This window comes from Mustela lutreola, chromosome 1 (genome assembly GCF_030435805.1).
Source record: "Mustela lutreola isolate mMusLut2 chromosome 1, mMusLut2.pri, whole genome shotgun sequence".
NCBI lineage: Eukaryota > Metazoa > Chordata > Mammalia > Carnivora > Mustelidae > Mustela > Mustela lutreola.
In genome coordinates this window covers 66,548,853-66,687,336 of record NC_081290.1, presented here as the reverse complement: position 1 = coordinate 66,687,336, position 138,484 = coordinate 66,548,853, and the positions used below count along the sequence as shown (strand labels likewise).

The 138,484-nt window shown below is 54.7% G+C and overlaps 3 protein-coding genes, 1 long non-coding RNA gene and 1 pseudogene across 13 annotated transcripts in view; 3 read left to right on the top strand and 2 right to left on the bottom strand.

The window, feature by feature from the left end:
• MSANTD1 (Myb/SANT DNA binding domain containing 1) overlaps nt 1-914 on the top strand; it is a 17,046-nt gene extending 16,132 nt beyond the window's left edge. Inside the window, exon 4 of the mRNA XM_059166407.1 lies at nt 1-914. This exon is cut by the window's left edge and continues 4,715 nt beyond it. The gene's annotated coding sequence lies outside the window, so the exon portion shown is untranslated.
• A 5,543-nt stretch (nt 915-6,457) lies between these two features.
• LOC131819403 (gamma-aminobutyric acid receptor-associated protein-like) lies at nt 6,458-7,290 on the bottom strand (annotated as a pseudogene).
• Nucleotides 7,291-22,296: 15,006 nt separating this feature from the next.
• Nucleotides 22,297-127,582, top strand: RGS12 (regulator of G protein signaling 12). 7 transcript variants are annotated; one of them, XM_059166342.1, is made up of 18 exons: nt 22,297-22,375; nt 43,413-45,393; nt 57,709-57,825; nt 80,121-80,142; nt 106,440-106,609; nt 107,139-107,231; nt 108,183-108,326; nt 108,872-109,051; nt 109,395-109,548; nt 111,125-111,201; nt 112,512-112,706; nt 113,041-113,114; nt 113,601-113,727; nt 115,530-115,626; nt 117,175-117,245; nt 117,640-117,793; nt 119,068-119,550; nt 127,081-127,581. In XM_059166342.1, the coding sequence occupies exons 2-18, from the start codon at nt 43,513-43,515 to the stop codon at nt 127,305-127,307; spliced, it is 4,266 nt and encodes a 1,421-aa protein (XP_059022325.1). In that variant the 5' UTR covers nt 22,297-22,375; nt 43,413-43,512; the 3' UTR covers nt 127,308-127,581. The 7 variants fall into 7 exon arrangements, 6 of the variants coding, with proteins under 6 accessions (XP_059022325.1, XP_059022332.1, XP_059022316.1 ...); XM_059166349.1 differs by lacking the exon at nt 22,297-22,375 and adding an exon at nt 35,878-36,021 and having other exon boundaries at nt 108,872-108,949; nt 127,081-127,582; XM_059166333.1 differs by lacking the exon at nt 22,297-22,375 and adding an exon at nt 35,878-36,021.
• LOC131826795 (uncharacterized) lies at nt 29,292-31,832 on the bottom strand. Its single transcript, XR_009351756.1, has 3 exons — nt 31,619-31,832; nt 31,163-31,362; nt 29,292-30,060 (listed from the first exon to the last, which is right to left on the bottom strand). It is a non-coding gene; the product is annotated as an uncharacterized LOC131826795 (long non-coding RNA).
• Nucleotides 127,583-129,147: 1,565 nt separating the features above from the next.
• HGFAC (HGF activator) lies at nt 129,148-137,357 on the top strand. Of its 4 annotated transcripts, none has more exons than XM_059166308.1 (14): nt 129,148-129,301; nt 129,888-130,068; nt 130,219-130,315; nt 130,569-130,648; nt 131,387-131,509; nt 131,598-131,729; nt 131,863-131,973; nt 132,051-132,225; nt 132,370-132,455; nt 133,119-133,374; nt 135,316-135,455; nt 135,789-135,929; nt 136,016-136,164; nt 136,917-137,357. In XM_059166308.1, exons 1-14 carry the CDS (start codon nt 129,194-129,196, stop codon nt 137,340-137,342), a joined length of 2,205 nt encoding a protein of 734 aa, XP_059022291.1. In that variant the 5' UTR covers nt 129,148-129,193; the 3' UTR covers nt 137,343-137,357. The 4 variants fall into 4 exon arrangements, with proteins under 4 accessions (XP_059022291.1, XP_059022281.1, XP_059022302.1 ...); XM_059166298.1 differs by having other exon boundaries at nt 136,914-137,357; XM_059166319.1 differs by having other exon boundaries at nt 129,151-129,301; nt 136,928-137,188.
• The last annotated feature ends 1,127 nt before the right edge of the window (nt 137,358-138,484 follow it).

Sequence of the window (138,484 nt, the reverse complement as noted above, 5' to 3'; positions counted from 1 at the left end):
GGACAGATCCTTCCAGGCTCTTGGGAGTGGCATGGTGGACATCTCTGTGTGAAATGTGCTCGCTAACAGGTGTTCTTAAAACAGACAAGACAGGTCTAGGGGAACTCAAAGTTGACCAGGAAAGTCCCCACGTTATGCTCCCAGGTGAGGGAGGGGTCCAGTGTCACAGCACCATCCGCGGACAAGGCTGGCCCTCCACTGCCGAATGGTTTTGGAATACTGTTAAAAACAAGTTGCCCAGGGACCCCTGGCTGGATCAGTGGGTGGAGTGAATGGCTCTTGATCTCAGGGTTGTGAGTTCAAGCCCCACACTGAGTGGAGAGATTACTAAAAAATAAACTTTAAAAACCAACCGATAAATTGCCCCCAGATGTGTGTGTCTCCATCCACAGTCTGCCTTCTGTCTGTGAGCGATCATTTCTGTTCTTGTGTCAACATGTAACAGTTGTAACTACAGTAAGTCTTGAAATCTGACATTGTCCATCTTTCAACCTTGTTACTTTTTTTACAAATTACTTGAATATTTTAAGTCCTTAGCATTTCCACATAAATTTTTTAAATATAGAAAACGACACACAGTGTAAAATCTACTGTTTTAATCAGTTCCGTGAACCAGCAAGTCAGTTCCCACGGTGGCAAGCACGCCTGCCCTCCACCCTCCCTGACTGACCTTGTGTCCCCAGGGAGCAGCATCCTGCCCTTCTCCACTCCTGGCCCTTGACACCTGGTACCTGACTTTCTGCCTCCAGGCACTCAACTCTCCTAGGCCAGGCTGTCATGAGAGGGTCGCACATCTGGACGCATCCTCCATGTTCACCCGTGTGGCAGCAGGCCCACCAGCCTGCGTGCCCACCAGCGGAGCACGTGGGTCCCCTTTCCCCACATCCTCACCAACACTGGTTCTTTCCACCCTTTCCGATGAGTGCCATCCTAATGGGATGAGGTTCTGCTTGGCATTTCCCTGATGTGAGTGCTGCTAAGTGTCTTTTCATGTTGGCCTCTGTGTGTCTTCTTTGGAAAAACATCTGTTCAGATCCTCTGCCTGTTTTTTTAATTTTTTCTTTTTCAAAAGGTTTTATTTATTTGACAGACAGAGATCATAAGTAGGCAGAGAGGCTGGCAGAGAGAGAGGGGGAAGCAGGCTCCCTACTGAGACCCTAGGATCATGACCTGAGCCAAAGGCAGAGGCTTTAACCCACTGAGCCACCCAGGTGCCCCCTCTGCCCACTTTTTAATTAGCTTTTTTTTCTATGTGAGTTGTAACTAGCTCGTATATATTATGCAGTCAATTCCTGTGTTCAGGATCATAGGATCAGAAGGATAGGAATTGTCAAAATGCCTTCCCAAGATGCGGTCTGAACTATTGCAAACCCTAAAAAAGATGAAAACATACCAGTTCATGTCTGAGCCAACCAAAGCCTTAATACCAACCTGATTTTTTATTTTGTTAACTTTTTTTTAAAAAGATTTTATTTATTTATTTGACAGAGAGATCAGGCAGAGTCGGCAGAGAGGCAGACAGAGAAAGGGGGAAGCAGGCTCCCCGCTGAGCAGAGAGCCCAATGCAGGGCTCGATCCCAGGACACTGAGATCATGACCTGACCTGAGCCAAAGGCAGAGGCTCAACACTGAGCCACCCAGGCCCCCCCAAACTGATTCTTAAAAAAAAAAAAAAAAAAAAAAAAAGAATAGCAAAATAAAGTGAAAGTCTAAATAAAATACAAGCAAACATAAGATACCACAACCAAGTAAGGCTTCTTTGAGAAAAGTGGGGGCCTTTGCAGTCGGAGAACCTCCAGCAGAATTACCAAATTCACCAAGTCGGTGTGGGGGACTCCATCAGACTGCAGCACGAAGATGGTCCCTTGAAAAGCCCCCAGCATAACAGGACTTGCCGGGAAAGGGACACAGGTGACACTACCCCCTGCCCCCACCAGCAAACAGGTGAGAGCCACACCCAGTAGGACTGTCACTGTGGGTCAGCAGCAGCCAGGGACAAAATCATGGCGCAAATGTTGGAAAAGGAGAGGCAACGATTATCCATTTTTGCTCATGCTATGATTGTAACACCAGTAACCAAACCCTACGAGGTTAATAAGAGAGAAGTATATAGAATTAGTACATAAGATTCCTTTTTTCTACATTATTAATAACTCGTTAGAAACAGGGAAACTCCCATTCCTAACAACCAAAGCTATGAAGTGCTTATGGATCAATGGAAACAGAGAGGACTGTAATCAGAGTGAAGAATGAGGGACACTCGGACAAAAGGTGTGAGGCCGTATCCCTGGGGGAGGGGAAATCCTCCCAGGGTTGGGGGAGGACGCCCCTAGCTGGGGAGGATATCTAGGGAGGGGGAAGGATATCCCTGGGGGGAGGGATGTCCCAGGGGGACTAAGATGTCCCTGGGGGTAGGACGTTTCTCTGGAGGATGTCCCTTGAGGAGGACGTTCCTGAAGGGGGAGATGTTCCTTGGGGGAGGACATCGCTGGGGAGAAGAGAATGTCTCTGGGTGGGGGAGGATGTCTCTAGCGGAAGTCTTGTCTGACACAGCACATTCTTTCCTGTCTCCCCACTTCGGCCTGCAGATGGCTTCCATTTTGTGCATCTCCTTGGACCCTTTCCTAAGACAAGACACTGTCTGGTTCATGAATCATTACGTGAAGCCAGTTAGATCTTCAAACGTACTCAGCTGAATTTCATTTTTTCGTAGATAAAACAGAGCACTCAGGGCCACGTGGACTTGCCTCGGGGAGAGACCAGTGTTGGTGGGGAAAGATCCAGAATGGGCCAACTCATCCAGCCTTAGGATTTGGCAGATGTAGGGGCCGAGACCTGCACACCCAATATTCAGGGATCTATAGTTGTCTGTGACTGGCAAGAAGACAGGGACAGTGGTCTTCTGATCTCCCACAAGGGTCTTCTCGGATGGATTAAAGATGTAAATGTTAAGAGCGGAAAACTTTTAGAAGAAATTCTGGAAGAACATGAACTTGGGATCAAGACCTTTCTGATGAGACAAACCATAAAAGGATAAGATGGCCTAATTTGATTAATAAAATTCCAAAATGGTATATGACAAAGAGCTTCAAAAACTCTTGAGATGTGCGATAGATGGTGGGGCCTCTAGGAGGCAGGACGGACAAAGGAGCTCATTCCTTGCAAGCCCGTGTGCAGGGGCTGTGGGCCTGGCCCAGCCAGCTGAGGCTGGGGGTGTGTGTGTGGGGGGTGGCACAGGTGGGGAGGGGCATGGGAGGGGCAACCCTCACCCCATGCAGGGATGGGCTTCCTCCCCAGCCACCCGAGGCCACCTCTGCCCCCCAAGAGCAGGTAGGGCTGCCTCTGTCAGGGCCTGCCCTCTCTCTTCTGCAGCAGGCCCCTCAAAGGGCCCAAGGTAGATATCTGACACTGTGTGTTCTGGAATGTTCTATCCATGCTCTCTATGCTGGGAGCCATGTTTCCCAGGATCCTTCCCTGCACGGTTCCAGAATAGATGGGGTCCAAGATGAGCTCTGAATGAGGCTTGGGAGGTGGAAGTGAGGGAGACACCATGTAGCGCTAAAGTCTGCAGGTGGTTAGGGGCTGGGTGTCAGGGCAGGGATCAGAACTGGGGTTAGGCTGGGGGTCAGGGCTCTGAGTCAGGGCTGGGGGTGGTCAGGGTTGGAGTCAGGGCTCTGGGTCAGGGCTGGAATCAGGGCTGTGGGTCTCCTGGGCTGTGGGGTGGTTAGGGCTGGGCGTCAAGGGTGTGATGTTAGGGGTTTCATTGTACGATCCTGCACCCAATTCTTATGTGTTTTCCCCCAGACATCATCAAACAAGTGTCTGACACCAACTGAGATCCCCCCCAGTCTAACTCAGCCCTGACCTGCTCCTCCTGGAGTTGCCGTCAGGTCCCACGGGGAAGGGCTCCGTCCCATGAGACCGCCCCACAACTTCAGACCCCATAGTCACCCACATTCTGACCACCTACCCGCAGATCAAGGGGTCCCACAGCCCCCTCCTCAGGTTCGACTGTTGGCTGGAGAGGCTCGCGGAGCCCGGGTGAGTGTGTTGTGCGTGGGGTCACAGATTTGTGGTAAGAGGACATTGCTCAGAGCCCCCAGATGGGAGAGAGGCTCCCCATGTAAGCACCCTCCCGCCCCTGCATGCCCGCGGTCAATGGCCCCGATGCTCACCCACGTGCCCACCAGCCTGACGGATCCGATCCCAGGCCTTGCTCCTGGGCCTCAGTCTCTCCAGGCCCTGTGCCCTCAAGGCCTGGGGGTGGGGGCGTCTAGTGGAAGGTGGCCCGGGGCTCCTCCTGGAGCTTTGTGGTGCTCCCCACAAGAATCATGGCAGCGTGGAAGGCGCCATGAAGCCCACGTACCTGCCGGCAGGGCAGGAGTGATGTGGGCATACTGGGAGGCAGCCGGGGTCCTGCTCAGGAGAGGTCAGGACCCAACAGGGGAAAAGGAGCAGGCGTTGTGCAGGACCTGATGGCCGATGCCCCCCACACCCTGTATACATGGAACCCGATTCAGAAGGGAGGCAGGAGGGCCACCGGGTGTGGGAGAGAGCCTTGGAGAAGCCAGGGATCTGGAGCCCCAGACTGGCTCTGCCCCTCCTCGGGAGAGGCCCACAGTCAGCCCTGCCCCTCCTGGGCTCTGTCCTTCTGGAGCTGGGGCTGGGCACAGAGGCCGTGTTTGGCAGCCAGCACCCCGCTGCCTTGTTGCAGGATGGGCAGAGGGCGGCACGGGCCCCCCACCCCTCTGTACAGGGAGCACTGTGGAGGCCTGCCCTGGGCTCCCAGACACACTGCCCTCCTGTTCAAGCTGTCGCCTCAGGTCCCTTCCCCAACATACCCTCGAGCCCGCCTCTCTCTGCAGCCTCCAGACACCCCCTGCATTGTTGTACCCTGCCTGGGTTCCTCAACCCCCAAGGTCAGCGTCCAAATTAACCCCAGGTCTAGCCCATGCTTGTGGGGAGCACCACCCCTTAGTCCGGCTGTGGGGCTGGGAGCAGCCTGCCTGCTGCGGGGGCTCTGGTCCCCGGAGCCCAGAACATGGAAATTCAGATTCCAACCACGTGCCTGACCCCCCACCTCCCTCATTTTCAGACCACCCTTTGTCTTTTCCTGTTCTGAGAACTTTCCAGAGACTTTTCAAGCTCTGCCTGGGAACAGTGCGGGGCCCCGGGGTTGCCATCTGCCGTCGCCGGCAATCATCCTTAAAGCAAAGGGACAATTTTAATTTCACAATAATTGGAAATATCAACTGCAGCTCAAGCCGTCGAAACTCATGGAATTTTAATGGGCAGCTGGCTTAGGTTACAGCCAAGAATAGTAGCTCTGCGCCCAGCCTGCATCCATGAGCCTGGGGCAGCACTGGCCTCTGGGAGAAGCGGGGATGAGGGGGTGGGCGGAGGACTGTCCCTGCTGAGCGTTCTGGTACCTGAGGGGAGGGGAATGAGACTCGGAGGCTGTGGGACTCCTCAGTCCTGTGGAGCAAGGGACTGCATATCCAGCGCATGTCCCCCTGGAGATGCAGCCTCCTTGCTTGGGTCTGAGCTCTCCCGATGCCACACTCCCTGGGGGGCCAGAGCGCCCCCCATCCCTGGCTCCCACAGCCTGTGCCCACAGAAGCCTTCCTTGGAGCGGGCTTGCACATCTGGAGTGCCCCCACTACACCTCGAGGCCATGCTGACCTCCTGTCCTGTGTCAGAGGCACAGTCCCAAGTCTGAAAACAGCCCTTTGACACATTCTGTCTGGTTTTCAGTTTGTAGTGGACAGAGTGGCAAGTCTGTCATCGCTTCCCCCTGATCACCCAGTTACTCCAAGACTAGATATAAGACTTGACTTTCCCCCATTGAGTTTCTCTGAGGCCATTGTCAAAAATCAATTCACTGAACAAAAGAGGGTCTATTTCTAGACCCGGTGCCACTGGTCTGTACAGCTACGTTCCCCTCACAACTGTAGACTCTTTTCCTTTATAGAAAGTCTTGAGGTCAGAAAGTGCAAGTCTTCCAACTTTGTTCTTCTTTTCCAAAATTGCTTTGGTTATCACAGATCTCTTACTTTTGCATATAAGTTTTAAATCAGCGTGTCAATTTGAACCGCCTCCTCAAAAACCTGCTAAAATTTTTATTGAGATGGCATTGAATCTATAGACCAACTTGAAGAGAATTGATGGGTTACCAACTAATATCAAGTCCTGCAATTATGAACATGTGATATGTCTTCCTTTGGCAAAGTCTAGTACATCCTCTGTTAAATTTATTCCTCAGTATAGTATTTTTTTTCAGTTGTTTGTTGATGTTTGTATCTGTAACCTACAACTCTTAAAACTCACTTATCAGTCCCATAGTTTCTTAAATAAATTCCTTAGTGTTTTCTAGGTTCGTAATCATGTTTTCTGTGAATCACGCCTTTACTTCTTGTTCTCAATTTGTATGCCTTTTATTCCTTTTTTTTGTTTGTGGTTTTTTTTTTTTTTTTTGGTGGTTTCCTCTTTATTGATGTGCCTCCTACCTTCCCCCCACAATTTCAGTCCCTTCCATCTACCCCCAAAAAAGAAGGTAGTGAAAGGAAGGGAATGTTGGGGTTCTTAGCCCCTTGGGCAGTTAGAAAGGGAACAGAAACCAAAACAATCACTGGGTGGGAGTGACAGAGATTGACAACTGAGAAGTCTAAAGTAGAGTTGGAAAGCTGGTAAGAGAAAGAGGAGAGAGGAGATGTCCGAGAGGCCACCTCCCCCGGAGCCCTCCAGCTAGGAAGGGCTGGAGGAGAGCCTCAAACATTAGGAAGTGCAGGTCCTGAAGAAGGGAGGTGGTGGTTGAGCCCAGGGGAGGAGGAGGTCAGGGAAGGGGGGCCACCTCTTTGTAGAACGAGACCCCCCACCTCAGGGGCAGCAGCTTCGCAGACCGTAGACAGATGTACAGAAAGAAGTCTTCTTCGTGGTGCTCCTGGTATAGCTGACCCATTGTGGCACTGGTGGGTGGAATGACATTGTTGACAAAGAAAAACGAGGCATCCTCAGCTCAGAGATGAATTCGCTTCCGGATCAAGAAGTAGAACTGACCAACTGTGAGATCAGAAGGCACCAGGCATTTCTTTTTGTCCAGGTCTCCTATCCGAGCTTTGGGAGCCTTTTCTACTATCACCGGAACCCGGTCCGGGTATTTCTTTCGGATCTTCTCGCCCTCAGAGCGGCGTTTCTCGAACGGATGCTCCTCTTTATACACGAACTTCATCCTCCCGGGAACCGGGCTGGACCGGGCTGGGCTGCGGGAACCCGGGGGGGGGGCGCAGGACAGGGGGCAGCGGCCTCCTTTTTTTGTTTTGTTTTATTCCTCTGGCTAGGACCTCCAGTACCATGTCAAAAGAAGCTAGGACAGCCCCATCATTGCCACGTTCTTGATCTTAGGGGAAAATACTCAGTTTTTTGCCATTGAGTAGAATGTTAACTGTAGGTTTTTTCACAGACATAATCTATCAAATTGAGGAAGTTCCTATTTTTAGTTTGTTCATTTAGAAATTTTCATCATAAATGGGTGTTGAATTTTGACAAATGCTGTCTCGGCATTAACTGAGATAAGTACAAGATTTTACTATTTTGTTGATGTTATGAATAACAAGGAACAATCGCATTTTATTTATTTCATGTTATTTTAGAGAGAGAGAGAGAGAAAGTGGAAGGGCAGAGGGAGAGGGAGAGAGAGAATCCCAAGCAGAACTGCACTGACCATGAAGCCCAGTGCGGGGCTGGAGCTCAGGACCCTGAGACTAAGACCTGAGCTAAAATCAAGAGTCAGGTGCTCAGCCAGCTGAGCCACCCAGGTGTCCCAAGAATTGCTTTTTAAATATTAAGTCAACCTTGCATTCCTGGGATAAACCGTACTTGTTCATGGTATGTTATTCAATGTAGTACTATTTTGCTAAGGATTGTTGTGCTCATGTTAATCGTAGACATGAGTCTACGATTTGTTTTTCTCATGATGTCCTTGTCAGGTTTTGGTATCAGAGTTATACAGGTCTCATTAAATGAGTACTAAAGTAGTCCATCTTTCTCTGTTTTCTGAGAAAAAGTGTGTAAGGATGGTATTTCTTTCTTAAGTGTTTCTACTCACTCCAACACCATATGGTCCTGGGGATATACCTATGGGTTAATTTCTTTATGGAAAATGTTTTTTTTAACCTAAAATTTCATTATGAAAAGTTTAAACCACTCAGAAAAAAAAGAATGGATAATGACAGTCATTTCCATGTCCTAGATTAACATGTTGTTTTACTTTCTTAATCAAATATCCTTCTCTGTATCCATCAGTCAGTCTTACTTTCTGGTGCATTCCTAAAGTGAAGTTGTAGACAGCAGCATTCTCTCCTTCAAGTTCTTAATTATTCAATTTCTTTAACCAATATAGGGCTAAACTTTCTATTTCCTCTTACGTAATTTTGTTGGGTTCTTAGAGAAATTTTTCCGCTTTATGTGTTGTCATATTTGTTGTGACAAAGTTATTCATATTATTTTCTTAATGTCCTAAATATCTGTGGTCTCTATAATGATATTCCTAGTATTGGTCATTTGTCTCTTCTGTCTCCTTTTCGATGGTCGTACTGGGGGACAGTTAAATTTCATTAATTTTTTTTCAAAAACCAACGGTCACCTCTCATTGTTTTACAATGGTTTCCTCTCTATTTCATTAATTTCCACTCTTTTACTATTTTCTTCCTCCTCTTCAATTTGCTCTGTATTTGTTGGTTTCTTAATATGGAGGCTTAGATCATTTTAAACCATCTCTAGTATCAGCATTTCAAATTACAAATTTATTTCCATAAGACTATATATTCCACAAATTTTGATATCTTGTATTTTCATTACTATCAATTAAAAACATTTTTCTGGGGTGCCTGGGTGTCTCAGTGGGTTAAAGCCTCTGTCTTCGGCTCAGGTCATGATCTCAGGGTCCTGGGATCGAGTCCCACATTGGGCTCTCTGCTCTCCCCGCTGAGCAAAGAGCCTGCTTCCCTTTCTCTCTTTACCTGCCTCTCTGCCTACTTTTGATCTCTATCTCTGTCAAATAAATAAATAAAATCTTAAAAAATTTTTTTCTAATTCCCCCTTGTGATTTGACTTGTGAATTATTTAGAAGCTTGTTACTTGTTGAAAGTTGAGTGCTTTTCTAGATACCACTATTGATTTCTGTTGTTGATAGAAAACATATACTGGATGACTTCTTTCCTTTAAAATTAATAAGATTTATTTCATGGCCCAGCATATTGTTCTCTCTTGGTAAATATTCCCTGTGCACTTGAAAAGGGTCTGTATTTTGTAGTTGATGGATGTGGTCTTCTATTCATGTTAATTAGGTTAGATTGTTTAATGATGTTCAAATCTTTTAAATCCTTATTGGTTATTTTGTCTGATTTTCTCATCACCTTTGATATGAAAATGTTAAAATATTCAACTATAAGTGTGCTTTTGTCTATTATTATCTGTCTCCTTATAGTTCTCATAATTTTTGTTTCAAATATTTGAAGATACAGCGGCTCCAGCTTTGTTTATTCATTTATTTATTTATTTATTTATTTGAGAGAAAGAGAGAACATGAGAGAGGTCAGCAAGAGAAGCCGACTCCCTGCCGAACAGGGAGCCTGATGTGTGGCTCGATTCCGGGACTCCAGGATCATGACCTGAGCTGAAGGCAGCTGCTTAACCAACTGAGCCACCCAGGCGCCCCACTACAGTTTTTTTTTTTTTTTTTTAAGGATTTTATTTCTTTGACAGAGATCACAAGTAGGCAGAGAGGCAGGCAGAGAGAGAGAGAGGAGGAAGCAGGCTCCCTGCTGAGCAGAGAGCCCAATGTGGGGCTCGATCTCAGGATGCTGAGATCATGATCTGATCTGAAGGCAGAGGCTTTAACCCACTGAGCCACCCAGGCGCCCTCCCACTCCAGCTTTCTTAAGGTTATTTTTTCCCATGGTATTTCTTTTTCTATCCTTTTATTTCCAATATAAATGTGTTTTTATATTTAAAGTGTGTCTTTGTTAAACATAATATAAGTGTATATTTTCTTTTTTTTTTTTTTTTTAAGATTTTTATTTATTTATTTGACAGAAAGAGAGATCACAAATAGGCAGAGAGGGAGGCAGAGAGAGAGGGGGAAGCAGGGTCCCTGCTGAGCAGAGAGCCTGATGTGGGGCTCGATCCCAGGACCCTGAGATCATGACCTGAGCTGAAGGCAAAGGCTTAACCACTGAGCCACCCAGGCGCCCCATAAGTGTATATTTTAAATCCTGCACGACATGCTCTGCCTTTTAATTTGGGTGTTTAGCCCATTTATATGTAATATAATAATTGATATGGGGCACCCGATGACTCAGTTGGTTAAGCATCTACCTTCGGCTCAGGTCATGATCCCAAGGTCCTGGGATTGAGCCCCACGTCAGGCTCCCGGCTCAGCAGGAAGCCTGCTTCCCCCTCTCCCACCCCCCTGCTTGTGTTCCCTTTCTCACTGTCTCTCTCTGTCAAATAAATAAATAAAATCTTTAAAAATATATGTGTGTGTATATATATAAAATAATTGATATAGTTAGGTCTATATCTACCTGTATTCTTGCAAGTTGTTTTCTATTTGTCCTGTTTGTTCTTTGTTCTTTTGTTCCTTCTTTCCCTCTTTCTTTTAGATTAACTGATTTTAAAATTTAAAAGTCTTGTCTCCTCTATTGTGTTTTATGTCACAATACCCTTTTACTATTTTCTAGAGTTCATTCAGGGAGTTCCAATACGTATCATTTGCCTCAAAATCATTTGAAATCACACTATTCTACTTCATGTATATATAAAGACCTTTCAACATATAGTTCTATTTCCTTTCCAAATGGAAATTATAATTTACACGTACTTATAAAAATAAACACAGACTACATTGTTACTATTTTTGCTTCAATGTCCAACTGTCTTGGGGCTTCTGGGTGGCACAGTTGCTTAAATGTCTGACTTTGGGTTTCAGCTTGGGTTGTGATCTCAGGGTCATGAAATCAAGCCCTGAGTTTTGCTCCATACTCAGTGCAGAGTCTGCTTAAGACTCTCTATCCCTCTCCCTCTGCCCCTCCCCATTGGTCACTCTCTCTCTCTCAAATAAATAAATCTTTAAAAAATGTTCAACTGTCAAATAAAATAAAAAATTAAAAAAAATGTTCAACTGTCTTTAAAGAAATGAAGAAAATAGAAGTGTAGTCTTCCATATTTACAGATGTATTTACCATTTCTAGTGCTCTTCATTCCTTTGCATAGATCCAAGTTTCCATCTGGTGTCATTTCCTTTCAGCTTAAACAGCTTCTTTTGGCATTTCTTGCAGCGTGCATATACTAGCAATGGATTCAATAAGCTTTTGTTTATCTGTAATTACCTTTATTTTGCCTTTCCTTTTCAAGTGTATTTTCACGGGATGTAGAATTCACAGTTGACAGTTTTTCTTTCCCAGTCTTTAAAGATGTCTTTCTTTTGTCTTTGGTTCCCTATTATTCCTGATAAAAACTCAGCCATTTTTATTATCATACTAATGTATATGTCTCTTTTCCCCTTTGGTTGCTTTTAAGATATTAGTTTTTTGTTTTCAACATTTTGTGACTCGGTGTGTTTTCTTTGTATTTATTCTGCTTGGGATTTGTTGAATTTGGGGGTCTATGCATTGATTTTCTAAAATAAAATTTGAGGAAAATTTGCCATATTTCTTCAAATATATTTTCCCCACGTTACCTTTCTGGGATTCAACTTACACATATGTCACATTCCTTGATGTTATCCTACAGGTCACAAGTGCTCTTTTTATTTTATTCAATCTTTTCTTCTCTGTGATTTAGTTTGGAATATTCATACTGATCTGCCTTCAAGTTCACTGGAAGTTTCTTCTGCAGTGTCCAGAAACCTAGCCAATACATTTTTATTTCAGATGTGATATTGTGATGTTCAGTTCTTGAAATTCCTTTGCAATTTTAGAGTTCCCATTTATATTCCAAAATATCCCATACCTTTATCCATTATAGTTATCCTTATCTGCAGATTCTTCTACATATTTGTATTATTTTTCACATTGTATGTCTGCTAATTTCAATTACTGGACATCTAGGGTCTATATATTTTGATTGTATTTTCTCTTGACATGGGTCAAATTTTTCTGCTTCTTCACATGTCTTGTACTTTTTAAAAAGATTTATTTATTTGTTTATTTATTTTAAAGATTTTATTTATTTATTTGACAGAGAGAAATCACAAGTAGATGGAGAGGCAGGCAGAGAGAGAGAGAGGGAAGCAGGCTCCCTGCTGAGCAGAGAGCTCGATGCGGGCCTCGATCCCAGGACCCTGAGATCATGACCTGAGCCGAAGGCAGCGGCTTAACCCATTGAGCCACCCAGGCACCCAAAAGATTTATTTATTTATTAGAGAAAGAGAGAGAAGATGCCTGTGCAAGCAGGGGGAGGGGCAAAGGGAAAGGAAAGAATCTCAAGTAGGCTCCCCACTGAGGATGGAGCCCAATGCAGGGTTTGATCCCACAACCCTGAGATCATGATCTGAGCCAAAATCAAGAGTTGGATGCTAAACCGACTGAGTCACCCAGATGCCCCCACATGTCTTGTAATTTTTTATCCCATTCCAGACATCATGTGTAGATGAATGGTGGAGATTGTTATGTAATGCTTTATTTTTATTTTGTTCCTATTTCCTCCCAAATGCAAGCCATTTCCTGAGTTTGGGTAAGGGGCTTACCATTCAGATTCTTCCAAGAGTCCAGTTGACTCTGGAGCTGGGACACAGCTTTAATTATACTGCGTTCATGTACTTTCAGCCCAGCCCTCTACCTCTATTCCACTGCACCTTTTTGATCTTGTTAGAATTTGATCAGATATATTTAGTTCACCTGAGAGTTAATCCTGGTGTGGCCTGGGGGTCTCAGCACTTCCAGAATGTGGAAGACTAAGTGCTCACTTTGCTGTTCACTCTATTTTCTACTTTCTTGGCAAAATCTGAGTCCGGGTGGGAGAAAGTAGATTAATGGGGCTGACTTATCATCTAAGACTGTGTTTGTTTCTCTTCCTCTCTGCTCCTCCTTCCACCAGGGTGAGAACCAGACTTCTGCTCCAGGCATGGATGTTGCTACCGCATTCTGTTCTCTATGAAGAGCTTATCTTTCTCAGGAATTCAGTTCATTAAAATGTCTGTATTGGCCTACTAACTCCATAGAAAAGTACAATTTTTTCCCCCTGTTTTCTTCGTTGCACTATGGGAATGAAAGTCTTTTGCATCCACATCCCAGGTGGAAGGCGACGTCCCATTTTCTTTTATTCATTATGTTCCCCATTGAAAGTGCTTCAGCTGATGGAAAAGCCAAATTAGTACATTTGTTAAATCCTCCCTCTCAGGTGGAGTGAATGCCAGAGATTCTCATAACCTAAAATACTGTTTCGGCATGGCGCCATTCCTCTTGCCTTTCTTCATATTTCTATTTGTGACTGTTTCCAGAGGTTCTCAGAAGTCAGGAGAACACTCATTACAGTTTCAATAGCACCTGAGGATCGGTTTTGCACTATTGAGCACTCATACTACTCTCTGTTCCCATGTGTGTTGGGCTGGACTGAATGGTGAAGTGGCCTACCTCTACTGGGCATTGACATTGAATGTGGAGGTTGTGAATCATTTTACTTAAAGAAGAGTCCATTAAATTAAAAAAAAATCAAATGAAACAGTTTTGCCTTCATTTAATACTTTAAAAACTGCCAAGAGAAGACTAATAATGGTGCTATCACAATGCATAAAGGAAAAGGTAAACAAGCCCAAATTCTGGCCAGAAACCCAGAAGCCTTCTTTGTGCCAGCTATGGCACAGAATCTGAACTTGTGATACGTGGCTTTGAGGATGCCAACAATGATGATATGCTCTGGAATAATTCAAGGGTCCTAGCTGATAGTTTCTGCATCTGCCCAAAGACGGAAACGCTTGATGGGACATGTATCATATTTGACCTTACAATCGCCCTCAGAAACACAAAAAGAATGTCAACTAGATGCTGTTAAAACAGTTAGATTTAATTCACCCAAGATTCCAGCTGCATGGAAGAGTTAAGTAAAATAGCAGATTAACCTCAGATGAGGAGGAACCGTGGTCTTCAGAGGAAAGTGAATTGTTTGCTCTGTCGCGGTCATTTGGTGTGTCCATTGCTATTGATAATATTAAGAAAAGCTTGCCAAAAAAGAAAAAAAAAAAACAGGTTGACCACTTAATGTTTTTAAAAATTAAGCCTTTTTTTTTTTTAAATTGGAGAGATAATAACTTCTCTCAAAAAACACCACAAAAAAACAAAAACAAACCATCTGTGAAATAAGCAATAAAAATAGCATTCTAGAAAATGTAAGGAAATCAGAACAAGGAAATGAAATCATTTGCATGAAGGTGAAGGAGATGATTCACCTAAAAATAATCTCAACCAATTCCATAGAGAATAGTTACTGTCAGTTTAGGTGAAGACATGATCTTGATTGATGAGAGATTTGAATAAACTGGAAAACATTTGGGTGTTTCTGAAACAATGTCTCAGTGTTAACAAATTGGAAGGAAGAACTTTAGAAGTATCTCATAAATTTAGCTATTGCTTTAAGGTCTAGTGAAAATCTTGCTGTTAATAGTGATTTCTATGATGAGATTAGTTTGCCGAATTTTTTGTGATAACGTTTCAGGTACAACCCCATAATAATGTTTGAACATGATATATAAAATCTGTGGCTCTTTTCCCACTATAAATATTTGCTCTAAGAATTTTATGGATGGCCCTGGTTTCTTCTACCTCAGGGAATTGCAAGTCAGAACCACACTGATGGGGCTCAGGTCCTGATCTCAATGTCCTGGGATCAAGCCCTGCATCAGGCTCTCTGCTCAGTGGGGAGCTTGCTTCTCCCTCTCCCTCTGCCCCTCTCACCCGCTCATGCTCTTGCATGGGTACATCCCCAAAAGAATTGAATGCAGGAATGTGACATGCGTAGGTCCACCCATATTCCCAGCAGCATTATTCGCGGTAGTTAAAGTGTCTGAGGACAGACAGATGGATGGGAAGCAGAACGTTGTCCATCCACATGATGGAAGGTTAGTCAGCCCTAACCGGGAGGGAGACACTGACACCTGCCGCCACGTGAATGAACTTGGAGGACATTAGACATTATGTTCAGTGAACGAAGCCAGTCCCGTAGGGACAAATGCTGGGTGGCCCTGCGTACAGGAGGCCCCTGCCATCAAAGCACAGAGAGGTCAATGGTGGTGTCAGGTGTGGGCAGGGACAGAGAGTGTGTTAATGGGGACAGAAGCTCAGTTTTGCGGGATGGAGGGAGTTCTGGGCTGGAGGGTGGGTCGGCTGCCTATTATGCATGTACTTAAAGCCAGTTAACAATAGTTGTGGTAAACTTTGTGTGTCCCTTTTACCACATTAAAAATAATTGGGGAAAAAGACTTCATCGCTTCAGCTCGTCTTTTCAATTTTGTGGTTTTATAGGAATTTTTGTCCAGGACATTCTGTCTAGTTTATTCAGTTTGGGACCTTGGGACAGACCTCAGAGGAGCGGGGGCCTCCTGCGGTCATTCTGCCGGGTGGCCAGGCGAGGGTGTTCTGAGTGTAGGGCCAGCAGCACCCTGCGCCTGAGGCCTCATCCCTCCTAGGGCCGGGAGCTAGTGCAGTCCTGTCGCCCAGGGGCACCCCTGGGAGCCTGCCTATCATTGCAGATCTGAGAGGGGGTGAGGCAGAAAGTGTGTGAGGTCTGCCCTTGGGAGCACTGGGGCCCAGGGCTTGGAAGAATTCCCCAGTCTTCCAGGAGGAGACAGAGACCCTGGACAGACACCATGTATTCCAGGCCGGAAAGGGTCCTGTAGGGCCTGGCCTGGCGCTGCGGCCATCCATGCTGGCTGTCCCCACCAGGCGCTGGGTAGGTGGCCTGCTGGGGCGGCTTTATCGGGAGCAGAAGACCTGGGGTGTGGAGAAGGGTCCTGCTTCCTCCAGGCATGAAGGACTGGTGTCCTGCTAGCCATGAAGGGCACGGAGGCAGGGCCTTGGGCTGGGGGCTCTGGGGACACAGGACTTCCACCACCCAAATCCAGCAAGGCCCAGCCACACCTGGATGAGGGGCCCCCCAAAAGGGAAAGGTCACACTTTCACCCCAAAGAGCTCCCAAACCCTCCTCTGTCCTTAACAGTGCGTGAGAGGGCAGGGGATGGTGGGAGACCCCTGCCCACCTGCCTGCCCCCTGCCACCAGCGAGGTGGCTTTGGGGAAGGCTGGGCAGTGGTATATCCGCGGCTGGCCTCAGTCTCCACACCTGTAAATGGGCACGTGCGGGGCTGCAGGGGATGAGGAGGTCGCCATGGGGAAAGTACCCAGTGCCACCTCACTGGCTGTGGCCGAAGGCCATTCTGTGCCCAGCTTGGAGCCCTTTCCTCTGGGACGTGGCCTTGACCTGGGTCTTGCAGGGCGAGGGCCAGACTGGTACCTTGCCGTGTCAGTGACTCAGAAAGAGGAATCCACCATTTTTATTAAAAAGAACGCTCATCTCTCCTCATCTAAACGTTCACATCTGAAAGCTGACCTCTGGGTGCTGCCTGCTCACGGTGAGGGGAAAAAAGCGAGCTGCAGGCAGCAGCCACTGCATCCCCTGGGAGCAACGTGCCAGGGGCCTGTGGTCACTGTGGAGTCGCTGGGGGCCAGGGCTCAAAGCGCAACATTTAGAAATGTCTCCCGCTGTCAACGTCCTATTTGGAGGTGATGCTCCCTGAATTACTTCATGCCTATTTTCTTTCTCCAAAGACACGTTTCCCCCAAAGAAGAGGAGACATCACTAAGCCAGGTCTGTCCAGGAGGGCGGTGTTTACACCATGCTGGGGACTCCCTTTCCTTCCTGTGACCGTGCCCAAGGCGGGCCTCCCTGGGGGTCCTCCCTGTCCCCGGCCCCCGGTCCCCTGTATGGTCCTCCCGGGGGCCCCAGGGAAATAAAGTCCAGTGCGTGCAGGGACAGTGGGCTTCGGGTCATTAGTGTGGGTTCTGTTCGGGGACGATGTGGTCCTACGTAGTTAATGCATATTCTGTTTGGTAACAATGTCCCTAATTAATACAAGTTCCATTTAGTAACAATATGCTTTATTTAATTAGTTTCATGTGTTCTGGGTTAAAAACATCAGGCTTCATGTGACTTATCCCCTGTTCACTGGCCCTAATGAATTCCACAGACCGCCACGGGCGGGGTCAGCGGGCATTCAGGGAAGGGGCGGCTTGCCCCCCAGAAAGATAGAGAGGGCCTTGGGGGGGAGCTAGAGCCAGAGTGATTCAGGGGGGTAGGTGTGTGTTGGGCTGGGCTGGGACACCGAAGTCCTGTGTGCATCTCCCTGGTGTCCCTTCTGGCTCCCGCATGGGCCCTATCGTTCTCGGGTTCTACTTGTCCCCTTGGTTCCTGTGCCGGGAGCCCCGCCTCTCCCTGGCCCCCAGATCCCCTGCTGCTGCTCCCCCAGGTGCTGTCGGTCTCTGAGGTTTGGTCACTGTCCCCACTTCCCAGCATCAGGGCCACTCCCTTCTGGAAATGCAAATCCACCCTGTATCTTAGGCATGGTTCCCAAACTCTGAGTGTGTGGCCCTGCAGGATGACATACCTGCAGGGCTGGTCTACTGGGACGTCCTGGAGTGTCCTGCTCTCCAGCTCTGGACAGTGTCCCCAGGCCTGGTGGGCACCTGGGGTTAGGTGGGTGATTGGGGTCTACCCTTTGGATGGTGGGCCATGGTCCTCCCTATCCAGGAGCACTGGGGGCAGGGGTGGCATGGGACAGATGGAGCTTGACCCCTTTATGAAGTGACAGGATGGTGACAAGTGGGGTGGAGGTCTGATGGGGGCATGCATGGTCCTCCCTTCCCTTTGGGTAAGGTGTTAGGGCTGACACCCCTGAGGTGAGCCCTGACAGGTGAGGAGGAAGGCCCCCAGGGTGACCGGCCAGCAGGCCCGTGAGGACAGGCCCACAGGAAGAGCCTGGCTGGAGACAGAGCAGAGGACTTGGGTCTGTGGCTCAGCTTGGTCTGCTGGGTGCTGGACCCCAGGCCCCCAGTCTGGCCTTGTCTGTCTCAGCTGGGGCCCCACAGTCCCATCTTGGGAAGCACAAAGGGGCCCCGTGCCAGGGAAGCTGGAGCACCGGCCTCGGGAACTGGACTGTCAGCTTTCTTCCTGCAGCCGAGGCCACCTTGGGACTGTGAGTAGGGATCAGGGGCTGACAGCAGGGACTGCACAGCAAAGGCGGGCTTGGGGGGCGGGCCAGGCCGTATGTGGGGTTGGCCTCAGGCCGTGACCCAGGTGCAAGGGAGCAGCTGTGTCAGGCTTTGGGTATCATGTAGTGCTGACCTCTTGCAGAGCCGGTCTAGCCTCAGTCCCCGTCTGTAGAATGGGCTGGTGTTCACACTCAGCGCACAGGAGGTGGGCGGTTCTGATGAGAGCAACGCTGAGTACAGCTGGTGCACTGACCTCGGTTTCATGGTGGCCAGTGAGCCAGAGGAGACAGTGAGGGGGGACAGTGAAGGGGACAGTCAGGGGACAATGAGAGGGGACAGTGAGGGGGCATCAAGGGGGACAGTGAGGGGACAGGGGGGACAGTGAGGTGAGCAGTGAGGGGGGACAGTGAGGGGTCAGTGGGAGCAGGCAGTGAGAAGTGTCATAGAGTAGGTGAGGTGGATGAGGTCACCATCCCACTGAACTTCTCCTGGCTTGGACACTGTGACCCTGGGGGCTGCATCCTCTCCTGTGGGCCTGCATCCCAGGGGACAGAGAGGAGGGTGAACAGGGCATGGACCGGCTGGGTCAGGAGCACTGCCATGTGGCCTGACTCCCTCTAGCACTTCCCCAGCACCTCCCATGTGGTGGCTATAGAAAGTGGCTCATGCAGCAACCGGGTCCCGGGGGGACCACAGGTCACACAGTGGCCCTTCTGAGTGTGGCTTTGCCTCTGATGGAGGCAGGGGGTCAGGACCTTCCAGCCCTGGAATCCCTGAACCCACAGGGCAGTGGGTGGCCAGGGTGTCCCACTAGCTGCGGGGCAGGGTGTCTGCCCAATGTTCCCTTTAGGGGCTAGGGGACGACGGTGGGGTCGGCGACCTGGCTGCCTGCAATCCGGACTGGGCCCCTCTGCACAGGGTGATCTGCACATCTGCAGTGGGGACTGTAGGTCAGCCAGCCTAGATCACGGGGCACCCAGATTTGTGGCCACATCTTTTCTTTGTGTGTCTGCCGGGGTGTGGCTGCTGCTGGGCAGACGCAGCTGTCCCAGAATCAGGCTGTGGAGGCTGCGACCGCAGAGGCTGGGACCACAGAGGCTGGGACCGCAGAGGCTGGGAGCTAGACCCCGAGGGTGAGGGCTGCTCAGAGCAGAGCCCTGGGCCCAGCAGGACCAGAGTGAGGAGCAATGGCCCTGTTCTTGCCCACCACCGGATGGGCAGAAGGAACCTGACTTAATTGAGAAGACATATCTGCTCACGCTCGGACTCAGTTTCCCCTTTGACCTCCCTGCTCAGTCTGACACACGGCACATGTCTGTCTCACACAACTTTTCCTGATCACTCTGCAGGGGTAGGCAGGCATGCTGCCTACCCCAGAAGCAGCCCCTCAGCACCACCCCTGCTGGAAGAGCATCCACTCTCCTCCCCGTGTGCTGCCTCCTGGACATCCCCGGCTCACCACCCCACACACGGCTGCCTCCTTTCCCATCCAAGCCCGCCACATGCGTGGGCGCTGCGCAAGGGTGGAGAAGCAAGCCGAAGACAAGAGAGAGGCTACAGCTCCTCGCAGAGCGGCTCTCTGCTCCTCTGACCTGTGCCCAGGGCCTGGAGGCTGTGCTGCCCCTGCCTCCAGAAGGTTCCCTCTGTGGACTCAGAAGGAAAAGCTGCCAAAAAGGAAAACTTGAAGGGGGTAGCATGGAGTGGGGAGAGAAGTATTTCTTTCTTTCTTTTTTTTTTCTTTTTTTTAAACTTAGTATTTTTTCTTTTTTTTTCTTTTATTTTTATTTATTTTTTTAAAGATTTTATTTATTTATTTGTCAGAGAGAGAGCGAGAGCGAGCACAGGCAGACAGAGTGGAAGGCAGAGTCAGAGGGAGAAGCAGGCTCCCTGCGGAGCAAGGAGCCCGATGTGGGACTTGATCCCAGGACGCTGGGATCATGACCTGAGCCGAAGGCAGCTGCTTAACCCACTGAGCCACCCAGGCGTCCCATGTATTTCTGAAGCCAAACAAAGCAGGTGATCCGTTCTGAAAAGGAAGAGGACAGGAGGGTGGCAGGCAGTGAGGGTCAGGTTTGAAGGAAAAGAAGGCCTGAGAGGAGGGAGGAGTCGAGGGCAAGCAGGAAGGAGCAGTCCGCCCAGTCCCCCCAAAGCAGGCTGCTGAGACAAGCCAGGCAGGCAGACTTTCAGGAGGCAGGAGGAACACATGATCATCTCCAAAGGGGCTGTGGCCTCCGATGGGGCAGGACGCTTCTCCCCTGCTCTCCAGCCCCTGGCCCTTGGACTGCAGGGGAGGGCTTGGGTGCTTGTCTCAATCCTTCTGGATTGCTATAACTAAAATACTAGACTGGGCGGGAGTGCTTATCAACAACAGAGTTCTGGAGGCTGGAAGTCCATGGTCAAGGCATCAGCAGCTTCCATGTCTGGTGAGAGCTTCCTGATTCATGGACATGTTGGAAGGACAAGGGGGCTCCCTGGGGTGTCTTCTATGGGGCACTAATCCCATGCATGAGGGCTCTACCCTTATGACCTGATCACGTCCCTAGGGCCCCACCTGCTAACACCCTCGCACGGTACCCTGGAAATCCACACATTGAGGGGTCAGGCCTCAATGTGTGGATTTCCAGGGTACACATTCAGTCCGTAGCAGTGTTGTGGGGATGATCGGCCCCCAGGGTGCCCAGAGCCTTGGGGCTCTCTGGGACCCATCCCCCCCCCCCCATGGCTCCCAGCATCACCTGTGTGAGGCTCACAGTGTAGTCCACTCTCCAGGTGTTTCATCTGCCCTGAGGGGAAGATGCACATGCCCCAGGGGAAGGATCACCCTTGCTATCCTCCCGGAGCACTGGAAGGAATAGGAAACCTAACTTCGTTCTTTGTTTTTTCCATTCAGGTGGGGGTAGCTGGCCGCATGATGCTGGTGTATCTGTCATGATGAGTTAAAGCCCAAGGGGCTCCAGCCACGTTTGGGAGCTGGCTGTGTCAGGAGTCTTGGACTTGATTTATTTCTAGGCTTAGATAGTAGAGCAAATGCTCAGGGGACAGTTTCCCCAAACTCTTCTAGCTGGTCGCTGTGACTCCAGGTAAAGTAATTTCCAAAGATACAGTGATTGTTGAGGAGGCAGGGGGAGAGCTAACCCCGGAGGGTCTCCGTGGGTCCCCCACAGGAGGGGAGGGGACCTCCAGGACAGCAGGGAGAAACTGCCTGGCTGTCACACCTGTTGGGAGGACTAGGGGCTGATCGTGCTCCGCAGGGGACACCATACTTCCCATCTGCTCTCCTCCCTTAAAAATAAAAGGATTCCGGTGGATTACGGTCTAGATGTGTATCAAGGTCTTCCGAGGGTGTGGGATCCCTGGTGCTGGGCGGCCAGGGCAGGGGCGCGGCGGAAGTGCCCGCTCAGCTTCTGTGGGACCCGGGGCCGGGAGACGGGAGGAGGACACGGGGGCGCAGGAACGGACCGGGTCTACGGGGGACCCGGGTGTGAGGTGGTGTCGAGAGGGACTCGAGGCGGGATCGCAGGACGGCCCGAAGGGACGGAAGGGGACCCAGGCACCGGTGTGAAGGGACCGGGGCCGGGAGAAAGGAGAGGACCCGAGCCGGGGATCTGGAAAGATTCCACCGCGGGGACTAGCCACCACCTCAGCTCCGGCAGCGGAAGTCCCGTCCAGGGAATGGAAGTGGGGGCCGGGCCCCGCCCCCCGCCCCTCCTCGCCCCTCCCCTCCCCTCCCCTCCCCTCCCCTCCCCTCCAGGTCCGCCTCTCTGGCCCCGCCCCTGGCTGAGGCCTCGCCCCTTATTCTCTCCGTTCTCTTCCCCTGGAAGCCCAGCTGTGCGCCCACTTTCTCGCCCCTGTAGGCGGTGCCCCCGTAGGCCCGCCCCACCCCCGGCGGCTCCGCCCGGCCACTGGGGCTCCGCCCCACAAACCGAGGACTCCCGCTCTATTCCCGAGACCCGCCCACGCTTCTAGAGACCACGCCTTCTCTCCACCCCGCAGGTCCCGCCCTCAGGAGGCCCCTCCCTGTCGGCCCCGCCCCCGAGCCCCGCCCCCCGGGCGGGCGGTGGCGGCTGAGCGACCGTTGCGCGCGGGCGGAGCGGATTGCGCCCGCGGAGCGAGCGGCCGGTAGGTTGCGGGCCGGGCGCAGGGCCGCCCCGCCTCCGTTTCTTTCTTCTCTGGGCGCGCGCTCGCTCCCTTCGCGGCCCGGCCGCCAGCCCCGCCCCCGCCCAGCGCGGCGGAGGGGGCCCGGGGGCGTCCGGCCGGCGTCCGGCTTGTTTGGGCCCCTCAACCCCGCGCCCCCGGGCGGCCGGGCCGCCGGCCGCTCTCCTTTTGTTCCCGGGCCTCCGCCGGGACTCGTCGTGGGCTCGGCGCGCGCGGACCCCGCCCGGAGCCTGGGTTGTGGGGTCGCCGAGGGGTCCGTCGCTCCTTGGCTGGACCCGAGGGCCCGGGCCGGGGGGCGCGGGGCGGCGGCAGACGGGCCGGGGGTTCGGGCCTCTGTCCCCGCCGCTTTCGCCCCGTCCTGGGCTGGAGCCGGGGCGCCGCGGGGCCCGAGTCCGCGCGGGGTCTCGAGTTTCCTGGCCGTCCCGGCCGGCGGCTGCATTGTTTGGGCAGAGCTGCCTCCGGAGATCCCGACTCCGGCGGTTAACTGAAGCAGCGTCAGGGCCGCCGCCCTGCGGGTTCCCCTGGCCCGGCTGTGCTGCCAGCTTGGGGGTCCTGGCGTAGACAGAGCGGCTCAGAGCTGTGGGGCGTAGAGAGAGCCCCAGAGTTGTGGGGTGTAGACAGAGCGGCTGGGATCTGTGGGGCCTAATAAGACAGAGCCCCAGAGTTGTGAGGTGTATCCAGAGCGGCTCCGAGCTGTGTGTGGGGCGTTGGGCAGAGCGACTCCCAAGTTGTGGGGTGTGGACAGAGCAGCAGAGTTGGGGGTAGAGAGAGCTACCCAGAGTTGTGGAGTATAGACAGAGCGACCCAGAGTTGTAGGGTGTAGGCAGCAGCGCCAGAGTTGTGGAGTGTAGACAGAGTGGCCCAGAATTGTGGTGTATAGACAGCAGCGCCAGAGTTGTGAGTAGACAGAGTGGCCCAGAGTCATGGAGTGTAGGCAGAGCCCCAGAATTGTAGGGTATAGACAGAGTGGACCAGAATTGTAGAGTGTAGACAGCTGTGCTGGAGTTGTGGAGTGTAGACAGAGCCCCAGAATTGTGGGGTATAGACAGAGTGGCCCAGAATTGTGGGGTGTAAGTAGCGAGCAGCCCTGGAGTCATGGGGTATAGACTGAGGTCCCCCGTGTGCCCTGCCTGGCCATGCTCCGGGATAAGCCCTTGGGCAGGTGGCTACCTGCTCTGTTGCTCATGGTGGATGGGCGTGGGAATGGTGCCCACCCATGGGCCCCTCAGGATTCTCAGGGGTGTGTCTGAGGCCCTGGGAGCAGGCAGTGTCGGTGATTCTGTAGTCGCAATGGGGCCAGTGTGAGGCCGGGCGTCCTGTAGGAGTGTGTGCTCCAGAGAGGAGGAGCGTGGTGGTGGTGGGGTAACACCCCCCACCCCAGGCTGGGGTGAGGCACGGGGAGTGGTCCTGGAGTCTGGAACATGCTGTGAGTGGAAGGCGAGGAATAAGAGAATGTGGTCACAGTTTCACTTTAGAGACATAATTGTCACCGTGTGCAGTTTCATGAAAATGCCACCTCACCCAGTGGGTTTGAGGACCAGAGACGGTGGCACAAGGGCCTGGCTCAGGACCCGGGCTGGAGGGACACGTCTCAGGCAGGCTGCCTATTGCCTGGCGCCCATAGCAAGAGCACTAGCTGACTGGTGATGAGGTCTGGGACCACTGGGATGGATGGGGCAGAGGAGGCCACGGTGACTGGAGGGAAGCCCATGGACTTGGGCTGGACGTGGGGAGTGACCGTAGTGGCAGTGTTATGGGGTGGGTCGCGGTGAGAAGGGAGGCACCGAGCTGGCCTGCGTGGCAGAGAGGAAGGCGGCTGTGGGCTGGTGGCCCTGGGGTCAAGGGCAGGCCTCCTTCTCCCCTCTTGCCAGAATAAGGGTGGGGGCCAGTGGCCAGGCAAAGGAGGAATGGAGGAGCTGTGGGAGAGGCTACGGGGCACAAGGGACAGAAGTGCTGCCTGCTTCCCCAGGAGGTTCGGACGAAGGTGACCTTGAGCTGGCTTTCTGGTGACCATCTTCAGTCGTCTGTCTGTGCCCGAAGCAGGCCAAGCTGAACAGTCAGGATGCAGGAAAAGCAGTGCCGGTGGAGGAGGGTGGTTCACACTCTGGGGGCGGGTGGGTGCAGAAGGGAGTGGAGTGTAGACAGACCTGTCTTGTCCGTGTCACAGCTCATGGTTTTCTTGCCTTGGGTGGGATGCCCAGAAATGTTTTACTTTCTAATTGGCACTTGAGTTTCCCATGGCTGCTGTGACAAGCGACCACACAGTTAGTGATGGAAGCTGCTGGAGGGCAGAAGTCCAACATGGGTGTCCCGGGGCTGAGACCAAGGTGGCGCTTGGGCCAGGGAGAACCCGTTCAGCTTCTTGGAGGCTGTCCTCTGTCCTTGCTCCCCTGCCCCCGTCTCCCAGCTCCCTCCCTCTGCCTCCTTCCCGAGAGGACCCCCATGATGGCGCTCAGACCTGGGGTCCTCTCTCATCACAGGACCCGGAATGTAATCACAACTCCCAAGTCCCTGGGTCCTCTCAGGTGACATTCACGGTCTGGGGAGCTAGGACCCGAGTCCTAAGGGACCATTCTAGCCTCCCACCATGCTCCTGACTTCAGTTCTGGGAGGACTGGGTCTTCCCTCTCCTTGCTGAGGAGCGGCCATCTCCCGTACCTTTCTCGGTGGCCTGGGGAAGAAGATAAGCCCTGCTCAGGGTTCAAGGCTGCTAGAGGACTTGCTTTTACCTTTTGGGAGGTGATGGTCCCCTACTCCCTTCCCCATCTGATAAAAACTAGTTTCTCTTGAGAAGTGCACCCTATACGCACGCACACATGATTTTATCGTAGACACGAGTTTTCCCATGATCGTCCCCATGTCCCCACATCCAGCCCAAGTTCTCAGGTTCGCCAGGTTGATTCGGACTTGTGCTCCAGGCAGAGCTGTTGAGTCTAAACCTTCCCAAAGAAGACGTGTAGTTTGTCCTTTCTGCTCTCGTTCCATCTCCCGCCCAGTGGCTTTGCTGTCCCCAACCATGCAGTTGTGGTGATCCCCAAGGTATATCCTTTCCCATCTTTTTTCTTGTTTACACAGTCATTTATAGGTGGACACGCCCACACAGCACATTCCCCCCAGTCCAACACACAGACACCCAACACTGCTGCTATCCTGCCCAGCCCTGTCACCCACCTATGGAAGGACTCTTGCCTTACACCCAGCACGTGTCCCTCCACACCCCTATTATGGCCATGCTTCTTGTTCTTCTCCCGGAGTCCTGCGTCCTGCCCCAGTCTGTTCCTGTCCTGGGGGGCCCATGGCTGGCTACTGCACAAGGTTCCCTGGACTGCTCTCCCTCTGTATTGGTCCCTGCACTCTGGACCCCTCTCTCCTCTGCCTGTGCTCGATGCTTGTTTTGGTGAAGGACAGTCTCTGGATGACTATCATGTAGATACTGCTTTTTTAAAAAAGATGTTATTTATTGAAGGGGGCAGGGCAGAGGCAGAGAGAATCACAAGTAGGCTCCCAGCAGAGCATGGAGTCTGACACAGGGCTCAAGCCCGTGACCCTGTAGACTGTAGCTTGAGCCGAAACCAAGAGTCAGATACTTCACTGACTGAGCCACCCAGGCATCCCAGTGTAGATATTCCTTTTGTCTTTATTTTGAAAATATCTTTGCTCCTCAGTTACTTTTAGTTTAGCTGAGTATAGAATATTGAAATACTGAAAAGTATTTTCTCAGGATCTTGAAACTGTTGCTTCACTGCCTTCGGTTTCTAGCACAGGTGCCATTCTGTCTGTGGTGTGGCCCCAGGGAGCTTGTAGGCATGTCCCTCGTGCCCCTGTGCTCTGAAGTAGCCTGTGACAGTGCTTGCTGTCGTCGCTGTGCCGGGGACATGCTGGGACCCTGTTACTCCTGAGAGAATTCCTTTCTGTCTTGTGTTCTCTTTCTGGAACTCCCTTTATTTGGAGTTTGGATCTCCTGGCTGAACTACTGATCCCTGAGTCTTGTTGATCTCAGACAGATGTTTGCTGGACTCTTGGGAGATGCCTGTGCATGTCTTCCAGCTCTTCCTTTAGTTGTTTCATTTCTGTTATCCTTTTAGGTTTTCAAGCATTCTTTTTGGATTTTCCTTTTTGAAAAAGATTTATTTATTTGAGAGAGCGTGTGTGGGAAGAGGAGGCAGAGGGAGAGGGAGAGAGAGTCTTAAGCAGACTCTGCGCTGAGCAGGGAGCCTGACGTGGGGCTTGATTGCATGGCACTGAGATCACTCATTACCTGAGCCCGAACCAAGACTTGGACGCTTAACTGACTGCATCACCCAGGTGCCCCCCAATTCCCTTTTCTTTCTTAAAAAATATAATCTTGTTCTTCATTTAGAGATGCAAGATCTTATTTTTTAGAAGATAACAAACAACTTTGAATTGTTATTCTGTTTTCTTATTTTTCTCCCTGTATTTTTCATGAGACTATATCCTCCATGAGACCAGGTTTTCTTCCCTCAATATTATACATGGCTAATTTCAAACACCTGAAATTATGCCTGGCACCTACAAGAAACACCATATAGCATTCACATCTTCCGTATTATTTCTGTTGTTTGGGTGGTAGGGATTTGGGTTGTTCTAACAGTTCCTGAGAAAGGTTTTCTCAAATCTCCAACAGCTTTGATTTGTCTCTTTCTACCTTTACTTCTTTCTGGTTTGATTCACGTGTTCGAATCTCTGTTATTAAGTTCGCACATTGGTGATGGTGATGCTGCTGATGAATAGGGCTTTGGTCTTGATGTCTGATGTTAGTTTTTTTAAAGAAGAGGGTTGGTGCCAATGGGGAGAGAGAATCTCAAGCAGTCTCCATGCTCAGCATGAGCCCATTCTCAGCACACTGACATTGTGACCTGAGCTGAAATCAAGAGTCAGATGCTTAACCGACTGAGCCCCCATACTGAGAGCGCCTTTGAAGTCCCATACTGAGAGCGCTTATAGCTCTCTCCCATTTACAGTTTCCCTGGCCTGGTTCTTCGGTCCTTTACGCTCAGCCTGTGTGTGTTCTTACGATGTTCAGAGTCAGCGTCTTATAAAGCATATGCTTGAGTCCTGCCCATTGATCCAGTTGAGAGGTTCCGCTTGTGATGTGAATGTTTTGTTCATTTACAGTTTTTAGTTTTTAACTAGCCTTCACGTTGAAGACTTTATAATTAATAACAAACACACATTTTTCCAAAGCAGTTTGGAGGTGGGCCATAAATAATATTTGGAATACTTTTATTTTTTTTAAGATTTTAAATTTATCTGTTTGAGAGAGAGAGGGAGCGAGAGAACAGCAGCAAGGAGGAACAGAGAGAGAGGGAGACGCAGACTCCATGGAGCAGGGAGCCTGAGGTGGGGCTCAATCTCAGGACCCCAGGATTTTGACCCGAGCCAAAGGCAGACATGTCACCGGCTGAGCCCCCCAGATGTCCCTACAGAGCACAGCTTCATCAGGCTCCTACCCTTAGGCAGGCTATGCACTCCGTGACTCCTCTTAAGTGTAGTCCAGAGGAGCTGAACCCAGGAAATGTTTTCCCCAGGAAGTACTGGGGCAGGGTGAGGTGCCCAGACCACCCTGCTCACCAGAGCCCCGGGCCCCTAGCTTCCTGGAGTCCAGCCAGAAGCCAGGTCTGTGGGGTTAAGCATTTATGGGGCGGTTGGGTCCCTGGAGGAGATGGGGTCCCTGCCCCACCCCCTTGTTAGTTTGCTGTGGCTCTTATCACAAAGCACCACAGACAGAGGGCACTTAAAGTAGCAGGAATTTATTCTCTTGCGGTTCTGAAGGCCAGGAGGCCAAGTCCTAGTGTGGGCAGGGCTGGGCTCCCTCCGAGACTCTTGGGAAGGGTCTGTCCTACCTCTTCCAGCTTCTGAGGCTACTGGCAGCTGGGATGTGGCTGTCCCGCCCCATCCCTGCCTCTAGGTTCTGGGGACCCATCCCCTACTTGTGCTGGATCTTCCCTCTGCCTTCCTCTCCTAGGGATGCTTGGGGTGGCATCTGGGGCCCACTCAGACATCAGGATCATCTTGTGTCACAGAAGCCTTCCTTTAAGCCTATCTGCAAAGACCTGTTTCCAAAGGAGTTCCCATTGGGTTCTACAGATTAGGGCCTCATGTCCTTGGGGCAACCGTGTAGCCCACGACACACGCCCTGCCTGGACCCAGGAGGTGAGGAGCCATGTGGGGTCACCGGGACTTAGGGCCTCCTGCCCATGTGACTGCCTCTGGCCCTCGCCCCTCCCGTGGCTTCCATGCGGGGGCTGCCCTCGGCCTCCCCAGGGGCAGGACTGACGTGGCTTGTCCCTCTCACATTCCCCGCCGGAGTGGGCTGGTGACTTGGTGTATCTGCAGACTCGCTTATCTCCCTGGGAGTAACGGAGAAGGACGCAGAGAGCAGAAAGATTTCCTGCAGCCCTAATGGAAGAAGCAGACAAGACAGTACAACGTTCTCTGCCTGCTCCCCTTGAACCCTGTAGGGAATGACCAGATTTGTCCGTGGGTGGAAGAATGCCCCATGCGAGGCCTGCAATAAGGTCCTTTGTTCTGTTTTTCTAGGTATCCGGGAGTTGGGGGGAGGCAGGGAGGGGTGGGGGGTCAGGCAGGGCTTGGCCTGTCCCCTCTTGTCCTGGGGCTGTCCCTGTCCACATCGCCGAGGGAGGCTGGGGGGACACTGGGGGCGGTGAGGGTAATGGGATCCAGCCAGGCCCTAGTGAGGAGGAGCTGAGGGATACTGAGTCAGGGGCCGTGGGCACTGCGGCTTTCTCTGTCCCTTCAGTTAGATTTATCAGACATAAGGTACTGCACAGTATTCGGGACATGCCTAGACTCACACTTACCCCTCTTTGATCTGAAATTCAAAATGTAACCAGGTGTCCTGTTTATTTGCTACACCCACCAGCTCGTTGAACTGCCACAGACAGAAATACCAAGCAGAGCTAAGAAGGGAAATTCAAATAACGGGGGGCGGGGGGGGGGGAATGGAGACGGCTTTGCCTCCAGTATACCAAGACTCTTGTGCTAGAATTTGTTTCTGGAATCAGAAAGAGCAGTGCAGTTCCATCAGCTGCAGAGGAAGCCACAAGCTGGGGGCTGGAGGGGGTCGATCCTGGCTGTGGGGGCTGGGTGGCAGTGAGCTGCGGCTTCAGGCCCTTGTCTGAGCTCCTTGTGGAAGGTGTGGTGCCGAGCCTGAGCTGACAGCAGACGGCAGACATGGCCAGAGTGTGGGGTCCCCTGGTCTGCAGGGTGGTCAGGGGGATTGGTGGGGATTGGAGGAGTTCGTGGGCTTCAAGCTGAGCCGAGAAGCTGTGAAGGGATAGGGAGAGGGCACATTGGGGGAAGAGTGATTTCTCGAAAGGGGTCAAGGCTGTGTGCCCTCCCGTGTGTCTCCCTGTCCTTCTGTGGGTGGTGGCGTTGGTTTGATGAGCTGTGCTTTCCCCCGGGAGCCATCGCCAGTGACTGTTCATCTGTTTCCCGGGAGCTGCTGTTGAAGCCACTCCACAGCCGTCAAGGGAATGAGCGACCACACAGATGATGCAGGGGCCGTGGGAAGTCATGGGGTGGTGAGGCCAGGCCTGCCTCGGGGTGGGGGGGATGCGGAGGTTGGGGCTGGCCTCGGCAGTCAGGTATCCTTGTTCAGCCCAGCCCTGTGGAGAGTAACAGAATTATAGAAGGGAGCCAGTGGGTCAGGCCGGTGGCCGGGGCCCTGCGTATGCATGGGGTATTCAGGTTGTAGGTGTGGTTGCTGGGTCACAGCAGGCATGTCTTTGTGTCTCCCGAGGCTGCAGGTGCTTTGTCCCAGCCTCTGTGCGTGGTGTGAGCCCCGCTGATATTCGAGAATGAGATTTCTTAATCGTCGGAGGTCTTGGGATTTTTTTTTTTTTTTAAAGATTTTATTTATTTATTTGTCAGAGATAGAGGGAGAGAGAGAGAGTAAGCACAGGCAGACAGAGAGACAGGCAGAGGCAGAGGGAGAAGCAGGCTCCCTGCCGAGCAAGGAGCCCGATATGGGACTCGATCCCAGGACGCTGGGATCATGACCTGAGCCAAAGGCAGCTGCTTAACCCACTGAGCCACCCAGGCGTCCCAGGTCTTGGGATTTTTATGTATTTCTTTGAGATGAGAGAGCAAACATTTGCTTCTCTTAATTGGTTAGCCTACACATTTGGTTCCATGTCAACTTCACATCCCAGATGATTCGAATCACTCAGAAAGATGCGTGAATATTTTTTGAACCTGTAAAACGGGCCTTTGTAATTTAAATGATAGTCTTTGTGCCAGTTCTAGACCTTGTCCTTCCTGTGCCAGAGAAGGGGCAAACGCTGGGGGAGAGGGGTGTCGGAGCTGGGCCTCAGTCTGTAGCGGGACTCCAGGAGCAGGAGGAATGGACCCATGCTGCTGGGTGCTGTCCTGTTCCCACAGGCCCTTGTGTCTGGAGGGCCTTGGGCACTCGCTTGGCCACTTGCTGGCGCCACAGGTTTCCCTCTGCTGCTGAGCTGTGACTGGGGCTGGGGAGGCGGGGAAACCAAGGGGAGGCCAGGAAAAGACCGAGGGGCTGTGGGCTCAGGGCTATGAAAATGCGCAGGTGTCCTGTTCTGAAGGAGGAAGCTGGGTAAGTGTAGGGCTCGTGTTTCAAGCTTTCTTTGTGCTAAGGATGACATGAGCATGACTATTTCTTCAACTGCGTAGTAGAATTTTCAGAATTTCATTTCCTTTTCACATTAGACTGGAGGTAGTTATTGTACATACGTTTTTCTGATGGGTTTGCCAGTCTTGAGTCTCTTCTCTCTTTTACTTCTTTCTTTCTCCTCTTTGCTCATTGCTTCTAATTGCTGTCATTACTGGTTCCAGGAGCCACTTTACTATTGGAGTGCATACTTGGCTCCCCTGCTAATCGCAGCTGCTCAGCGAGGGGCTGGCTCTTCCTGGCTCAGCCTGGAGCCTGGAGCCTAGAGCCCAGCCAGCAGGGCAGACAGGGATGCACACCGTTAGTTCTGAGCCCGATGTGAGCCCCTCGCGGCTTGATCTCGTGGTTTCTTTGGACTCAGAAGTGTTAAACCTCAAGAACTGGCATTAAAAAAAGCCCGACGCAAAACCTCTGTGTAATCACAAAATGCTGGGACATTGTATATATTGTGCTCTTCTGTTCAGCCTTGTAAATTATTCCGACAACCATGCATGCAAATGATTTCATTGGCTACTGACCTGCTTCCTCAGCTTAGATTAGTGGCGAATTTGGGAGATGAAGCTACCTGGGGATTGAGCTAGACTCTTCAAGAACCAGGTAAATAATTTTGGTAGGAGGAGAACCTCACGGGAGGTCAGCTCCTCTCGTGCTGATGAGCCCAGACTGGGATCAGTCGGCTGAGTCTGCATTCAGTCATGACCGTGACCATGGGCAGCGTGCCTGGGCCTCGTGTTCTCCGTTGGGTAGTGGGATGGTCATGGTTAGCTGTGAGGTCACAGTGCTTACATAGTCACCCAGTGCGGTCACTGTCCTTGGCTGGTTTGCTCCGTTCCGTAGTCTGTTTATCTCAGGTGTGTGCAGACGGATTTCCTGAATTGCCTCATCACAGATTAGTTGAGGGGAACCTGTGAGAAAGCTAATCTCGCATTGCTGCCTAGAAATAAATTTAGCGCTGTTTTGTCTGTGTTTATAGCAGCCAGGCTAAGGAGGGTAGGTCTGCTTCCAGGCTCGCTCACATGCTGGCCGTAGCCTCCGAAGACCTCACGTGGCTGCTGGCAGGCCTCCTGACCTTGCTGTTGGCCAGAGACATTGTTGCCATTAGGCTGCTGGCCGCTGACTTCCCTCGCAGTGAGGGAGGGAGATGGCTGGACTCTGTAGTCATCTTGGAAGTGGCTTCTCATTGCTTCTACCCTGGTTATTAGAAGTGAGGCACTAGGTCCAGCCCGGGCCCCGCGGGTAGGGGGCTGCCAAGGGTGGGACACTAGGAGCGCATCACTGAGTAACAGTGTAAGTATAAATACGGGTCAGTCTGCTCTAGCACTGTCCAGCCCCGGCCCCAGTGCATCATGGCCCTCCCAGTGCACAACACTCCCCCGGAGAGCCTCCCCCCACCACGTCAGCTCGGTGCAGAAGTCCCATGGTGTCAGTCAGCGCTGGGCATGCATGAGCCTCCCACACGTGGTTCCTTGATGCAGCCCGTGGAGTGCACTTCCTCACATCCTGGACTCTAGAGGCCGGCTCCCAGACCCTCCCCCACACCAGGGCGCACTGTTGGCACAGACTGAGGCTAGCCACCGTGGCCACTCCTGCTCAGGACAAGGGGAGGGGGCGCATAGGGCTTGGCGGGTGTTAAAAATGCCTTAGTCAGGTGCCAGGGTCTGGGGACAGCAGCTCTCACACTGACTTCTGGGTTCCTGAGCCCCGTCCTGAGTCACCATCCCTTGTCCTGGGAGACAGCTCATACTTTTAGGGGATGTGGGTCTTCACCTGCTTCCTGCCAGTTGATAGTTTGGGATCTAGTGTCCACTTTCCATTATGTGCCTCTTCTGACGCTTTTAGTCCCAGCTACCGACCCCCCGGCTAATAGAATTTTCTGGACCATCCATGGGCCTTCTTTGAATCGCACTGGTGTTCACTCCCTTGGACGATGTTGAGATGAGCCTTCCTCCGTCTTGGGCTCCTGAAGGGTCAAGGGTGGTGGCCGTAAGCAGCCTTCTGGAGGCCCTGTTGCTCAAGGTGAGGGTCTGTGAGGTTCACCCTTCATCTCTCAGAAGCCCTGTCTGTTACCCCAGTCCCATCCCTCACCCGGCAGCTTTCCCTGACCTCACATGCACTGTCACTTGGCCCGCACCGAGGTAGAAGGCAAGGCAAGAAGGTGGCATTTGGGGATATCAGGGCCTACGCGGACAGTGGGGATGACAGATGGAGAGGGGGAGGGGGAGGTGCTGGTGAGTGCCCCCAAGGAGAGGTGCCCAGACGTGCCAGAGGGGTGCAGCAGGGGCAGGGGATGTGACCCCGAATGGAGTCCTCGTTTTGATATCCGTGCCCTTCTCCTGCGCTATTTTGCTTCCTGTCATATGGCTGGTTTTCCATCCACGGGCTCTGTCCTGCATTGCAAACATGTGATGCCATGTGCTCACCGTCGGGTGCCCGCCTTGCGGAGAGCTCTCTTTTGGTGGCTATTTCCTTCCTTCAGTGTAAGCAGGTGACCATCTGCTCTGGCACTTGAACCTCAGGACCACCCCTTTGGGTCTGTATTATGCCCCCGGCAGGGGCAGGTGAGCTGAGCAGGGGACAGTGACTGTTCCTGCTGCCTGCTCGCACTCCAGCTGCCCACTGCCCTGCTTCCCTTGGTGTTGGGACTTAACTGGGTGGGAGGCTGGGTCTCTTGCCTGCTGACCTGGGCAGTGAGGCTGACAGCCCTTGCTGGAAGGAGCTGGGTTCAGGGGTTCAGGTAGAGGGGCATTGGGTTCTGGGAACAGGGAATGGTGCTGGGTCCTAGCTTCCCCTTAGGGAACCAAGACATGTGCCAGAGTGGGTTTCTGTCAGCTTTCTTTCTTCCTTTCTTCCTTTCCTTTCCTTTTGTTTTTAGTAGGCTCCACGTCCAGTGTGGAACCCAGTGCAGGGCTTGAACTCGTGATCCTGAGATCATGACCCGAGCTGAGATCAAGACTCAGATGCTTCACCGTCTGGGCCGCCCCAGCGCCCCCTGTGTGAAACCTGCTCTTTGCTTCCTTTCATCCCTTTACTCTTTTCTGAGCTGGTGTTGCTTATACTCTTGCTGATTGATGGGGGAGTGAACGGGGAGGGGGTGGGGGGGCGATGGCTTCTGCTCACCCCTGGCCCACCATGAGACTTGCTCTGTGGCCATGAGGACGCACTGCGCCCTCGCCAGCCCCATTACACTTACGGCACGGTCTCCTGCACAGGAACCAGCGGGGTAGGGGGCAGACGCCATGGCGGCAGAGGACACACCGTAGGGCACTGGGTACCAAGGTTGCGTCCCCGCCGGGCCAGCAGTGGGGCGGGATGGATGTGGGTCTGCAGAGGGAAGTCCACCATTGTTTGTGTATGACAAAGAATTACATGTAAAATGCGTCACACACTTCAGTTAACTTTTATTTTTTTTTCTAATTACAAAAGTCATGTTTGTTCTTTTTCGAAATTTTAGATGCTATGAACAAAACATTAAATTCCAACACTTAGAGAAAGGGAAGACTGTATCAGCCACATTTAATGGTTCAGCAGGTGCTTACTGAACACCTTCTTTTGCTCCAGAGGGCCAGAAGACGTGAGCATGGAGACCACCCACATAGCCACACCTCTCGCGTGTGTCAGGGAGGGGAATGAGCAGAGGGACCTGGGCCTGTGATGGGCCCTGGGGATGGTGGGTGGTCTGAGAATGGGCGTTCCCTAGGGGAGGGTGCTGTGAGCTTGGTGCTGGTGACAAGGGGTGAGAGCCAGCACATTCTTGCCCCACGAGGGGTCCAGTGTGGCCCCCTGGGTCCTGTGGCTCCTCAGGTGGGTGGGAGGAGTGCCGGCAAGGATGGAAGTGAAAGCCTGGGCGGGCCCCCCTTCTCATGTGTGATTTCTCTGGACAAAACCTCAGCCAGGGGCGGAGTCTGGGTCTTAACCATACCCACGATCAAGGTCATCATGTGACCAAGGTCACAGGAATGGCTTGGCTGGTCCTCTAATGTCTGGTTCCACAGTCCAAGAGCCCTGACTGAAATAGTCTGCTGCACTCTGTTTTAGCTGCTACTGGGCGGCCAGAAGGCAGGCTCCTCTAGGAGAGGCTCGTCCATGGGACAGGATTCCCAGGATGGGTTCCTCCAGGATAAGATCCCCCAGCACAGGCTCCCCTGGGTGGGCCCTGTTGTCTCTGTTGTTCCCTCTTCCTAGAACAGTGCCTGCGCGGAGGAAATGCTCCTGGGTATTTAATGCACGCGGACAGACCTCAGCTCACTCTCTTGTGTTAGCAGAGGTGTTACAGTGCAGCTGGTATTTGGGGGAAGAGTGCAGGTGCCGCAGGTGCTGCCTGTCCAGCTGTCTTTTTAAAAGAATTTCCTTCTCTGGTCTCAAAGCCCAATAAGCCTTTCTCGGACAGCATGGGACATTTTCCTTTTCTGGTCTGTTTGGGGCTTCAGCCCGCCCCTGCAGGATGTCTGGGGGGTTGTTTATACATTGCTGGTGTTGACCGGATTCTCTGTGCTCAGGACAGCGCCACAGATCCCAGAGGGCTGTTCTGGGAGCATCGGCCACCGTACACCTGTCTGGCCGGCTGGTTCGGGTGAGTGCGGTCTGTGCTCAGCCCCACACCAGCCTAGAGCTTGCATCGTGGGTGAATAAAAAGAAACACAACCTGGGGAGTCAAACAAATGGTACACGTGGGGGACGGTTCCCATGTCTGGGGTATCCAGTTCATTCCGACGGTAGTCACTATGCGACAGACTCAGAGGTAGAGCGACTGCCTCCCTTCTGTGCCGCCCTTGTTCTCCGGTGACCTTGATGCTGATGGACTGAGGTTGGACACACTGCTTTGTATGGCCGCCGCTGACCTTTTGGAGCTGCAGGAAGCTTGAGGTCTTGGGGATGTGGATTAACGACATCGACATCGCTTCACTCCCCTCAAGTCATGGAGGTGCCAGCCACCCTTTGGGGGAGGGGAGCATGGGCAGGCTGGGAAGCACTGGGGGCATGGCCACTGGTATCCTGCTGGGAGCCCCCCACCCCCAGCTTTACCTGTCTGCTGCCTTCTCACTACTCTCATGCTTGTGCCCCAGCATGCAGGCGGGGAGCTGCAGAGCCTCCCAGGCCCAGCTCTGCTGTTTTCATGGCTTCTCGAGCAGATTCTGTCCCTTTATACCGGACCTGTCTCATCTCTCTAAAACTCTGATGGGACTTTTTTCACTTGTCCTGCTCAGCGTTTGGTGGGCTCTTTGTTTTAAAGGTTCTTGTTTTTCTGTAGCTCGGGGAAAGGGTCTGTTAATTTTTGGACCAACCTACCAACCAGGTTTTATTGAGCAAACATTATCACTAATGAATTCAGTTAATCTATTGCATACATTCCCCAACTCATCTGTCCATCCCTCATCTATCCCCCAGCCATCCATCCATCCATTCCCCATGATCCAATATCCCCCAGCCATCCCTCCATCCACCCCCTATCTATCCCCTAGCCACCCATCCCCCATCCATGCCCCCATCCATCCCCCAGCCATCCTCCTCTATCCCCCATCCATCCACCCATTCATCCCCACCCATCCCCCATCCATTCATCCATCCATCCCCATCTATCCCCCATCTATCCTTCATCCATTCATCCATCTCCCATCCATCCCCATCCATCCATCCAACCCCCATCCATCCATCCATCTATTCATCTATCCATCTATCCATCCATCCATCCATCTCCCATCCATCCCCCATCTATTCTTCATCCATTCATCCATCTCCCATCCACCCATTCATCCATCATCCATCCATCCATCCATCCATCCTCCACCCACCCTATCACTGGAGCTGTTACTGGGGCTGTGGTAACCTGTTGCTCCTGCAGAAGCTTGCAGACCACGCCCTGAGACTCGGCATGGCTGTGGTTTGGGGCTTGTAATGAAACTGCTGTGTTTCTGTCTGTGGGGCCTGAGCAAGTGGCCTATCAGCTGATCACAGGGATGGGGCTGGGGAGTGTTCCCTTCGCTCTGCTGACTGCAGGACTGCTCTGCTCTTTCTTCCAGTTTCTTTCTCTCGGTCCCCCTTTTCCACTTTTTTCTAACATCAAACTAGGCCCAAACTAGACATCCCACCAAATGCTGAAGCCTGGCTTTGGTCTCAGCCACCTCCAGGGTCCTCTGAAGAGAATGTTGTGTTTTCCGTATGATGTACAATTTAAGTCGTATGACCCAAATCTACCCTACAAATTTGGGGAGCCCTTTCTGGCTGCCTTCTGTAGGTGATGTAGTGACAGATGAGTGGAGAAACTCGTCCCTGAATTACCCACGTGTTTTCTTCCCCTCCACTCCCACTTTTCCCCTTGGCAGCTCTGGGTTGACCCTCCTGGTGGCTGAGGGCTTCTGCGCCCGTTTCCATATCCCAGGCCATCTGCTCCAGGGGCCGTCCTGTGTGGTCTGTGGCTTTGTGGACTCTGTTCACGTGACTGGTCCTTGTTTATGACAGCCTTTTCTTGGGGCCACCTCTTTGTGAATGTCTGCACGCCCTGGTTAGGACCTGGGGAGTCTCTCTGGGAGCCCCTGCTTGTGGTGGCTCCTGCCCGTGTGTCTGGGGAGGCCACGGGGCTGTCACCGAGAGAGAGGCAGCTTTGGGGAAGAGTTTGTTTAGACTGTTGAGTTTTAGGTGCCCCTGAACTTCAGGAGAGTATGGGTGGGGGATCACCATGTGGGAGACCCCCGCCTTGAGGAGTCTGATTGCTTGGGGCAGAGGGGAAAGAGCTTGGGGCCCCCATGCTTGGGGCAAGCCCAGGAGGTTTGGTGTGTGGAGTTTGCTGAGAAGTCAGGGAATGAAGGGTGAAAAGTGTCTGTGGATGCGGTTGTGTGGGGCTGTTGGTGGCCTGGTGGGACTGCTCGAGGCCAGTTTGGAGAGAGAGGTGCTTCCAGAAAAAGCTGTGTTTGATGGGCCGAGTGGGGTGGTAGGCAGCCAGGAGGGTGTGGGAAATGGGTTTGTAGCTGCAGAGAGAATTACCCATGAGGGAGGGCTTTGCTGTCTAGAGAGGAAATGGGTTCTCAAGGGAGAAGGAACAGGGGCATAGAGAAGGGGTCCTGGCCCGGGTTGACCAAGCTGGTGGTGCCATTTTGTGGAACAGAGTGTGTGGGGGCCATGACCCCTGGAGGGTCCCCATGGGGTGTGCTGTGCTCCTTGGGTTCCTTGGGAGAAGCTCACAGAGCGGCAGGGGTATGGATGTGTAGCTGGGGAGTCATTGGTGGCCTGCCAGTATCCTTGTCCCTGAGCTGTGGGGTCTTTGGTGGAAGGGTCCGCTCCCTCAAGGGGAAGCCCTGTGCTTGGCCAAGTCCCATGCACAGTCCCAGCCTGGGCCACTGTGAGTGGCAGGTAAATAATGTGAGCAGATGTCAGCTGGAAGTAGCCTACGTAACCCAAGAAACCACAAGCTTGTCCTCTGGCGTTTGGGGACCTGCCATATTGGGGAGGGCAGGTCCCAGGTCGGTTTGGTTTGGGGGAGAGCGGGAAGCATGTCCTGGACTGGGGACAGCTTCTCCGAGGTCGGGTGGTGGGCTGCTAGGATGAATCAGACAGGGTGAGGCTGGGATGCGGGGATGGTCAGCGTGTGTTGTGGTGCGTGTGATCATGTGGGGGCTGTGTTGGGTCTTCCGCAGATGTTCCCAAGGGGAAGCTAGGGGGAGGTGGCCCCCAGCGGGTGGAACTGGTGGAACTAGTGGGTGGAACTAGTGCTGTGGAAGTGCCTGGGTGGGTGGCTGGAGGGAGTGCCCAGACACGATGGACTTGGGGGAGGGGAGAGGGGCGGGGCCTGCTGGTGGCTGGATCCCAGTCCGGGAGGGTTGTATGGCGTTGCCAGGCTCCTATAGCCAGGGCTTAGGCCGTGGGAGGGACTGTGGCGGCTTGCTCCAGCCCCAAGGCTGTGTCTGCTTCCTCTGAGGACCCCTCCATGTGGACTCGAGAGAGCTGAGTTCCAGTCCACCCATGATGCCCATTAGCTGTGTAGCCCTTACAGGTTATCTCTCAGCATGTTCATTTGCTCATCTGAAAAGTGGGAATAATCATACCCATCTCATAGTGGCGTTGGAACCACATGGAAGGTTGTGAGAACAGCCCTGGCCGGTGACAAGTGCTGAGCACTGAGCACTGAGCACTGAGTAGCGGTCACTGAGTACCAAGTACTGAGTACTGAATACCAAGCACCTAGTACTGAGCACTTAGTACTGCATACTGAGGATTGAGCACTATGTAAGGCCCTACACTGCCAGTGCTTCTACTGTTGTCTGGCTGTGTTCCTGCTCTTCCTGCTTGTCCCCGGTATGCTGGGTACTCTGCCTGGTAGTTCTCAGGCTCCCCTCCTACGCTGCTCCTGGGCACTGTTGCTGTTCTGCACGGCTTCGGTCTTCAGCCCTGAGAATGCCTGTAACCTCTGGTGGCAGAGTCATGGTGAACTGGGGTGTGGTCGTCACAGATGTGTCCCCTTGTGGGTGGGGATGGAGGCCAAGCCCTGGGCGCTCTCCTCCCAGAGGGAACCCGAGCACAGGGTGCAGTTCGCCTTGTCTTGCTTCTGCCCCCTGGGGCCTGTTGGCTGCTCAGGGCCGGGCCCCTTTCTGGGGGCTTCTGGGTCTGACCCTGATTTGAACCTTAGAGAGGAGTCAGGAGACATCACTGCTGCTGATTTGTGTTTCTAGGTCCTGCTGGTCTGAACGACATGTTGGTAAAGAAATGGCCGTGTCATTTGGTGATGAGAAACTGATCCTGGTAGTGGGCGTAGTGAGGAGGAGACCCTCGCGTCCCCCTGTCTGTGCTGCGAGGAAGCTGTCACCTCTTTCTGACCTCTTCCCTTTCCTGCCCCATGGGGAGGCTGGATCAGAGGATGTCTTTGTCAGCTTAGGTTGCCAGGACACTCCCTGCTGAGCGGCTGGAGGCACGCCGAGGTCCAGGTGCCCACGGGTCCACTGTCCACCTCCTGCTTCCGTGTGGCCGCCTTCTTGTGTCCTCACTGTCCTCAACCGAAGGAGAGCAGGGGCGGAGGGCTGGGAGGGCCTTAGTCTCCTCTTCCCCATCCCGACCGCCCCACCCTCCTGATCTCATCTGAACCTAATCGCTCCCAAAGGCTCTCCAAATACCGTCCCACTGGTTGGGGGTGGGGAGTGGCATTTCAACAGCCTACGGATCCGGATCCGGAGACACATGCATTCAGCCCAGAGCAGCTGAGCTCCAGGCAGGGCGTTCCAGGTGTTGGCACCTGTCAGACGCACCTGGTGGGGGGGGTGGGGGTAGGGACTTTGTCGGAGCAGGTGGCTCAGACCTACTCACCCAGAGTTTTCGTGGTGGAGGAAAGGCACCTAGGAACTGGCACTAAAGCAGCTCAGATGGGAGAAAGCCTAGGCAGGGGTGGTGGTGGTGGGGGGATGGTGGTGTATGTGTGTGTGTGTGTGTGTGTGTGCTGGAAACTGTTCCCTGTGCTTTTTCTGAATTTCACTGCCTGCTCATTTTACTATTAACTGATGCAGTTTAAGGAAAAATTCACTTGTAGGCTGAACTCATAACACGTGGTTATAGGTATTAAGATACTACTTACATGAATTAGAAACAATTTTTTTTTTTTTTTTTTTTGTGCAAGCCAAAATGCAGAAGACTGTTACTCTGTGTTATATCATAGGTGCGGGGACTCTAGTGTTTGGATGAATTACAAAATAACTCTGCATATAAAATTAGGAAATCCTTTCTTTTATAGAGGTAGCTCCTGTTGGCTGGTGGAGTCAACCAGGCGGTTTTCTGTTACCAGAGCAGTGCTGCAGGGCCAACCTCTGTCTTGGGAGGGGTCGCAGTGATGGCCCCAGTGTGCTGTTTCCTGCACCCATGTGCCCCCTCCTTACCAGTAGGCCGTTCCTTCTGGAGACTCCAGGGGATTGTCTGTCTCCTTGCCTTTTGTGGCTTCTAGAGAAGCCCCATTTGTGAGCTCTGTGGCCCTTCCTCTACCTTCACAGCCTGCGCCTCTGGTCTCTGCTTCTCTCTGACTCTGGCCCTCCTGCCAGTCCCCTGGGCCTGCCTGTATCATCCAGGGTGACCTCCCGTGTTGGGAGCCTGCAGTTGACCATGGCCGTGAGGTCTCTGGCTCCTTCCCAGTTCCCCTGTGTGGGGTGGGGGTAAGGGTGAGGCATATTTGTGGGGGGGTGCACCATGCAGCTTGGAAAAGCCCCAGTGAGGAGACCAGCAAACGCTATTCTTGGCCAACTGTAATATACATATTTTTAATGATGAATATCAAGTATTAAATGTCTACTCATCATACTTAAATGATTCCCGAATTACCACATAGGTATTAAATAGTATGGTAGTTTAGAAATAAATTGTTCTTTTATCAGTCTTACTATCTGGATGGTTTTATTCAAACCCACACGCTGCACACTGTGTCCTCTGTGTCCCTGTGTCCGCCAGCAGGGTCACCCTGGAGCATACCCTTCAGTCCCTCCAGCTCCTTCTCTCGTGCGTGGCTGTGCAATACTTGGAATTAGGCTTCTGTTACTGCAGACCTTTCCCGGGATGAAGAATTTCTCCTAACAACTTTAAAACAATTACTTAAAAAAGTACACTCCTTAACATGATCTCTGTGTTTTGGCTCTTCACAACATGATTTAATATATTCTGGTTTTTTTTAAGGTTTTATTTATTTGTTTGAAAAGAGAGAGTGCATGAGGGGGGAGGGTCAGTGGGAGAAGCAAACTCCCCGCTGAGTAAGGAGCCCGATGTGGGACTTGAACCTGGGACACCTGAGCCAAAGGTAGGCGCTTAGCCAGCTGAGCGACCCAGGTGTCCCCTATTATATTGTTTTTTTTTTTTTTTGTAAGATTTTATTTATTTTATTTATTTGTCAGAGAGAGAGAGAGAGAGAGTGAGCACTGGCAGACGGAGGCGGAGGGAGAAGCAGGCTCCCTGCTGAGCAAGGAGCCCGATGTGGGACTCGATCCCAGGACGCTGGGATTATGACCTGAGCCGAAGGCAGCCGCCCAACCAACTGAGCCACCCAGGCGTCCCTATTATATTGTTTTTTAAAGTGATCTTTGAAGGGATTTGTGCCACAGGAGCTCTGCTGGAGAGGCCCGTGCAGGTGCCCGCCATTGGGAGCCTTCTTGGGTCCTCAGCTGTGCCCCCAACCCCGTGCGCACCAGTGCTGTGGTCGGCGCCGACACTCCTTCCTCTTGGGGGTCTGTGGTTGGGGCTGAGCCAGGGAGAGGGGCCTGTGGGACCAGCCCGGGTGAGAGCCCTGCTCCACGTCTCATGAGCTTCCCCGGGAGACGGAACCCCACATGTGTTGTCACTGGGCACTGCTGGGAACAGAGCGCGTCCCACCTAACTTCCCAGGAGAGGATGCTGGCAGCTGGCGCCTGTTTCCTTTGGACTTCATCGCCCCCAAAGCCTCCCACTCTGTACCTGTTCCCTTCACTGATTTTGCCTCATCTGTGTTCATTGGGATAAACCCCCGGCTGTGAGCACGACTACCTGCTACATCCCCTGTGTCCTCCTGGGGAGTCAGTGGACCTGGGCTGGTTCGGGACCCTGACACAGGTTTGCTGACAACCAGTACTTTTAATGATGAAGTCATCCCCTGGAACAATTAAGTATATTCCTTTGCTCTTTTTGCTGGCTTATCTGTTCTGTCAGTGGCCTCTGTGGTTGACTGAGGCAGGTTCAGACTCTTGCATTTTCCCCACATGGTACCTTGCTCAGAAGACAGTAATCGAGGGAGGGAGTTGGAATGTGAGAGAATATAAGCTGTCTCTTTCCTGTTGGAGAGCTGCTTGTGAAGGAGGGGTTTGTGATCAACGAGGCGCCTTTCTAGACCAAGTCAATGGCCAGCCCTGCTTCTTGCTCTGTCTCTGCCTCTCGGGTTCAAATGCAGACTGTGATGTGCTGGGTCAGCAGAGGAGCATGAGAGCCTGTGTTGTAGCCATTCCTGGGCACTGCCAGGCTGCTGGTCCTCGGACCACACTTTGAATGCTAAGGGTCTCGAGGGGTCTTCCCTTTTGGCCCAGACAGGCAGGAGAAAGCGGGCAAACCAGGCCAGGTTCTGCGACAGTCCGGATTCCTCAACCTAAGGTGGGATTAGCCTCACTGCAGTTCTGAGAAACACGGTCTAGTGTGAAGGGAAATTTCTTAGCCTGACTTCAGGATTGATTGTATCTAGAAACTGCTTCTCCTTCACTTCGACATTTATGTGGTAACCGGAGACTTCCTGTCACGGTTTTTGTGATGAGTTCTCTTCTTACATTTAGGTACTCTGCACAAGCAATAGAAATACGGGCTCTTTAATAACAAACTATGTATTTCCTTCCTTAGGACATTATTTCAAGAAAAAGGACGGCAGCGCCCAGCCTTTCCTGAACGATGGAACCCTTGGAGTAAAGAATGATGCCCTTGGTCTTGCAAGTTCATAGAGATGTATAGGGCAGGGGACATGGTGGACCGTCCGCTTCATGGGCCAGCGCCCCCTCGATTGAGGAGCGTGGAGGTGGCCAGAGGAAGAGCGGGCTACGGATTTACCCTTTCTGGCCAGGCGCCTTGTGTGCTCAGCTGTGTCATGAGAGGGAGCCCCGCAGATTTTGTGGGTCTCCGTGCTGGTGATCAGATATTCGCTGTCAATGAGATCAATGTGAAGAAAGCGTCCCATGAGGATGTGGTGAAATTGATTGGGAAATGTTCTGGCGTCCTACACATGGTGATTGGTGAAGGCCTCGGCCACCTGGAGTCCTGCTCCAGTGACGAAGAGATTGGGTTTTATGATGGCAAAGGCTGGCTGAAGCCCAAGCTTGATTCCAAAGCCTTGGGTATCAACAGAGCAGAGAGAGTGGTTGAAGAGATGCAGTCTGGTGGCATTTTCAGTATGATTTTTGAAAATCCTAGTCTTCGCACAAGCACTTCAGAGCCCTTGAAACTGAAACAGAGATCCCTTTCTGAGTCAGCCGCTGCGCGCTTTGACCTTGGACGTGAAAGTGTAAGTCACCCAAATTCCAGCCTGCTTTCTAAGGAGGAAGTATCCAAAGTCATTAACGATGATTCCGTTTTCAGCATCGGACCTGAGAACCACGAAGATTTTGCGTTGGATGCCAGTATTTTGAACGTCGCCATGGTCGTCGGCTACTTGGGTTCCATCGAACTTCCTTCCACAAGCTGCAACCTTGAGTCGGACAGCTTGCAGGCCATTCGCGGCTGCCTACGACGTCTGCGGGCTGAGCAGAAGATCCACTCCCTTGTGACCATGCGGGTCCTGCATGACCGAGTGCAGCTCTGTACCGACCAGGCTGCCGTTCTGGCCGAGTACCCGGCAGAGAAGTTGGCCTTCAGCGCCGTGTGCCCGGATGACAGGAGGCTCTTCGGGCTCGTGACCATGCAGAGCGGCGATGACGGGAGCCTGGCACATGAGGACGAAGGTGCCTTGCGGACCTCCTGCCACGTGTTCATGGTGGATCCAGACTTATTCAGCCACAAAATCCATCAAGGCATTGCCCGGCGATTTGGGTTCGAGTGCACGGCTGACCCCGACACCAATGGCTGCCTCGAGTTCCCGGCGTCATCTCTTCCCGTCCTCCAGTTCATCTCCGTGCTTTACAGGGACATGGGCGAGCTGATCGAGGGGGTGCGGGCGCGGGCCTTTGCAGATGGGGACGCAGATGCCCAGCAGAATGCCAGCACCAGCAGCAACAGTGACAGTGGCATCGGGAATTTCCACCAGGAGGAGAGGAGCAGCCGGGTGCTGGTGCTTGACCTGGGGGCCAGCTCAAGCAGGCATAGCCCCGGCAATGGTGGCTGGGAGGGTATGGGCGGCAGGGGCTCCCAGCCCTGGGGTACCCCCTGGAACGGGGCCTTCTGCCACGACACTGAAGTGGGGGGTCCGTTTGAGGTTGCTCCGCCAGCTGACAGGGGCCGGGACTTCAGTAAGCACTTGGGACCCGCTGCTCACGCTGAAGTTCCCCCGGCCTCCTTGCGGAGCTCCGTCCCTCCTTCTAAGAGGGGCGCCGCTGGCCACGGTGGTGGTTTGGGCCAGCGGTGGCTCCCGGTCCACGTCTTGCAGGAGTGGCAGTGTGGACATGCCAGCGACCAGGAGTCGTACACGGACTCCACAGATGGGTGGTCCAGTGTCAACTGCGGCACACTGCCTCCTCCCATGAGCAAGATCCCCGCCGACCGCTACCGGCTGGAAGGCAGCTTGGCACAGCTCCCGCTCGGTGCCCAAAAGAGGGACTGGTCCAGGAAGGCTTTCGGGATGCAGAACATCTTTGGGCCCCATCGTCAAGTTCGAAAGACAAAGGAGGACAAAAAGGTAAGCCTGCTCAGTGTGGTTCAGGAGAAGTGAGCTTGGAGTTGTAGCCCCGTCCATCCGTGATGGGATGACATGTGCTGATTGATACCTGATTGACAGGTGTCCAGGCCTGGCTCCCCTGCTGCCCTTGGGCCTCTGCTGGCCATCACAGGACGTGTTCCACTTATGTGCCGTAGGCTCTGCCCGCCGCCCACACTCTTGCAGGTCCTAGGCAGAACGACGGGGTGGGGCAGGTGATGGCGGAAGGGACGTCACTTCTCACAGCCAGGCCAAGGCCCTCCTCCTGCCCTCCTGCCTCTTGAGCTGCTGTGGGGGCCTAGGAAGGTGCTGTCCCTGTGCTCCCATGGAGCCCATTTCCGCACGCCCTTTTGAGGGCAGAAAATTCCTGAAGCCCAGAGACTATTGACTTTGGTACAGGGAATTTCCCAGGGTGTGGATCCTTGCTCCGTTTCCTTCATCTGGAAAATTCTGCCGTGAGAGAAATGCCAGCCAGTCGCAGCAGTGGGCTGGTGGCTCGTGGTCTCTTGCTCGCCTCAGGTGCGTCTTAGATGGTGGGGGGACCATGCTTGACACGGTGCCCTGAACACCTACATCCCGTCTATGTTCTTTGGGGCCTTTGCCTCCCCACCCCTCCACAACCAGGAACTCAGTTTGGAGGACAAGGGTGGGCGTCAGCCTGCAGGACTTGGCTCACAGGGGTCACGACGGGGATGGGCAGGCTGAGCTGCTGGGTGGTGGGTGCCGTGTGAGTGACCCGGTGAGAGGGGGAGTGGTGCCTGGCTCAGGCTGTTTCCATGGTACTTTTTTCTAGGTGGACTTCCGTGATTTTAAAATACCTTTTCTGTGTGTGTTCGCATTTTGTTCTCACAACGGGGTGGGGGGCAGGAGAGCTGGGGGTGAGTATTTTGTTCACGCCCATTCCCTTCCCGTGTCATGGTAGTTTTCACTGTACGGTGCATTAAAGAACAGTTCGAGATGGGGGGGGCAGCCCCCCCTGGCTTTCCCTCTTGTCATCCGCCATGGGCACATTTTAATTGGTCTAAGGTTATAAACAGTTGTAATCATGTGGGTTTTTGACTCCATTCTTACACTGCACTCTGGCCTCTCGCATGCCCCTTCTCTTAGTCCTTAGCCGAGCCACGGGTGGCCTGGGTTCTCGGGCAGCAGCCCTTGCCCCCGTCCTTCCCGGCCACCCCCACCGGGCCGGGCTGTGGCATGGGCAGCACCGTGCACCTGAGCCTCCCCGCCCCACGTCCCTGTCCCCTGGGGTGGGTGGTGGAGGGAAGGCCTGGAACGCAGCAAGTGTTATCTGAAATGGGAGAAGTCACTGTCTCTTTGAACACAAACGTGTCTCCCTGCCCGTGTGCAGGAGAGGGCGACTGGGTGGTGTGTGCGGCGCAGGTGGGATGGCAGCTGTCTCTGCTGCCAGGTGCCCTGCTGTCTGAGGGCCCCCCCAGGGTTCTGACCTCGGGTACCTCCTCAGTGGGGTGCTGTGGGCCCAGTCCTGTGGCTGAGGCAGCCAGTCCTCCAGAGGACAAAGGTTTGCGCTTTAACAGGATTAAGCAAGGTCCCAATTTGAACCTTGGGTTTCTTCCTTCTGTTAAAGCTGTAATTTGTTTAGAGCAGTTTGAGGTTTACATTAACTCTGAAAAGGCACAGAGACTCCCCACGTACCCACCGCCCCCACACACGACAGCTTCCCCCACTGTCTGCAGCCCCACCAGTGGACCAGTGCTGACACGTCATCATCCCCCCAAGTCCACGGCTCATGTCCAGGTCACGCTCAGTGCTGCGCATACTGTGCATGTGTCATGACGGTTTCACACCTAGTAGCTTCACTGCCCTGAACCCCCTCATGCCCCACCTGCTCCCCCCTCCCAAATCCCAGCCTTGGCGCCGGCCGATCTCCTTGCCGTCCCCACCATGCTGCCTTTTCTAGGACATGCCACGGACAGACTCTCACAGCTCGCAGCCTCTCCCTGCCGGCTCCCTTCCCTCCATCACGTGCATCCCAGCTCTTCCAGGTCTCCTCGGGGCTCAAGAGCCGGCTTCTGTTTAGTGCCGGGTAACACTCTTCCACCTGGAGGGACCACCACGGATTCATCCATCATCTGCTAAGGACATGTTAGTTACTCCGGAGTTCGGGGGATTACAGAGAGAGAGGTGCTGTTAACATCTGTGTGCAGGTTTTTGTGCATCCGTGAGCTCTCGGCTCCTGCGGTAAATGCCAAGCAGCTTCATGGCTGGATCAGATGGTGAGTGCCCAGTTTTGTAAGAAACCAACCAGCCGTCTTCTGCATTCCCGGCACCGTGGATGGGAGCTCCCGTGGCTTGGTGTCTTGGCCAGCACCTGCTGGTGTCGGGGTCCTGGCTAGATTTAGTTTTCTGCACGGGGCCGTACTGTGGCTCCAGAGCCGTCTGTTGAAGATGCTGTCTTTGCTCCCTTGTGTTGCCTTTGTTCCTTTGTCAGAGATCAGTGACTATATTTGTGAGGGTCTCAGGCTTCTTTCTGATGTCCTTTCACCTTGAACACAAGTGTCATGAGAAGGAGGACCCGGCTTTTGGGACTTAGGCTGCAACAGAGCGGTGGCCTCTCTCTTGTCGGGACATAACAGTAGGGTTCTTACCAGGGGGCTGCGGACCCAGGTCAGGAGTCTATGAGCTGTCCGGCCAGGCATCTTTATCCTTATTCACAAGTAGCTGGGAATGGTTCTTGCTATAACTCTTGAAAATCATCAGTTACTTTTTACTTTGCCTCATGGGTTCTCCTGGTTCTTAGCTCAGCCTGATCCCGCAGCTTCCCTTGCTGGAGCAGCTGAAGTTTCCAGAGGTTGTGAGCTGGTCTCCTGGTGTCCCTCCTGCAGGCTTATGGGGATGAGGAGGACTGGCTGGGAGGAATGTGGGAAGTGGCCAGAAACGGGAAGAGGAGGGGGAGGCATTGGGAAGGGCGGAGGGGAGCAGCGGAGGCATCCCGGGTTACTCCCATTCCTGTCTGTGGTAGTGGCAGCTTCAGTGCCTTGCTTTACACAGACTCAGGCAGTCTCAGTGGGGCCGCAGCTCGGGGACCAAAAACACACCAGAATCAAAAACACACCAGAATCCGAGCAGGGAAACAGCTGGGAAAGTGCTAAGTAGGCCTAAAGTGGGAAGCTACTAGGAGGGAGAGCCCTCGGGGACCCTGGGGCGGGCCCCGCAGCATGGGCAGGACAGAGGCCAGTAGGGGAGAGGCAGGGGGAGCTCAGAGGCCACTCCCCAAGGCCAGGAGGCCCCTGCCACCGTGCCTCGCTGCTCCTCTGGAGACAGAGCAGAAACTGGATGGCCATCCCTGAGAAAAATGGCACAGCACTCACACACCACCTGGAAGATATCCAAACCCAGAACCAGCTCCTGTTTGACCTTGACCCCTCCCTCCCCCATGCTGCTGGCAGAGCCTCCATCAGGCTTTGGCTTGGAGCTTTGCCTACCCCCAGACATATCTCAGCACCTAGCTGTCCTGGAGCTAGTCTTGGCCACCTGTGCCCGAGGGCTCTTTCTTGGGATGGTGGGGCAGCACTGGCCTGGATGGCCCCCTGGCTCCTCCTCCCCAGGTGAGGGGCACACACTCCCCCAACCCCAAGATGGCCTTTCCTTGTCTCTGTGCACTGACGACGGCTCCCACACGCCGCTCCTGTCCAATTACTGCTTGCATGCTCCTGCACACGGCCTGCTGTCCTCGGTCGGCCTCGGCCCCTGCTTTTGTCACTGCGCCCTCATCCTCTGTACCCAGTCTCAGTCCAGATCCTGGCCTGGGGAGCCCCACTCTTGGGGAAGCCTGGAAGCCAGTAAGCCATGGGGAATGTCGCTCCCAGTCCTGCTAACAGCGGAGCACCAGCCCCGGGGTCACAGAATGTTCTGGTCTGGGGAGGCCTGGGGAGGCCGGAGGAAGTAGGAGGCAGCAGGAGGAGGGAGTTCCTGGGGGTCGGAGCCTAAGAGAGGCCCCTGCGGATGGTTGCTGACTTTGTTTATTCTGCTTTTCTTTTTGCTGGTGTCTGTAGCTGGTAGATACAGAAGGGAGCCCATGACCCATGTGAGAAACGTGCAAGACCTTGAAATGCTGTGTGTAGCATCAAAAGTGATTCCATTCCATTTATTTTGAATCTAGAATATGGAATTCTGCGTCTTTGAAAACTGATATCCTAAGAATGATATTAATTAAAATATCTAGGTAAGTAGCAAAATCCACATTCTGAAACGTGGCACATAGTGGATTTTGGAAAATTGTGAAATGAAAGTAGGTTCATTATGATACCATCCAAGGGATTTGCTATTTTGAAACAAATTAAGAAACATTTTTCAATTCCTCAGTTTCCTTTTTCATATGAACACATCAGTAGATGGAACCCACAGAGACAAAAGCTCTTTGGGGCTTTCAGTAATTTGTAAGAGGGTGCAGGCATCCTGAAACCATGGCGTTTGAGGACCGGTGCCCCGGGGACACTTGCCTGTCAGTGGGGTAAACTTTCCGGAGAGAGTCACTTCCAACCCGGCAGTGTTGGTGGGCGCCTAATAATTAATTACCTTTCTGATTGAATGCGATGAGAAAGTGCTGGAAAAATACCATAGACTACGTGTGCTCATTTAAAAGTAGCATAGGTTTTAGCGCAGGGTCACAGCAAGATGGCACCAGTGGCCTAAGCCCCGGAGACTACTGCGTCCCTGGCTGGCTGGTGCACGCACCGCCCCTCTGGAGCTCTGGGTTCCTTCTCTTCTCCTCCTCCACCTGCTGGACCTGACCCTGAAGGACAAGAGAGCGTCACACCCTTGCTCCAGTGTCATGGCCCCGCTGTGTTCCCATGTCTGCCATGCCATGTGGGTCAGGCGGGTCACAGGACGGCCCCTGCAGCAGGGAGGCCACCCATGTCGTAGTGAGCCATTCGGCCACGTGTGCGTACACAGTTCCACAGTAGAGGTGAAGAGAGAACAGTCTTGGGGCGCCTGGGTGACTCAGTCAGTTAAGCGTCTGCCTTCAGCTCAGGTCATGATCCCAAGGTTCTGGGATCGAGTCCCACCTCGGGCTCTCTGCCCAGGAGGGAGCCTGCTTCCTCCTCTTTCTCTTCCCCTACTTGTGTTCCCTCTCTCACTGTCTCTCTGTCAAATAAATAAATAAAATCTTCCAAAAAAAAAAAAAAAGATCCCCCAAATACCTATATTTAATATATTCCCATTTTTGTGTAAAAATTTCAGTACCCCTCAAGTAAACCTGTATGTTTTAAAGTGCACATATGTTTATATATAAATATCTAGAACAAATTCAAAGGAAACACCCCCAACTCATAGTTACTGCAGCGGGGGGGGGGGGGGCAGGTAAGGGAAATCTGGGGACCGTCCAGGACATTTTAGTTTTATCTTCTTGTACTTCGATTTTTTATTAAGGGAATAGGAACATATTTTACTTGCTAAAAATAATCCCTTGGGAGAAAAAAATTATTTTTCTGAATTCTTTGAATAAGAGTGAAGTAAGGCCTGGCCCCAGAAGGCGGCGTCTGTGTTCCTGTGGCCTAGTCAGCAAAAGGCTCCTCACCCATAGCGCAGGGAGCATTCTACGTCCCATGAATGGCTCCGGGCTTCTTCTAGTACAATGAGAGGAAGTTTTAAAATAGATTGTAAAAAAACCCTGGAGACTCCTAAAAAGGCCAGGGCAAAGGCCCCAGGATTTCAGTCCCTCTGCAAAGAGAGCTTTACTCGTGACCCTGTGGAAACAATGCTGAGCAACGTGGCATCCCTCTCTGCCCCAGATCATGAGGAAAGGAGGCTCTCAGGGACACGAGACCCTGGCCTGGCAGCTGGGGGCCAGGGGCGGTCCCCTCTCCAGCACTGCTGGGAGGGCCCAGGGCTGGGGAGCTCAGGGAGGCCTTGGGAACAAAGGGACAGACACAGAGCGCCCCCTGCTGACTATCCTGCTGAGATTTCCTGTGGTTTCCAGGCAAAGTGAGTGTTCAGAGCTAAGTGGCCACCATGTTCCTACCAGAGTCAGGAGCCTTCGAGTCCTGCACGGTCACCTGTTCTGTCCTCGTGCTTCTTTCTCAGCTTTGTGAAGATGCCTTATCACTTGTCCGGTGTCGTTTCCCAGATTTACTCGGGACACTGTGTGCGGCTGCCCCTCATTTATTTTCATGGCGCGCTCACACACACACACACACACACACACGCTCGCTCTCTCATACACACTCCCCCGAGCCGTAGAAGGAATGGTGGGAGCTGCTCTTTGGGACACCCTGCACCCATCTCCATCTCGGGCTGTGCGCATGACGGGGTTTCCCGGGGTCTGTCCACGGTGGAATGGCTGGTCCGTGGCAGTACGTGTCCATCTTTGCAAGTAACGGCCCGTGCTGAGTTTTTCATATCTGTATTTGTATTGACTGGAAATAGCAGGTCTCTGGAGCAGGGACAGATTGGATTACTGATCTATGACAAGCACACTGTTCCCGGTGCTCAGTCCTTGCCTCTGGCCCATTGCAGGGACAGTCGTGTCAGGGATCACCCTGCGCACCAGCATGGTACTGGAGGCAAGAAGCCCTGTAAATGGGAATTGGGGCACTTATACACAGGTTGTACCCTCTTCTTTCCTCCCTTGAGAGGGGAGAGAATCCCTGGCTCTTTAAGCAAGTATCCTTTGAGACAGAGGGGTGAACCCTGGGTTTCCCCTCCTACCCTTTGCAGTGTAGATAAATGTCTCTGGGAGTGGAGGCCTGATAGGTTCTCCCCAGACGTATTCCAGCCCCACCTCTGAAATGTGAGGACTTACCCTTGGCAGGTAAATTTCTCCTGGAGTTTACAGTGCCTGTTCCCCTATAACCCAATCACCAGTCCAAGACCGGGAGACTGTGGGTTCAGGTCCCATGCCTCAGTTTCCCGGCAGTCCCTCACCACTACTGTGAGTGCCTAGACTGACGCTGCATGTCTTCGCCAACACTCGGCCTGGCCAGGCTTCTTGAGTTTTCACCGGTCTAGCAGTGAGACGGGAGAGTGCACCATGGCTTTGCTCCTGGAGAGGCATGTTCCTCATTGTTGAGGCACCTGCTTAAGCTGATGCCCACTTTTCTCTTGGGTTGTCTCTTCTGCTTGACCTGTCAGAATTCTAGATCCTGGCTGTTGACCCTGTGCTGATGGCATTGCATGTACACAGTTCATGGCTTGTGTTATTCATTTGCTTTGTGGGGTCTCCATGAACAGAAGTTTTTTTGTTTTTTTTTTTTTTAAAGATTTTATTTATTTATTTGACAGATAGATCACAAGTAGGCAGAGAGGCAGGCAAAGAGAGGAAGGGAAGCAGGCTCCTTGCTGAGCAGAGAGCCTGATTTGGGGCTCAATCCCAGGACCCCGGGATCATGACCTGAGCCTAAGGCAGAGGCTTTAACGCACTGAGCCACCCAGGCGCCCCTGAACAGAAGTTCTTGACCTTCATGTCAACCATCTTGTCAGTCTTTTCCTTCTGATTTGCAGTGTTGATATAACACATTCATCATTAACCTGAGGTCAGGAAGATTCTCCCTCTCCCTTTTCTTTTCTTTTTAAAAAGATTTTATTTATTTACTTGAGAGAGAGAGAGAGAGAGCGACCACAAGTGGGGTGAAGGTCAGAGGGAGAAGCTGGCTCCTCACTGAGTAGGGAGCCCGATGTGGGGCCTGATCCCAGGACCCTGGGATTATGACCTGAGCTGAAGGCAGATGCTTAACCGACTGAGCCACCCAGGTGCCCTCTGTTTTTTTTAAAATCTTTTATTTTTCTTAAAAATGTTTGCAGTTGATCTTTATGAGTGGAATAAGGTGATTGGCAAATTAATTTTTTCTCTCTTGGGATGACTTTGGAGCTGCTGCTCTTGTTAGAGCACAAAATTCATCCTGCCATGTGGCTCAGCTGTGCCCCTATGCATCACGTGTTCACATGTGTGTGCGTCTGCTTCTCAGGGCTCTACTCCCCACCGTCCACACCTCCAATGATACTTTCCTTTCACATTTGCAGCTCAGTAATGAGTCTTCATATCTGATATGCTGGATCTCCTTACCTTATCTTGGCTATGCTGAGCCTTGCTCTTTTATGTAGATTTCACAGTAAGTTTTTGTAAATTGTCCAAAAATGCTACCAACATTTTTGTTGCAGTCGTACTTTCATCTGTAGACTGATTTGGGAGAACTGAAATGTTTAGAATATCCAGTCTTCCTATCCATGAAATTGGTATTTCTCTCCATTTATTTTAGCTTTGTTTTCTTTGTAAAAATTTATGACTTCCTTTATAAGTATCTTTAATTAGATTTACTTTTAGAGCCTCCCTTCTGCAATCAGCTCCTGGATGTTGGTGTCTGTGTCCCCTACCCCTGGCAGAGCTGGGTCGTCACCAGGCTCTGCCCCCAGGGGCACTGGGAGTGGACAGAAGGGAGGGGGAGGGCCCTGTCCCTCCCTGTCTGCTCTCTCCTTTTTGCCACAGCAACACTTCTCACCTCAGTGAGTGGGCAGTTCTTCCCCCTGTAGACCCTTAGCTCAGTTTTGGGCTCCCCCCCTCCCTGGGGGCTATCTCCTGGCCCCTCAGACACCAGCATGGCCCCATCTCTTCCCAGGTCTCGGTCCTCATTTGGCCACTGAGTTTATATCTCTCCCTCCCTCTTGGTGTCCTGTCCCAGTCCCTGGATATAGCCACCTCCCACGGTGGCTGTCTCCAGACCTCTTAGGGCCTCTGTTTGCCTTCCCGTGTCTCTGGTGCCTGGTTCACTGTTCTTTCCAGGGGGTTCTCCCTGTGAAAACCACTGGAGTGGGCTTGCTTTCTGACTAGACGCACTAGACACACCAGGAGCAGTATATCAGCTGGAAGTCTTACTTCTTAAATTCTCTAATTTTCCCACATTTTAGAAAAACCTCCAGATGATCTGGTCTCTGTTTTGAGCTAAGGTCTTCTTTGTTAGCATCCGTCTTTTCAGGAAGTGCTGACTGAGCACCTATTGTGTGCTGGGATCTGCTGGAGGGGTGGGGGCATGACTGAGCGAGACAGGCACAGCTTGGCTCCCCCGTGACTGATGACCTTCCGTCGTCAGCGTTCGGAGTTTCTGGTTCTAATTGTAACTAAGAAGTGACAGGCCAGTCCCCCCTGGGTGACTGTGAGCGGGCGCCTCTCTGGCCTCCATGTTCTGCTGTGAGATTGAGGGGGTTGGACTGGCTGCTTTGGGTCACGGCCTGTGGTGACATGAGCCCCTGATGCAGTGGTTCCATGGGATAGTTCAGCACCAGTGCCGAGTGGTGGAGGGCCGTGGGGTTCTGCCCTCTCCCTGTTTCTACCCTGGAGAGAACGACACTTCTCAGGCTCCCTGAGAGACCCCTTGCTCATGGTCTGAGGTGATGGGAGCCAGGTGGGTTGTTTCTCCCACATCCTACGTGGGGGCAGGTGCACGGGAGGGCCCTCCGGTTCTTCTGGAAGCCCGGCTGCATACCCAAGCCTCGGCTCCATCTCCAGCGTGGCTGCCAGTGGTCAGGCGGTGCTCCCCATGCCCGGAGCTGGGGCGAGACGGAGTCTACCGCCGATGCTGGACCACGGCCATGGCCATGTGACCGTGATAGCATGCTCCGTCTGTCTGTCTCCTCCCCATGTTCAAGCCCACAGTGTCAGCCACCTACATTCACTCCTGTTGGTGGCTGGGGGTTCTGGCGTATTCCAGTGCTGCATGGCCAGCCCAGCCCAGTGACACTGTGTTCTTCTCACGAAGCTGTGTGCTTGTTACCCCTCCCTGCAAATAAAAATGCAGAATCGCAAACACACGATTTGTGCAACGGGGTCATCTTGTGCATGTTCAGAGCCCTCTTTGGCCTCAGAACTGACTAAGAGCATTACCCATAGTGCGACTTCGGCTGCAGCAAAGGCATTTAATTTGGATGGCTGCCTGGCTTCCCTTGGCTCAGAGCGACGGGCTCCCTGTTGCTGGGCACTTAGGTCTCTGGACAGGTTGTCCTCTGTCTTTCTCCCAGCACTGTGCTGGGCCGTAGGTGTTCAGAAGACCGAGGGCCCTGCTTCTGGAGGAGTTTGTGCTAATGGGTGGGGAGGAAAAGAGTGCAGCCTCTGAGGGGGACCCCATGGAGGGGACCCCAGGACAGCCCCTAAGGCAGCACAGTTTGAGGTAGCCTCTTAAAACAGGTGGCCTGGGGTGGAGGTCAGAAGGGCAGAGACCCAGGCACCTGGAAGAGTCTGGACAGCAGGTACCCAGCCTCACCTACTGTGTGGAAGGGTCCCAGCGAAGGGAGTGCTCTGCATCCCTGCACAGGAAGCCTGCCAGCATGGGTCCTCTTTGAACTCTTTTTGGGATATTAGCATTTGATGAGCGTAGTGGGATGTTCTGTTACCAGTTCTCAGCACCCCTGTGCTGCTGGTGGCGGCCAGGGTGCATCTGGGACAGGGACCCTGGGCTGCCCCTGCCTTTTCTTCAAGCCTACAGATTTTCCTGTTCCTGAGACAGTTCCTTCCTCTGTCTTTCTCCGCTCCCTCTCCCTGTCCCTCCCTCTCCCCTTTCCCCTTCCCTCCCTCTCCTGCTCTCTTTCCCTCCCTCTTCCCTCCCTCCCCAGACAGACCCCTTTGCTGTCCCTGCTTCTGGCCTTTGCTCCGTTGGGTTCTTTCTGCTCACAGCTGCACACAGGTTGCCTTTCTCTCAGCTTGCCCACTAGGTCAGCTGACTTTGCTCAGATCCCCTACTGGTTTTCAGGACGGCCTTGCCCATGCATCCCCCTGCTGCGTTCAGCCTCATCTCCACTCCTGTCAGCCTGGTCCCTTCTAGCTGTCCTGGCATGTCTTCTGCCTGGTGCTGGGCTTGTGGTCTGCCTCCTAGCCTCCAGGGGCCTCTGGTTTCCTCCAGAGTGTGAAGTGTTCAAGGAGCCCACAGCTACCCTGGGGCCATCTCTGGGTAGCCCCTCAGGAGGGCTGATGGATGGATTGGGAGTCTGGAGAGCTGCCCCAGGTCCGGCTCGGGAAGCAACTGCCAAGAGCCCCGTGGCGCTGAGAAAACCAAGGCAGGTGCTCTTGGCACCTACATTCCTTCTTAATAAAAGTCGAGGGACTAAAAATTATGTGCTTGTTGCTTTGGTTCAGGCCGAGTGGCTGGTGGGGCAGAGGTGAGAAGTCAGGTTCTGGGTGTGAGTACAAAGGCGGGGTTGCGGGGGGCAGCAGTGGGTGCGAGGAAGCCGGGGGAGGCTGGGAGGAAGCAGGAGGCTGTGCTCAGTGGGTGAGGACTGTCCTCCCTTGGAGGTCCCTGTAGCCTGAGGTCCCGGGCAGGGGTGGCGGGGAAGAAGGGTGGGTGAAGGGAAGGCTGTCACGTTGCTGAGGGCACCCGGAGTCCATGTCGGGAAGGTCGGGGGACGGCAGTCCTGGGGGTGCGTTCTTCCCCCAGGCAACCTCGTGGCCTGGGCACAGGTGCCTCCCGGGCAACAAAGAGGGATGGTGGCATCAAGGGTGTGTGTGAGGCTCATGGGGTGTTGAGACCCAGCCCGCCGAGCTCTCCCAGGCAGGGGCGCAAGCCTGGGGTGCCCTAGGGTCTTAGGCAGGAGGAAAGCTGACAGCAGTTGGAGAGCCTCACAGTCTTTAGAAAACATGGAAACTTCCTTTCTGTCTGAAATGGGTCACTTGGGATTTCAAGTACCCAGGAAATCAGAGATTTTCAGCTGTGATGCTTTTTATATTTAAAATGTGCTGCCTTATTTGTTGGACCCAAATCGCATTTGGGGAAGTGTCCAGCATAATGACAGGGAATTAATTCTGGTCATTTCCCAGAGAAAGAACAAGATGTTTTAATGGCCTGTGATTTCATGCACCTGAATCGGTTTGGTCTTCAGACACCAGCTGAATGTCTAAGGAGTCCTTAGTTTCCAAAAATGCCTATAAAATGATGTAAAAGCATAATCTCTACATTAATAGTTGTTTCTCTCCCCACACAGTTTATTTTTCCCCAAATATCCTCATGTTTTTTTCATTTGCTCTTGGCAGCAGCCTCTGGAGGCTGGGGGTGGGGGGGTGGGACCCCTGCGTGTGCTTATGGGGTGGTAATGGGGTGTGAGGCTGGGGTTGTCCTCAGGCTGCAGCACTTCAGTGGTGGGGCAAATATGTAGATGTCCTGGGGTGACTTTTGTTTTCAACTTTGGATTTTTATTGTGGTGACACTTGCAGAGCATGACATTGACCCCGGGCAACGTGCCAGTCTTGCCCTCCTGTGCTCCCTGGCGCCCTCTTCTCTCCAGGGTAGTGCACCTGGCGGAGCTCAGCATCTCTTTCCAGGAAGATAATGTGATTTGTTTTTTCTTTGTGTTTAGGGCTCAAAATTTGGGCGGGCCATCGGACTCACTCAGACTTCTCAACGCACCTCTGCCCGGAGATCGTTTGGAAGATCCAAGAGATTTAGTATCACGCGCTCCCTTGATGACCTTGAGGTATGTGATTTCAGTTTTTCTCTTTCCTTCATCAGACTTTTTATGTTGAAGTGAACATCAGTCGTGCAGATACATCTGAATCTTCCTGAATCCCACCCCGATCCTTCTCCCCTTCCCTCCCTCTCCCCTGGTAACTGATCTGTGGGTAGGCAGGCTTTGACCGCATGTCTGGGCCTTTTCTGGCCCCTCAAGTGTCTGCAGAGCACATGGGGGGCTTCACGCTGTCTTCCGTGTGGCCAGCGGGGCTGTAAAGGCCTTACAGATGCGAGCTGATCTCACCCCTCATGGGGATCCTGGGGAAGGGCCTCTCATGGCTCCTTCTTCAAAGATCAGGTGTTGATTCACAGATTGAGTTGCTTGCTTTTATCCAGAGTCCTTACAAAAGTGAGCGGTCTTGACTTTGAGAGCAGCTGTAGGTCCACAGAAGGGTGCAGCGGAAGGCACAGAGCCCCCGCGCTCCTGGCTCGCGTGGGTGTAGGCCATGGGACACAGACAGGCCAGTGTGGAGGCGTCCTTGTTAGGCTCGCAGTATGTATGAGCAGCCACTCTCTGGGCCGTGCATTTGCCGGCTGTGGACAGGCGTGTAATGTCACATGCAGGTTTCACTATCCCGACAACCCTGTGCCCTGCCTGATAACCCTCCCTTCTCCCCCGAATCCTTCCTTGGCAGCACCCGATCCTCCCGGGGATCAGTGTGTGTTCTAGTACTTGACACGGAGTCTTACCCTGCCCCCTTGCACATGCTGCCTGGCACTTTCCAGGCGAACCCTCATGGCCTCGGTCTGGTGTGCTGGTTGAAACACAGTATCCTGCTGTCAGTGTGCTGGGGTCCCCCCAATCTGCTGCCTGTGGACAGCCAGTGGGAAGCAGGAAACCCTCTCCTCTGTGTTTGAGCCTGGGTACACGCTCTCGCGAGGGCCCCTTGAGCCCGTGTGGAGGTTGTGGGGGGGGGCCTGGCCATGGAGGGCTGGGTAATAGGTGGCTAGATGCCATTGGCCATGGCCACTCCCACGCAGGCTCTGGTCACCCCTCCTCTCTGGCACCTGGTGCCGTCAGACTTGAATTTTCCATTCCAGTGGAAGGGCACCTTGGTTTACTTTGCATTTTGCTGATGACGAGCTAGGCTGAGTGGCCCACTGTGGGCTCTCTGGCACTGTTCGAAATTAGCGGCGTATTCATATTCTTTTTCTGTTTTTAAAAAAGATTTTATAGTATTTCTTTATATATTAATCTGAATATGGGTCCTTTGTCAAATAAATGTTTTAAAAAATCTTTATGGCTTATTTCCACCTTTGTTTACGGTGTCATTTGTTACACATATATTTAATTACAGTAAACTGTTGCAGCACAAAGTTCCTGCTGTTAGTGCCCAGCTCCGTGGTGGTACACACAGCCATGTTGTTGTGCGGCCATTCCCCACCCTCCGTCCCCAGCACTCTTCCTCTTGCAACACGGAAACTGTCCCCATGGGGCACAGATTCCTCATCCCCTGCCTCCATTCCCCAGTGCCCACTGCCACACTTTTTGTCTCTGGTTTTGACGACCCCAGGTCCCTCGTATAAGGGCAATCAGATAGGATCTGGCTTATCTCACCGGGCACAGTGTTGTCCAAGTTCATCTACAGTGTAGCACATGTCAGAACGTCCATTTCGTTCATTGTATGGGTAAGCCACGTTGTGTCCATCTTTCCATCTGACAGCGGACGCCTAGGTTGCTTCCACCTTTTGTCTGCCGTGGAGAACCCTGCTGCAAACACAGTTGTGCAAATATCTGTTTGGTTCTGTTTTAAAAACTAACTACATAAGGTAATTTCTTACAGCCTGAATAACAATAAACTGAAACAAACCAACTTTGGTTGTTTCTTGCTTAAAATAGCAGGGTAATTTGTGTTTTCATGCAAAACTGCAATCATTGACTGTTCGAGCTGGAAGGGGCTGTTGAAAGTATCTCGTTTTCTGGGCTGGATGTGGGTGGGGGTGGGGTGTCAGAGTCGGAGCGTGGGCCTGGAAGCTGGAGCTGGGCTGGTTGTGGGGTCTCTCGCCGGTGGTCTCGTGGTGAGTAGGGGGCAGTTCTGGTTAGTAATGCTCAGCACCCACGCTCTCGTGGAAGAAGCAGAGGCGCATGCCACACTTGTGCTCGGGCGAGGCCGGACCTGCTGGCTGGGACCCCCCGAGCAGGGGGGGTTCTCGACGGAGCCTACCTTCTCAGGTTAGGCGGCTTGCCAGGTGTCTTCTCTGCATGTTTCTGGAAGGGGCGTGGAAGGGGTCTGAGCTTCCGTGAGGTGACGAGGTCGCGTCAGCCAGGCTCGTGGTGGCAGCCTGTGGTCTGACCTCCATGTCCCTGATGTGGTCCCGGCCTCCGCAGCCGCATGCTTTTTGCTCATATCTCCTCGCCCACGAGGAAGTGCTGGGGCTTCTCACGCCTTGCCACCTGCATGGGTGCCGTGGTCTGTGCTCCTTTTTTTTTTTTTTCTAAAGATTTTATTTATTTATTGTCAGAGAGAGAGTGCGGAGCGAGAGCGAGCACAGGCAGAGTGGAAGGCAGAGTCAGAGGGAGAAGCAGGCTCCCTGCGGAGCAAGGAGCCCAATGTGGGACTCGATCCCAGGACCCTGGGATCATGACCTGAGCCAAAGGCAGCTGCTTAACCAACTGAGCCACCCAGATGTCCCTGTGCTCTTGATCAAGGGCAGGCCGGCCACTTGTATCTTTTCTCTCTGACCTTCAGACCAGCTCCACAAGGAACTTGACATGGTCTCTGTGGTACAGGTGGGGAGACTGAGGTGTGGGATCAATAGCATTTTCCTGGCCATGCCGGACTGCATGCTGTGGTCTTTTGCCACATCTGGGACCTCTCACTTTTGTTAAACTGGTACCTTAGAGACATAAGATCAAATCTTTGCTATTTTTTTCCCTGTCTGAGGATTTGAAAATGTAGACGCTACATGTAACTTTCATGAACGCTTGTCACTGGTGAGCCTCTTTCCGAGGGCAACTCCTGGAGCACATTGTCTGTCTGTCCTTCCCTTTGTTCCTCTTCAGCAGGTGTCCTAGGCATCCTCTGGGACTGTCCCCAGACTCTTGGCCTTCACTCCCTTGTCCGGTCCCCTCCCCAGAGGCACTGGCGTTCACATCAACCTTCATTTGGTGCTTAATCATCCTGGGCGTCTTAGAACATTCTCTCCATGTTGCTCCTGCTAGAGGCCTCTACATCCCCTCGACCACCACCAGCCTGGCCCCTCGGCATGAGTCTGGTCTCTAGTCCACTCCCTGAGGCCCCTGGGACACCAGCACCTGGGGTCGGGTTCCCTGGAGGTAGAGTCAGACAGAGAGCTACTTAAGCTGGGGGACAGTGAGGAGGAGCGAGGAGGGCCATATAACATGGTGAATGTGTGGGTCAATCAAATGAATGGTGACTGAATAAAACGAGGTGCCCAGGATAGCGATTTTAAATGAATTCAGTATTCTAATTAAAAAGAAAAATGGTCAAGGAAAAAGAAAAAATGGTCAGCCCGCATGAAAAATCTGATTATACTCTTACTAGAGATGCGTGTCAAACTGGAGGGTACAGAAAGTGAACAGAAGAATGGGAAAGGAGTCACCGTGCCATGCCAATCAGAAGAACATGGCAGGGCATCTGGGGCCGTAATTGGTCAGGTGTCTGCCTTCGGCTCACATCAGGATCCTGGGGTCCTGAGATCGAGTCCTGCATTGGGTTCCCTCCTCAACGGGGGTCTACTTTTCCCTCTGCCTCTGCCTCTGCCCCTCCTCCCTCCCTCAAATAAATAAAATCTAGAAAAAAGGAAGAACGGTGGCATAGCTCTGTTGTCAGAGTTGGCTTTTAGGCAAGAAGCCTTCCTAAAGGTAAAAAGGGAGCTCTCACAACAATAAGAGCAGTAAGAAGTTACATTCTGGTTTTTTTTTTATTTTTTTAAAGACTTCACTCATTCATTTGAGGGGGTGAGGCATGCGTGCAAGCAGGGGGAGAGGCAGAAGCAGACTTCCCAGTGAGATGGGAGCCTGACATGGGGCTCGATCCCAGGACCCAGAGATCATGACCCAAGCCGAATGCAGACACTCAACTATCTGAGCCCCGCAAGATGCCCAAAAGGTTACAGTCTAAATCTGGTTCATTCAGATTCATGCATTCAGTAGCTTAGTCTCAACGTATCTGAAGCTAAAAGAGAGAGAAGCAGGAGAAGTGGACTAACGGATGTAGCAGAAGATTTTTAACACTTCCTGCTCTGTGACTGGCGGATTGAGCAGGAAAAGGTCTGGAAGAGAGGGGATCCCAATAGCAAGACTCCTAGCTTGGCCTTCGGTACCCCACGCGGGACTGTCCCTGATGGGCACGTTCTCCCCACTCCCTCGTGGAGCGTGTAGGAATGTTGGCTACGTGCTGGACCATAAAGCGAGTCTCGGCAGCTGTGGAGGTCTCTTTATAGGGTCTGTCCACTGCCATAGCCAGGCCGGCTGGACTCCTGCGGTGCTCGCACACCCGTGAGTATGTGTTCCACCATGAGCTCCGTAGTTGAAAGGAGAATCACTGCGGAGTCAAGCGATGATGCTGAAATGTGTGCATCTGAACTGTGGTGCACAGCTGCCCCGGTGCCTGGAGTGGGTGCTCATGGTGCTATGGTGCAGGCACCAGAGGGGACAGAACGTGGAAGGTCGTCTTGAGGCTAGAGAGAGAGAGAGCAGTGAGACCCACCCAGAGGAACTGGAGGCTGGGCAGGGAGGGAGGCAGAAGGAATTAATGAAACAGAGAATGAACGGACTGAACCAGCAAGGGAATCCCTGAAGGTGGGCTTCCTTCCCAATTCGTTGGATGAGGCCTCCAAAACCTTGGCCCCCAAAGCTGATGAGGACCCAAGAGGAGAGGGGCGGGGTGGGGCGGGGCTGTCCAGTGGTTAGCAGAGGTGGAAGGACGCCATGCCCTTGACAGAAACACAGCCCAGCAGGTTACGTTCATTCCAGGGATGTGATTTTTTTCCACACCTGAAAATCAGTATAATGGGCCACATTAACAGAGGAAAGTAGAATTGTCTATCATTGCAGCAGACACAGGAAAAGCATTTGGGAAAAGCCAGTATCCATTCGTGGTAAAAATAAAACCAAAGAAAACAAAACAAAACTTAACAAAACAGGATTTAAATAGAACTTCCTTAATCTGACAATGATATAAAAACCCCAAAAAGCAGCATATGTAAGTTTTTCCCCTGAGGTCCCGAGCAAGAGGAAGACATACGCTCTTACTGTTCTGTTCAAATGTTTATCGCCAGTCTTAGCATATGAAGAAAGTAAAAACAGTAAAAATTTTAAAACCACAAAGGAAAGATGAAAATGTTCTTATTCTCACATCATATGATTAGGACATCAAAAATCTAAAAGAATCAATGGAATCATTATTAAAATTAATGAATGCTTGGCAAAGTGCTAGATATTCTGTCCATATACTATAGTCAACTGTGGGTACACTTAGAGAATAGCATGTAGATTTAATGCAATTTTAATCAAAATCCCAACAGGTGTTTTGTCAAACTTAAGAAGATGATTTTAAACTTGGCATAGAAATGCAAAGGGCCAAGAGTAGCCAGGATATTCTTGAAGAAGAGTAGGTAGGAGGACTTCCGCTGTTTGCTGCCAAAACTCATTACAAAGTGAGAGCAGTTCAGGACTGTGTAAGTGTTGGTATATGGAGGGAAAGACAGACAGTGGACTAGAAGAGCATGCCCAGAAATAGACTACCCAGCGCAGGCATACATGTGCAGAGCAGGACCGAGTGTGCTCTTTTCAGTTGGTGGTGCTGGAATAAGGAGACATGCACATGGGAAAAAGAAAGAAAGGGGTGCCGGAGCAGAAGCAGCCTGCCTGTCCCCCTGGCCATGGGAAGGACGGGAAAGCTGTGATGTCTTCATGTCTCGGATGCCCCATGGCTGCTCTGGGAGTGCTGGTGAATGTCCCAGAAAGAAGGCAGACACCAAGGATTCCATTTCTGTACATGAGTAGAGAGGCCAGACTGATCTGCGGCCCATGACTGTGTGTTGGGTGTAGAACCACGGAGAGGGGCTGGCACATGGCCGTTCCTTATGGCCTGGGCGGGGCTACATGGGTGGCCCTTCGTGATGTATCTTTGAACCACATGTTCTCATCAGGGGCTTCTTTCTGGGTTTGTAGTCCAGCTTCCAGAAAACATGCTTGGCCTGAGCCTTACAGCCCTGCTGACTGCTGGGGTGGGCAGTGGTCACCAGCTGGGGTTCTGCAGATGAGCCCAAGGGAGGAAGAAGATGGGACAGAGGGGACAGGATGTATGGAGTGGGGGGGATGAAGGGGCCTGCCCTCAGCAGGAGACGAGCTGCTGACAGATGGTGGGAACTGGGGAAGGGCCTTGGGGAGGGGGGTCAGGGGAGGAGACAGTTGCTGTAGACATGTCAGAGGTGAGATCTTGTGTGTTTTCAAAAGGTGCCCATTTTGGTCATGACTTTGGCAGATGGTCACCTGGGAGGGAGTGACCCGAGAGACCGGTCAGGAAGAATGTGACCAGCTCTGTGGGCCCAGCGTGGACCGCGGGGCATCTCTGCCCCATAGGTGTTTAGTCAGGCAGAGATTGGGGCATGAGCCATGGTCTTGATGTTTGTGAGAGGGTCCAAAGGTGCCGAGAGCCCAGAAGAGGGGCCCCAGGGGCTGGGGTGCTGAACTGAACACACAGGCTTATGAGGGAGCCATGCCCCGAGACCAGCACAGGAGGCCCAAGTCTCTAGAGGTCCTCCACCCAGTGTCCCCAGTGTCGCCGTGGTAGGCTGCTGGCCACGGGGAGAAAGAAGCAGTTCACTGTGTGTGCAGCTGGACTGGTCCCCGGTGGTCCCTGCGCAGAGCGGGGAGCAGGTGCAGTGGGGAGCAGGGGTGGGGGTGCACGAGTGCAGACCAGTGGGGGCTTCTTGCCTTAGTTGTTTGGACCAACGCACCAGGAAGTCCTCCATGGTGCAGCATGTGTGAGACTGCGTGTGTGACTGGCATGTGTGTGGGGTCAGCAGACACTCTTGGAAAGGGGGAGTGACAGCTGTCACGGGTGGGGGTTGGAAATGGCCCGTGAGCCCCCCGGGCAAAAGGGAATGGGGAGGAGGTGGCCCTGGGACCTTCGGTGCCTCTGATGTGGTACAGTTGTGGCAGGAAGGCTCTTGGACTGAGCTGGGGGGTGCCCGCGCTTGGCCAGGGCCCAGAGAGGGGGTCGAGTGTCCCTAGGTTGCACAAAGGTCCCTGGACCTGGGGACACAGTGGGAGGCCTCTGGTGCTGGGGACATCCTGGAAGGAGGCATGGCAGGCCGTGGTATATTTGTGGTTGGGAGGTGGTGGGGGGGACCGGAATAGGTTTGTGACCAGAGTTGCTAAGTATAAGGGAGGCTTTAGAGTAAGTGGACAACAAGGAGCCGAGGGAGACGGTGATGTTTGTGTTGAATGTGGAGAAACTCGGGGCTATGTGTCCAAGGCCTGGGTCCATACAGCTGTGTGTGGAAGGTCCTCGGGCAGAGCAGGGGCAAAGCAGGAGGGACAGGGAGGGACAGGGCCCAAACCTTGCCCGCGGCAGCTGGAAGCCACTGCTCAAGCTCACCAGAGGCGTTCCCTGCCTTTAGGAGCTCCTGGGGCGTCCGGAGGCTCAACGGAAGCTGTGAAGTTTTTAAATGACCAGGGGCCACCACCACCCACCAGACTGGAGAACAGGTAGGGTGGGAGAGAAGCTGCTGGGAGAGCCCAGAGAGCCAGGGGATCTGGGGCTGGGCAGAGAGGTGGTGGCAAGGGCCAGAGTCTGCACACAGTGGCCCACAGGCCAGAGGCTTGTCTTTCAAATAAAGCTTTATTGGCACACGGTCTCTCCATTCATAGGCTGTGCTGTTGTCATAGAGGCCCAGCTGGGTGGTATGACTGTGGCCCACAGACCTGGAAGTGTTTGCTCTCTGGCCCTCCTCAGAGCAAGCTTGCTGCCCTCCAGTTAAAGCCACATCGCTGAGCTGGCTTTGGCCCTGGGAGGGGGAGAGGACCTGGCCGTTCTGCTCCCTTTCCAGAGGGCCCTCTGGGGAGTGCCCGGCCCACAGGTCCTGCTGCCCCTTGAACGTCTCTGGCTCTAACCAGCATCCCATGGGGAGCTCCCCATTGCTCCTTCTGGCTCTCTCTGGTTCTGCGCCCCCACTGGGTCCTCCCTATGCATGGGGATCTAGAGCGCTGTGCCCAGAGGAAGTTTGCAGGGGAGACCGCCCAGGTGTGGTCTGCAGGGACTGGCAGTTTGGGGGCTGGACAGCAGAGGGCGCTGAGGTCATGCATTTCCTTCCAACCTGTCCAGACCTGGGGGTGGGGTATGCCTGCACTTGAGGGGCTGATCCTCAGATTCATCTCCCTCTGCCACGCTGGAACCTTGAGTAGAGTGTGTGTTTTCCAGAAGACCTGGGTAGTCCTTACGGGTCCAGGGCATTAAGGGGAAGGTACTCCTCCTCCTCCCCAGACTGGCATGGGGCAGTGAGCAGGAACCCATGAGAGGTGCCTGGGGAGGTGGGAGGCTACTGGGAGGGCTCCTGCCAGAATACAGGAGGGGCTCTCAGCAGGATTTTCTAGGTGGCTGCAGAGTGTCCTGTCTGCCCAGCGTGCCTGTGTTCCCGCTGGAATGTCTGCTCCCCTCTCATCTGTGTGCTCTGGCCAGAAGACTCTCCCCTCACTTGCTCCCAGAGCTGCTCTGACCCTGTCCCCACAGGGCCTCTGCTGCCACTCCCAGGTGCTTACGCTTCCCAGCTCAGGACTGAGCCCTGGGCGGGTGTGGGGAGGAGGGAACAAAGAAAGGGCCTCTGGGCTCTCTCTGGCCCTGTTTTGCAGCCCTAGGTGCTTGGTACCTGTTTCCTGTTGTCTTGCTTTCTGGGCCGTAGCTCCCCATTGAAGGCCCCTAGCTTAGCTGCTAGGTAGCTCACTGGTCAGGCAAGCCTGACCTGCCTGGGTCTGGGGGGAGGGGAGGCAAGGACCCCCAGCCAAGCCGGCACTCTCCCCACTCCCCCTCTGTGCAGCTCTGTGCCCTGCAGTGCCTACCACGACACCCTGCCACCCCTGCCAGACTTTGCTTGCACCCAGACCCACACCTGGTTTTATTAGGGGCTGGTCTTTGTGGGCCCAGGTCTGAGTTCAGTCCTTACCTGGCCCTGAGCCGGCATACCCATCCGAATAGGGAGGGTGGGACAGTGAGTGTGTCTGGTGTCCTGGACACTTGCCCTCAGCAAGTGCTGGGACTCTGGGACATGTGGATGGCCTGGGAGTCCCTCCCTCCTCTGCAGGTGAGCCAGGCTCCGGGAGCTGAGGTTGCCATCCAGCTGAGGGGGTCTGTCGCCAGATTCTTGCGCCATCTCTTCCCTCTCCTTGCCCTGCAGTCAGCAGAGAAGGGCAGGTGGACAGTCGGAGGGGAGACACAGAAAGCCCCCAGGGGACACAGGGATTCTGAGAGACCCCGCATGTGGAGCTGGGTAGGGGCAGGCTGCTGTTCGGGCCACACGTGACAGACCACACAGACGAGATGAACTTGTACTTCCTCTGCTGGGATGTGGGCATTTCTGTCTGAAATAATTAAAATAAAAACAAGCTTGGGTCCTGGGTGATAGTGTGGACAGCCCAGCGCCTGGGGGCCGGGTTTTCTCAGGGTCCCAGCCAGAGGTCCCTTGGGTACCTACCATGCAGTCTGGTTCTGTCCCTGGTCCCTGGTGTCTTCCAGGGTCTGGCAGGCCTTCAGGGCTGGAGGCCCACTGTCCCCTCCCCAAACCTACAAATTAGTACAGGCCTGTCGCATATAGGGAGGGAAAATAACTAGTGTCACAGAGTCACCACCCAAGAAAACTGCCAGAGTGTGTCCTCGGAAGGTGTGTGCATGCGTGTTGGAGGGTGAAGTTGGAGGGGAGGAGTGTCAGGATTGGGGAAGGGAGGGTGACGTGTGTCCCGTTCGTTTGCCTGCTGGGCCTGGCCAGATCCTGTCTCAGCCTTGCCAGTCTGTGGTCAGTACCACGTAGCACCCTGCGCACCGCTTCCCTCTCTCGCCACCGCCCCGGGGGTAGGAGCTGGGCTTGTGTGCTTCCTCTGCCAGACTTGGTTTATTCCCCAAAAAGGGGACTTGTTCGTGTGCTCCGGGGAACCTGTCTGTAAGTGGCGGCCCCCACTTTCCTTCATACTGCCAACTGTCCTGTTGGAGAAAGACGAATCCTGGAAAATGGGGGGGGGGGGGCATGGAACTTAAAGTTGAGGCCCTAGCAAGGGCGGTGGCTCTAGGCCCATCCAGGCCTGGCGGGTCATCCACGGAAGCCCAGACACCCCGGAGGGCTGGAAGGCGCTCTCTGGGCTGAGGCTTGTTTCATTGTGCCCTGGCCTACCTGGAGCGCAGAGGGCAGGAGGGAGGCGGGGCTGCCTGGTGCATCCCTGCCCACCTCTGGGTGGGGGGGTGGGCGTGCTGTAGGCTGCTGCTCCCATCCTCTCTCACCGCTCTCCCCCACCTCTCCCAGCGGGTCCTAGCCCTCTGTGCAGCCTTACCCCATCCCCCAGCCTGTCCCACAGCCCTGGGCAGTGCTCCCCCTCCTGGCCCTCTTCTTGCTTGGTCCCCTCCCAGCGTTTCCTGCACTCAGGGGTGGCGGTGTGGATGGTCATGATGGCTTCTGCCCCTTCCTCGCTCTTGACTTGATGTCAGTTCATACTTTGGTTGCAGGTGGATCTCGAGAAAAGCAGTCTGAGGCAGCGTGAGCTCATGCCTGTGTTTTGTAAGATTTTCACCTCTCAGGCAGATCCCATGCTCTGTTTCGCGGACTCCCCTCGCTGAGTGCTTACTCTGGGAATGCTCTTGTTTCTCCCACAGAAAAGCAAAAGTTGGCATGGTCAGGGCGGTCAGCTGAGGGCCCGACTCCTAACCCAAGGGCCACTCTCCCAGCCCCTTGAGCCTGTGGACATTGCCTTTTGCAGCCTGGGGCAGGATGCTCCCTGAGGTCTGCAGCCTCCTAATCCTCTATGGTGGGGGAGGGGGTGCTGAGCCCTGGAGCCCATGAAGATGGGACCCTGACACGTACCACGTGGTGCAAAGAAGCCCTTTGGGAAGAGCAGTCTGCCCCTGGGTCTCCAGCAAGTCAACAGGCCGTTTTGCTATGACACCTAGGTTCTAGACTCAGTTTCCCATTTCTTCGTCCTCTGTCCACTGGGATCTGCCGTGGTTCCTTCACTCGCAGCCTGTGGAAGGCAGACGAGGCAGATCGTAGGACACAGACGCGTGAGACGAGTTGTAGGAACCTGGCCGAATGCGCAGGTTGGCATCACAGAGACTCGTGCATATGGAGGCTTTTAATAGACTCATCAGCAGCTGTGATTAAGGCTGTGAACTGCGCCACGCCGCTAGAGAAACCAATTCTGTGCAGCTGCTGTGCCGACGGAGTGTTACCCCATCAACTGAAGTTCTAGTCTTCCGATTCGGTAGAGGAAATACTTGAAAAATGATCTCACAGCGTGACTTATGTAAACGGCTTTTTTTTTTTTTTTTTTGGTACATGAGACAATTGAGATAGAGTCTGAATCCCGGGCAAACCACAGCTTCCTGCAGTGTCCTGTTGCCATGGGTTACGGAGGGAGCGGAATGGAACTTCAGCTGAAATGTCTTTAAACTTCCCTGACGTGCACGGGCACGCTGCCGCAGGGACCGGTGTAGGGTAGATTGGCTCGACCGGTGTGGGGCGGAGGTGTTCCCGTCTTAAGATGAATTTGGGGAAAGGGCTGTCAAAGGAAGCGCACTTGCTAAATGAGCAGCAGGTAAGATCTTCCAGCTGTCTCTTGTCATTGAACAGATTTTCTATAAGGAAGCTTGGCAGCTCTGTGACTGCATTGATTTTAAACCGTTCAGTGAATGGGGGATTTTAGGTGTTGGCTTTGAAAACCCTACTGATGTCTGCATCGCGGAGCCCCCCCGGAGCAAGACTGGGCCGGGAGGGAGGGTCGGCAGCAGCTGGTTGGGGGGGCACCAGCCCAGCCTCCCTGGCTCCCAGCAGCGGCTTGCCTCGTGGGTTAGCCCTCCAGAGAGCATCTGTGCCTTTTTCGTCCTTAACCGTCGTAATGTGAATAGATTTGAAAGATGAGTGAGCTCATTGTGTTGAAGTGTTAAATTTCAACGGATGACAAAAATCTATCATAGTCTTTAAATCACTGTTTTATATCTAATATTGTAAAATGTAACAAGTTGATGCTGCTCTGTACACACACACGGAGGATTCCCGGCATAGGGATCATTCTCCGAGCTTTTATATGAAGTTGAAGTTACTATGAAACGTCTTTAAAAAAGGTTTGAGATTTTAAAAAGAATGTTTATTTTCCTCTTGCAGCTGTGTTATGTTTCCATAAAGGTAAAAAGAAATTATTTATGGGAGAGTGTCACGAATGATAGGATACCAATATTAAATCTGTTCTTTTCTGAGAGTGGTTTCATCTTGGTATTTTCCTGGTGTCGAACTGGAACCTCTGGTTTCCAGTTAGAAGGAACAGGTTTGGGTGTGAGGTGCAGGGGGAAGGAACTGCCCCCTTCCCTTTACATGGAAAATAGGAATAGATTAGATGGAGAGGTCACGAATGATCCTGACACAGGGTGTGCAGATTTTAATGTATTTTAAAAATATTCAGGATGTAGTTTGCAAAACCCAGGGACTACTAACGCTTACTCTAGAGGGTGGAGAGGCGCCTTTGATGTTTACGGGCTTGGGTGTACCCACCTCTGGCTGCCTCACGTTCCCGTTTGCCCCACTCCTCGTCCTGGACGGAAGAGTGAATTTTGGATATATCGTGTCCTTCGTGGACCAATTAGCCAGCTAGTTATTTGTACATAAGTGTGGGTTGCATTTTTAGTTCAGTGGTATATAAAGGCAAGTTTTAGAAGATGTGGGTTTTTATTCTGAGTCAACAAAAAAAGGTCACTAAAAATCTGTTTGCACTTGACTGTATAAATGATTTGGATCCCTTTTGAATTTTTTGCAAATGCTCGAATTCGCAAATAGGTTGTTGGCATGGGGGTGTGCAGATCTGGTGGCAGCGTTTTATTAGTAAGTGGCTGTCCATGAGCAGCTCACTCCCCTCTGGGGTCCAGGTGGTACCAGAAGGTCATGGGGTGAGTGGTAGGTGCTGTGGGGGGTGGGGTGGGGCGTGGGAAAGTGGGCAGAAAGACGGTCCTCATGGGGGGCTAACCCCGCGGACACATGGTGCAAGGGGGAGTAAGATTGGGGGCCCATGTGGGAAGGCTGGGTCCACACCTCGCCAGCTCTGCCATCGGGAGCCAAGTGCTTCTCCCTCGGAGTCTTGGCTTGGTGGTGGGGAAGTGGGGGGGCCCCAGTTGGCTAGGTGGCCGTCTGTGGTGTGTGTGTGTGCTCAGCGGACACTGTTCAGCAAGAAAGGCTGCGTGTCTTGCAAGTGTCTTTTATCTGAAGCTGGAGAGCCTTTCCGTCTTGGTAGGGATGCTTTCCTTTCCCACAGTCGTCCTGGGGAGCACAAAGGAGAGCCGTGGCTGCCGCGCCAGAAACAGCGAGAGGCTCTCACTGGCCTGATGAACAGACCAGTTTCTCCATCTTTTAAGATGTGAAGTTGAGCGGAAGTAGACTGGAAACACGCATATGCACCCCTTTGTCCAAACAAAGCAGTCGTGGCCCTCCAGCCACATGGGACGGTGTCAGCCCAGAGGGGCTGAGGTGCTGTGGGGGTGGGGAGGGACACCAAACCCACAGCCTGAAAGGACTGTGATTGTCACAAGAAGAAAGTGGCAGCAAGCGTCCTGTATGTACCTCTCGACCCGCGGCTGCTGTGGCACTTGTGGGGGGCCAGGACTGGGGGTGCACGGCCCCCACCCTGCCTCCCACCGTCCTGCTTGGGTGCCCACCAGGCCAGCACCCCGTAAACGGCAGACCCTGCTGGCAGAGGCCCAGCCGAGCTTGTCCTCCGGGGAGGCGCAGGCTGGGTGGGGAAGAAGGCAGAGCCGGCCACACGGTCCAGCTCCAGTCACAGGCCCTTGGGGGCTGGGGGATGGGGAAGCTGAGAGCCAGGTTAGGTGTCCCCAGGGTCAGGCCGTGTGGGCTGCCAAGCAGCCCAGCTGGCCATGGGTTGGGAGCAAGTATGTCAGGCGTGCCCTTCTGTAGGCCAACGCGCCTCCTGCCCGGCGGTTCCGAACCTCTGGGAGGAGCAGGGTGGGTTGCACAGAATTCTTTTGCATTCGGCTGAGTTTCTCTCTTTTTTTTTTTTTAGCTCAGATGAATGGACTTCTCTGCACTGCTCATCTCCCCTATCGGCCTGTCCCACTCCCGGTACTGCTCCAGCGCCGAGCAGAGCTGGGGTGGAGGGTCGTGGGCCTGTGTCCAGTGGGCTGGCCCTGCGCGGCTGGCGGTCCGTCAGTCTGCGTACTTGGCCCCAGATCGCTTTTGGCCCTAAACCCACTGGGGGAGGGGCCTCGGGTCTGCTGGGGGCGGCCACGCTCATCCCACAGAATGCACTGCTTGCAGACACATTCTGCTCTCCCTGTTGGAGGCTCTGCTCCTGGCTGTCTGTATAAGAAGACCCCCCAGTCTGTTTGTGGAAGATTTCAGTTTCTGTCTGCACATCTGCCCCTTTCCTTCAGTGAGAAGCAGGCGCCCTGGTGCTGGCCGCTCTCCCTCCATGGTATTTGCTCAAGCCGGTCCTGTCTTCTGCTCCCCCAGTCCTGTGGTGCGACCGGCATGGGGGCTTCTTTCTCCCTGACTCCCCAAGGGGCGTCTGGCACACTGTGCTTTCACCCTTTCATCTTTTCATCCTTTCTTTCACTTGCCCTCCACCCCCGAATGACTTGGCTGTCAGTGTTTGTCATCCCCCCAGGAAAGAAAGGCCAGATTTCCTAAAACCACAGGATGTCTGGGTGCCCTGGCATTGGAGCAGCTTTCCTGGGGGCCCCCCGTTCCCTCAGGCCCCCTCCCTGGCTTCTCTCCTCCAGGTGCTATCACTTTGAGACTGCCCTTCTCAGCCTGCTTCTATCCTGGGGACTCCTGACTCCAGACCATATCCATTCCCAGCTCCCTCTGGATGTGCCGGAGGCGGGTGGGAAACAGTGGCCAAGTCGGACTTGGGCTTCTCCCTCCATCTCCCCTGCCCCTCAGTCAGGCCTTCCCTTGAGCCCTCCGTGTCCACAGGCCCATGGACTCAGCCCTCCAAATCTGTCCCTGTGTTCTTCTTTTTTCCTCGCCCCCACCTTGCTCTCTTGCCTGCAGCCCTGGGCACTGCTCACTCCGCCCTGCATTAGCCAGTCTCCCGCGACACCCCATGGGGATGCCTTTGCGTGCCCTTCTCTGTGCTGTGCTCTCTCCCATGGCGCCTGACTTGCCCAGGCAGCAGAGATCTGACATTTTTGGATTCATCTCCGACACCCAGCAGAAGCACCTGTGCGCGGGGCTGCCCGGTCTGGGGGCTGTGGAGACGGCTTTGTTGCAGTGCGCCCCCCCCCCTTTCCCTGCACACACGTGTGCAGAGGCATTGACGAGGGGAAGCAAACCACTGACACGTCTTGGCCTTTATGAGAAAGCATATCCCTGGGGTTGGGCTTGCACTTCACACAAGAGTGGAGCTTGGATTCCGGCCCCCTGCATGTCTCTGCATGTCCCATTCCTGCAGGAGCTCCTCTGCGACAGGGTCTGTCTCAGAGCGAGACTCAGTGGAGCATCCCAGGAAGGGACGTCCCAGCGCTCACTGCTGTCTTACTGGGATGTGAAGTTGTGGGTGTCATTCCAGACCTTCTGCCTCTTCCCACCTCGTGTCCTTCTTGAGTTGGGCCAGCTGGTGAGGAAATGGGATTGGCAGTCTTTATGTCAAGGTCAGAGGATTTGGGGGTGAAGTCGGATGTACACACCGAGTTCCTCGCATTAGTGTGGAGCCCGTGTGCCACTCACCAGGATGTTTGCAAAGTGTGTCATCTCAGGCTTCCCTAAGGGTGTGCCAGGAACACTCACTCTTACGTTCTTGGGGAAATGCTGTCATCCATCGTAGGTTTGGGCTGCTTGGGTCTTTTCTGATTTTACTGAAGGATGAAGAGGTCTTTGGGAGGCAGGTGCAGACACGCACGCATGCTTTAGGGAGAGAAGCCCGGGTTCGATTCTGAGCTTGGGCTCTGCCCACATCTGACCCAAGGCCCTCTATTGCCCCGTCCCCTCTCCCCCTCAGGCTGCACCCAGTGTGGTGTGCTGTGCTCTGATGGGTCCCCCCTGGCCCACATCACGCGGCACTGGACACACCCAGAGTGCCTTCATCCTGTGTCATTTGCCCCATGTCCTCCCTATTTCCCGGATCACGGAAATCCTTTATTGTGCACATCCTAGTTTGGACCTTAGAAATATATGCCCCTTCCCTGCCTCCACGGGAGCCTTCCCTCCAGGTGTCTCTTTAGCTGGGCCTGCTGGAAAGTGGTTGTGTGGAGTGTGCCTGTGCTTGTGACTCACGTGCGTGAACATGGAGAGAGCCGGGGCTGGGATAGATCACTGGCAGCCCAGTGTGGGGACGGCTTCTGGGAGGTCTATGGGGGGTCACTCCTGTGCCCTGCCACTGAGGGACCTGGGAGCTGACCAGCAAGGGCAGACATCAAGGCTGTGGTGGGCCCACCTCAGGGGCCTGGCAAGTAAGGCTTCCCTGAGAAGGCACAGTTGATGCCATAGCCAGGTGGGTGGACCAGCCAGGTGAGACCGCAGGGGGGAGTGGGGAATGGGGGTGAGGGCACGGGAAGGGCTGGGTCCTCAGAGTCCTGGAACTACACTCGGCAGGAGGAGACAGGGGTTATGTCAGGACCTTGCACACGTGACACACACAGCACGGATCCCGGAAAGTACTTGGTATTTTCCTTGCACGTTTTTCTATTCATCTTACTTCATGGTTGACAAATGTGGCTCATGGCCTTTGAATTGATTTTGTAACTCCTTTGGGGGTCATGGTTGGGCGTGAAGTCCCCTGGGCCCGCGGAGCCCAAGTCAGGTTACAGCCCCCGCAACAGGCCCTACACGGGCCCACTCTTCCGCATTCAGTCCAGTGAGGAATCATCTAAAACTTAAACAATCAAGTGTGGTTTTTTTTTTGTTTGTTTGTTTTTTTACGATTTTATTTATTTGAGAGAGAGGGAGACAGAACGAGAGAGCACACAAGCAAGGGGAGCTGCAGGCAGAGGGAGAAGCAGGCTCCCCGCAGGGCAGGGAGCTCAACCCAGGGCTCTATCCCAGGACCCTGGGATCATGACTGGAGACAAAGACAGATGCTTAACCGACTGAGCTCCCCAGTGCCCCAATGATGAAGTTTTTAAAAAGTCACGTAAACATGTATTAAGGCTTTTTCATCATTTGTGTTATTTCTATTCTTTTTGTATTCAGAACGTTTGATACATTTGGGCAACGTCCAGCCTTTAGTCTTTTATTTAGGACTCAGATGGGGCTGATTAATACTTTGTATGTCCAAGGTAGGAAATTCTGTCAGTGTCTCAAAATTGAAAATTGGTATTATATACGACTATATGCCAAGTAATTTGGTGAGGATCTAGCTTAATCCATGCCCTTGTCTAGTATTACAGACAGGTCCAGCATTGAGAAATGCTAGCTTCTCATATACTTTCCTTCATATTAATGATTGGAAACTTTCACACTGTTAATTCAAAGTAAAATATCCACAGAATGTGTCCAGGGTTCCTGCTGGGAACAAGTCTGATTACCACTGAACTGTCCAGTTTAAGAGGCTGACCTGAGGAATGGAGATGGTTTGAACTTAAATTGCGTATCTACCATACTTTGTAAGTTTCTTTCAAACAAATATGTTATGTCAGTGTAAATTCCAGTCCTGCAAGCATATGTTCTAGAACACTCTCGAGCTGTTTCGTTATGGTAAGCAGAGGGAGATGATCACTTACTGGGACCTTTGTCACTGGCGGCTTGTTTTTGCAGTTCTGCGGCTTTTGTAAGTGTAACTTGCACATACGGACTACAGAAAGAGCCCACGAGTATAGACTGATGAAAACGAGTTGTGATCCAGATTGTCCTGGACATCAACATAAACATCAGGGGCATTAAGTTGTAATTTGTAACGATGTGTGTAGTAGTCCTGTGGTCTCCCTGTGCTGAGACCTTGGGAATGCCCGACTTTAAGTCATGCTGAGCAGTGGGCCTGCCCCCGGGGGATGCTCTGTGGCAAGTATCGGGGTTGGGGGGAGGGTTCCGAAGCTTTGCCATTTTGGACCACGCCCTCCCATCAGCTGGGCTGTGCTAAAAAAAAATTACAGACCAGGCTTTAAAAGGGTAACTGGGGTCAGAACCAGGCATGTCATCGATCCTGAGGCAAACAGAAATGATTTGGGGGTTCCCCCTCGTTTCCATCTCCCCATTGTTGTCAGGTTGTCTGTCTGCGCCTCCTCCCCACTCCTCACTGAGCACCAAACACTGGCTGCAGTACAGCCCGCTATGCACCCCCCAACCCCATGCTCCCCGCAGGAAGCCTCCCGGCCCTGCTCTGCCAGCCCCTGCTGGTTGGGGGGGACCACATCATCTCTTTAGGCCTCCTCTTGGAGCAACAGCCCCTGATCGGTGCTGCTCAGCCTGCTCCCATGTCCATCTCAGGGGCCAGGGAGCTGGGGTGCTGAGCAGATATCAGCTGACATCCGCCTCTGTGCGCCTGTAAAGGACAGTAAATATGGGACAGTAAACAGAGGAATCAGGTTCTGGTTCCTAGTAATTATACATTAGTTACTTGCAGATTAAGTAAGCTAGTTAGGAAAAGCATCATCTGTTTCTCCAAAAATATGTGAACTTGTAGAGGACAGTGGTTTTTTGTCTGGATTTTATATATATATATATATATTTCCCCCCCCCCCAAAGATTTCATGTATTTATTTGGGAGAGGGGCAGGGAGCAGGGAGCCTGATGCAGGCCTCAATCCCAGGACCCCGAGATCATGACCCAAGCCAAGAGGTGACTCAACCGACTGAGCTCCCCAGGCTCCCTGTGTCTGGGTTATACTGAAGCATGTCTCCCTAGAACTCCAGCTGGCCTATGAGCATCACTAGGGCAGCAGGTCCAGAGCAGAAGGTGGTAGCCATGAGTGAGGCCAGAAGTCTAGCCTCCTCATGACCCCTCTCACACTGTGGTCGGTGTGCTAGGAGCAGTCCTCATGTGAGCTTGAGAAGATGTGGGGTTATAGGGGGACATCTGTGACCTCTGAGCCCTGACTGGCCCCTCTGGGAAGAGCCTTAGCACAAAGAGCCCATTAACCCTCAGCTTTCCAGATGCCTAGAACTTTCCTTGGCACTTTAAAGATTGATTGATTGATTTGGGGGGAGGGCAGAGGCAGAGGGGGAGAGAGGATCTCCAGCAGACTCCCGGCTGAGCACGGAGCCCAATGCAAGGCTTGATCTCACAACCCGGAGATCACGACCTGAGCTGAAACTCAAAGTTGGAATTGAACCGACCACGCCCCCCCCAGGAGCCCCGAACATTCCTTAGCATTTTAAGTTTGGGAGGTGCTCTTTGGGCTCAGCTTCCCAAACTGGGGCAAGGGAAGGGAAGGCACATTTGAGGCTATGGCTTAGAGATCTTGAGTGCCTCTTGGAACATGGTGAACAGCGGAGGCACCCGGAATGCTGGAGCTCCTCTTCCGGAGGACGTGCTTGGGGCGTCCTGGGAATGGTCTGTTGGCAGTGAGCTCTTGCCCCTGCAAAGGACAGCCCCAGCTGTCCTTTCTGAAAGAGTCCGCTGGCCTGTGTCTGGGCCTTGTGCCACTCCTCCCCTGTTCGCTGCCGGCCCTTCTGGTCTCTGACTGGCCACAAGAGTGACCATTCTCAGGGCTGTCTTCCAGATCCCAGACTCTCCTCCACAGCCTCCCCCGGGCTCACCCCTTTCCCCAGCGTCTGATCTCAGCATCCTTCACTATCAGACACCTCGTGGAGGACTGTGTTTCCCGGAGGCCCCCTCATCTCCTCTTGTGTAGGTTCCAGCTTCCACTGATGAGTTCAGAGCTCAGGGGCATTCTCCATCAGAACTTTCCAGTGTGCAAGGGTCTCTTGTCCTTTCTGCTGGCTCTTTTCTCCTGGTGGGCTTTTCTCTTGGGTCCCGGGGCGGCGGGGTGGGGGGGGGGGGTCAGTTTGAATTGTGAGCTCACGTTTGGGCGGGCTCACTTTTGGAACTCCAGCTAGGCCTCCAATGGGCTGCTTTCCTCCCAGAAGGATTAGGGAGCTGGGCATCTTTGTCCAAGAGCCCCGGGGCATGTGGCTCACGCTCTGCACCTGACCCCCGGCCCAGCCCCTTCCTGCCCCATCCGCGTGGCTTCCCCGCTGCCCCTCCACGGCACCTCCCTTTCACCCCCACCTTTTCCCATCTCTTTCGGCTTCAGGGACACGCCTCTGTCCTGGATCGTGGTTTTGGTTCATTTTGGGGGTGGGCGTAGAGAGATTTTTAGTGCATTTGTTCCGTCTGCTGACATCTGAGAATGTTGTTTTCACCATCATTGCGACACGATGTTGACCATGGCCTTCTGATTGGTGAAGTTTGCATTTCATGATTAATTTCTCAGATGTTATTATTGACAGTATTTCTGATTCTGTGTGTGGCCTTGTGGATTTTCTTCGCATAATCTCGAGGGAATACTGTGCCTTTAATGCTACTGAGTTTATAACGTGACTGTGGGTGATTTACTGTGAGGATGGGAGGGACAGCTTCCCACACAGCACTCGTCAGCCTGGGAAGGAGACTACCCTGTGCTTCCAGAGGGAAGTTTAGACCCCCAGTGGCTGAGGGCTGATGGCCTGGTGCTGGCTGGCTGCGGTCCACACTTGGCTGCCTGTCTGGCAAGATGGAAGTGTGAAGACTGGACACGCACCAGTGTGTGTGTTTGCTGTTGGGAACAGCTTGATAAAGTGCCAGGGGTCAGTTTTAGAGCAGTTCTGCCCCCTGGACTCAGGATGGTTTGAAATCACGAGGAGCCCTGATCCCAAAACTGTCAGAGCACAGGCCTGTTGGAGCACAGGCCCTTTCCCTGGGGCAGAAGGTCATCCCTTAGTCAGGCCTCTAGCCTTGCAGGTTTAAGTCCCACAAGGTGAGGGGCTCCAAATGCGAGAGGGTCCCCCATCTTCCAAGTAGACTGGGAGGCGAGGTTTAGGGGGGCCTGGTGTTAGGAATGGTCTGTCAGCCGGGCCTTTGGGCAGACCGTCCTCATGTCGTGCACTCTGGTGTCATCTGCCTCCACAGAAAGGACATGGGTCTTTCTCCAGGCCAGAGTGCCAGGGATTCTGTGGCCACAACTGAGCCCTGGGGGGCTTTGGTCACCACCGGGAAATGTGTAGCTGCTAGGATTGGTTGTGTGCATGGTGATGGCCGGAGGGCAACTTGGGGAGGCCCCAGAGCCCGTATCTCAGCACATGTGCCCTTGGGGATCGGTCCTCACATCATCCTGGGGAGCTGTGGTGCCAGGACGCCCAGCGAGGTGGCAAGCTATCCCTGCAGGCTCCTGTGTCCTTCTCTCGTTGGCTCTTTCCAGCCTCCTGTGTCTGTGCACCCAGGTCCTCTCCTTCCTTAGCCGCCCCTCCCCTCCTCACCACTGGCCCCGCGGCCTGTGCGGCGTCTTGCAGTCATCTTCCTCAGATGGGCCTTTTATTAGTCCCTCTGTCTGTCCTCCCCGGTCCTCCCTCGTGGCCTCCCACCGCTTGCTGGCCTGTTCTCCTCTTGCACAACTTGTTCCTTCTTGCCCTGGTGCCTTTGAGGCAACCGCCCTTCCCTGCTTCACTCCCACCCTGTCCAGGCTCCCTACTGGCAGGCGGGCTTCGGGCTGACCCCCGAGGGACTCTCCCCTGCACCTGTCCCCAGCACCCTGCGATGGGGCCTGGATCCCCACACAGGTGGAGGCAATTGAGCAGCCTGGCGCAGGGTGGGCCTGAGTACAGTGTGCGGGGGGCCTGTGTCCTCAGTACCCCATGTACCCCACATGCTGCCTGCACTGCAGTGGGCTCCTGAGCCTGCCTTCCCTGAGGTGTTCTAATGGTGTCAAACATGCTGGGATTTGTTCTCTTCCCATGAAAGTGGTGATGACTCGCGCAGAGCCCTGGGTCCCTGGCCCGCCCGGCTTGGGCGGGGTTCGCTCAGGAAGTGGGAGCACGGCACTCGGCGTACAGAGGTGCCCGCGTGTCCTCCGGAGCCCTTCCCTGGAGTTGGGGCCCACTGCACTCGCATGACGGACCTACTGCTTCCCGACTTGTCATGAGGCTTCATTAACTCATGTCTCTCTCTCTTTTCTTTCAGTCTGCAACTGTATCTGATGGTGGTAAGTCCCAATTTCTGATGTCTATTTTTTATTATTTTTAATGAAGTGTTCAAATTGTGGAAGTGTGTTTGCCATTGGTTGACCCAGAAGAGATGTTTGCCTTGCCTCTCCCCGTCCCCTGGGGGAGGGTTGCTGTCGGGGCTGAGGTGGGGGGAGCTTCTGCCGTGGCTCCCAGCGGGCAGGGATGCGAGTTCTGGAAGCCGTTCACTGCAGAGACATGTTAGGAGCCCAGCCCCGAGCCGGCCTCGGCGGCAGCATGTCCCATCCCACACCTGTCCTGACGAGTCCAAACATGCTGGCTTGCTAACCAGCAGGAGAAGATTGCAAAGCTCTGGCCGAATTTGAGCAATTCTGGAAACTTGGGTGAGACTCAGGTGCTATGGAAGGGCCCAGCGAGTGATTTGAGGCCCCAGGGTAAGAGGAGGAGGTAAGAGGTAAGAATGAAAGGAAGCCTCCTTCCTGCCTCTAAGTAGTGTCGCATGTGGGGACTCCTTTTCTGGGAGCGACCCAGCATGGAGAGGCCACAGATGTCCTCTTGGCCTGGAAATTGCTCTGACGGAACCTCGTTCTTTTAGCTCAGTGCTGGTTCCCAGGTTCTTATGATACTCAGGAAAGTCCTTATACTCTCAATTTCCCTTTTGTTTTCCACATGTTTTAATTAATATATTCTTCTGTCTTTTGAGAATCGAATGTTCTAGTGTATCAAAAGATATGAGCCCTGTGTTCTCATGTCTGCCGACAGCAGGTCTGAGGGCCGGCAGTGGTGGCGGCCAGAGCGGGACAGGTCTGGGGTTCAAGGGTGCCTGGGGACCCAAAGGGAAAAAGAAACTCAATGTGGTGTTCTCGACACTTGTCTTTTGGCACAACCACTGGCTTTGGTGGCGGGCCCTGGATGGGGCTGCTGGCACAGCGGGTGGCTCAGCTCAAGCCTGCAGCCCTGCTCCCTAGCGCTCGTGGGGTGCCTGCAGAGCACCTCTTGAATTACAGACATGCTGATCCCTGAGGTTGGGGCCATGGATTGGGAAGGTTGTATTTGGGGATTGATTTATTCTAATAAAAGGAATTACGTTCCGTATTTCACATACAGTGATAATTATGCCATTTAATCAGCCTTCAGCTGGGAGTGGGAACGATTTCCTTAATGAAAAGAAATAGAACCAGTAACCAAATCCAGGAAAAAAAGCAAGTGGTTTCTATAACATTCTGTTTATGCTTACCCTTTCTTTCCTGGTAGAAGACATGCATTTCTGCAGGGGATTTATAAATGTGAGAAGTTCAATTTCAACATAAATATTAAGCCTAATCCCCATGACAGTTTTGTTCTGTCAGGAGTGGGTGCAGGAGTCCCAGAGGTTGGGAATCTCGTCCTCTCGGGGTGTGTACAAAGCCAAGCCCCCTGAGTGTGGGGAGCCCCAGACTCATGGTCCTGTGTGTCCTTCCTGAGGAAAAGGCACCCTGCTGGTGGCAGGCAGGGCCCCTCCCCTGCAAGGCCTTCCACCCTTGCAGACCTGGGTGCCTCAGGGCACCTTCCAGGCCCTTCTCTGTGCAGGGCAGGAAGGGAAGGGCTCACTATTCCATGAGTACGCCCTGGACATCAGGAGCTGCTTCAGGCAGCTTGTGTGTGTTTTATTTTATTTTTTAAATGCTTTTTAAATTTTTCCACCTTTGATTTCTCTTCTGATTTGTAAGAAGAACAAGTTTCTCATTGAATTTGCACGCTAGGTCTAGGAGGAATAGATTATATTCTGCCATCTTTGCAGGTGAGCGCACTGAGCCAGAGAGGCTACGCTGATCAGAGTCACAGAGAAACCAAGTTAGTGGCTGGAATTCGGGGATTCTGACCCTGAGGTCAGCACAGAACCTGCGGGGGGAACGCGGCCACCGAGTCTCATGGCTCCCGTCTTCCCGCCCCATCTCGCCCCAGGTCTAGCCCCAGCCCCCCTTCCAGTCCCTGACCCTGCTTCCTGGGGACACTTCCCCAGCAGCAGACAGGGGCCTGCCAAGTGGACCCAGGCAGAGGCTTGCAGTAGGTTTCCCCATGGGGATGTTTGGGGTGCTGTGCTGGCCGGGAGAGTCAGGTTTGCCGAGGGGCCTGGGAGCTCCAAGCAGCACACCTGCTCCGGGAGGAAGGCAGGGCCCCAGGAGCCAATTCACAGGTGGGGGAGGTCTCCATATGGGCATCCTGCGTGGCCTTGGTGAGGTGGCCATCACCCACCCACTCAGAGACACCGTCAGTAACCACTGTCTTCTGTTTCACGTAGTGTCCCTTTATCTCACAGCCTCTCACCGTCTAGTGTGGCTTTGTTTTAGGGAAGTGGACAAGGCTGGTTTTGTGATCCTTGTCAACTTGAGGAGTATTTCCACTTTCTCACAAGGAGAGGCCTCATCGACAGCTCCCCGCCGCCAGAGACCCTTGTGCAGGCAGGGTTGGAGGTTGGCCCCTGTGGAGGGCAAGCCAGGACTGGGGAAGGGGAGGGGGGGGCGAAGCCCAGGGGCAGCTTCTGCCTCAAGGAAAGGAAGAACATTCTAGCATCACAGAGAGTCTTAAAAATGGAGCTGTCACCCTGTGGGAAGTTATTCAAAACTTGCTCTGAGTGGCCGCCCACAGCTGAAAGCCAGAAGTGCCGAGGTGGGGCGGTGAGAGGGGCCGGCCCGACTCTCAGTCTGGGCTTGGAGTGGGGCGGCTTTCTTGTAATAAAAGCTTCTTCCTGTATTTGAGTTCTCTCCTTTTTTTACCCCGTACCAAGCAGCTTTGCCAGGATTCCCCTCCCACCCAACTCCTACGTCCCCAAAAGGTTAGGCTGCTTTCTGCCATTCCTAGATCTGCCTTTTGAAGCTGAGAAGTGAGGTGCGAGGGGGAACGTTTGTTCCCCCCACCCCAGGCGCATGCGGTGGGCACGGCCATGGACACAGTCCCCGCAGGGGCCACATGACACCTCTGCCCAGCTGTCCGTGAACGCTACCTCACCCGTCTGGCTCTCGGCTCTCCCCCGACACTGCTCCCAGAGCCTCTCTGTCCCCTGGGGGGCCTGTCCACACCGCCTGCCTCCCGCAGTCCCTTCCCCGAAACTACCAGCCCTCTGTGGCCTACTCCCCTACCAACACCCAGCTGGGCCTGCTGGAGCTTGCCTGCGCCTTGCTGGGCACCATCCCCCTGCCCTGGTCTCATGTGCCCCTCAGGCCCCATCCCTGTCCTGTGGCAGCTCCTATGAGGGATCTGTGCTTGCCAACCAGCCTTCCTCTGAGTGTTGGCCTGGCTCCATCTGTGCCCAGCACTGCCAATGCGGCTGTCATCCTCATTATCTGTCTGTATGGCTGCGTTGTCTACCTGTCCACCTGCTGGCAGGTGGCCTCCCTGCGGTGGCTTTGGTGCCCTGCACAGCAGGCAGTACCCAGGGTGGCCGCTGGATGAATGACTGAATGAAGGCGTTCACAGGACGCGCAGGCAGAGCCTTGGCTGGGATAGTGGCTTTCAAAGGTTTTAGTCGTTGGTGGAACTCTCTAGAACACAAGCAGGCAAGCCCCGCAGAACCGCATTTGGTAGAGCACAAAAGCAGAGCAGTCTGGTTGAGTCATGGTGCTGGGGCTGCAGCCCAAGCCTTCTTCCAGGTGGCCGGCCCATGGGGGGTCACATGTGGCCAGTCTCCTGTCTTCCTCCAGAAGTTGCCACCCATCACCTCTCACTAACAGACACACATATTTTTTTAAAGATTTTATTTATTTATCTGACAGAGGTCACAAGTAGGCAGAGAGAGAGAGGAGGAAGCAGGCTCCCCGCGGAGTGGAGAACCCGATTCAGGACTCAATCCCAGGACCCTGGGATCATGACCTAAGCCTAAGGCAGAGGCTTAACCCACTGAGCCACCCAGGCACCCAGAGACACATATTTTTGAAGTCCGTTACGAACTCTGTGCCATAAACGAAGAGCAGTCCTTTCTACTAGTTTTGATTATTGTTTTAACATCAAAACGGGAACATTTTTGAAGTCGGCAATAATACCAGATAAAAGACGCATGGGATTTTTAATTCTTGTTTGTTCTCTGAATGTACATGGGCTTTGATTTTAAGCCTCCTCTCGCCTGTTTTTATGTCTGCTCTTTCCAAGGACGTGCACAGTCTGGGGAGCCGTAGGGCAGTGGAGAGATGGCCGGTGCGTCCCCGGGCTGGTGGGTTAGGAGGGAAGGGGCAGCTGAGTTGTCCTGTGTGGCCGGAGCCATGGGGGCCTTGCTGGGCTTCATCGAGCCAGCCTTGACTTTGCAAACTCTGGGGCGGTGCCTCTCCTACTTCTGTCCTTAGCACTCCATCACGGGGAGATGGGGAAGTGTCCCTTGCTCTTTAGTTCCTGTGTAACTGGGAGCTAAAAAAGCTGTGTTCATAAGTTGGGATCATTTAGTAACTGTGGTCAGAGTAGAGGGCAACGATATGTCATGTTAGCAAGCCACTAAGATGACACATGTCACGGACCTTGGGCCTCAGGAAAGGCGCCGTCCAGAAACAAGGCCGTGTGTTCTTGGCCACATTGGTACCTGGCCATGCACACTCTGGCCCGTCCCCACTCCTAGTACCCATATTCTGCACGCAGGCTCTTTGGGTTTCTTTTTACAATTATTTTCATTTTCCCCAGCTTTACTGAGGCAGAGAGGACAAATAAAAATTGTATGTGTTTAAGGTATGCGACACGGTGATTTGATACACATATACAATGTGAAATGATCACCGCAATCAAGGTATTTAACATGCCCATCACCTTGCATGGTTACTTGTGGGGAGGTGTAGATGAGGACCTTAACATTGACTCTCTTAGCATATCACAAGTGCACAGGACAGGTTTGTGAAGTGTGGTCATCATTTGGACCCGAGGTCCTCAGAGTCCAGTCATCTTATAACTGAAACTCTGTGAAGCTCAATCACATCTTCTCCGTCCCCCTTGCGCCACCCCTGCTAGCCACCTCCTGCCTTTTGCCTTTGTGGACTTAGACTCCAGGTGCCCTTGAACTTCACGCTTAGACACAGGGGTTTTTTCCCCAATAAATACAGGACAGTCCTGGAAATACATTGTCCTTAGGATTTTCTTTTCTCTGACCTACTTTATTGTAAGATACAACCTATGATACTGTGACAACCGACTATGTGTGGGTCAGCTGTGTGTGTCATCAGCAAGTCTCCTAGTCAATAGGAGACTTTCCGCAATGAAGTTTCGAAAGAGAACACAGATTTCGGGTTTGTGACTGTGTGGGGAATGAGTTAGATCACCCTAAGCCCTGTGCTGTTCAAGCATCCGCTATATTTTAGATCCCACATGCGAGAGAGAACGCACAGTACCTGTCTATGTCTGGCTTATTTTATGTAGCATATTGTCCTCTGGATCCATGCATTGTGTCCCGAAGGAGACAAGAATTCCTTCTTGAAGACTGAACAGATAATTCTCCCCTGAATGGATATATCATAATTTCTTCATCCCTTCACCTGTCGACCAACACCACGCCTCAACTGTTGTGAACACAGGGGTGCAGATCTCTCTTGGATGTCCTGATTTCAGTCCCTTCGGACACATACCCAGAGGTGGGGTTGCTGGGTCACAGGGAAGCTCTATTTTTATTTCCTGAGGAACCTCCCTACTAGTTCCATAGTGGCTACACCCACTTACCTTTCCACCAACAGGGCACAAGGGTCCCTTTTCTCCACGTCCTGGCCAACACCTGTTGTTTCTTGTCTCTTGGATAAGGGTCATCGTGATGGTGAGGTGATTCCTCACTGTGGTTTTGACTTGCATTTCCCTGATGATGAGGGATGTTGAGGATCTTTTCACGTACCTATTGGCCATCTGCATGTTGGTTTCAGCTCAGGTTGTAATCTCGTAGGTCGTGGGATCTAGTCTTACATCAGGCTCCCTGGTCAGTGAGGAGTCTGCTTGATATTCTCTCCCTCTGCCCCTCTTGCTGCTCATGCTTTCTCTCTCTCTCAAATAAATAATCCTTAAAAAAAAAGTCGACCCATATCCAGCCACTCTGAAATAGGGGAGCACCACATCAGGTGTTTCTGTGGAGAGCCGCTGAGGCAGGGGGATGGCAGGTCGAAGCCATGCTACCCGACGTCCCAGGTCACCCATGCAGATTTGGGTCCTCCACATGTGCTGCTCGGTGGAGAGGACCGGGCCGGGGTCCCTCAGGCTGCTTGGTGGCTCAGACACCCAAGAGAGACCTGGCCAGCAGCCTCCACATTCTCCTCCTGGGTTCCTACCCGTCCTGGGCTCATGGCCACAAGAGTACACGTCACCCATGGAACGTGCAGTCTGGTGTCAGACCCAGAGCCCATGCTGCGAGCTTCCGTTCTATGTGGAGTGGAGGAGAGAAGGCTCGCCATCCACCCTTTCACAGGCTTCTCTGTCTCTTCTTTTTCACTTAGACTTGCTAGCGGCTTTCTGAGAGTCTACAGGTGCTTTGTTCCTCATGTTTCTGCTTCTTCAAGAAGTCAGTCTGTTCTTATTGTACTCTGCACAACTTGGTGGCAAAAGTCTTTTATTCTAAGTTATGAGATTTTCAGATCTATCTTGTCTCTTTTTATCTCTTTTTTGGTGCTATAATAGTATTGCTCTTGTCCTCAATTTGTTTTGTCAGCTGTGTGCTCTCCCCGTTCCCTCCTAGAAATATGAAGAGTTTTAACCTTCTTTACGCTAGGTTTCCTTTCAGACCAGACTTTGTGTTTGTCTTTTGCATGTTATACACCTTCTTTCCTCTCTCCATCCATCCATCTACCCATCCATTTACCTCTCTATTCGTTCACCTTCCCAGCTACATAGGTCAGCAGTTGCCATGACCCCAATCACTTTCTGGTACATTGTCCAGCCTAGGGAGACCTCAGCGCTGAGCCCCTGCGAGATCCTTGGGGCCAGCTGGGGATGTACCCACAAAAGTTTATCCCTGCTCTCCCCGGCTTCCCCATTAGCCCACCTTACTGAGAATGTCAGGGTTCTGCTGAGTCCCCTCCTTTCCCAGGACAATGGCTGTGGACTCGGGTGGGTCAGACAGAGAACCTGCAGAAACGTTTTTGTTTTTAACCTTTCTTTGGCTTTTTTTCTCCCTCCTTTTTTTTTCTCCTGTTATGGCACCACAAGACAGCCTCCTCCTGTGGTTGCTTTTGTGAAGTCTGAGGCGGGTTTGTGGTCTGCCCAGCCACCCCTCTACCCGCCTGCTGTCGCGTGGGGACAGGAAGCCTGTGAGCCCACTTCATGTGCCCTCACTTACTTGGGATGCTGCCATGTGCGGGCTTGTCTTGTTTCTAAATGGAACTTTTAGTAGGAAACGAAAGAGGAAAGTAGGTTGCTGTAGACGAGGGATTTACAAATCCCCCCTTTTTGCCTGATCCTCTGGGCACCAGGCACCTGAAGTACTTCAGGGAATGAGTTCTAAGTATTTGTAAACACTAGGCAGACTGTAGATTTTAGTTTGGGGAAGCACGGAGACTTGATTCATGCCAAGATGCCTTCCACCGTGCTTCTTCCTTGCCAGTCCTATAAGATATTTGGAGAGAGCTTTTATTAGTAATTTTTCTCTTTTTAAAAGACTATTTACTTGAGAGAGAACGCATAAGTGGGGGGAGGGGCAGAGGGAGAAGGAGAAGCAGACTCTCCCTGTTGAGCAGAGAGCCCGATGATGCGGGGCTCTATCCCAGGGCCCCGAGATCATGACCTGAGCTGAAGCAGATGCTTAACTGACTGAGCCACCCAGAGGCCCCTATTCATAACTATTTCTATTGTGAATTTTTTTTTTTTTTAAGCAAACAGAAGTTTAAAGTAATAAAGCCATTGAGCACATACATACCTTCTAGAAGTTACAAATGTTAACGTTTGGGAGTATTTGCTTTTGACTCTTTTCCTAAAGCATTAAAATCATGGTCGAGGTCCCATTTGTACCCCTCCTGTGTCTTTTCCTCATCCTCCCTCCAGAGGCCCTATCTGGAAGCAGGTATATATCCTTCCTACTCCAAGGGAATTAATTACTTTGTTTCTTGGCAGGGGGAAGCCTCTCTTACAAAACTATAGTGTAAAAAGAGTGGAGCGTATAAACAATTTCTGTAAGTCATGTGTTCCATCAGGGAAGTGGTTATAGCTTCTGGGCAGCTCAAGTTCTGCCTCTTGATCTGGGAGCTGACCTGGAAGCTGGCTCCAAAGGTGTGTTCACTTGTGGAAATCCAGCTACATACTTGTTGCTTATGCGTGTTTTGGTCTTTGTTCTACATTCATAAAGGATCTACTGAAAGAATATTGTTTTAAATGTGGGAGGTTTTCTAACCAAAAGACTTACAGAATGGTCTAGAAAATTTTCATAGATTCATGCTCAGATTATTCATAAAGTTGCCGAGGAAAAGCATCTTATAGACTGGGTTGAAAACTTGATTGGCCAGAATAATTCTGAGGAAAGATTTAAAAGTAGACCCTGAGATCGAGGATGACTCAGGGCTTTTCCAAGGGCTGTCTTCGAGTAGTTTTTGTGCAACTTAGGAAAAACTTCCCTGTCCCCAAGCAAGATGAACTCTAAGAAGATCAAGTGTATGCCTCCGGGAGTGCCGCTTAGAAGGCTTTTGAGATTTTCTTGTTATTGCTGGTGTTCAGCAGTTTAACTCTAGTAAGTCTTGATTTGGTTTTGCTGGGTACATGCCTCCTGAGGGTCAGGTATTTTCTCCTTTAATTACAAGAATGTTGGCCACTCAGGCTTTTCCTACTGCCCTGGAGATACGCTCATTTTTAGTTTTTCTTTTTCTCTCCTACGCTTCATGGCTCATAGATCCCTTAGCTCCGTCTTTAAGTTCACTGATCTCTTCTTCCACGGTGTCTGATATGCGTTCATGACACCCTGTGACCTACTCGTTTCCAGGGCTGTATCTTTGTCTCAGCAGGGCCTCTGAGGCTCCTCCAGCCCTTTGCCTTTCTCCTCACTGAGTCTCTGCCTTCCTTACACCCGTGATCATGTTTGAGGCATCTCTGCCTGTCTTCAAGTCCTTGGCTACTAACACGCCATTACTGTCATTTGTGAGTCTGTCCTGTTGACCGGTTACGGGCTACATTTTTCTGCATCTTCACATGTGTAGAGATTTTCAGCCGGTGCTAGATTTTGTTGTCTTCCTTTGAAGAGCACATAGGCCGGTAAGCTGCTTATTGGTTGGCTTGATCCCTGTGAGGCTTGTTTTTAGGCTTTTTTAGGGCAAGTCTAGGGTAGCTTTTACTATAGGCTGGTTTAGCCACACTACTTGAGCCTAACACATGTGGGGTCTCCTTTGAGGGACATGTGTCCAACTAGAACTGCCTGGAAATCTGTGTGAACTGTGGGGGCAGGTCAGCCTGCAGCTCACTGGCCGCTCTTTGCCCAGCCTCATGGGGTTTCACCCTGTGCCCACATGAGCCAGAACTCAGCAACAGGCCCCAGGGTCTCCTGTGAGCTCCCCATAGCTCTTTTCCTACTCGCTCTTGTCGCCCCACAGATTCCAGCCACCTGGGCTTCCCTGAGTCTGGTCTCTGTTCAGCACAATGAGAGAGCTGTCACCTACGCAGCTCCTCTTTCCCTGTGCTGCCCTTTGTCGGTACCTGCTGGCTGGGTGCTGGGCAGTCTCAGGACTCCGCTCCCTGGTTTCTTTTCCATCATGAATCAGAGCCTTACAGTGACTATGGTCCAGTTTTTGAGGACTGTTGTTGGTCTGTTTTTAATATGTGGTGAGATGGGAAGTCTGGTCCCCATTACTCCATCATGGCCAGACACAGAATTCTTGTGATACAATTTTTTTCACTATAATTGGGAGGGTATGGTCTCTCAAATTCTAAACAAAACTCAAGCCATGACACTTTCTTGCACAAAGGACTTCCGTGAGTTCCCATTACCTGTAGGATAAAAGCTGCCCTCAACCCAGAAAGAGTGGGTTCTCATCCCCCACCCTAAGCCCTGTCCCTGATGTATCCAGTCCTGGGTCAGTGTTGGCATTTGAAACAGCCAATGAATGAGTGACGCCGAAGTCTGGAACCTAGTAAGCTTGGGATACCTTCACAGTCCTGTGATATCCTGGTAGAATTTGTTGAGGCCACCAGAGTGAACTAGTGAAATGAATGAGGAACCCTTGCCCTGACTCTACCAGACGGGTCTCCTATGGCCGTCATAACTAGGCTCTGCCTCCCCCTTGGGGGAGAGCCCATGTCTCTGGCATGACCCAGTCCTCTCTAGGAACGAGAGCAGGGGACCTCAGGAGGGATTCCTGGCTCATGGACCACCATACGGAGAAACACTGGGGGCCTGAATGCCTTTCCTCGGGCAGGCCAGGAGGGACTCTCCTAGGTGCTTCCCATGCTTGAAGCCATGTAGTCCTCCCTGCGAGCATGTGGCTCCCAGTTTGCAGGTCACCAGCCTCTTGGGCAGTCAGAGGGTCAGAGCGTCTGAGCCTCTCGGTCTGGCGGCTGTGCACCTGTGCGCCCACTAAGCAGCAGATGGACAAGGCCCGTCATGGGTTGTCCTGCAGCTTCAGCTCAGGCGTGTCAGCACGTTGCTACCACCAGAAGCAAATCTGTGTGCCCCTCACTCATCCCAGTTCTTGGGGGTGAAAAGCTCTTATGCATGTTTGTAGTGTTGCTGAGTCTGATTGTTCTGATCTAATGTCCTCTTTCCCCAGCTTTATAAAGGCAGCCCTTTGAGTTAGTTCCCATCCCTCCAGCTCCAGCTCACTGACTTAGCAGTGAGGGATCTGTCAGAACTCACTGTGGAGACCTGGCTGCAATCTGGAAGGAAGGGGTCGGCCCCAGGTTGAGTTTGGCTAGGCTCCCCTGTGTCTGTCCCACTGGTGGCTGGGAGGAGGCGAGGGACCAGAGCCCCTGCCCAACGCACAGTATGCCCTCGGCCCCCTTTGCGGGCTTTGCTCACATGTGGCCTCTCCATTCTCAGACCCGGGCTCTTTCCGGGCATACCTCTGTTTGCTCCAGCAGACTGTGTGCCGGTCACCATCCCCACTGCTGGGGAAAGGCAGGAGCGCAGCTGCTCAGTTATCTGCCCCTCTCCCTGCTGACACAGCTGCTTGGAACATGCATGGGACAGTCCTCACTTAGGACACCTCCCCGTTTTTGTTCCTAAAGACAAGTCTCAAAACTCAACTTTGGCTGATTTGAATGTAGAAATGGTCGATAACAACTACAGAAAGGAATGTCAAATTATTCTAATTAGAATAGTTAGTTTCATTATACAAAGTTACATTTTACATTATAAGATACTAATTTGGAGAGGCTACTCTTTCTTCTTTTCTCACATTTCATGATGATATTCCATCCAGATCCCTCCAATGTGTTTTTGTCACACCTGCTCTTCAAGCCATGAAAACTTTTCCTTGGAGAGTAAGCCACACACTGTAAGTCTGCACACCAGCGGCAAGAGGCCTGAGGACTGTCCACAGTACGAGCGTACCGTGTTACCAGCCCTCGGAAGCCCCTCGTCCCCCTTTCCAGTCCCAGACCCCAAAGCAGACCAGTAGCCTGATGGCTGACACCATCGCTCCATTTGCCTATTTTTGACCTAGAACACAATGCACTCATGCCACACGTCCTCCTCCACGTCCAGCTGCTATTGTTTACTCGAGGCTTGTGGGTTCTAGGTTTTATATGTGTTGTGCGTATCAGTAAACGTTTATTCTCACGGCCACGGCCACGAGTCCATGGGACTGCTGCTGACATTTCCCTGAGTTCTGACCTCTGGCCATCGCTGGTGGTGTGCTGTCACAGGTCCGTGTGGGATTCGAGGTGGCCGTCCGCGAACACTTCTGCTGTGACAGGCTGGCGCACAGTGCAGGCACATACGATGTAGTAAACACAGTGTTCTGGAACGGTTCCACCATGTGTATGCCAACCAGCATTTGTGGAGTCATATCCTCGCCACACTTGACTTTGTCTGTTTGCATCTTAGCCTCAGGGAGGGAATATGGGTATCGGGTCGTGGTTTGTGTTTGTGGTTCCCTGGTGACCCATGAGCTGAGCACCTTCCATGGTTTTGGCTGCTTGGATATCCTCTTTGGGAAGTGCCTGTGCAAGAGTTTTGCTCATTTTTCTATCAGATCTCCAGTCTTCCCTTATTGACTTGTAGAAAATTTAAAGAAGTTTTGTCTTGACTTTATGTGTGCAGGAAGCCCCTTTGTGGCTTACCTGTTCATTCTGCTGGTGGTATCTTCCACTGACCAAAGCGTTTCATCTTACAGTCATCCAGTTTGTCATTTTTCTGTTCTGGCGACGCTTTTTATGTCCTTTTGGAGCGGGCCTTGCCTGTGCCGTGACCATGAAGGTAAAACCATTGTTTTAATGTTTCCCACTGAAATCTCAGATCCCCTGGAAGCGGTTTCTTGGGCACAGTGTGAGTCAGGGGATGAGACTTGTCTGTCCCGTCTTTGGTCCAGCTGGCCTGGCCCCAGGTGTTGCATTGCCGATCCTCTCCCTCTTTATCGGGTAATCATATCTTTGTGGGTCTGTTTCTGGCCTCTGTCTTTTGTTCCATTGGCCTCTTTGTCTGTCATGGGTCGACACGTTGTGCCATAATTACTCTTACTCTTGGTGCATTGTGAGATCTGCGGTGTGTTCTCAGCCTTGTGTGCCTTCAGGATCGCTCCTGCTCTTCCCGGCCCCAGGCATTTGCCCATGCATCTCAGAGCCAGCGTGTGCATCCCTGGCCACGCTCCAGTCATCTTTGCTTCTGTTTCAGCTGGGCGAGACATAGCACTTCGGAGTGATGCTTCCTTTGCAAATGTTAGTTTAAAGCCACAAACAGCCATTGACATTAAGACTGCTGGGTTTAAAAATTTGTTTTGTAACCATGCATTTGTGATCTCTGATATGTAGCTGCTTACTGCCTTGCTCTATAAAAATCTTGAGGTCATTCCCAGGAATAAAAACCAAATCTGGCTTGGGTTATTTGTCTTGTAACGAACTATTTCTTTTGAGCTGACTGATCTCCATAAATATCTAAAACCAGGATTAACTGAGATGATTTCAGGCTAATGCGTCACCCTTGGATAGATTCCATTGTCCAAAAGAAGGTGAGGGAGAAGCCTGCAATGTCTGAGGCTTTTTGAGGATTTGGATATAAGGTGAGCCATCACATCAGAGAGAAGCCACTGGAAAGGCCACACTTGCCTGTGGGTTATTGGTGGACTGTGGCCAGATGTAATACCATTTTGGGTGGTAGAGGTTTGGGGCTTGACCCAGCCAGAGGGCAGCATGGCCCGGCAAAGCTGAACCTGGAACATGAATTGAGTTTAGCCCTAGTATGGGTATGGGGAGACGGGGGAGTCAGGTGAAGCCAAGAAGGAGCAGCTAGGGGCAGCGGGGAAGCTGAGAGAAAATGCCCGTGTCTGTAGGGGAATTGTGGAGCGAGGAGACAGTGTCCCCAGCCGACTTCTGCATTTTTGCTTTGGCGCCTAGGGGGGGACGATCATGGCATTTGCAGGGGAGGAAGGAATAGGATGGGAAGAAATGGACAACGGGACAGTAGCAAATGTTCTGTTGTGGACCTGGGATTTTTGAGATGCTCACTCAATGTCCAAGGGGAGATGTTGTGTAGACATTTGGATAAACAGATACAGAATGCAGAAAGTCCAGGAGTCACCCGTGCATCAGTGGAGTTGAATGCCTGGATAAACTTGTAGAGTTAGAGATGGAGCAGAAAAGGCACATCGCAAACCTTCGGGATGAGTGGGGGGCTGGAGTTTGAGAGGCAACGGGGCGCACAGTGAGGTCACATTCCATCTCTGCCCCCAGCGGTGTGGCTCAGTGCTCCCATCTGCACAGTGGGGGCCCAGGATTGAGCTCAAAGAGTTCTCAGGAGAATTAAGGGGGTGAGTGCACACAGTGAGTAAGCTGTTCCTGGCCCGTAATCACTGGCTGTGGCGACCCGGCTGCTGCTCTTAGTGTCACTGTTGTTGCTCTGATTGCATTTCAGTATAACTGAAGGCCAGAAGCAGCTACAGCCGCCCAGGGAAACTGGGTAGAGAAGGAGCCTAGGACAGTTCCTGAAGGTGGTTTCTGGATGGATGGGGAGAAAAAAGCCTCAAATGGTACAAAATCAAAATCCCCACCAAGACTGTTGCAAGTCCAATTTTAAAACAAATGACGCTGGCAGATTGAAATATGTAAATGAAAGAAGACATGACAGACAGATACTAAGAAAGAAAAACTGGTATGAGAATATGGATCTCAGACAAAATAACTCAAAGTGAAAAAAAAAAAAGTAAGGAGAGAAGTTCTGTGTACCAAAAATAGAGCATCTTATTTATAAAGGAAATTTAGACGGGACCACCATATGCATGGACGTGTTCTCCTAGGGAGAGATTGTGGTGGACCTTTCTCGGAAGTAAGAGATCAAGCCGGTAAATAAATGGAAAAATAAACTCTAACAAGTATATATAGAACTTTATACCCAAAAGAGACTCTCCTTTTTCCCACCCAAGTTGAGTATATCCTATACCACAGATGGATTGTTATAGATTTTAAAAATCTTGGGGCACCTGGGTGGCTCAGTGGGTTAAAGCCTCTGCCTTCAGCTCAGGTCATGATCTCAGAGTCCTGGGATCAAGCCCCACATCAGGCTCTCTGCTCTGGGGAGAGCCTGCTTCCTCCTCTCTCTCTCTGCCTGCTCTCTGCCTACTTGTGATCTCTGTCTGTCAAATAAATAAATAAAAATCTTTAAAAAAAAAAGTTAAAAAAAATAAAAAAATAAGAATTTTTGGAGCGCACAGAGCACACCTGCTGACAGCCGTGTAATTAAATAGATGCCAATCACAAAAAAGACAACAAAAAATAATCCACTGGAAATTTCGGAGCTATACTTCTAAATAATCTGTGGGTCAAGGAGAAAATTAAACTGGAAATTACAATACAATTTAGAACTGCTTCCCAATCTTAGTGCTGCATGTTAACACCATGGAATGTAACCAAAGTGGTTTTCAGAGAAAATTTCATAGCATTAAATGTATATATTATAAAAACGAGAGGTTAGAAAATGCAGGAGCTAAACTTTCAACATAAGAAGGTAGGAAAACAGAACAGAAAAATAAGTGCAAATTAAGATAAAGGAAGTAATAAAGCAGAAACTAACAAACCATTTATTCATTTAGCAATTATATTTTGAGCTCCTCCTTTCTCCTGCTTTCTTCTAAAAACTGTTTTAGGCACTGGGGATACATTTGCAAACAAAACCGGGTCCCTGTCTTTATGGGCCATAGGAACAGACTGTGGTATGTTACTGGAGTAAAAGGGTAAAACCATACAATTATCACAATAGAGGCTAAATGAGTATCTGATAGAATTGCCCGCTCTGATTTTTTTAAAAGTTATACTTGATGGTTAAACATTAGAAGCGTTCTCGTTAGAGCTAGGAATAAGGCAAGGATATTCCCTGTCTCAGCAACTATGTAACAGTGTATTGGGAATTCTGGCCAGCAGTGTAAGGCAAGAAAAAGAAATAAGTTTAAAAAGCTTGGAGAGGCAGCGCCTGGGTGGCTCAATGGGTTAAAACCTCTGCCTTTGGAGCAGGTCATGATCTCAGGGTCCTCGGATCGAGCCCCGCATCGGGCTCTGCTCAGCAGGGAGCCTCCTTCCCCCCCCCCCATGCCTGCCTCTCTGCCTACTTGTGATCTCTGTCAAATAAATAAATAAAATCTTTAAAAAAAAAAAAAAAAAAGCTTGGAGAGGAGGAAACCAAATTATCATTATTCTTGAATGATATTAGTATCGAAATAAAAATCCCAAAGCATGTCAGTCACATGACCAGGATTTTCAGAACTAATGGAATTCGGAAAGATAAAAATTAGTTTTCTCATTATGCCTAAACAATACCCATTGTTTCTGTGGGAACATATTTATGTTGGTAAAGGCATTAAGAAATATCTGGAAAGATCAACACCAAATTAATAAGATGGGTTTTCTCTGGAGAGGGAAGATAGGGCAGGATTTTAGGTAATGATAAATAGAGATCTTAGATTTAGGTTTAGATATTTTTGAAGGAGAAAATATTTCATGAATTGTGAGTTAAAACCGCAAGTTACGTATAACAGGAAGTTATTTGCCTTTTAGCTTGTCCCCTGTAAGGAGGGGGAGTTCCCAGCCGAGAAGACTGGGGCTCTCATTCAGCCAGGCAGTGGGACTCCGGAATCCACAGGACAGGGCTCGCTGCAGAGCAGACCTTCAACAGATACTATCAAATCAATGAGAGCCCAAGATGGCCCATTGACCTCCCATCCATCTTAAATGTCCCCACCCAGTCTGAGGAAGAAACAGTAGAGAATGGGCTCCCCAAATAGCCGATCCCTGCTCATCTGCTCATCCCGTAGAAGAGTCAGTCTGGCAATTCCCCACGGCCAACCTGCGAGGTAGTCAACCCAGGCTCTAGTAACACCGCTGGAGGGACAGTCTGCTGGCCGAGGTGCCAGGAGCCTTACCGCCTCCTGCCGCTGGAGGAGGAGCGGGTCGGGGTGGGGGTGGGGTGGCTGAAGGCCCCCAGGGGAACATGGACTCAGCATGGGGACCAGATTTTTGGAACCCGGTTTTGGACAAGGAACTTTTTAAATATGATTGTTTTCTTTGGAATCTGTAGAAGAGACACAGATACTCCTTGTGTTTAGTTTTCTGTCGTACCATCTTCACTGAAACTCTGTGACTCCATCACTGCCCCCAGAAAGCCCTGGCTTATGGCTGCACTGGGTTTACCTGTAAACCCGGTCTCTTCCTTTCTCCCATGATGAGCTTTCTTGCACTCGCAGGAGTGGTCCCAGTGCCATCTCTGGGGGAGGACGTTCCTGCTGCAAGCATCCTTTAGGGTTGCATGTGTGCAATCCTTTTCCTTCCTTGGGGGCCAGTGCTTTGGCCCCTAGGCCTGTTGGGGAAAGTGCCCCTGCCCTGTCTCCCCCTGCTCCGTGGCGGTGGAGGCCAAGGGCCCGTCGCTGTGCCTTTGGCCTTCTGTGTGGCTGGCCCTGTCTTGGCTGTGGGGAGGGTTTAGCGGCATTTTGTGTCTTCCTCATGGAGCTCGAATTTGGGGTCCTTGGGCTTGTGCATCGGGCAGCGGCTGCAGCTGGGAGAGCCATGCTCCCTGTGTGGCCTTTGGCACCAGGATAAAAGAGCGCTGCCTTCATAGAGGATACGTGTTTTTTTCCAGTGGAATGAAATTAATTAATTTCACAGAGAATTAACTAGTAAGTGAATCAGGCACATTTGTTTAGGTTCAAACCAGCATAATAAATGAATTTGATGGCGGCTCATCTTTGAAAAATGTCCCGCGTCCCCTTTTCAGAGTCCTGGAGGCTCCCTGTGGTCGGATACCACCTTCAGCCTGCCAGCCACTTGTGGTCGTTAGTGGATGGCTCTGATACCAGAATCCTGCAAATTCAGTGTGACAAGTGATAAGATGCACCCGTCTCCGCTTGTCGCCTCACACTTCCCACACTGACCCTTTTCGGTTACTGTTCTGCCCACTCACGTGGCCTTGGGAGCTCCCGCAGCATTTTCGCCCATCTGCTTGGCATTTCACTCTCCAGGACTTGTGTCATTTCAGACGTGGAGAGTGGGTCTCGCTGCTCGCTTCCAGAACAGTGAGAAATGAGACTTGGAGTTCCAACTGCGGAAAGGCTCGGAATGTCAAGTTCCCCTGTTTGGGCCCATGTGTGTTCGTGCCCCCGGGCCTCCCTGTGAATTGCAGCGTGTCTTTACCTTCCCTGCAGAGCTGTGTCTTCTGGCCGTGGGGGCACCAGGGGCCTCACTATGGAACAGGTGCCCAGGGGCACGGTGCCGTCCCTGGTCACAGTCACGCAGGTGCCAGGAAGTTCTCTGACCCTGGCAACTTCATGCACAAGTTGGGTGATTGTATGAGAGCAAGAGTTTCCAGACATGTCTTGAGGAAGGGCTTGTAGGGCTCCAGAATTGTGCTCTGATTATCAGTGGGGCTCCGTACATCCCTACTGGCCCACTTGGTCCCATCTGTGCCCTCTTCCACCCCCAGCCACACCGGCCTGCTCAGAAGCATTCCATATATGATTTCTCAGGGAGTAGGGGATGGCCTTGCTGCTTTAAATTTGTTGGTAACTAGGGAATGAAGTGAATACTCTTCAGTCCAGAGGGTGACTGCTTTGGGGATAAGGGGACAGACAGTCTTGGATACATGGCTGATGGGGGCAAAGCTGGGGTGGGAAGAGAAGGCGGTGGGATGCAGCCCCCCCCCCCCATTCTGCCACATTTTGGTGCAGAGCTTGGACGGATGAGTTCCAGATTCTAAAATCAGATCTGCTCTTCCAGGCTGAAGGTAGGCTAATAGAATGTAGCTTCTTTATTTAGCAGGATGGCCACTCCTCCCATGCTTTTTCAGTGTTTAGTTACATAGTTTGAATTCCTTTATTCATGTTCTAGCCCCAGACCCTGCAAATGTCAGTTTCTGCCCTAATAGGAAAATTGAGGCACAGAGGTCTCTGAGCCCACTCACTGCCCACAGACGGCACCACCATCCTGGGGCCTGAGTCTCCACCTGGGCTCTTCCTCCAGCTGAATTTCACCATCATAGTAACCCAGTGGCAGGCATCCTCAAGACCTTCTTGGCTTAAAGAGAGGACAGGTTCGCTCGGTGAGTTAGTTCAGGCTTGAAAAGGTGGATGAAAGGTGATTTTGAAACTCAGCCAGTTGTTCACCAAAGACCGTGCATTTGACTCTGTGTTTCTTTTATCTGAGAAAAAGAACTAGACAGAAAGATTGACCGCAGGTAGTAAGTTTGGTTTTCTTGGTGGTATGAGTTAACCCTTCTGACATGATCTTGTAGAGGGTCCAGGTGTATTCTGGGCTTGAGTAAATGAGTGACTATGACCCAGGACAGTGGGAGCCCAGCTTTCACAGCTGGGGAGGGAGTCCCAGGAAAGCAGAATGTGCTTGGGCTTGGGTCGGAGTTGGAGGTGTCAGTGTGAACTCATGGTTCTAGTAGATGTGTGGACACACGTGGAAATGCCTGTGTGGCTCTGTGCACGCGTGCATCTCATTCCTAGCTCTGTCCACTGGAAAGTTCTGGAAGTACCATGGCAGTAAGCACCCCTCATGTGCAGAGCTTGGTGCCCGAACCACTCTTCAGTGAAAGGAACCATTTGCCCCTGACGCCCAGCCTCACTTGTGGGTCTGGAACAAGGAAAGCACACTTGAAAATCGGGAGACACTCAGTGTGCGTGCAGGCTTCCCAGAAGGACACAGGGGCCAGTGCCGAGGGAGGCGGAGCAGACAGAAAAGAGGAGGAGAAAACACCGCAGATATGTATGGATTGTAAGCTATGGAATAAAATAAAAGTCCACTGAGGGCCTGCTCTTCTAAATAAAGGACTTTGTAAAAATGGGGAAGAAAGGAAAGCTCTGCCTTACAGTGGACTATGGACCAAAAGTGGAGGAGGGTGGTGGCCGCGGGCCAGGTGGGGGACCAGATGCTCCCATCACCACCCTCTGCTCCCCAGGAGACAGTCCTGTGGTGGGGAGAACAGGTGCCCCACCAAGAAATCACCGGGGTTGCAGTGAACTGGCATTCTGTGCTTCTAAGGACAGGTGCCGAGAAAGTCACACATGACTTCCTGAGGATTCCCGCCAAATCGTGAGGAAGCCTCAGACAGCTCCCACCGAGGGGCAGTCTAGAAAATAACAGCCAGGATAGAAGTCTGGAAACAAAGGTTGGGAGTTTTTAGAGAGACAGGACAGCTCTGGGGTCCTGAATTTAGTCCTGGGCTGAGCTGGGGAAAGAGCTGGAAAGGACCTTGTAGATGACTTTGGAATACAGACTGCTGCTTTCCCCAGGTTTGGTCACTGTGCTGTGTTGGTGGAGGAGAGTGTCCTTGTTCTTTGGAAATGCACACTGAAGTATTTAGGGGTAAAGAAGGGCGCCATCTCCAAATAAAGCTCCAGCAGCTTGGGATGTGTGTGTGCATGCGTGCACACGTGTATGTGTGTGGATAAGTGGATGGGAGGGAGGGGGAGAGACGGGATGATCTAGCAAATAGGGCAGTGTAGGTAGAGGTCTGGCGAATCTGGGTAGAGGGTGTGCGGGAGTTCCTTTTACTATTCTTGTCACCTTACTGCAAGTTTGAAAGTATATGAAAGGGGCAGGTGTTTGCACAACCTGCTGGTTCAGCCCCCACCTCCCTCCAACCCCGTGCATCCCTGTCTGGCCCAGCTGCACCCAGGGCTCTTGCTCTTGGAGCCCGCCACACCAGCTCTGGCTCCCGAGACGCTGGCCCTTCACCTGCTCTGGCCTCGTGTACATGGGGGCCCGTGGCACGGAAACCCTGGAGCCGGGACGGAGCAGAGCCCTCTCCTATGCTCTGCTGCCTCCCTGGCAAGTGGCGGTGGGGCGTCTTCCTGTGCTTCAGAAATGTGAGGCCAGAAAGGACGTTGATGGAGAGGCAGGACCAGCAGGGACCCCGCTTTATCTCTCTGTCCTCCCCGAACTGTCAGGAGCCGCTGAACACCTGCTCAGGAGAACCGCTCATGCGGCCGTGCGCCCACATCCGAGCGGAGCCCGCGGACCGGACCTCAGCTGAAGCCGATCCTGCCCCTGCAGTTTTGTGAATAAAGCATCCCTGCTTCTGCTGAAGATGCGCTGCTTTCTGACCCGACTCCATACTTATTCCTTAGCACCCTGTGGTTTGGGGTGAACTCTCTGTTCTCATTTTGAAAAGATAGGCCTTTAATGGGGCTTAGAAAACTTCTCAGATACAGCAGGAAATCCAAGTTCAAAGCCTCACAGTTATCACAAAAAGCTGTGAGTATTTATTCTTTTCTGCTCCCAGCGCGTTTCATGGAAAGCACACTGTGGCGGGCCGGCAGCCTGCGTGAAGCCTCCCCTGTGGGCACGGGTGCCTCCAGCTGGTGCGCCCGCTTCTGCAGCAGAGCTCTGCTCTGCCCAACTAAATAATTCAGGTTCCATGAGCAGCCGCGGGCTAAAGGTCTGGCCGTGAATTATGCATGTGGCTTCTGGGATGCTTTGTGTTGGCTACACTATTGGTTTCCTCTGCGCACACCGAAGGGGGAGCATTGCCTTTGTCGGCCCTGCCCAGCAAACCCGGTCGCTGGGGAGTGTGCTAACCGGCCTCCTTGGGGATCGTGAGCTGGGAACAATGTCTCTGTGTGTGGCCCGAGCCTTTGCCCAGGGCCCTGGGGGCTGTGCCGGCTGACCCTGGTATGGACTCGGAGGGGTGGTTTGCGGTGAATGGTTGGAAGTATTTGGTTAAGTGGCATCACAGTGGCTCTTATCAGCTCTACCCAGGTAAAGTCCCTTGTGGTCTGCGCGCCTTGTCATGCTTGTCGGGGGCTGGCTGACCTGAGCAGCTACAGGTATGTTTGTTGGAAGGCTCAGGTGGCCGGGGGCAAGTGGCCCAGGACCCTGACCTTGAGTTGTGATTTGCATACTTCAGGGATGTGAGCTCAGGGTTTGGACGGGGTGTTCTGGTGAGATAATGGGCTCAAGCTGTGTGGTGTAGAATTAGCTATAAAATCATAATCCCAAGGCATTGTCGATACATGTATAACCTGTAATGTGCACGGTTATCGGGCCAGTGTAAGGAGGGTGGCTTTCCCAGTTTTCAGCACATCTCAAGTGGATTTTAAAAACTTTCTCACCAGGAAAGCATTTCTTTGACTCAAACAAAAAAGAAACCAAGCCACAGGGAATGTTCTCTAGTCTGAGGCTCTAACATGGCAGATCTGCTATTTTCTCCTCGCTTGGAGCAAGAAAGAGGCTCGGGCAGTGGCGTGGACTTGTGAGCCCTTCTCATTTCCTTGTCCTGCCTGGCCCTGGTCATTAGGATCACCCTTTTCTCAAAGGGGCACTCTTGTCCGTGCTGGGGAACAAGTGCAGAGTGAGTCTGAAGGTGGAGTTAGGAAATTCAGGCTTTGGCGGTGCGTCTCGAGAGAAGGGTGCCGGGCCCCCTGTGGTGAGGACATGTGCAGGGCGCTGGGATTTGAAGCCCGCTCGAGCAGCACCCACTTCCTCCCCCCTCCCAGGGCGCTGGCACCCACCACATGCCTTCAGTCAAAGTTGCTAGGAGACCCTCTGGTGATGGACAAGCTTACGCAGCCAGCAGTGGTCTCTGGTTTCCCTACTTCAAAGACTGCGTGTTCCTCAAGGTCTGGCCTTTGTGAGGGAGATGGTGGAGTGTGTGGCCTGCCTCACGGGGCTCAGGGAGCGGCTCTTTCGGGGTCCTTGCGTCCCCTGCTCCCTCTCCAAACTCCACTAGCGCTGGAGTTGAGGCCCGGCGGGCGTTCTCGTGGTTTCAATGAGAAACAAAACAGAAAGAAACAAAAGGAGACCGTGGGAAGGAGCCTCAGCTTTTCCTCCCGCGGGATGCAGGGCGCCTGGTGGCAAGATGACCCTCCCCGACTCCAGTGGTGGGGGTGGGGGGATTGGGCCATGAGAGCCAGCCCCTGGCCCGCCTGGCTCCCAGGCCTGCAGAAGGAGAGGGTATGCAAACCATGGGGGCAGGGAGATTCTTCCCTACATGCCTACATGCGCCTGTGTGTGTGTGCACCTCAGCCTGCCTCCTGCCCAACAGTCCGTGCCCGCCACCCTGAGGGAGCACCAGGGTCATGGTAGGGCATCCATGCGGGGTTAGGCACCAGGAGTGTCCTAACTTAATTTTAAAGCTCCTTTCTCCACTAGGCTTTTGAAGTATCAGCTGTTGAGCTGTGAGTCTTTAAAAAAAAAAAAAAATTGGTATTTGCAGGTTTCATAAAAATGAGTTCCATCAACAGATGGGTCACTTTTCACTTCCCTTGTTCAGCCATGTCTTCCCTTGTCCAGGCTCAGGCCGCGGCCCACAGCACCTGCCCGGCCCAGGGCGGGGTGCCAGGCTCCCCTCCTCGCTGCTGCCCTGCGTGGCCTGGGAGCGAGGAGGGCAGGTGTTCCAGATCTGCTGGCCACTTTGCTGGAATCCAGACACAGGAAATCAGAAAGCACCTCCACGCATGATGGGGTTCAGCTGCTCTGTCTGCAGTCTGTGGCCGGTCTTCTGGCGTACTCCCCTGCCCTCACAGCCCCCATCTCCCTGCCCCCTCCTGCAGGCCACCTTGTCCCTCAGCCAGGCCAATGGACCTGTGAAGGAGTGTCTTCTTGACCTTCCTTTGTTCTTCACTGCCCCCCAGGGTGCAGTCTGTGTGTCATTTGCCCCTATGCCCAGACACACTGGCTCTGAGCCATGCCTCTTTTGTCCCAGGGCCTTTACACATCTGGCTACTCACTGAAGGCTCTTCGAGGTCCTCTGAGCCCAGTTACCTTTTGTCCACCCCTCAGTTCTTAGTTCAGCCTTCGTTGGCTCCAGGAAAGAAAGGCCAGAGGAACAATGTGTTTTGAAAGTTATTTTGTGAGGATCACCTCATTTATCAACATAAAATATAGCAGGAAAGTACCTGCTAATTGCAAAGTTATCCTGCTAGGAAGGTACAAAATAGCACGTCTACATCACCTTTAGCTCATGGAGGTGAGACTGAACATAGCGACACACGGCTCGGAGCCATCTCAAGCCCCCATGCAATGACAGCCATGCCGTCCTTTCCAGTTATCTTTGGTTTCTGCATCTCTTTCATTGGTGACGTGCAAGTGCGCTTAAGTGTAAAGAAAATCAGTCCTTCCTCTGTGGAGTAGATCGTGTGGGTTCCCCCAGACTTTGTCTTTTGACCCAGCTTATAGTGTCTTTAAACTTTTATTTCATTTTCATTTTTCATCAAGGTCCAGACAACAGGTGACGTTACGTGGGCTGAAGGTGTACAGCGCGATGCCTTGGTGTTCGTATATATAGTGAGGACGGTTGCCGTGCATGTCTGGTTAATGTCTATCACACACAGTCACACGCTTTCCTTCTTAGGATGGGGACTTGTAAGATCTCTCTTCACCAGTCGTCCCTGCAGCACAATGCTGTGAGTTGTGCTCCCCGCGTGCCAGGACCTGTTTGTCTTGTAACTGGAAGCCTGTACCTTTGACCCCGAGCTCCCCTTCCCGCACCACTCCCCGCCCGCCCCACCAGCACCTCCCACAGAGTTTGGTGCCGTCTGTCCCTTTATCCATCTTGTCGTCTTGTCTCTCATGGCTCTGGACTGGCGTCTTCCCTTCCAGAGTTTCTCTAATTTGAGGTTCTTGCCTTGAAACCTCTGGTTCAGCATGCCCCAATGATCCCGACTTGATCCCCTCTCCAGTGGTTTTCCAGTTGTCCCCGCACTGTGTGGCCTTCTGTCGCAGCCGTAAGTCCACAACTGCCGTGTGGCGCCAGGTGGGGCTGACCCCGCCCCCTGGCTCTGTTTTGCTTTGTTTTCCCAGCATTTCACGTTTAGTCTTCCACGTGAACTTTCACACTCCGCTCGTCTGGTTCTAATAAAACCTCTGTTGGGAAATCTGGGGGTAGGATTAACATCTGTGGGGCCCTGCCTCTCATTGCTGTGGCTACTGGACACAAATCAGAGGGCACGGGGGTGCCCGTGAGCAGGAAATGGGCATCTGTCACTTGGGGTGCTTCTGGGCGTGGGGATTGTGGAACAGAGCGATGCCAGGTGGTCTGTCTGGGTGACGGCGAAGTTGTTGAGTTCCCTGGGGGCTGGGCTCAGACCCCTGGCAGCTGGCTGTGCTGTGCTCAGCGTTGAGCCATGGGGCGTCCATGCCGTGTGGTAAGCTTGGCATCTTGATGACAAACTCGGCCAGGGCCTCCCCTGTGGTCCTTGGTGAGTGACACCGGCAGATTCTACCAGGAGGCTTTCGTCTCAAAAGTAACATGTACTGCACTGTGAGTTCTGCTGGGCCGCCAAGAAGAATGAAAAGTGTCCTTCTCTCATCTTGTTTCATCTCCTGAATCTTATTTAAATTTTTGTCTATAGCAGTGTAAGTTACTAGGTTACTCTTTGACTTTCTGTTTTTCTTTTCTTTTCCAATCTGAATGCTTTTTGAGCTTTGAATGATTCCTGCCCAAGTGGCTTCTGGTTCCCACATGGGGCCCCTTTGACCGGATTCCTGCCTCTGCTTTTTTAGCCCTCTGTTCTCGGGGCTAGCAGGGCTGTGCCGTGGCCTCCTCCCGGCCCTCCGGGGCCCTGGTTGTGGCATGGCGGCCGCAGGCTGGTCCTCTGCCTACTGCTGTCTCCGTGCAGCCATGGGTGGGCATCAGCCTAAAGGGTAGGAGGGCCTCAAGCTGCCTTGCTGGTCGCCACTTTCCCCATGGCTGGCCCCTCATCACTAAGTAGAAGATGCATTTTCGGTTGGCCTAGAGCTGGGGCCAACAAACTAGTCCCCTGGGCTCCTTCCTGCCACCAGCCCTGATGGCTGACTGTGCGTGGTGGGACAGGAGCATGGGATGTAGCCAACGAACCCTGTTTCATTAGTTAGCTTTGCTCCTCCAAGCCTCACACCCATGTGGGTTAGGGGTGTCCTCTGTGGTTGGCAGGCCGTGGCTTGGCCTTGGGTCTCCATGGTGTTAGGACCCGTGGAGGGGACAGCCCTGTGTAAGATGGTGGGATGTGCTGTCTGTATTGAAGAGGATGCATGCATGGCAGAATGTGTGTCCGGTCCAGCTCCTGGCCAGTCTGGGCCCTTCCCTTGGGTTTTGCTCACCAGGCCTGCCCATGTGGGGACCAAGAGCCCCCATACGCTGCTCACTTAAGATGGGAGACGGTGACACAGGGCTCCCGGAGCACCTCCTCTTCCCTTTGTGAAGAGAGTGGGTTATTCAGGAACTCGTCTAAAAGACAAAGGAACGCACACTCTTTGGGGCTCTTCTGTAGACGCCCGGAGCCAGCCTCCTGCGGCACATGTCGTGTTTTCCGCTCTGGAGTGGCCTTTGATGAGTTGTCACAACATATGTGGTTAGATAGACGTCTGGACGTTATGCCACGCTTGCACATCAGGACCGTGCCTGTGCTGAATAGGGCGCATGTGTGAGCGTGTGCTTTCCTACAGCAGATGTTCCCTCCTGACACCGAGCGGCGTCCTGGGTCCTGGACACCCCATCTGGGCCCCTTTGCCTCTGCTCACCCCACGGGGATCACCCGGGAGTGCTGTTGTGTGTGCAGCATGCCCTCAGTCGTGGACCTGTGGCGTGTGGCTGTGGTTGCCCCTCTCCTGGATCCGCACCCCGTTCCATGTCCCTAGAACGGCACCGGGCATGTTGTAGGCACTCAGCGCATGGTGTCGGCTGAGCACGGGCTTTAGAGAAGGCAGGTCGGGGAGAGCCTCCCCCGAAGGCTGGCTGGGCTCTGCTGGGCAGGCGTGGTGGACACGCGTGCAGGTGAGGTGTGTGCTGGTCCCACAGAACTGACTGGCACCGACCTGAAGGACTGCGTGAGCAACCACAGCCTGAGCAGCAATGCCAGCCTCCCCAGCGTGCAGAGCTGCCGGCGCCTGCGTGAGAGGAGGGCCGCCAGCTGGGCCGTGTCCTTCGAGCGCCTTCTGCAGGACCCTCTCGGAGTTCGCTACTTCTCTGTGAGTAGAGGGGTGTGGTGGGGCCCAGGGGTCCATGAGGACCCTTGGCCTGGGCTCCTCCAGCAGGATCTGGGACTCAGACCCCATGACGCCTACTGCAGGGAGGTCGCCCTTGTCCACCTGCTCTGCACACTCGAGGCCAAGGGGCTGAAGGGGGCGCCCTGTGCCCAGCCTGGCCTTGGCTGTGTGCCAGGGAGCTCCCCACAGCAAGGGGCATGGGAGCTTCTTAGAAATGCTTGGAGGCCGCATGTGGCTAGGCCATCAAGGGGGAAGGGGCTCTCTGCCCTTGAGGAAGCCACTGGGAGCGTGCCTGCGGTCCTTAAAGTGTGCAGTGTTTCAGTCCGGGGCACGTGGCTTCAGGTAATTTGGGGAGAGGTGCTCCTTCTCTCATCACAGAGCCCTGATGTCTGTGAAAAGCAGGCACAAGGAGGAAGCCGGAGCACAGCAACAGCTCGGGGGTGGCAGGGGGGCAGATGCCGCAGCCACTACCTGCTCGTGTGTGAGGGCTCACGGATGGTGTCTTTCTTAGGATTTCCTGAGGAAGGAGTTCAGTGAAGAAAACATTTTATTCTGGCAGGCCTGTGAATACTTTAACCATGTGCCTGCACACGATAAAAAAGAGGTGAGTGTGTTTATGCCCAGAGCGTCAGATGGTGTCACCGTGGCCTAGCATCTAGTGTCCTCATACGATTTCGAAATGCTGCTTTTTCAGAATAAGGTTTTTTGTGTATATGATATTCAATCTTGCGTGAACATGGTGTGTGTAAACACCCTTCCCATGAATTGTTTCCCAGCATGCGTGCTGCTGCTCGGTGTGTTGAAAGGGGAGCTTAAATTCCCAGGCAGAAGAGCCCCTCACCATGTCCATTTGTATGGCCTCGCTGCCTGCGCCCCCTGCACCGGTTGCTGAGCCCCCGTGGGCACAGGTCCCGGTGCATGCTGCAGCCCACGCGAGGCTGTCCGTGGTCCTCCACCTGCCACTGTTGGGGCTTCTTACCCACTTGCCAAGCCTGGTGCTGCGCACACTGAGCTCCCCCTCTGCTGAGGCCGCAGGCATGAGGCCCTGCACATGGATGGTGCCCCCGGACACCCCCCAGGCCGCAGCACCTGAGTCTCTGAATAGTTACAGAGCCCCTGAAAGAATTCAGGGAGGAGCCTATTTGGTGAAAAGTTTTGTACCGGCTTGGACTTTTATCTATTAATTTATTCACGAAGGAACTATTCAGGGGCCTCAAGAAAACGCATCTCGGGCACCTGGGTGGCTCAGTTGGTTGGGCGACTGCCTTCGGCTCAGGTCATGATCCTGGAGTCCCGGGATCGAGTCCCGCATCGGGCTCCCAGCTCCATGGGGGGCCTGCTTCTTTCTCTGACCTTCTCCTCACTCATACTCTCTCACTGTCTCTCTCTCAAATAAATAAATAAAATATTAAAAAAAAAAAAAAGAAAAGAAAACGCATCTCCAGTGCGTGGACCCACATCTGGCATTTGGAACATGGAGGGACGGCAGCAGCACACATGCATGTGGTGGGGAGGGGCTGGGCCCGCGCATCCCACTCACATGCATGTCCTTCAGCTCTCCTACAGGGCCCGCGAGATCTTCAGCAAGTTTCTGTGCAGCAAAGCCACTACCCCCGTCAACATTGACAGCCAGGCCCAGCTGGCGGACGACATCCTCAGCGCGCCTCACCCTGACATGTTTAAGGAGCAGCAGCTCCAGGTGACTGGGCCTCAGTTTCCTACGGGGACTCATCCCAGGGCTCTCTCCGGGGCGGGGGGGAAGGGAGATCGCACTCGTGAGCCAGCTACCAGATGGGGCAGAGAGGTGCCAGTGGGCGTGTTGTGGCTGGAAGAAGCCCCAGAAGCCCCGGGTCCCCCACCAGGCTCTTGAGGAGCGGGCTGCAGTTGGGGAGGGCCCTGTCTTTGGTGACCTCTTTCTGGCCTCTCCTGCGTCAGCCTTTGTGTGATGTCACAGATACATGGAGTTGTTCAATCCTAGGGCATTGCTTGTGATTAAAAGGGTATGTGGGACCTAATCTGTTTTAGAGCCTGTGTCCCACTGGCCCCCTCAGGGATGATGTCTGCTGCTCAGTCCCATGAATTACATGGAGAAAACGGAGGGAAGTCCTTCCAAGGTTCTCACGTCCTGCTGGTCTGCAGTTACTCTGGGTCTCATTCTTATTTAACAAAGTAGAGCTTCTCTGGGCCCGCGCGTTAGCTAGCTAGCTACTTCGGGAGCTGAACCGTGCCGCATGTGCCCTGCAGATCTTCAACCTGATGAAGTTCGACAGCTACACCCGCTTTCTCAAGTCCCAGCTGTACCAGGAGTGCATCCTGGCCGAGGTAGAAGGCCGCTCACTCCCTGATGCGCAGCAGGTCCCCAGCAGCCCAGCCTCCAAGCACAGTGTCAGCTCTGAGCACTCTAGTGTGTCCACGCCGAAAAAGGTGCCTGCGCCCTGGCCATGTCCTCTCAGAGAGGGGAGCTGCCCTGTGGGGAGCAAAAGCAGAGGCCACTAGGACGCAGCCCCCACTGGGACATAACCCCCTGCCAGGATGCAACCCCCCATCCCCCGCCAGGATACGACCCTCCTGGGATGCAGCCCCTCCTCCCCGGGATGTACCCTGTGCCCGTGGCTGGGGGTGGGGGTTCTGGCCAGTGGCAGAGCTGCCCTGTGGCCGCTGGAGGGCTGAGCTGTCCCACAGATAGTTGTATAGCTCTCCTCCACTTTCTTCCACTCTTCGTGTAACGATGAAATCATGTCATGTTAACATCTCCATTGAATGACAGCTGAGCGGAAAATCAAAATCCGGACGATCCCTGAACGAAGAGTTGGGGGATGAGGACAGTGAAAAGAAGCGGAAAGGAGCATTCTTCTCTTGGTCCAGGACCAGGAGCACTGGGCGGTCCCAGAAGAAGAAGGAGCATGGTGACCACGCAAATGGTTCGTGGTGTGCCGATGGGTATCTGGGAGGTGGACCACTGGGGCGCAGATGGAGTGGTGGGGCCGGGCCAGGAGGGTGCCTCTGGAGTGCTCAGAGCACAGCGCTGTGTCCTGGTGTGGCCCTTTGGGGGTGGGCCAGCAAGAGTGAACCAGGGCAGCAATAGTGCCTTTTGAAAAAGGGGTGAGGGTGCACGACAGCGCAATCCTCCTCAGGCCAGGGCATCCTGCCGGGGTGGGCCTCCCATCTGGTCCTCTTCTGGCCTTTTATAGGAAACTGGGAGGAGAAGAAAAATGGCAGTGTCCTAGCTGTGCACCCAGACCACCTCTCGGTTTCCTGGCGAGGCTTTTTTCTAGGTGTGCATAGGGCTACATGAGCCTTTGGCATTTCTTGTTACTGTAAATCTGAAAGGCCATTTATTAAAAGGGATTTTATCCCTTTGTTTCTTTCTTGTGCATAGCTCAGAAGATGGGGTGAGAGGGACAGGCTCGTCCTGGAAGGTGGGTCAGAGACAATGCGAGCGCTTTTGGGATAAGGTGGAGAAAGATAGCAGTTGACACCGGGCATGAAAAAGCATGAAGCAGAAAAGCCTTTTCTCCTCGAGGGATTCTTGGGAAAGGGATTATTTTTCAGGAAATAACCCATAGGCTCCAGGCCCCAAGTTTGGGGCATTTATGGAGACACCACTGGCAGGGAACACCTGAGGATGAGAGGTGGTGGCAGCTCCCGGGATGGGGCCTGTGTTGTGCCATGTGGTTTGGATTAAATACGTTTGATCTCGTCCTCAGAGCAGCCGGCGAACTCAGTCTTTTTGCGCCTATTGTACGGATGGTCGTGCCATGGGTGTTACTACAAGCGTTCCTTCTAAAGGCCAGGCAGACAGACTCACAGAACTCAATCAGTGGGAGACCGCTCTGGGGGCGAGAGCGCTTGTCAGATGGGGCCAGGGACCCCTGAGTACCTGGGAGACGGGAATGGGGGGCCGGCGGCTCAGAAGGTCAGTGGGACCCAGGGCTGCTGTGTCCTTATGTTTTGGCCTGCAGCCGCAAGGCGTGGCTCAACTAGGGAGAAGGTCCTGTGTTCTCAGAGGGCCTCCCTGGGTCAGTTTTCGTGATCTTTAGTTTAGCCAAAGACAGCAGGGCATTCGGGTGATAGTAGCGATTGGCATGCTTGTGGGCTCACTTGAGGACTTTGTAGGAAGATGTGAGTGGGCAGAGCTGCCTAACCTGCTGGGTGTTTTTATCTGTGCCCAGAAGCCACTTGTTGAAGTAAAAATCCCAGATTAAATGAGGGGAAGGGAGGTCCTGCAGCAGGAGCATGGACTTGTGTTTCTGATCTGCTGCTGGCTGCCGCTGGAGGTCTGGGGGCCGACTGTGGCCAAGGGCAGAGCAGAGCTGTCTAGCTGTGTCCTGGGGGCACGCCAGACTGTCAGAAAGGGGAGGCTGTGCCTCCAAAAGACTTCTCCACGTCTTTCTTCTGCTCAGCCTGAAGGGTGGTGTTGGGAGAGGTGACAGTAAGTGGGGAAAAGTGACAAAAAGTGCTGTTTGGTTTTCTGAGTCCCTGTGTTTCCCCTTCAAGAGCCCCCACACGCCAACGGAGGCCTGGGCCGCCGTGAGTCACAGGGCTCCGTGTCCTCCACAGGGAGCCTGGACTTGGTAAGTCATGCCTCCCCTGTCCCCAGGGTCACAGCTGATAAGTGATACCCGCCTCCATGTTCAGTCACAAAGCCCCACAAACGGGTGTGTTGGACGTGGGTGGCTGGGCTTGGGTTGGGGCCCTTGCCAGCCTTGGGCTCCTGGTCGCGTGGGTACCTGTGTAGCAGACGGGGGTGGGGGGCTGATCCTTGTGTGCTGATTTCTAGACTTAACTGTGGATGCCCTTTTGCTCTCATTTGTGTTTGTCTCCCAGTTTGAATATTTCACTAAGGCAAACCTTCCTGTGTTTGTGCTCCTGTAGTGGGGGGCGTGGCCACAGCAGGGGCTCCGCCTCCCCTTGCACCCAGCCCACGCGGCCCAGTGTCTCATTAGGGGCGGGCTGGCTGTCAGCTCTTGTCTGATACCAGGTTTGGAAACCCTTACGGCTGCCAACATCCCAGTCACTTGTCACTGTCAAATGACAATGTAGCATATTATTACTTCTGCAGTTACACTGTGTAACAGTTAAAGCTGGAGGGGTTTACCCACCTGTCCGTTCGCTGTTGCTGCCCGCCAGATACCCTAGAACCTTGGCTTGAAACAAACACCCTTTATTCCTGCGTCCATGTCCGTGGGAAGGGAATGGTTGGGCCTGTTTTATCATCGGCCTACCACCTACAAGCTACATTTTCCGGAATGCAGCTGGGGCGGCAGAGAGTTCCAGACTGTCAGGAGGAGATAGTTGCTGGGGGTGGGGGTAGCACCTGCCAGGGCAGGTCGCACATGGGAAGGACATCTGCGGTGGCCTGTCTGCAGCAGGGAGACACTGGTGTAACTCAAAGACCCCAGGAGATGTCACGGAGAGACCCAGGGGTCTGCCACACACTGGGTCCATGCTCTGCCCATCAGGGGCCCTTGCATCAGAGTGTGTGTCCTGGTGCTGGACAGAGTGCTAAGTAGTGATGTCCTGCGCCTCTGACTTAGTCAGTGAATGATGCAGACGGTCCCAAAACCCTCTGCCTGTACAGCGATCCAGGGCCCTGCCTCCCCCTGCCCACCCACCCCTACCCTGTGGCTGTGTCCCGCGCTGGGCCCTTGGTGAACCTGGGCCATATCCTCACCCAGGCAGAGGTGTAGAGTATCCTCTGGGCGGAAGGAGCACCAAAGGCCTCAGCCTGGCCCTGGCACTGGCAGGGTGGGCCCTCTGCCAGAAGCTAAAGGAGGATTGTGGCCATGCCCGCCCCACCCCACCCTGCCCACACCGGCCGGCTGGAGCCCTTCTCTGGGCACCCTGCACACCTGCCCATAACACTTGTCTCCCGGCTCCCTAGTCGGAGGCCTGCAGGACCTCCGGGCCAGAACGGGACAAGGCCGCCAAGCACTGCTGTATCCAGCTCCCGGATGGGACGTCCTGCGTGGTGGCTGTCAAGGCAGGGCTGTCCATCAAAGAGGTCCTGGCTGGGCTCTGTGAGCGACACGGCATCAATGGGGCTGCTGTGGACCTCTTCCTGGTGGGCGGGGACAAGGTAGGGGCTGCGTGGACCCTGGGGGGATGCTGCCCAGGGGCAGGGGAGAACAGTGGGTCTATTTGTTTGGTCCACTAAATCTGCCCAGTTCCCTGAGGCTGTGGCTGGGTGAGGCCCTTTGGCTGATGGCTCTGCCGCCGGAGCCGAGCCGCCCTGCCCGGAGCCCTCGGCATGTTAGCCTTCTCTTGTCTACACAAGGCCTCCATGGGGTGGCTGGTTTAGAAGCTGCGGTTTTCCGGCGCCGCTGTACCTCCCTGTGCAGTCTGGGAGCAGGTCAAGGGCACTGCTTGCCCCCACTCTGACGTGGTTTCTGTTCTCTCCATGCATCGCAAAGCCTCTGGTGCTGCATCAAGACAGTAGCATCTTGGAATCTCGGGACCTGCGGCTAGAGAAGCGCACTTTGTTTCGGTACGAAAATGCCCCAGCTGTATCCTGAGGGCTCCAGGACCACGCAGCTGTGTCTGGGGACATCCCCATGAGCCCTGCATGCTGGGCTGGGAAAGGAAGGCTGGTGCCCCCTTCATGAGCAGGGTGGTGGGTTGACAGCGGCTGCATGCAGCCCCCAGAGACCCATGGGGTCAAGGGGCCACTCTCCATCCTGTGTCACAGCTGCTGTGGGACCACACTCAGGGGTACGTGGGCAGGACGGCAGAGTGCTGGCCATCCACCCGTGGGGGTGGGCATCTTTGCCGGCTATGACACCCAACTGGAAACTTTCCGGAAGCCCCACCCCTGTCCCTGTGGCTTCCTTCTTCTGCCAAAGATGCTCCACAGCCGCAACCTGGCGCCGACCCGGGGACCCCATGGAGCTGCCACGCTGTGGTGCCCTCCGGGAGGAGCAACTCAGTATGCATGTGCAACAGCTCTGTTCGTGTGTCCCCCCCCTCCACCCAGGCTCGATCTGGTTCCAATTAATCGGTCCGTGGGGCTCAAGGCCAAGCCCACCAAGCCTGTCACAGAAGTGCTGCGGCCTGTGGTGGCCAAGTATGGCCTGCACCTGAACGAGCTGGTGGCCAGGCTGGTGAGTGACCCAGGGGCCCGAAGCTGTGCTCCCTGTGCGGACAGGCCTATGGGACCTCGATGTTTCACGGACAGGGTTAAGCCAGAGCAAGGGCCACGAGGCCCTGGTGGGAAGGTGTCCCAGTAAGTGGAGGTCCTTGTGGCTTGTTTGTCCTTGTTCACTCCCAGTGGACTCTGGGTGATCATGGAGGTGTGGCTTTGATCCAGGGACTCCAAAAAGAGAAACACACCCCTAGAGATCCCTGGAGTCCCCCTGCCATTTGCAGGTGTGCTCCACTGGCTGAGTGCTGGGGGCACTGATGCATCCTGCGTGCGAGTGGCTGCCAGACTTCTGCTGGCAGCCTCGTGGGAGCGCTCTCCTTGACATGGCCCAAGTCCCGTCTGCACCTCTAGATTGAAAACCTTGTCATTTCAAGCAGGGCCCCTGGGGTATGAATAAGGTGAGTGGGTGGGAGCAGACCGTGCTTTGGGACAAAGACACCAGTGTGAACCTGGGCAGAGTACCCTGTCCCTGTGAGCAGAGGGTGTTTGCAGGGACGTCCTGGGACCTGAGACCTGGCCTATGCTGAAAGCCCTGTGTTCTGCTGCGAATCATGGCGATTAACCACAGTGTTCGTCCTGCATTTCTTCTTCAGAGATAAACTTTACCAGAGCTATGATTTCAAGTACTTCTAGGATTTTTTTTTTTTTTTTTTTTTTTTTTTTTGAGAGAGAGAGTACAGGTGCGGGGGGCGTGAGAGAGAGAGAGAGAGAGAATCTTCAGCAGACTCCCACACAGGGCCCGATCCCATGACCTGAGATCATGACCTGAGCCGAAATTAAGAGTGGGATGCTTGGACTGAGCCACACAGGTGCCCCACCAGTATTTTAGGATTTTAATTTTGCACAGATACCCTGAGGGTAACCAGAAGCCCCTTCCCCAGCTCAGCAGGGAGGCCCACTGGCCAAGGCCAGGCTGTGCTGGTCAGGGAGGGGCATGGCTGAGGCATCCTGCTTTTACTCTGTTGTGATTCTTAGCTAGTGCTCCACCCCTCGGGTCTCAGTCTTCCTCTCTAAACTGGGGTGAGTCTTAGGAGCACACCCCTGGGCTTGTTCCTGGATGAGCTGTGTTCTGGCTGCTGAGACCATCACCTGAAAGAGTGGGTCCGCTGCCTTGGGGCTCTGGCCACAGAGAATTCTTGTGGAGCAGGTCGTGGCAGATGTGGCTTCTTTGGTGAATGGTGCCTACCTACGTCGGGAAGGTGGAAAGCAGGGCAGCCCTGTGGGCTGGCGCTCCATTTCCTCATGGGCGGTGTTGGGAGCTGAAGGTCACTCCCCAGTAGGACATCGGTCACTTTTAGCGTTCTCTCGACTAACGGAACTCAGGGACCTGAACTCCAAGTTCAGGGTCTTTTGTCTGTGTAGTTGGCCAGGGGGAGGGGGCATTCCGCTTTCATCTCTCACCCTCTGGCTGTGTCTGAGGGGCCAGGGACTGGTTTACAGTGAGCAGACTCATTGCAGCTCAAAGCTTGGCCCTGTACTGAGAGGTCTGCAGTGTTCCCAAGGCTTCCTTCCCCCCCGGGTCTCAGATCCCTGTCCCTGTTGCCCAGCCGGTACTCAGAAGCTGGGTGGCCAGCCCTGGGGAGGTCCCACGCGTGTTGGCTGGGCACCTGTGGAGTGCCCTCTGAGGCAGCCCTCCGAGGTGACAGGATCTGGGGTCCCCTGGTGTGTGACTCCATCATACCTGGGATGGTCTTCCTGTGAGCAGCTATTTCAGAGAGTTCCGACCAGGGTGAGTGACTCAATGCTCCCTCTCTGCCCTAGAGTGGAGAGAAGGAGCCCCTGGACCTTGGCGCCCCCATATCAAGTCTGGACGGGCAGCGGGTCATCTTGGAGGAGAAGGAGCCCTCCAGAGGAAAAGGTAAGCAAGGCCCCGAGGCTTCCCCTTGTCCCCCTAGCCTGCTAGGGTCCCCTTTGTGCACCTCCTGGAAGCCCCCAGTGCTGCTATCTGGGTGGTCTCATTTAGGGTCTTATGGGGCCTCATGATCTCCTAGCCAGGCATCTGAGGGGCCCAGCCCACCCTAGTCCAGGCCCGTCTGTGGGCCGGAGGCAGGGGGACCAGGAGCACGAGGGCCTTGCTGGGGATCAGCCCACCTGCTGATGAGCAGGGTGTGTCCTCTTGGCTATAAGAAGGGGCAACAGTCCTGCTCGACACCCCCACCCCCCGCCACAGGATTGTGCTAAGGTTCCAACGCTCCCTGTGTCCAGGGCCTTAGCCAGAGACTGCTGCCTCTTGGTGCTTTGCATGAGGGACATAGGCCCAGCAGAGATGAGGTGGAGGGCTAGCGCCGTCCACGCCCCCGTTGCTGCTCGTGTGCAGGGAATTAGGAGGTTTATGGAGCCCTTTCCCTCCTGCTAACTCTGCTGCGAAACGCCTGACCTGGGGATCCTGGGGTACCTGGGCCGGTGCCCGACCTTGGGGCCAGCAGTCAGTCCCCCATGCTTTGCCCTGATGCTCCTCCTCAGAACGTCCAGCCCCCTTCAAGGCAGAGAGCAATAGGCAGCATGCCTCCTGGAGAGGGCTTTCTGGAACCGCCTACTGAGAACCCGAGCAAGGAGATACTCTGCAAGGAGCTGCCAGGGGCCACTGGGCAGCTTCTTCCCTTTCCTGGGCTTCCACCCAGTGAGGGCTGGCTCTGCTCTGCAGTGTAGCTGGGCACGCTTATCTATGTCCCCTTGGAGGCCCTCCATGCTCCTGCTCCTCTCCCGCCTCACTGCAGAGAGGAGACACCTTCCTGGGCCCACCCTTGGTTCTAGAGAATGCTGTGCTCATTCTGGGGCCTGGTACCTGGCCCTTGTCGGGTGAGCTGCCGAGCAGGATGGGGCCCTCCCTCAGGGTCTGGCAAGGTCAGACCTTCCGGTCTGCCTGTGCGCAGGGGAAGGTGATGGGGGCGCTGCAGGCAGGAGCCCCCATGGGCTTATAAAGCTGGAACAGGCAGGAGCACTAACATTAGAGCTCCAGGCCGGAGGAGTGGTCTTTGTCCCTCTGGTGCCAGCAGAGGCCAGCCCACCGTCCTGATGTGGGGCAACAGCCGTGTTTGAAAACATCATCAGCGTGAGACTCTTCTGCTTTCTAAAGAATGTTCATACAGTACCTGAAATGAGCTTTCCTTTCACCATGCCTCCGCTCGACTGCAGGGGACCACCGTGCCTCCCACGTGTCTTCAGACGAGGCGCATCTCCTACCCCAGATACGACAGGGGGAGAGGGTGGTCTTTGTTCCTTAGTCCTGCACCTAGGGGTTTGGCCTGTGTGTGCATATTTGATACGGGATGTTTCATACTTGGGCCTTCTCTACAGCTTCTCTACAGCTCAAAAGCAATAGAAATAGAATTACATTTGAACATTCAGGAGAATTTGCAATTTGTGGAAATCATAAGGCATGTTTCATTGTGTTCGGTATCCACAGAAAAACAGAAAAGTACACCAACCAGACAGAATACAGCTGTAAATTCCAGTTCCAGAAATCACTCGGCTACGGTAATTCCCCCCTGCCTTCATCTGCACGGGTCCCTTGCTGATGGGTGGTGCAGCTCCGGGGCAGGCCGAGCCCCTCACGCTCCTCCATTGGCCTCCCGTTGTGCCCATTGGCCATGTGCTCGGGGGCCGGCCCTGCACCCCTGTTCCCCATCTGGTGCCCGGCTTCCCCTAACTATGGGCTGGCTGTTCCTCTGCATTGGGGGAGGGGGATGCCTCACACTCACACTCTTGTTCTTGTGACTTTTATAGCTGTGATTGGTTTTCCTGCAAGGCACGTAAAGTATGTGTCCCTGTGGCCTATATTTCGGGGGGTGCTTTTTGTCTCTAACTGTTGGATTGTGTGTTGTCATGTGTCCAACGTGTAAGCAGAACTCTGACTTTCCTTCTAATGCAGGGAGAGGAGAGAACACTAGGCAAGTCTAATTCTATTAAAATAAAAGGAGAAAATGGAAAAAATGCTAGGGATCCCCGGCTTTCAAAGAGAGAAGAATCTATTGCAAAGATTGGGAAAAAAAAATATCAGAAAATTAATTTGGACGAAGCAGAGGGTATGTGTGCTTTCTACAACTTCCGCGTTTTCTAGTGAATTGCAATGTCAGTTTCCTAGGGCCGTTGTTAGGAGCTCCTCTGAGCCATTAACATCAGAAGGATGCCTTCCCCATCCCAGTGAGCGCGTCCTCGTCCCGGGTCAGTCTGTGGCTGCCGTACACTCTTCCCAGTTGTCAGACTGAGAATTGGGTCCTTAAGGGACAGGGAGTGCCCTCGAGGGGGGCAGCAAGTGGTTCCCAAGGGTCTGTGTGCGGCTTCCCCTTCCCCAGCTCCTGCAAGGCCTTGGTAGTGTCAGAGTCACTAGCATGGGGGGAGGGGTTGCCAGGTAGAAGGCGGAGGCCAAGAGGGCCCTGGACTTGCTGGCCAGATGCTCTGCCCTCCCTGGGCCTGCAGAGGAGAGGGAGGGTGGCCTCAGAGACCCAAGGAGAGGTGATCACTTATGGAAACTTCTTTTTCTTCTGAAAGCTTCTAACAGCAGAATCAAAACTAACAACTGTTACTGGGACCTGCATTGCAATCCAGGGAGCAGTCCCTAGCCTGGGGGGCCCACAGTTAGCTCTCCGTGAAGCCAACCCAAGCCCATTCACCACCCTCTTGGCTATCACCAGCCACCAAGGAGGCAGAAGACACAAGCCTGCTCCCGGCTGAGAGCTACTAAGATTTGAGATTTTAAAGTCCTTGTCATTCTTCGAAATTAAGAATGTCCTTTAAATGCTAGAGAAAGTTCAGCTTAGACTCCTTCTCCTTTGAATAGTGACCCCCCAGTTACAGCTGGCAGACAGCCCAGGTAAGGGGACAGGAGCTCAGGGGAGCCATCGAGGAGGCTGGAGACAGAGGTGGGAGAGAGAGTGGGGGCCCCTCTTCGGAGACCATGGGCTTCGCTCGTGCCTCAGGTGGCCTCCCTGTCAGCATCACGAGGGAGGCAGGACATGGGTAAAGGGCTTCCCCCAGGTACTTAGAGACCCTGGGCTGGAGTCTGGGTGCTGAACACACCTCTTGAGCCGTCCTCACACAGCCAGGTCTGCTTGGGGGTTTCAGTGTGTTCAAGTCTGAACTTGACCCCACTGAGTTCTCGGCCGGGGCCTTTCCTGCAGCTCTGGGGGCAGAGAGGGTGCCAGACGGAGGTGCCTGGCTGGCCCAAGCCTACACTTTCCAGGGCCATGGGACAGCCCACAATGCGAGCTTCCTAGAAGGTGAACTTTTTGTGGTTGTGATACAGGCCTGGGTGTGGAACTCTCTAAAGCTTGATCTATGCGGGGCTTTTTTCCACTAGAGTTTTTTGAGCTCATTTCCAAAGCTCAGAGCAACAGAGCCGACGACCAGCGTGGGCTGCTGAGGAAGGAGGACCTGGTGCTACCTGAGTTCCTGCGCTTACCTCCCGGCCCCGTGGAGCGGACCCTGCCCTCACCCACCGCCGCCAAGAGCTTCGGCAAGAGAAGCTTGACCAGCAATGGCAAGGACAAGGCTCCCTGGCCCTCCGCCACGAGCCCCACCACAAGCCCCGCCACAAGCCCTGCCACAAGCCCCACGACGAGCCCCACGACGAGCCCCAGCTCGGCTGGCAGTCCGCCATTCAGTGCTCCCCAGACCCCCTCACCCCACTCCCAGGAAGCTGAGGCTGGGGGCGTCCAGACCATGGAGGGCGAGCACGTGGCTGACCTGACGCTCACAGGGGAGGGGGACATCAGCAGCCCCAACAGCACTTTACTGCCGCCCACCCCCACCCCGCGGGACTCGGCTGGACCTCCGAGACCAGGTACCTCCGAGTTTGACCCCCCTGCACACCTTTGACTCTCTGCTCCTCCACTATCCACCTGGTGTTTCCACTCTGTTTCCAGTAAAAACAGAAGCAGCTATGGTAAGTCCCCTCTGCCTAGAACCCTCTCTCCAACGAGGTTCCAACAGGACCTTTGCTGTCCTGCTTGCTGGGGGCCACCTCTGCCTTTTCCAAGAGGAGCGCCTCTGCGTGTGGCCAGCACGGGTCACTGAGGGGCTCAGGGTGAGTGTGCCAGGCCCCGGCGATGCTCTGGGACGGGACATGCGTGTGGGCTGTGTCCGTGCCTGCACAGACAGCAGCACTCACCTGCCAGCCCCTCCCTCGCTCCTGCATCCAGGACCGCCTCCCAGCAAGGCCCAGGGAGTTTCTGAAAATGTATGTGCTATTCTTGAAATCTGGATAGCTAGTATTTTTTGTGTTGTAGTCTCAAGACTGAAAAAAAAAAAAATAGCATTTGTCTTGAGCAAACCCGGAAAGCCCCGTGTGATTTGGTGAGGAGAGCACATGCTCTCTGACCCCGGGTCGTCCGTGGAGAGGGCTGCACACTCCTGCCTGACCCCGGCAGACCACAGGGGGGTCTGGCCCCATGTGGGCCGAGCTGTGGCTCAGTTCCCAGGGTGTCACAGGAAGTCCCTGGGGGCTCCCTGGCCCGGAATAGGCTTAGACGTTTCTCCAGACGGATGCGCGGATTCGTGGGTGTGGAACCGAGCGGTCCGGCCGCCCGAGAGCTACAGATGCCCAGGCTCAAAGCAGGGATCCCGGCCTTCCAGGAGCAGTTCTGTCCTGCTCCGATCCCCAACGTGTGTGCCTGTGTCCCCACCCCCACCCCACCCCCGTGCCCCCATCTCTGGGCTGTGGACACTTTGCCGGAGCCGCTGGTGGCTGTCCTTTCTCCTTTCTGTGCTTGGTGATGCGCGGACCCTGGCACCACTTTTGTGGTCTGCCGTCGGGGGACACCAGTGCCTCCCTTGGCTCGGCCTGGCCCAGGATGCCGATGGTAGTCGAGTGTGCCCCAGGACCAGGGGCCAGGGAAGCACTGTCGCGGTGTGTTCTGTACATAAGTCCACGTCTGGGCACTCTGGGGACATAAGCCACGTGGGCAGGGCCTCTGGGCGCCTTCCCGCCGAGACCGCACGGACACCGAACCGGGAGGAGCCGTGGTCCTGCCATGCGCCGCACTCTTGCACGCCTGCCTGCGGCCGACTTTCCTTTCTGCTCTCATTTGTAGATACCTGTGTGCAGGTTCCCCCGTGTTCCGGGTCTGTGTTCTTCCGAGAGTAATAAACTCTGGATCTTGTCATTGGACTGGTTGAAAGCGCTCTTCTTTCTCTTTTGAAAATTCCTTCCTGCTTTCCGTGGGTTTGCCTTAGTGTAGTGGCTTTTAAAGATCCTGAGCCCTGCACTCGTAGGCATCCCTGAGTGTCTCACACACACCCATGGACATGGACATGCAACCGGGAGCAGTTTGGGGGGCCGTTTGCACGACCCTGGGAGCAGGAATAGGGAGATGCAGCACCGCACTTGGGCCACGCGGGGGCCTAACGGGTAGGGCCTCCTCTCCCCGAGCGTGCTGATGGCCCCCATCCATGGTCAGGTGCCCCCTGTCTCTCTCTGCCGCCCCGTCCAGAGGAGGAGAGTCTGGGCATTGGGTGGTGGTTAGGCTGCATGACTGAGCTCAGTGGCCAGTTGCTCCTGACCTGGATCCTGCGGGGCTGGTCGGCCCCAGGTACCAGAGTGTCTGGCCCCCGCTGTTCACCCCCGGGGGCTATCCGCACACAGAGTGACCACCAGCATGGGATGTGCAGCCACCCTGCGCTTGTCCCTCAGGGTGACTCAACGGCCATGCGCTGGCATCTCTGACCCATCGGGGTGGAAGGCAGTGGCTCCTGTGTTCCCCATACTGTGGCTGGCTCCTCCTGGCTGGACCAGTCCCATGGCCAGCACATGCACCCCAGCCCCCTGGCTCACAGCGGTCCCAAGACAGAGGGACTCTGGCCATGGGCCGGGGAGTGGGTGGGCCCAGAGGAGTTAGACAAGGTCCAGCACCCACCTGTATCTTCTGGAGCTGACAAGCCCATCTGCTGGGAAGGGGCTTGGTCTTGAGCTCCCTCCTGCGCAACCAGCTCGGGCCCAGTTTGGCGAGGGCCAGCAGCCTGGAGGCCTCGGACTTAGGCTCCTCATGGGCTCTCTGTGTGGAAGAACCACTGGCCCCCAAGCCTTGTGTCCGGTACCTCCACGTTGCAACAAAAGGGAGGCAACCCCGAGATTCCAATGTCGAGTGGGGGAAGAGCATCGGTCACAGCCATGGGAGGCACTGAGCACCGAATTGTATTTCTCACAGTTTAGAAGGCAGGTCTCAGCACAGCGATTCTCACCGGTTCTTGCAGGTGCTGGGAAATATTTCTTAGCGACACAGTGGTCACCATGGATCAGTTCAGGGTGAAGAATGCAGTGTGTTGATGGCCTGGGGCCCCTGGGCTCCACAGCTCATGGCCACATACGGGCCAGACAGCTAGTTGGGCAGCTGCCAACAACGGGCCCCCAGATGATAGGGTGTCCTCCTGAGGATCATGGCACCCGCCCTGGTCCATGTCCCTGGCGCCCACGTACTAAGAGGCTGTCAGTGCCCTGTGTGGCCAGAGGACAGAGGAATTGGGCAAGATGAGTGGCCCAAGAAGCTTGTCCAGTGCAGAGGGCCCTATCCATAGTTAGGCTCCCCCAAGAAATGAACCCTGTGGTTGCTTTGATCTTGATTCCCAGCTGCTTTCTTCATTGTTATCTATAGGACTTCTAGAGACACCCCGGGAATTTGGGGGCACCCTCTGGCATTTCCAGTCCTGGGAAGGAGCCCCAGGGAGGTGCATGTCCTCGGGTCCAGCAGGACCAGAGACCGATGCCGAGGGTGTGGCCCACACTCAGGGTGGTGCTGGTCTCTCCCCACTGGGTGAGAAGACACCCGTGTCCACGCACTCAGAGAGCAGCTGGGAATGACATCCTGGCGGCACATGCTCCCAAGGGAGCAGGCATCTCTGTTGAGCTATTTGGCCAGGGTGTCTGGGCAGCTGAGGAGCTGCCTTCAGTGTGGACCGGTGGCCCTAGCAGCCCCTGCCTTAGCCAACCCCAACGGTCAGATGGTGTCTGACCCAAGACTGAGGTTCACTCCTGAGTAAAGGGCCAGTGGCCAGGAAGCCGAGGGTACAGGGCCTGACCATGTGGGATTTGGAAGCAGTCTTTGCAAGGAGACATCCAGACCTTCCCCAAAGGTCTGGGTTTGGAGAAATCTCACTTCAGCTGGCCCTCTGTCTGAGCAACAGGGGGCCCCATGCCCCACCCCTCCCCAGGCAGGCGTGGGAAGAGCCCAGCTTCCCTCACTGCTGTCTGGCCATACCGGGTGTTAGGGGAATGGGTCAGGGTCCTAGCTGAGCCCCTCCTAGCCTTTTTAAGGAGACAAGGCCCCTGGGAACCGCAGCAGCCAGCTGCTCTTAATAACTGGGGGGCCCCTCAGTGACCACGTGGGCACAGCTACACCCCTCCCAGGAAGGGGTGCCTGCACAGCCTTTCTGGCCCGGGGTCTGTGGGTGCGCAGACGCAGAGGTTGCTGCTCCTTGGCTGGGGCGGAAGCTATCTCCACTTGGAGACCTTGTCTAGTGGGCAGTGTCCAGGGTCCCCAAAGGCACACCCAGTTCCCAGACTGGTGGCTTTCCAGAACCCACTGCTTACTTCCTCACAGCTACCTGTAGCTCTTGGTTTCCTCACATATGGCCCACCCAGCAGGGGTTGTGGGGGCCTAATAATGTAGTTTCCATGGGAACGGAACTGGAGAGTTAACCAGAGGCCACGGCCTTGATCTTGGCAGTGAAGGTAGCCAGACCACATGTCCTTGGTGTGGCTGCTGTCCCTGGAGCCTCTCTACACCTGGCTTCTCAGTGGTCAGCCCCCCTCCCCCATGCCAGCCACAGCCTTGGTGTCACCCCCGCTCAGCCCAGATGACATGGCCGCCCGGTCTTACTGTGGCCGTGTCCATGACAGTAGCCCCAGGGAGGCCTCCAGGGAACGCCATGCAGGTGTCCCCAGCCCTGGGCCCCACCTCCTGTTCCCATGTCCTTCCCCACATCTGCAGCAGTCCTCTCTCCAGCAGAGGTCCGGCCCGTCCATCTGGGGGACTGAGGGAACTCCACACTGAGCACCCCTGCCGTCTGGGGGCAGACAGCCCTGCCCTCCCCAGTACAAACCATGGCACGCACAGGGGTGGCTGGCTTCCTCGGGGACACGTTGGCGTGCTAGGGGCCTGCCACCAACCTCAGGACTGAAAGGTGTTGAAGGGCATCCCTGGCCGGGGTCTTGCCAGAAACCCCCTTTCCAGCAGAGCACGTTCTAGCGTTCCGGCCCTGCTCTGGCTGGAATGGACCCTTAGCAGATCTTCTCTGGCTAGATGCCTGGCTGGAAGCCTCCACAGGCTTCCAGGCAGCTGACGGTACGGGCCCAGCCCCCTCCACAGCCCCCCAGCACTGACTAGGACAACTCCACTCTCCCGGCGGCGAGAGTCAACAGCCCTGGGTCTCTTGCTGCACAGCCATGCTCCATGCCCTGCCATCCCTGTCTTGGTCTGCTCTCCCCGGCTTCGGGTCTGAGTGGGAACCCCAGGCTCGCATGGTCCACGGTGTGACCTACACCCCTTCCCCCGCCATCCCCTGCCGGGGTTCCTGCCTGCTGCCCCTCCCTCAGGCCACCAGCTCCATGCCTGCACCCCTGTGGCCCTGACACTGCCCCGCCCCCGCACCCCCTTCCCTGCGTGCTGCCATTTCCCTGGCTCTGAGTTGGTGCTCAGTACAGATTTACTGAATGAAGGATTTGCTGAATGAGGAGCTTTAATCCAGTAACCCCTCCCCTGCCATGTCCAGACAGAGTTCAGTGGGCCTGGGGCACCAAGTGGAGGGGTCCCTTGTGCATTTCATGGGCTGGAACCTGGGCTTTTGTTGGGGCTGTCCCTGCTCTTTCCCATAGGGACCCGGTCAGCCTCTGTGAAAGTGGGCGGAATGGGGTCCCCAGGGCCAACAAGGTCTTGGGAGGGCCTGGAAGGGCCAGTCCCCCCACTCTTTTCCAATTTAGCAGTGCCCGCCTCTCCGTGTGCTGTGAAAGCAGCTCAGGGGCATCTGAGAGGCTTCACAGAGAGGATATCGGGATGACTGGGGGAGCACATGGGACCCAGCCTCACAGATAATGCCCTGCACCAGGGGCTGAAGTCACGGCAAAGCCCCTGGAGGCTGGGGCGCGTTTCTCTGGGTTAGGAAGGGCTGTGGGACAGGCAGCAGGAGTTGGCTCCTGAAGGAGAGCTTCGCCCCTGGACCAGGCCCCACCAGTGTAGCCCTGTACCATGCTGTCCCCGAGAGCAGGGTCCTGTTCTGTGTCACCTTCTCCCAACGTGGTGGTGGCCAGAGTGGAGCTGGCAGTCAGCACAGAGAATGCTTATGGACAAAGGAAGGGGTGGCCTGGGGACGGATGGACCACAGACAGCTGGTGAGGGGCTCCGGAGTACGGTTCTGCCCCGGGATGGTCAGGGCACAGGGTCTGCGGTGGCCCCGGAAAAGGAAGGGTCAGTGAAGCCGCCTGAGTGGGGAGGAGACAAAGGTCTCCTATCTGGGTGGGTGAGGGACCCGGGACAGAGGCTGGCTGTCCCTGGAGAGCAACCAGCTGGGGAGCACTGATGAGAGCTCTGGGAAGCTGGGTAGGAACAGTGCTGGGGCAGGCCCTGGCCTGGGGTTGGTGACACATGCCTGTTGCATGGGGCTGGGCCCCGCCACTGAGTCACAGGCCTGGGGCTGCCACTTACTCGGGAGAGCGAGTCTGAGCAGAGCAGGCAGGAAGGGCCCAGACTGTAGCCACCCTCCCTGTGACGCTCACATCTTTGGCCCCTGGACTGACCTACTGCCCTGTCCCCAGAAGCCGTCATTCCTCCCCATCCCACTGAGCTGCCTGGGGGTCGGGGGGGGGGGCGGTGGGGAGTGCCATGGCTAAGGCCAGATGGCTCCCTGCAGCTCTGTCTTCCCGGAGCAACGTCTGGGCGGAGAGAAGGCTGGGCTCCTGAGCCCAGGTGGGGTCACATGCTATTTAAGGGGGCCGAACCCTGCCTCTCTGCTTGTCCCAAGTCCCAGGCAAAGGCCAGCCCCACCCCATCGTGTCTGGGCCCCACAGCCTGGCATTTGGGGTTACGGGGACCCCGTGACAACGGGGTGGGGTGGAGCCCAGCCAGACCTAGCAGAGTGGCTGTTGAACATCTAGAGGTCCATGCTTTTTGCCCTCTCAGACCCCTGGAGGGCAGCCTCTTCAGAACTGTGATGACCCCGCTGGCCAGGTGCCCGATGCTGACATGCAGGGAGGCCCAGGTGAACGGCCCTCCTGCTGCCCCCTTGACTTGCTACTGAGAGTTTGGGCTGGACGCCATCGGAGAGCATACCCGCCTCTGCCTGCAGGCTCAGACTTGCCCCAGGGAGGCCACATGGAGGTGCCTCCAGAGGCGTGGGGAGTGGTGGGGTCAGGGGACTTTCGGGGCCACAGAGCAGCTGGGGAGCCCAGACTCCTGCCCTCTGTGGTCCTCCCTGCTTATGCTTCTATGCCTGGGTACCAGGAAGGGAGCCATCTTCCCCTCCACCAGCAAGGCTGGGGAAACTGAGGCCCAGGGACAGGTGGTCAGTGGGCAGGACCCGGGGTCCCTGGGGGCTGTGCTCCTCCAGCCTGTCCTCTATGGGCTCAGAGCTCTCCCTGCCCCCCAGGGGCCCTTGAGGGTCCTCGGCCCCAGGATCACCAAGGACATGGCTACAGACAGGACAGAGCTCATGCTCAGCCTTGGTCTAACTGGGGCACCAGAGTCCTGCCTGTGGAACCCGCCCTGGAGTGAGCGAGATAGCTCAGGAGGGGGTCTGAGGCTGACGGTGAGGCCAAGCCCACCTCGAGCTGGTTCCTGGAGACTCCATCCGGAAGACATATTTCTGCCCTCTGGAGGCCCTGCTTGGAGACAGGACAGGGCAGTGACCCGCCCCAGGGTCTAGAAGCTTCCGAGGCAGTTTCAGGCAGCCTGGGGCTCCAGGTCAGGGGGTCAGAGGAGTAAAGGGAGGGGAGCTTGGAGCTGGATGGCCTGTGAGGGGGCAGGCAGCAGGGTGCTTGACCAACAGTGCGTGTGATGGAAGGGATGGCGTCGAGGTGCACAACAGGGAGGAGAGGCAGGGAAAGACTCAGAGTTTGTGAAGGTGAAGATATGGCCCCAAGGCAACCATCAGGAGGACAAGTAGGTGGCCAGGACGGGAGGGCTCAGGTGGCGGTGGGGCCATGAGGGTCTGGGGGCTCGCTGAACAGGAGCTGCAGGTGGGCGCCCTGAAAACAGCTGGGTCGAGGGGCAGCCAAGGTCACAGATGACCTGTGTCTGTGTGATGGGGTGGGGCTCAGTCTCCTGTTGGGGGAGCTCGCCCAGGGAAGGGCAGACGGGTGACAGTCTCTCTCTTCTCCTTGTGACAGGAGGCGGGGCCAGAGGCAGCCAGGGCCTCCCGGTCAACACCATCATCGACGTGGACCGCGTTGCGGGCCTGGCCCCCGGGCTGGGCGGCAGTGTCCCCGGGGTACGGGTGTGCCCCCAGAGGTCACGGACCAGTGGGGCCCTGACATCAGACCTCCCTAGCCTGAGTCCCTTCCCAGGTGCTCCTGCCAAGCCCAAGGCCAGCCCACATCACGCGACCTTCGTCTAAGGCTGCCTGAAGCCATGCCTCAGCAGCCGTCCCCCCGCCCCCACATCAGCACCACCCCAGCTAGACACGCGTGGACTCCCATGATCTGAGGAGACCACCCCAAGCCCTCCTGAGAGCCTTGAAGGGGCCTCCTTGGCCACCCTGCCTTCGGGAGCCAAACCAGGAGGTGCAGGGTGGCCTGGCCTCGGACACTCGCTCCCTCAGATCCTGTCCTCTCCTGCCCCTCAGCCTCCAGCCTTTCCTCAATAAATCAACTTTGGGGACCCCCCGAGTGTGAGCCTCGTACTGGGTGCTGGGGTCGCAGGCCTGCCCACAGGGAGTGTCTCAGGAGAGGGATAGAGGTGGTGACAACTCCCGGTGTTGAGGTCAAGGCTGGGTGGAGAGTGGAGCCAGCCTGACAGTGCTGGAGGCCGCGGCGGCTCACATGGGTCACAAGTCAGTGCAGGGCCCCGGGGGGTGGGGGCCGGGGAATGCCAGAGGGGGCAGGGCTCTGCCTGGAGACCCACAAGTCATGCCATGCCCTATGCTCCCCTGCCTGGGCTCTTGGCCTAATCTAGAGGGTCTGTCCGTCCGTCTGTTCGTCTGTCCATGGAGGGGGCCCTCACTGAGGTCCTGGGTGGTGTCAGGCCCCAGAGAGCAGCTGGAGCCTGGTCAGGAGGGCCTGTGGCCGGCCAGGTGGGGGCAGGACCGCTGGGGACTGTGGGCTGAGACAGCTCCAGTCACCCACCCAGGTCGCCCTAGTGGAACCCTCACATGGAGCAGCTGAGCGCTGAGGGACCCGCACCCTTCCCTCCACGGAGTTGCCGGAAGGGCCCAACCTGCGAATGTCTGGCCAGGCCAGGGAGGTTCTGAATCTTCTAGGGAGCAGGGCTGTGGAAGGGGCCGTGGGAGGTGTCAGAAGGAAGGAGGACCATCCCCCAATGTGCCAAGCTCTCGCTGTGTCCCCACAGGCACCACGCTCTCCCCCGATGCTCCTGCCCCTGCCCTGTCCCCGCACCCAATGTACTCCCCCGTCTGACACTCCTGCCCCCCACCATCCCCACACCCACCGTGCTCCCCTGCCTGACACTCCTGCCCCCATCCCTGAACCCACCACCCACCCAACTGGATGCCCCTCTCCACCTTCCTCCTCTTGCATGGATGGCAGAACGGCGGCCCAGAGAGCATGGTTTGGGGGTGCAGAGTAATGCCAGGCTGATCCCTTGAGGAAAGGGCAGCTAGCCCCTGCCCTGGCCCCTGTGGGCCGCTGAGCTGACTCATGGGGAACCTGTGCTCAGAAATGGCAGAGGAGGTTCCTCTAGCAGCTGTGCCTGTGGCACACGCATTGTAGGGCCCATGGGGTGGGGCAATGTCCGCATCCCAGGTCCCAGATGGAGAGAGCAAGGTGCATGCAGACCTGGGCAGGACCCCAAGCCAGGTCTCTGTGGCCCTTGGTGACCCTGGATGCCTGGCAAGAGCTCTTCTGGGGCCCAGCCAGGGCTCAGGATAAGGTGTGGGAGCCTTGGCCAGAGATGGGGACAGCACCAATTATCCAAGCTGTGAGGAAGCTAGTTCACTAGTTCACTAGTTCACAAAGGGACAGCGGCCAGTCCCGTGGAGAGGTGGGGGCTGGGAGTCCAAGCCCCCACGGGCTGTGTGTCCTGCCAGACTTCCTGGAGGAGGCATCGCAGCTGAGACCTGAGGACCTGTCGGGTCCAGGGCCAATGTGGCTCATGCCAGAGGGGACAGCTGGGCCAGACAGGGTGAGCTGGGCAGCAGATGGGGGGACATGTGGGCCCAGTGCTGGAGGCAGCCAGGGTTAATCATTTCCAAGTGGCCTTGACCCCAACCCAACCTGCTTGCCGCTTCCACCTCCCGCCGCTCCTTGTGCCAGCCCAGGAGGAGCCATGGGGCTGTGGGCCTGGGGTCGCAGCCTTTGCCCCTCGCTGGGAATGGCCCTGTTCCTGCTGCTGCTGCTGCTGGGGTTTCATGGGGCTCAGCCCCAGGCTAGCAGGGTGAGCACTGACCCCGTTGCATGGGGACCGTAGGCTCCCCATGCCCACTCTGGGTCCTGGGGCCGGGGCTGGGGAGGACTGGGGAGGGCTGTGGAGTGGGTAAGGGGCCCAATGTGCTGCAAGCTGGCTTTCTGGCCTCCAGCAGGCAAGGTGGGTGTGCTGGGCTGGCCTGGGGGACAGGAGGCCTGGGGATCTGAACTGCTGGGCCCCCACCGGGGGACATGAGGGCCACTCCCCTCTCTTTGGGCTGCTTTTGGGTCCCATTGTTTGGGGGGTGGGTAAAAGGAACCTCCGAGGGCCTTGCGGCTGCTTTTGTCCATCCCCCAGAACAGATCCCCAGAATCTGAGGCTGGAAGGCAGGGGTGCCCAGCCTGGGCAGACACCCAGCCCGCCCTAAACCAGCGGGCTCGGCAGGAGGGGAGGGGGACAGCCAGTGGCCAGGTTCCCCTTGGTTTCTACTCTAAGGCCTGAGGGCCCAGTATGGAAACTAAGGTTGGGGACGGCGATGAGCCCAGCCACTGGGGGGCTGAATGTGAGGGGGGCCACCTCCTACTGACACCATCACAGCCCTCTTGGCTCCTCCTAGAACCTGACAGAACCCCCAGAACCTAACGCCACAGTGAGCTCTGGGACCCCCATGATCCCTGTAACCTTGGTGACCCCTGTGAGCCCAGCCACGAGTGCTCCAGAGCCAGAGGGACCCGGTGGTACAGGACTCACCCCCCCACCCAGAGCAGCTCCTTCCAGTAGCAGCCCTGGGGGCCCAGGTGGGTCAGGAGAGCTTCCCGGAGGCGGTGGGCTACACCTGGGCAGGTGGGTTGGGAGGCTGGCAGGCGGCTGCTGGGGAGCAGGGTGTACAACATGGGGCAGAAGGTGCCCAGTGGGAGCCCCCTGACCGCCCTCCGCTCACCCTGCAGTGCTCACAGAAGATGGGCGGCCCTGCAGGTTCCCCTTCCGCTATGGTGGCCGCATGCTCCACTCCTGCACGTCAGAGGGCAGCGCGCACAGGCGATGGTGGGTCCCAGGCGGGGCGAGGTCCGCCAGCAGCGACCGCCAGCCTCCCCTCTTCCGGATCCCCACGGCCCCTATCCACTCTGGAGACCCCCCTGCCCTCTGCCCTCCCTCCCCAAGCCCAAGCCCCAGACCCAGCAGGGAAGGAAGGCATGGGTGTGACTGGGGCGAGTTATCAGCAGCCGGCAGGGCATCCTGCCAGAGGCAGGCTGTGGGAGGCCTCGGAGCCGGGACCCACCTGTGTCCTCACCCCCAGGTGTGCCACCACTCACAACTATGACCGCGACAGGGCCTGGGGCTACTGTGCCCAGACCTCAGTGCCCAGGGAGGACCCAGGTGGGTGCTGGCGGGGGGTGGGGGGGTGGGGAAGGGCCTGTGCTGGGGGAGGAGGGCTGTCCAGGCTGGGGTTGGGGGTAGTCTAAGGGAGTACTAGGGTCAGCCCGCTGATGGGGGTGGGAGCCAAGGGGACAGAGCTGACCTGGGACAGGGAGTCCTGCTTGGAGTGCAGAAGAGAACTTTGGGGTTGACCCCACTGCACCCCAGGGGGGCTGCAGGAGTGCAGAGGGTGGAACCCCCCCAGGCAGGACCCTGCCCTGTCCAGGAGCCACAGGGCTGCCTTGGTCATTGCTGGGAGTAAGGCGCCCCCTGGTGGTCAGGCTGGGCACTGTGGCTGCACAGGTGGAACCCTGGGCAGAGATGAGGTCCCCTAGGGTCTGCAGGGTGCCGGGGGTGCTGACAGCCCCACCTGCAAGGATCCCAGGGCACACAGGAGGGGACTGTGCTGACTGATGGGGGCTGGGCTTCCAGTGTCCTGGTACAGAGCCAGAGGCCTGCTTGCCCAGGGTCTGAGCATGGCATGGGGTTGGGGGGGCTGCTAGGACAACAGGGAAGGTCTGCACCCCTTCTTAGGACTCCTGCACCCCAAATAACCCAAGGAACCCAGAGGGGCAGCATGAAGGCAGCAAGCCCAGTGAAGGCACTGAAGGCCTTGGAGAACAGAGAGGGTCTGGGGGAGATACCCCAGTGGGCCGGGTTCTCCCACACCTGCTCCCTACTCCTCCTGCCTGTCCCCAGCTGCCCCGGATCCCTGTGCCTCCAGCCCGTGCCTCAATGGGGGCTCATGCTCCAACACCCAGGACCCCGAGTTCTACCACTGCACCTGCCCCATGGCTTTCACAGGCAAGGACTGTGGCACAGGTGTGCACACCAGGTCCTGGGAAGATGGGTGGGGGAGGGGCCTGCCTGAGGGCAGCGGCCTGAGGGCACTCTGCAACCTCCCCCCAAGAAAAATGCTTTGATGAGACGCGCTATGAACACCTGGAGGTGGGCGACCGCTGGGCCCGAGTGAGCCAGGGCCAGGTGGAGCAGTGTGAGTGCGCTGAGGGCCAGATCCGCTGCGAGGGCACCCGCCACACAGGTACGCCGTGGCCGAGGTGGCGGGCTGGCCCAGGGTCCCCCAGCCACAGGCCCCAGTGGGACAGCCCTGACCCTGCCCTCCCGTGGTGGGCACCCTCAAGGCCTGAGGCTGAGCTCCTGAGCCCTCCCCGCAGCTTGCCTGAGCAGCCCGTGCCTGAATGGTGGCACTTGCCACCTGATCGTGGCCACCGGGACCACTGTGTGCTCCTGCCCCCCGGGCCATGCCGGGCGGCTCTGCAACATTGGTGAGTGGGTCAGCCTCCTGGCCCCGTGCCCTGCGGCCCCCGGAGCCCAGGCTCACCACCCACCATGCCGCCCACAGTGCCCAGCCAGCGCTGCTTTGTGGGGAACGGCACTGAGTACCGAGGTGTGGCCAGCACCGCAGCCTCGGGCCTCAGCTGCCTGGCCTGGAACTCGGACCTGCTCTACCAGGAGCTGCACGTGGACTCCGTGGGCGCTGCGGCCCTGCTTGGCCTAGGCCCCCATGCCTACTGCCGGTCAGCAATGGGGCCCCAGACCATCTGCACAATCAGCCCAATGCTGTTGCTAGGGGAGTGGGGGGGAGGTCCGTCAGGAGTTCCCTCACAGGGTTCTCCCAGGTCCCCTGGCCCCGGGCCCACCCGCCTTTCCATGCACCCCAGGAACCCAGACAAGGACGAGAGGCCCTGGTGCTACGTGGTGAACGGCAGCGCCCTCTCCTGGGAGTACTGCCGCCTGGTGGCCTGTGGTGCGTGAATGGGCTGCAGGCAGCTCGAGAACCCTGCTCCCACAGGAGTCATGGCCATTTTTCCCGCGTCTCTCCCCTCTTTGGAGCACCACTGCCCCCTCGGGAGATGGGGAAACTGAGGTTCCCTGGAGCAGGGCTCAGCTGAGGCCATTCGTCTGCCAGGCACAGGGGGTCTGAGCAGGCCAGCCAGTCTCCAGGTCCTCCGGGCGGCTCCCACCCAGCCTGAGCCGAGCTGAGGGCTCCCAGACACAGGAAAGGGCCGGTCAGGGGTCAATAATGGGGTGGGAGGGCCAGTAGCCTCCCCTGGAGCCAGACCCTGGGAGCGGGCAGCTCCGGGAGGCCAGCCTGCCCTCTGGCCCCCATGCCCCTGGGGCCACCCAGCCGGCCTGGGCTCTGAGGTCCCAGGCTGCTGAGAGGGACAGGAAGCCCTGCCAGACGTGCCATACCACTTTGCTTCACACAAAGCCTGGTGACTGATTTGGTCTTGTTCTCCCCATTGTACAGAAGAGGAAACTGAGGCTCAGAGAGTAGATTGTGTGCCTGTGAGGGCAGAGCTGTCTGGGGTGGGGCGGGGGGTGGGTGAGGACAGCAGCCAGGACCCACTCTGGGCGGGGATGTGTAGAAGGAGCCCCAGCAGTGTGACCCGGTGACCTGTGCTCCCAGAATCCCTCACCAGAACTCCGCTCCGGACCCCTGAGGTCATGCTGAGACAGGCTGAGCCTGCCCCAGGGGGACGCCAGGCCTGTGGCAAGAGGCACAAGAAGAGGAGCTTCCTCCGGCCACGCATCATTGGGGGCTCGTCGTCCCTGCCAGGCTCCCACCCCTGGCTGGCCGCCATCTACATTGGGAACAGCTTCTGTGCAGGCAGTCTCGTCCACACATGCTGGGTGGTGTCCGCGGCCCACTGCTTCTCCAGCAGGTGAGCGGCTCTGCCCATGCCCCTCACTGTGTGTTTCAGCCCATCCACTTGCCCTCCCCCAACTTGGCCACACACCCACCATGCATTCCACACCTTCGCGTCCACTATCTGTCAGCCTCCCACCCACCCATCTGCCACACACATGTCCCCACGTGTCCCCACAACCCATATAACCCCAATCTTTGGTCTCTCATTTTCTCGTGGCCCAAGGACCCCAGGTGGGGGTGGGGAAGACCTCCGTGTTCAGCCTCGCCCCTGCTCGGGGTCACTGCCCAGTCCTGCCCGGACAGTCATGCACTGGGTGGGGTAGTGGGGTGGGGGAAGTTGGGGATGCTGGGCACATTATGGGCAGGCCCCCTCAGAGAAGATTCTGCCCCCCCATCCCTGACTGTGCGGGGGGGGGGGGCACCTTTCCCCACCCCTCAGCAGGGACTCTTAGGCCCTGCCCACTCCATGAGCTGGGAAGGCAGACTTGGGCTGGCAGCTAAGGGAGTGGGGGTCAGGGATGCAAGGCCCACCTCTACACACCCAGAGGAGCCTGCCAGTTCAGAGCAGGGAAGGCCAGCCCCTCTTGGGCTTCACCCAGTGTGATGGGAACAAGGTTCCCCATCTGGGTGTCCAGACTAGGAGGCTCCCCAGGGGGGTCCAGTTGGAGAGGATGGCATCCCAGGGATCAGGGCCTGGGGGTTTGGCAGTGTGAGTCTGGCCTTGAGCCTCCATTGGTCACCCAGGGACTAAGGCATGGGTGGGGGCCAGTGGGTGCAAGGCCTGCCCTATGTGGAGCCTTGACAGGCAGCAGGCTTCCCACTGGGCCTGGGAAGTAGGGTCTCTGAGACTTCTCCAGTATGAATGAGATTGGGTGGGGGTTTAAGAGGCCGGGGGAGGGGAGCAAGCACCCATTCTTCACATCCAGGAAAGGGTTGGGGTTGAGGCAGGGGCGCTGGAGGTGAACAGATGGACTCTGGGTGGCTCCCCAGGAGGGGCATGCTCCTTTGGCAAAGAAGCAAAAGGGGCAAAGGACAGAACTAGGGGCCCAGAGCCGGTGGACATCCACCCTGCCCGGCTGCACACTCAGCCCTTCAGCCAACCCAGTCCTCCCATCCCTGGAGGCCTGCATTCACTGGCCGACCACCCCAAGAGCATACCTTTCCCCCCCGAAGTGAGACCTATGGATCACCAGCTCTGGCACTGGACTTGGGTTTCTGACCCTGCCCTGAGGCCAGGCACCAAGCCCCACTGTGTGCTGAGCTGGTGCCTGCCCAGGGCGTGGGAGCCCATTTTCCAGAAGGACCTAAGGCCTGGGAGGGTCCAGGGGCCAAGGTCCCACAGGGGCCTGGAGCTGGAGTCCAATGAAGGAGGGTCAGGCCTGGGTGGGAGTTACCCCCTTCATCAGGAGCTGGGAAAACAGAGCCCCGGAGAGGGAACGGGGGGACTGAACTGGGGGCCCAGGGCCTGTGCCCAGCAGGAATGAAGGGCTATATCGGGGAGACCCAGGCTACATAGGAGCTGGATCTGGCCACCAGGCCTCCACCCACTCAGGCCCCAATCAGCATAGACCCCACCTTGCAGGAAACCCTTAGAGTCACTAAAGGGGATGCATTAGAGATGGCACTGCCCAAGGTCGTGTGTGGCCACAGCCCACCATTCCCCTGTCCCTGCTCAGGCCTCTCCCCTGGGCTGCAGGGGACCTGCCCAGCATCCAGGATGCTGGAGCCGCAGCGGGTGGCGGGGAGGAGCCGAGGAGGGGAACTTGAGGGAAGGGATCTGGGGCGGGGCCTAAGGGGCCTGAGAGGCGGGGCTTGAAGGGAGGAGCCTGTGGGGAGGGGCTTGAGGGGCGGTGCCCGAGAGGAGGGCTTCTGGGGAGGAGCGGGTGGGGAGGGACCCAAGGGGCGGGGCCGGGGGGCGGGCCTGGGTCGTGCTGCCACCAGACGCCCTGCACAGCCCCCACAGGGAAAGTGTCTTAGTGGTCCTAGGCCAACACTTCTTCAACCAAACAACGGACGTAACACAGACGTTTGGCATCGAGAAGTATATCCCGTACCCTATGTACTCGGTGTTCAACCCCAGTGACCATGACTTGGGTAAGGCTTGGGGTGCACCAGAGCCATGGATGTGTGTGTTGCACACCCCAGGCCAGAGTCAGGAGAGGGGCAGGGGTGGGTAGGCATCAGGCCCACCTGGGGAGAGGGAAAGGGAGGGAAGGGGCAGGAAAAGAGACAGAGGGGGAAGGGAGGGAGTAGGGGGAGGGGAGGGCAGCAAGGGAACTCTGTATGGCAGAGTGGCCTTGGCCTGGCGGGAGGAAAACCTGGCAGGCCAGCCTTGCTGAGCCCTGGGCCGGCCCCCCTGCTCCTCGGCCCCTGCAAGGACCCCCACGTCCCAGGCTGCCCTCTGGTCTCTCTCTCTCTCTTGGCCAGTCTTGATCCGGTTGAAGAAAAAGGGAGACCGCTGTGCCGTCCGCTCCCAGTTTGTCCAGCCTATCTGCCTGCCTGAGCCTAGCAGCCCCTTCTCCGCTGGACACAAGTGCCAGATTGCAGGCTGGGGCCACCAGGACGAGAGTGAGTGGGGGTGGGGGCACCGTGCCCCAGGGAGTGGTGGCTAGCCCCAGGGAGCCTTGCCCCGCCTGAGAGCACCCTGTTCATAGATGTGAGTGGCTACTCCAGCTCCCTGCGGGAGGCACTGGTCCCTCTGGTTGCAGACCACAAGTGCAGCAGCCCGGAGGTGTACGGGGCCGACATCAGCCCCAACATGCTGTGTGCTGGCTACTTCGACTGCAAGTCTGATGCCTGCCAGGTGAGCCAGAGCTCGCCCCAGATCTCAAGACTGCCTGCCCCCTGCTAGCATTTATCAAGGGCTCCACAAGCACCATCTTCTTTAGGCTGCAAGATGGAGGAGCTGCTTTACTTCCCATTTGATAGGTGCGGAAACTGAGGCCCAGAGAGGCTCTGCCACTCTTCCCAGGTCACACAACTCAGAAGTGGCAAGGGGGGTTTGACACTGGACCGCATGAATACAACAAGCCCCTCTGGGGGAAGTCAAGGCGGGCTTTTCAGAGGCAGGGGCATTGGCACTTGTTTTGAAGGGTGAATAGGAGTTTGGCAGAGGGCTGTTATTTCAAGTGGGGAGATTAGCCCAGAACACAGGGACCACCTGGTCCACATAGGGTGTGTGCTGGTGCGTGGTTTGGGGAGCCAAGCTCAGATGCACGTTCCTGATCATGGAGTTGAGAGGAATCCATGGCAGAGTTTAGGAACTGAAATGACTAGTCAGATGCTATCACAGTAGCCCTGGAATGAGGAGACTTTGTGTCTAGGGAACCAGGGGAAGGTGGGATAGTTCTTTCACTTGGAAATACCTTTGTCTTCTGTCCCCCGAGCTGTCAGGAAGTCTGCGTTGGGAGCTCCTGGGGAGTCCTCCCCAAAGGGACATCGGAGACTCTTCAGGGACGTTTTCGGGGTTGGGGTGAGGGAGGCGGAGCAGGAGTGGGTGGTGGGGTGTTTCACGACTGCTGAGGAGCTGAGCTGGTGCCTGGCTCTGACCAGCAGCCCTGCCGCAGGGGGACTCGGGTGGACCCCTGGCCTGTGAGAAGAATGGTGTGGCCTACCTGTATGGCGTCATCAGTTGGGGCGACGGCTGTGGGAGGCTTAATAAGCCTGGCGTCTACACCCGCGTGGCCAAGTACGTGGACTGGATCAAAGACCGGATATGGCCCCCTAAGCGGCCTGCGGATCCCTCCTGAGACAGCCCCGGCCTCAGGGTTGGGCATCCCACCTCTGCGCTGTTCCCAGACTCCTAACAATAAATATGCTTCCAAGAACCAGGTGCACAGGGCCCACGCCTCTGCACCCCACCCTCCTCAGCCTTCCCTAGGGCAGCTCCCCATCTTTGCTTTCTCAGTGGAGAAGGGAGCCTGCAGCCCCGGGGTGGGGGGTCTGGCCCCAAGGCCCAGGGTGTCAGGGCAGGGCACCTAGCGTCCTTCTCCTAGCCTACCCACCTCGGGCCACCCCCAGGCAGCGGGGGCAGGAGCCCACACACGCTGGTTGCCCCAGGGCAGCGCACAGAACTTGAAGATTTAAGACAGGTAATTTGGAACTACATACCGGCCCTCATTCTCCTTGGAGAAGGCGCCCTATATGAGGCTGTCCCTTAGCACTGTTTCCTAGGGCGAAGGCCAGAGAGCCCCCCTTGCAAAGAAGCCAGCAGGCCCGCGTGTCAGGGAGTGGAGGGCAGTGGGGCACTTCTGGGCTGGAGCTCCTGGAGCCAGGAGGCTGCTGCCAGCGGGCCAGCACAGCTGGGGGAAGGAATCAGAGATGCCTGGAAGAGCTCCCATTCCAGGAAGAGGGAAGCAGCACCTGCAAAGGCCCTGAGGTAGTGGGGTGGGGCTTATCTGAATCAAAATAAGGAAGTGAGGCTAGAGACCTGAGAAGGCAGGGATGGGTGGTGGCTGCTGGCTGCAGTGGGGTACTGGGTTTGCTCCAGGGGTCCCTGATGGGGCTTCAGCAGGGTGGACAGGGGATGGCCTGGGAGTGTGGGGCCGGGCAGAGCTGTGCTGTAGACAGACCCCCTGCCCCCAGTGCCCAGAAGCAGTGCCTCGGGGGCTGGGAGCCCTGGTCTCAGGGAGAGGGCCGAGATGGCCCCACATTCGGTCATTCATGCCCACACCCACCCATCCCACTCTGGGAGGGGGACTCTCCTCCCAGAGCTGCTCAGAGGATGGGGTTCCTCGGCACAGTCCCCACACACCTCTCCTGCTCCTCGACCCCAAAGCCACCTCCTCTCCTGTCACCTCCACAGCCTCCACCTTAGACCAGGTCTTCCTGCCTCTGTCTGAGGTGACAGACCAGGACTTTCTCTAGGTCACTGCCCCCCCCACCTTGGAGCTTCCCCCAATCCCTGGGGCAGACCCTACCTACCTCCAGCCTGCTTCTGCCCCACACTGCTCCCCTACTCTGTGCTCTGGCCTCCCTCTGCCCATGCTCCTGCTGTTCCCATGCTTCTAGAATGTTCTCTCATACGCCCTCCCCACTTCACCCAGCAGAACTCAGGCCACAACTGGACACTGTCCCGCGAGGCCAGTCCGGTGAGGCCCTCTCCCGGCCGTTCTCCCCACTGG

Excerpts from the sequence above, each read along its gene's own strand:
- RGS12 (XM_059166342.1), top strand. The coding sequence starts at position 43,513 with ATGTATAGGGCAGGGGACATGGTGGACCGTCCGCTTCATGGGCCAGCG. Across the intron at positions 109,549-111,124 it reads GCATGGTGACCACGCAAATG|AGCCCCCACACGCCAACGGA; the intron begins GTTCGTGGTGTG and ends TTCCCCTTCAAG. Across the intron at positions 112,707-113,040 it reads TCCTGGTGGGCGGGGACAAG|CCTCTGGTGCTGCATCAAGA; the intron begins GTAGGGGCTGCG and ends TGCATCGCAAAG.
- HGFAC (XM_059166298.1), top strand. The coding sequence starts at position 129,194 with ATGGGGCTGTGGGCCTGGGGTCGCAGCCTTTGCCCCTCGCTGGGAATG. Across the intron at positions 130,069-130,218 it reads TAGCAGCCCTGGGGGCCCAG|TGCTCACAGAAGATGGGCGG; the intron begins GTGGGTCAGGAG and ends CTCACCCTGCAG. Across the intron at positions 135,930-136,015 it reads CTGGGGCCACCAGGACGAGA|ATGTGAGTGGCTACTCCAGC; the intron begins GTGAGTGGGGGT and ends CCCTGTTCATAG.